At 50.4% G+C, this 129,996-nt stretch overlaps 4 protein-coding genes across 5 annotated transcripts; all 4 read right to left on the bottom strand.

Moving 5' to 3' along the window:
- Positions 1-10,351: 10,351 nt before the first annotated feature.
- LOC137385075 (glutathione S-transferase P-like) lies at positions 10,352-18,354 on the bottom strand. 2 transcript variants are annotated; one of them, XM_068059817.1, is made up of 7 exons: positions 18,211-18,354; positions 16,986-17,021; positions 16,688-16,794; positions 15,436-15,523; positions 14,827-14,930; positions 11,638-11,745; positions 10,352-10,714 (listed from the first exon to the last, which is right to left on the bottom strand). In XM_068059817.1, coding segments are annotated over exons 1-7 (633 nt in total). In that variant the 5' UTR covers positions 18,212-18,354; the 3' UTR covers positions 10,352-10,525. The 2 variants fall into 2 exon arrangements, with proteins under 2 accessions (XP_067915918.1, XP_067915919.1); XM_068059818.1 differs by lacking the exon at positions 18,211-18,354 and adding an exon at positions 18,169-18,186.
- A 42,592-nt stretch (positions 18,355-60,946) lies between these two features.
- LOC137385074 (glutathione S-transferase P-like) lies at positions 60,947-84,405 on the bottom strand. The gene is made up of 7 exons (XM_068059816.1): positions 84,260-84,405; positions 83,176-83,211; positions 82,878-82,984; positions 81,660-81,747; positions 81,051-81,154; positions 63,262-63,369; positions 60,947-61,309 (listed from the first exon to the last, which is right to left on the bottom strand). Coding segments are annotated over exons 1-7 (633 nt in total). The 5' UTR covers positions 84,261-84,405; the 3' UTR covers positions 60,947-61,120.
- A 3,879-nt stretch (positions 84,406-88,284) lies between these two features.
- LOC137385073 (glutathione S-transferase P-like) lies at positions 88,285-100,587 on the bottom strand. Its single transcript, XM_068059815.1, has 7 exons — positions 100,414-100,587; positions 99,212-99,247; positions 98,914-99,020; positions 97,548-97,635; positions 96,939-97,042; positions 92,367-92,474; positions 88,285-88,647 (listed from the first exon to the last, which is right to left on the bottom strand). Coding segments are annotated over exons 1-7 (633 nt in total). The 5' UTR covers positions 100,415-100,587; the 3' UTR covers positions 88,285-88,458.
- A 3,410-nt stretch (positions 100,588-103,997) lies between these two features.
- LOC137345263 (glutathione S-transferase P-like) lies at positions 103,998-115,770 on the bottom strand. Its single transcript, XM_068008736.1, has 7 exons — positions 115,605-115,770; positions 108,245-108,280; positions 107,989-108,095; positions 107,004-107,091; positions 106,230-106,333; positions 105,282-105,389; positions 103,998-104,360 (listed from the first exon to the last, which is right to left on the bottom strand). Coding segments are annotated over exons 1-7 (633 nt in total). The 5' UTR covers positions 115,606-115,770; the 3' UTR covers positions 103,998-104,171.
- Between the last annotated feature and the right edge of the window lie 14,226 nt (positions 115,771-129,996).

Genomic DNA, 129,996 nt, shown 5'->3' with positions numbered 1-129,996 from the left:
TATGACCCTTGGTTCTGGACTCCCCCACCATCGGGAACATCCTTCCTGCATCTACCCTGTCAAGTCCTGTTAGAATTTTATAGGTTTCTATGAGATCCCCCCTCACTCTTCTGAACTCCAGCGAATATAATCCGAACCGACTCAATCTCTTTCCTCATACGTCAGTCCCGCCATCCCAGGAATCAGTCTGGTAAACCTTCGCTGCACTCCCTCGAAAGCAAGAACATCCTTCCTCAGATAAGGAGATCAAAACTGCACACAATATTCCAGGTGTGGCCTCACCAAGGCCCTGTATAATTGCAACAAGACATCCCTGCTCCTGCACTCGAATCCTCTCGCTATGAAGGCCAACATACCATTTGCCTTTTTTATCGCCAGTTGACCCTGCATGCTTACCTTCAGCGACTGGTGTACGAGAACACCCAGGTCTTGCTGCATATTCCCCTCTCTCAGTTTATAGCCGTTCAGATAATAATCTGCCTTCCTGTTTTTGCTACCAAAGTGGATAACCTCACATTTATCCACATTGTACTGCATCTGCCATGCATTAGCCCACTCACTCAACTTGTCCAAATCACCCTGAAGCCTCTCTGCATCCTCCTCACAACTCACCCTCCCACCCAGTTTTGTGTCATCTGCAGATTTGGAGATATTACATTTAATTCCCTCATCTAAATCATTAATGTATATTGTGAATGGCTGGTGTCCTAGCACCGATCCCTGCGGAACCCCCCTCGTCACTGCCTGCCATATGGAAAAAGACCCATTTATTCCTGCTCTTTGTTTCTTGTCCGCCAACCAATTTTCTGTCCATCGCAATACACTAACCCCAATCCCATGCGCTTTAAGTTTACACGCTAATCTCCTATGTGGGACTTTGTCGAAAGCCTTCTGAAACTCTACTAATTACATCCTCGAAGAATTCTAGTAGATTTGTCAAGCATGATTTCCCTTTCGTAAATCCATGCTGACTCTGTCCAATTCTACTACTGTTCTCCAAGTGCTCTGCTATAAAATCTTTGATAATGGACTCTCGAACTTTCCCCACTACCAACGTCAGGCTGACTGGTCTATAATTCCGTTTTCTCTCTACCTCTCTTTTTAAATAGTGGGGTTACATTAGCTACCCTCCAATCTGTAGGAACTGTTCCAGAGTCTATAGAATCTTGGAAGATGACCACCAATACATCCACTATTTCTAGGGCCACTTCCTTAAGTACTCTGGGATGTAGATTATCAGGCCCTGTGGATTTATCAGCCTTCGATTCCATCAATTACCCCAACACCATTTCTCTACTAATACTGATCTCTTTCAGTTCCTCTCTCTCACTGAGCCAACATTTCTGGTCTGATATTTGTCTCCTCCTTTGTGAAGACAGAACCAAAGGATGCATTTAGTTGGTCAGCCATTTCTTTATTCCCCATCATAAGTTCCCCTGTTTCTGACTGTAAGGGACCTACATTTGTCTTCACCAATCTTTTTCTCTTCACATACTGATAGAAACTTTTACAGTCAGTTTTTACGTTCCCCGCAAGCTTGCTCTCGTACTCTATTTTCCCCTTCTTAATCAATCCCTTGGTCCTCCTTTGCTGAATTCTAAACTGCTCCCAATCCTCAGGTCTGTTGTTTATCTGGCGAATTTATATGCCTCTTCCTTGGATCTTGTGCTATCTCTAATTTCCCTTGTAAGCCATGGTTTGGCTACCTTTCCCATTTTACTTTTGCACCAGAAGGATAAACAATTGTTGCAGTTCATCCCTGTGCTTTTTAAATGTTTGCCATTGCCTATCCACCGTCATCCCTTTAAGTAACATTTCCCAATCCGTCATGGCCAACTCGTGCCTCATACCTTCGTAGTTTCCTTTACTAAGATTCAGGACCCTTGTCTCAGAATCAACTGCGTCACTCTCCATCTTGATGAAGAATTCTATCATATTACAGTCGCTCGTCCCCAAGGGGTCTCGCATCACTAGATTGTCAATTATTCCTCTATCATTACTCAATACCCAGTCTAGGATGGCCTGTTCGCTAGTTGGTTCCTCAATGTATTGGTCCAGAAAACCATCCCGTAGACACTCCAAGAATTCCTCCTCTATGGTATTATGACTAATTTGATTTGCCCAATCTATATGCAGATTAAAGTCACCCATAATTACAGATGTTCCTTTATCACATGCGTCTCTAATTTCCTGTTTAATGCCACTCCCAACATCACCACTACAGTTTGGGGGTCTGTATACAATCCCCACTGACGTTTTTTGCCCCTTAGTGTCTCTCAGCTCTACCCATACAGATTCCACATCGTCAGATCTAATATCTTTCCTAACTATTGCGTTAATTTCCTCTTTAACCAGCAATGCAGCTCCACCACCTTTTGCTTTTTGTCTGTCCTTCCTAAATACTGAATATCCCTGGATGTTCATTTCCCATCCCTGGTCACCCTGCAGCCATGTTTCCGTAATCCCGACTATATCATATCCGTTTACATCTACTTGTGCGATGAATTCATCCACTTTATTGTGAATGATCCGTGTGTTAAGGCACAAAGCCTGAAGACTTGTCTTTTTAACATTACTTGTCCCCTTCCCACTATTTCTCACTGTGGCCCTGTTTGATTCTGGCCCTTGATTTCTCTGCCTATCACTTTTCTTATTCCCTTTACTGTCTTTTGTTCTTGTCTTTGATCCCCCCTCCTCTGATTCCTTGCTAAGGTTCCCATCCCCCTGCCATTTTACTTTAAACCCTCCCCAACTACTCTAACAAATACTCCCCCCAGGACATCAGTCCCGGTCCTGCCCAGCTGTAACCCGTCCAGTTTGTACTGGTCCCACCTCCCCTAGAACCAGTCCCAATGTCTCAGGAATCTAAAACCCTCCCCCTCACACCATCTCTTCAGCCACGTATTCACCCGATATATCCTGCTATTTCTACTCTGACTAGCACATGGCACTGGTAGTAATCCTGAGATCACTACCTTTGAGGTCCTACTTTTCAACTTAATTCCTAGCTCCCTATATTCTGCTTTTAGTTCTTTCTTCCCGATGATCGTTGTCGCTGTTTGATATTGGTCCAGCAAAAATAAAATGATTTGAAGGCAAACCTTCAGGTGCCAGAATGGATGACTACATGTGTCAAATTCTCTGACGACAGAGGAAGACATAAACATCGAGAGAGAGATAGAGCTACACACTGTACAGGTACAGTACGGGTTAGATACAGTGTAGAGCTCCCTCTACATTACCCTGACAGTGTGTCCCCCCCCACTTTATACCCAGTGTCAGCATCGAGTGCTCCCAGGACAGGTACAGCACGGGTTAGATACAGTGTAGAGCTCCCTCTACATTACCCTGACAGTGTGTCCCCCCCCCCACTTTATACCCAGTGTCAGCATCGAGTGCTCCCAGGACAGGTACAGTACGGGTTAGATCCAGTGTGGAGCTCCCTCCAGACTCTGTGTGAGTGAGCATGAGTGAGAGTGACTGAGCGTGAGTGGGAGTGACTGAGCGTGAGTGAGAGAGAGTGTGTGTGAGTGACAGTGAGTGTGAGTGAGAGTGAGAGTGAGTGAGAGTGTGAGTGAGTGTATGTGAGTGTGTATGTGTGAGTGTTTGTGAGTGTGAGTGTGTGTGAGTGAGTGTGTATGAGAGTGAGTGCGAGTGTGAGTGAGTGTATGTGAGCGTGTATGTGTGAGTGTTTGTGGGTATGTGTGTGAGTCTGTGAGTGAGTGTGTATGTGTGAGTGTGTGTGTGAGTGAGTGTATGAGAGTGAGTGCGAGTGTGAGTGAGTGTATGTGAGCGTGTATGTGTGAGTGTTTGTGGGTATGTGTGTGAGTATGTAAGTGAGTGTGTGTGTGTGAGTGTGTGTGAGTGTGAGTGAGCATATGTGAGTGTGTATGTGTGAGTGTTTGTGTGAGTGAGTGTATGAGAGTGAGTGTGTATGTGTGAGTGTGTGTGTGAGTGAGTGTGTGTGAGTGAGTGTGTGTGAGTGTGAGTTAGTGTATGTGAGTGTGTTTGTGTGAGTGTTTGTGTGGGTGAGTGTTTGTGAGTGAGTGTGTTTGAGTGAGTGTGTGTATGTGAGTGAGTATATGTGAGTGCGTATGTGTGAGTGTTTGTGTGAGTGAGTGTGTTTGAGTGAGTGTGTGAGTGTGTGTGAGTGTGTATGTGTGCTTGTTTGTGAGTGTGTCAGTGAGTGAGTGTGTGAGTGAGAGTGAGTGTGTGAGTGTATGTGAGTGTGTTTGTGAGTGTGTGGGTGAGTGTGAGTGAGTGTGTGTGAGTGTGTGGGTGAGTGAGTGTGAGTGAGTGTTTGTGTGTGTGTTTGTGAGTGTGTGAGTGAGTGCGAGTGAGTGTGCGTGAGTGCATGTGAGTGTGTTTGTGAGTGTGTGTGTGAGTGAGTGTGTGTGAGTGTATGTGAGTGTGTTTGTGAGTGAGTGTGTGTGAGTGTATGTGATTGTGTATGTGTGAGTGAGTGTGTGTGAGTGAGTGAGTGTGAGTGTGTTTGTGAGTGTGTGTGAGTGAGTGTGTGAGTGTATGTGAGTGTGTGTGAGTGTATGTGAGTGTGAGTGAGAGAGTGAGTGTGAGTGAGAGTGGGTGTGTGTGTGTGAGAGTGAGTGAGAGTGAGTGAGAGTGAGTGTGAGTGAGAGTGGGTGTGTGTGTGTGAGAGTGAGTGAGAGTGAGTGAGAGTGAGTGTGTGAGTGTATGTGAGTGTGTGTGAGTGTATGTGAGTGTGTGTGAGTGTATGTGAGTGTGTGAGAGTGAGTGAGAGTGAGTGTGAGTGAGAGTGGGTGTGTGTGTGTGAGAGTGAGTGAGTGTATGTGAGTGTGTGTGAGTGTATGTGAGTGTGTGAGAGTGAGTGAGAGTGAGTGTGAGTGAGAGTGGGTGTGTGTGTGTGAGAGTGAGTGAGAGTGAGTGAGAGTGAGTGTGAGTGAGAGTGGGTGTGTGTCTGTGAGAGAGTGAGTGAGAGTGAGTGAGAGTGAGTGAGAGTGAGTGAGTGTGAGTGAGAGTGGGTGTGTGTGTGTGAGAGTGAGTGAGAGTGAGTGAGAGTGAGTGAGAGTGAGTGTGAGTGAGAGTGGGTGTGTGTGTGTGAGAGTGAGTGAGAGTGAGTGAGAGTGAGTGAGAGTGAGTGAGAGTGAGTGAGAGTGAGTGTGAGTGAGAGTGGGTGTGTGTGTGTGAGAGTGAGTGAGAGTGAGTGAGAGTGAGTGAGAGTGAGTGAGAGTGAGTGTGAGTGAGAGTGGGTGTGTGTGTGTGAGAGTGAGTGAGTGAGAGTGAGTGTGAGTGGGTGCGAGTGCATTCTCATGATTTATGTGACATCAGTCTCACCTTGACAAGTGTGTTCTTCAACATTCCACTATTGTCCTCCCACTGTGTCTGTACACAATATTTAGATATTTACAGCATATTTTGCACTCATGTGTATCAGAGAGATACAGAAACTTGTATTTATATTGCAGCTTTAATTTAATAACGTAGTAAAATGTCCCAAGGAGCGATTATCAAACACAATTCAGACCGCGAGCTACACAGGTAGATATTCGGGAGAGGTGACCAAATGCTGGGTCAAAGAGGGAGGTTTGAAGGAGAGTCTTAAAGGAGGAGAGAGAGAGGCGGAGAGGTTTAGGGAGGGAATTCCAGAGCTTAGGGCCCAGGCAGCTGAAGGCACGGCCGCCACTGGTGGAGAGATTAAAATCGGGGGATGCTCAAGAGGCCGGAATTGGAGCAGAGCAGACATCTCGGAGGGTTGTAGAGGCTGGAGGAGGTTACAGAGATGGGGAGGGTTTTAGTGGCTGAAGGAGGTTACAGAGATAGGGAGTGTTGCTGGGGCTGGAGGAGGTTACAGAGATAGGGAGGGTTGTCGGGGCTGGAGGAGGTTACAGAGATATGGAGGGCTGTACGGACTGGAGGAGGTTACAGAGAATTGGAGTGTTGTAGGAGCTGGAGGAGGTTACAGAGATAGGGAGGGTTGTCGGGGCTGGAGGAGGTTACAGAGATAGGGAGGGTTGTCGGGGCTGGAGGAGGTTACAGAGATATGGAGGGCTGTACGGACTGGAGGAGGTTACAGAGAATTGGAGTGTTGTAGGGGCTGGAGGAGGTTACAGAGATAGGGAGGGTTGTCGGGGCTGGAGGATGTTACAGAGATAGGGATGGTTGTCGGGGCTGGAGGAGGTTACAGAAATAGGTAGGGTTGCAGGGTCTGGAGGAGGTTACTGAGATAGGGTGTGTTGCAGGGGCTGGAGGAGGTTACCGAGATATGGAGGGATCTAGGGGCTGGAGGAGGTTACAGAGATAGGGAGTGTTGTAGGGGCCGTAGGAGTTTACAGAGATAGGGAGGGTTGTAGGGGCTGGAGGAGGTTACAGAGATAGGGAGGCTTGGAGCATCTGTAGGAGGTTACAGAGATAGGGAGGGGTGTAGGGGCCGGAGGAGGTTACAGAGATAGGGTGAGTTGTAGGGGCTGGAGGAGGTTACAGAGATAGGGAGTGTTGTTGGGACAGGAGGAGGTTCCAGAGATAGGGAGGGTTGTAGGGGCTGGAGGAGGTTACAGAGATAGGGTGTGTTGTAGGGACTGGAGGAGGTGACAGAGATAGGGAGGGTTGTAGAGGCTGGAGGAGGTTACAAAGATAGGGTGTGTTGTAGGGACTGGAGGAGGTTACAGAGATAGGGAGGGTTGTAGAGGCTGGAGGAGGTTACAGAGATAGGGAGTGTTGTAGGGGCTGGAGGAGGTTACAGAGATAGGGAGTGTTGTAGGGACTGGAGGAGGTTACAGAGATAGGGAGGGTTGTAGAAGCTGGAGGAGGTTACAGAGATAGGGAGGGTTGTAGGGGCTGGAGGAGGTTACAGAGATAGGGACTGTTGCAAGGACTGGAGGAGGTTACAGAGATAGGGAGGGTTGTAGAAGCTGGAGGAGGTTACAGAGATAGGGAGCGTTGTATGGAATGGAGGAGGTTGCGGAGATAGGGAGGGTTGTAGAGGCTGGAGGAGGTTACAGAGATAGGGAGTGTTGTAGGGACTGGAGGAGGTTACAGACATAGGGAGGATTGTAGGGACTGGAGGAGGTTACAGAGATAGGGAGGCTTGTAGCATCTGGAGGAGGTTACAGAGAAAAGGAGGGGTGTAGGGGCCGGAGGAGTTTACAGAGATAGGGTGAGTTGTAGGGGCTGGAGGAGGTTACAGAGATAGGGAGTGTTGTAGGGACTGGAGGTGGCTACAAAGATAGGGAGGGTTGTAGGGGCTGGAGGAGGTTACAGAGATAGGGAGTGTTGTAGGGACTGGAGGAGGTTACAGAGATAGGGTGAGTTGTAGGGACTGGAGGAGGTTACAGAGATAGGCAGGGTTTTAGGGGCTGGAGGAGGTTACAGAGATAGGGAGGGTTGTTGGGGCTGGAGGAGGTTACAGAGATAGGGAGGGTTGTTGGGGCTGGAGGAGGTTACAGAGATGGGGGGGGGGGTAGCAGGGACTGGAGGAGGTTACAGAGATAGGGAGGGTTGTTGGGGCTGGAGGAGGTTACAGAGATAGGGAGGGTTGTTGGGGCTGGAGGAGGTTACAGAGATAGGGAGGTTTGTTGGGGCTGGAGGAGGTGACAGAGATAGGGAGGGTTGTTGGGACTGGAGGAGGTTACAGAGATAGGGAGGGTTGTTGGGGCTGGAGGAGGTTACAGAGATAGGGAGGGTTGTTGGGGCTGGAGGAGGTTACAGAGATAGGGAGGGTTGTAGGGACTGGAGGAGGTTACAGAGATAGGGAGGGTTCTTGGGGCTGGAGGAGGTTACAGAGAAAGGGATGGTTGTAGGGACTGGAGGAGGTTACAGACATAGGGAGGATTGTAGGGACTGGAGGAGGTTACAGAGATAGGGAGGGTTGTTGGGGCTGGAGGAGGTTACTGAGATAGGGAGGGTTGTAGAAGCTGGAGGAGGGTACAGAGATAGGGAGGGTTGTCGGGGCTGGAGGAGGTTACAGAGATAGGGACTGTTGTAAGGACTGGAGGAGGTTACAGAGATAGGGAGGGTTGTAGGGGCTGGAGGAGGTTACAGAGATAGGGAGGGTTGTTGGGGCTGGAGGAGGTTACAGAGATAGGGAGGGTTGTTGGGGCTGGAGGAGGTTACAGAGATAGGGGGGGTAGCAGGGACTGGAGGAGGTTACAGAGATAGGGAGGCTTGTTGGGGCTGGAGGAGGTTACAGAGATAGGGAGGGTTGTTGGGGCTGGAGGAGGTTACAGAGATAGGGAGGGTTGTTGGGGCTGGAGGAGGTTACAGAGATAGGGAGGGTTGTAGGGACTGGAGGAGGTTACAGAGATAGGGAGGGTTGTTGGGGCTGGAGGAGGTTACAGAGATAGGGAGGGTTGTTGGGGCTGGAGGAGGTTACTGAGATAGGGAAGGTTGTAGGGACTGGAGGAGGTTACAGAGATAGGGAGGGTTGTTGGGGCTGGAGGAGGTTACAGAGATAGGGAGGGTTGTTGGGGCTGGAGGAGGTTACAGAGATAGGGAGGGTTGTTGGGGCTGGAGGAGGTTACAGAGATAGGGAGGGTTGTTGGGGCTGGAGGAGGTTACAGAGATAGGGAGGGTTGTAGGGACTGGAGGAGGTTACAGAGATAGGGAGGGTTGTAGATACTGGAGGAGGTTACAGAGATAGGGAGTGTTGTAGATACTGGAGGATGTTACTGAGATAGGTAGTACTATATGGGCCAGAGTGGGAGTCAGGGTGGATCAGTGAGCACAGGGGGTGAGGGGTGAATGGGACTCATTGTGAGTTCGGACACGGGGCAGCGGGTGCTGCAGAGTTTCGGATGAGCTGAAGTTTACGGAGGGTAGAATGTGGGAGAGCAGCCAGGAGAGTGTTGGAATAGTCAAGTCTGGAGGTGACAGAGGCAGGGATGAGGGTTTCAGCAGCGGATGAGCTGAGACAGGGGTGGGGACGGGCGATGTCATGGAGGTGGGAATTGGCGGTGTTGGTGACGGCCCGGAGATGTGGTTGGAATCTCATCTCGGGGTAAAATCTGATGCCTAGTTTTCTCACATTGTGGGTGAGACTCAGCCAGTGACCAGGGAGAATTCTGTTCACAGGAAAGCAGGAAAGGAGGAAAGGTCTGGGGTTTGCGAGTAATTGGGAGAGAACGTGGCTGGCAAGTCTCCAAAATTCCCTCAGTTCAGGAACTGTTTCTTTCGACTGGAAACTGGTGTGTGTCACTCCGCGATTTAGGAAAGGTGAGAGAGGGAAACCCAGGGAATTGTGGACTAGTTAGCCAAACATCAGTTGTCAGTCAATTACTGGAGTCTATAATTAATGGAATGCTGGCCTTTATCTCTCGAGGACTGGAACACAAGGGGGAAGAGGTCATGCTGCAGCTGTGCAGAGTCCTGGTGAGACCACACCTTGGAGTTACTGTGTTCAGTTCTGGGCCCCACACCTCAGGAAGGAGAGACCGGCCCTGGAGGGAGTGCGGTGTAGATTTACCAGAATGATACCAGGACTCCAAGGGTTAAGTAACGAGGAGAGATTACACAAACTGGGGATGTATTCACTGGAATTTAGAAGATTAAGGGGTGAATTGATCACAGTTTTCATGATATTAAGGGGAACTGATCAGGGGTGGATGGAGAGAAACTCTTTCCGCTGGTCGGGGAGTCTCGGACGAGGGGGCGAAGTCGAAAAACGAGAGCCAGATCTTTCAGGAGTGAAATTGAGAAACACTTCTACACACACAGGGTGGGAGAGGTTTGGAAATCTCTCCCGCAAACGGCAATCGATGCTGGATCAATTGTTCATTTTAAATCTGGGATTGATAGATTTCTGTTATCCGGAGGGATCGAGGGATATGGGACAAAGGCGGGAATATGGAGTTAGGTCACAGATCAGCCAGGATCTCATTGAATGACAGAAGAGGCTCGTGGGGTCTGAATGGGCCTCCTCCTGTTCCTGTGCAACAGGCCGGAGAAGGGGCTGAATGGGCCTCCTCCTGTTCCAGTGTAACTGGCTGGAGAAGGGGCTGAATGGGCCTCCTCCTGTTCCGGTGCAACAGGCCGGAGAAGGGGCTGAATGGGCCTCCTCTTGTTCCTGTGTAACAGGCTGGAGCAGGAGCTGAATGGACCTCCTCCTGTTCCTGTGTAACAGGCTGGACAAGGGGCTGAATGGGCCTCCTCCTGTTCCCGTGTAACAGGCTGGACAAGGGGCTGAATGGGCCTCCTCCTTGTTCCTGACCACTTATTGAGGATGGCCCCTTGAGGAAGGTTATGCAACAGTGGGGATTCCAAACCCAGTGAGGTGCGAGTGAGAGAACCTGGGCTCGTATGAGAGAGAGGGAGGGAGACAGGGAGAGTATGTGTGTGAGACAGAGAAAGAGACAAAAAAGCACTTCAGATAACAGAAAGGTTTACAGAAGGGGCTGCTTTATTTCAAACCCGAGTAACCGTGACAACCATCGCGATGCCATGCTTGCGCAGTGCGGTACGGAGGGAGTGAAAGGTCCTGAGGCCTATCTGGGCCTAGCTCTACGTGCCCTGTCTCTGCCATGGCCTCTCCACTCCCGCCCACTCATCCCCGTGTTCACTGCTTGCCGTTGCCATTGATGGGGACCTTCTTGTGGGCATCAGATTCCAGGTAGGCCTTGAGTTTAGGCCTAGAGATGATGCGATCCACGTAGGCCTTGAGCAGGGGAGTGCCCTTCAGGTAACCCGGAGACAGCACCTCAAGGTTAGAAAGCATATCGACCAGATTATAATCAGCATAAGAGATCTACAGAGAGAGAGAGGAAAGTGAGTGAGAGTCGGTATAGAGCACTCACAGTGCACAGTGTTAGATACACTGCAGAGCTCCCTCTACATTACCCTGACAGTGTGTCCCCCACACTATATACCCAGTGTCAGCATCGAGTGCTCCCAGGACAGGTACAGTTCGGGTTAGATACAGTGTAGAGCTCCCTCTACATTACCCTGACAGTGTGTCCTCCACTTTATACCCAGTGTCAGCATCGAGTGCTCCCAGGACAGGTACAGTACGGGTTAGATACAGTGTAGAGCTCCCTCTACATTACCCTGACAGTGTGTCCTCCACTTTATACCCAGTGTCAGCATCGAGTGCTCCCAGGACAGGTACAGTACGGGTTAGATACAGTGTAGAGCTCCCTCTACATTACCCTGACAGTGTTTCCCCCCCACTTTATACCCAGTGTCAGCATCGAGTGCTCCCAGGACAGGTACAGTACGGGGTTAGATACAGTGTAGAGCTCCCTCTACATTACCCTGACAGTGTGTCCTCCACTTTATACCCAGTGTCAGCATCGAGTGCTCCCAGGACAGGTACAGTACGGGTTAGATACAGTGTAGAGCTCCCTCTACATTACCCTGACAGTGTTTCCCCCCCACTTTATACCCAGTGTCAGCATCGAGTGCTCCCAGGACAGGTACAGTACGGGTTAGATACAGTGTAGAGCTCCCTCTACATTACCCTGACAGTGTTTCCCCCCCACTTTATACCCAGTGTCAGCATCGAGTGCTCCCAGGACAGGTACAGTACGGGGTTAGATACAGTGTAGAGCTCCCTCGACATTACTCTGACAGTGTGTCCCCCCCCCCCCACTTTATACCCAGTGTCAGCATCGATTTCTCCCCAGACAGATACAGTACGGGGTTAGATAGAGTTAAGATTGTGCGTCCGACCTTATTTCCCACGAGGAAGTCCTTCCCGCCATTATTTTTTGCCAGGAGATCTTCGAAGGGTTTCAGTTCTGCTGGGATGCTTTTGATGAAAGCTTCCTTCCCAGTATCCTGTGCGAAATTGAAAAGATGAAGGTCAGAGGGTCAGTCCTGAGGGAGTGCTGCACAGTCGGAGGGTCAGTACTGAGGGAGTGCTGCACTGTCAGAGAGTCAGTACTGAGAGAGTGCTGCACTGTCGGAGAGTCAGTACTGAGGGAGTGCTGCACTGTGTCAGGGTTAGTACTGAGGGAGCACTGCACTGTCGGAGGGTCAGTACTGAGGGAGTGCTGCACTGTCGGAGGGTCAGTACTGAGGGAGTGCTGCACTGTCGGAGGGTCAGTACTGAGGGTGTGCTGCACTGTCGGAGGGTCAGTACTGAGGGAGTGCTGCACTGTCAGAGGGTCAGTACTGAGGGAGTGCTGCACTGTCAGAGGGTCAGTACTGAGGGAGTGCTGCACTGTCGAAGGGTCAGTACTGAGGGAGTGCTGCACTGTCGGAGGGTCAGTACTGAGGGAGTGCTGCACTGTCGGAGGGTCAGTACTGAGGGAGTGCTGCACTGTCAGAGTGTCAGTACTGAGGGAGTGCTGCACTGTCGGAGGTTCAGTATGAGGGAGTGCTGCACTGTCGGAGGGTCAGTACTGAGGGAGTGCTGCACTGTCAGAGGGTCAGTACTGAGGGAGTGCTGCACTGTCAGAGGGTCAGTATTGAGGGAGCGCTGCACTGTTGGAGGGCCAGTACTGAGGGTGTGCAGCACTGTCGGAGGGTCAGTACTGAGGGAGTGCTGCACTGTCAGATGGTCAGTACTGAGGGAGTGCAGCACTGTCGGAGGGTCAGTACTGAGGGAGTGCTGCACTGTCAGATGGTCAATACTGAGGGAGTGCAGCACTGTCGGAGGGTCAGTACTGAGGGAGCGCTGCACTGTCAGAGGGTCAGTATTGAGGGAGCGCTGCACTGTCGGAGGGTCAGTACTGAGGGAGTGCAGCACTGTCGGAGGGTCAGTACTGAGGGAGTGCTGCACTGTCGGAGGGTCAGTACTGAGGGAGTGCTGCACTGTCGGAGGGTCAGTACTAAGGGAGTGCTGCACTGTCAGATGGTCAGTACTGAGGGAGTGCTGCACTGTCGGAGGGTCAGTACTGGGGGAGTGCTGCACTGTTGGTGGGTCAGTACTGAGAGAGTGCTGCACTGTCGGAGGGTCAGTACTGAGGGAGTGCTGCACTGTCGGAGGGTCAGTACTGAGGGAGTGCTGCACTGTCGGAGGGTCAGTACTGGGGGAGTGCTGCACTGTCGGAGGGTCAGTACTGAGGGAGTGTTGCACTGTCGGAGGGTCAGTGCTGAGGGAGTGCTGCACTGTCGGAGGGTCAGTACTGAGGGAGCGCTGCACTGTCGGAGGGTCAGTACTGAGGGAGTGCTGCACTGTCGGAGGGTCAGTACTGAGGGAGTGCTGCACTGTCGGAGGGTCAGTACTGAGGGAGTGCTGCACTGTCGGAGGGTCAGTACTGAGGGAGTGATGCACTGTCGGAGGGTCAGTACTGAGGGAGTGCTGCACTGTCGGAGGGTCAGTACTGAGGGAGTGCTGCACTGTCCGGGGATCAGTACTGAGGGAGTGCTGCACTGTCGGAGGGTCAGTACTGAGAGAGTGCTGCACTGTCGGAGGGTCAGTACTGAGGGAGTGCTGCACTGTCAGAGTGTCAGTACTGAGGGAGTGCTGCACTGTCGGAGGGTCAGTACTGAAGGAGTGCTGCAAGGTCGGAGGGTCATTACTGAGGGAGTGCTTCACTGTCGGAGGGTCAGTACTGAGGGAGTGCTGCACTGTCAGAGAGTCAGTACTGAGGGAGTGCTGCACTGTGGGAGGGTCAGTACTGAAGGAGTGCTGCACTGTCGGAGGGTCAGTACTGAGGGAGTGCTTCACTGTCGGAGGGTCAGTACTGAGGGAGTGCTGCACTGTCAGAGAGTCAGTACTGAGGGAGTGCTGCACTGTGGGAGGGTCAGTACTGAAGGAGTGCTGCACTGTCGGAGGGTCAGTACTGAGGGAGTGCTGCACTGTCAGAGAGTCAGTACTGAGGGAGTGCTGCACTGTCGGAGTGTCAGTACTGAGGGAGTGCTGCACTGTCGGAGGGTCAGTACTGAGGGAGTGCTGCACTGTCGGAGGGTCAGTACTGAGGGAGTGCTGCACTGTCGGAGGGTCAGTACTGAGGGAGTGCTGCACTGTCAGAGAGTCAGTACTGAGGGAGTGCTGCACTGTCAGAGAGTCAGTACTGAGGGAGTGCTGCATGTCGGAGGGTCAGTACTGAGGGAGTGCTGCACTGTCGGAGGGACAGTACTGAGGGAGTGCTGCATGTCGGAGGGTCAGTACTGAGGGAGTGCTGCACTGTCGGAGGGACAGTACTGAGTGAGTGCTGCATGTCGGAGGGTCAGTACTGAGGGAGTGCTGCACTGTCGGAGGGTCAGTACTGAGGGAGTGCTGCATGTCGGAGGGTCAGTACTGAGGGAGTGCTGCACTGTCGGAGGGTCAGTACTGAGGGAGTGCCGCACTGTCGGAGGGTCAGTACTGAGGGAGTGCTGCACTGTCGGAGGGTCAGTACTGAGGGAGTGCCGCACTGTCAGAGGGTCAGTACTGAGGGTGTGCTGCACTGTCGGAGGGTCAGTACTGAGGGAGTGCTGCACTGTCAGAGAGTCAGTACTGAGGGAGTGCTGCAGTTCCAGATTCCACTCCCCCTTGTGTTGTGTTAAGAGGTCCTTCCTGACATCACCCCTGAACAGCCTGGCTCTCCTTTTTACGTTCTGCCCCCCTGTTCCGCACTCCCCCACCGTCCCCCGCACTTCCGGAATTAGTCTCTCTCTATCGAACCTATCAATTTCTTTAATCATCTTCAACGCCTCGATTAGATCATCCCTTTGTTCTCTAAAGGCGAGGGAATACAAGCTTCGTCTGTCACCCGGCCTCATCATTTAACCCTTTAAGTCCTTGAATCTGTACTTCCAACCCCAAGCTCAGACAGTATATCCTTCTTGATATGTGGTGTCCTGAACAGAACATCGTTACTTGGAATGTTATATAAACTATAATGTAACGTCAACTCCATTTATATTCCAGCCACCACCCAGCTTGAGAGAAAGATTCCCTTGGAACTTTTGTTGCTAAGTACAACTCACGTATTCTCTGTAGATGAACATTATGTATTTTATACGTAGATCCTCAACTCCATCGTTCACCATGTCGATCAGCGAGGCCTCTTTAACGTCCTTCCCGTACAAGTCTTGAACAAACAAAAATGCCAAAATGGGTGCCTCACTGATGGGAGAATTGAATTGAACAACAGAGACCAGCAGTCGGCCTCAAGCCGCAGCCCGACATGTAGACTGCAGGGTTCAGCCAGTCCCGTAGGCCCCAGACTCCAGCCAGTCATGAATAGTAGGCCACAGGCTTCACCCAAGCTGAAACAGTAGGCCACAGGCTTCAGGCCGTTGAACAGGCCGTAGATGTCAACCAGTTGGGATCAGTAGGCCTTGGCCTTCAGCCAGCTGGATGGGTGTCAGGCTTCTGCCAGTCTGGAACAGTAGGCCGCAGGCTGTCGCCAGTCGGATTGGCCACAGACTTCAGCCAGTATGGTAGGTCTCAGGCTTCAACCCGTTGGGTAGGCCTCAGGGTTCAGCCCGTAGGGTAGGCCTCAGGCTATATATTAGTATGTATATTGATCCAGGGTTATATTCTAGGCCTGTAGATTAGGTTCATGAAGTGCGCAGATTTTTCCACATACTTACTGTGTTTGCGGCCCAGGTAACGGAGGATGGCGTTGGATTGGTACAGCACGAAGTCGCCATCTTGGAATTTGGGCAGTTGGCCGAAAAGCTGAAAGGAAGGTGTTGGTGGTGTTGGTTAAATGTGTTTTTGGCTAAAGAATTGGGACGTTTTACACCCACCATTTGCAACCACCAGTTTCGGGCCCTATTCTTTGTCGGATTTGTTGTTGGGAGATCATTGACTGTCCTGAGAGGGATGATGGCCTTACAACAACAACAACAACAAGTGTTTAAATAGCACCTTTAAATAAAACGTCCCAAAGCACTTCACAGGAGCATTATGAAAAACATCTGACACCAAGCCGCATAAGGAGATATTCGGGAGAGGTGACCAAAAGCTGGGTCAAAGAGGGAGGTTTTAAGGAGCATCTTAAAGGAGGAGAGAGAGAGAGGCGGAGAGGTTTAGGGAGGGAATTCCAGAGCTTAGGGCCCAGGCAGCTGAAGGCACGGCCGGGAATGGTGGAGCAATTAAAATCGGGGGATGCTCAAGAGGCCGGAATTGGAGGAGCGCAGAGATCTCGGAGGGTTGTAGGGGCTGGAGGAGGTTACAGAGATAGGGAGGGTTGTAGGGGCTGGAGGAGGTTACAGAGATAGGGAGGGTTGTAGGGACTGGAGGAGGTTACAGAGATAGGGAGGGTTGTAGGGGCTGGAGGAGGTTACAGAGATAGGGAGGGTTGTAGGGACTGGAGGAGGTTACAGAGATAGGGAGGGTTGTAGGGGATGGAGGAGGTTACAGAGATAGGGAGGGGTGTAGGTCATGGAGGAGGTTACAGAGATAGGTAGTACTATATGGGCCAGAGTGGGAGTCAGTGTGGGTCAGTGAGCACAGGGGGTGAGGGATGAACGGGACTCGCTGTGAGTTCGGACACGGGGCAGGGGGGGCAGCAGAGTTTCGGATGATCTGAAGTTTACGGAGGGTAGAATGTGGGAGAGCAGCCAGGAGAGTGTTGGAATACTCAAGTCTGGAGGTGACCGAGGCAGGGATGAGGGTTTCAGCAGCGGATGAGCTGTGACAGGGGTGGGGTCTGGGGATGGAGCTCAGTACCAGACCGGGATTGAGATTGGCCAACTTAGCACTAGGCCGGGGATTGGAGCCTGGGCCTTTCCTGCTGTGTGTGTGCAGCGTGAAGGTGGGGGTGGCGGGGTGCGGATTTGCCGGTGCACAATTAGATCCTGAAACGCAATAACTCCGCTGCTCCGCGTCCCCACTCACACATGATTTCTTTAAGGCTCCGTCTGTCCATTGCTCCATTGTTATCTCCTCCTCTTTCCAGGTCTGGCTTTGATCGGCCAACAGCATTCTCATCGCCGAGCAACGGCCTGATGGGCAGGCGGGAGGGAGTGGGGCAAGGGTGAAACACAAACACATGGTCCATCAGTCAATCAGAGCTCAGAGAATCCGCCCCTCCCCTCAAACCCAACCCACGCAACCCACCCCACTCCCTCATCGCTGCCCCCACTCTATGCCAAACCCCATCCACTCAAATCCGTGAGGCTAAGTGGGACCTTACCTCGGACCCGGAAGTAGGTGATGGTGTAATTCGACACTGGAAGAGAAAAAGGGGAAACCAAGGATTAAAATCGGTTCAACACCTTTCCTCTCCATCTCTCCTGAGGAAAAAAGAGGAAGAGAATGGGGGAAGAGAGAGAAGGGGGGTGCGGGGAAGATTGAGGGAGGCAGAGAGAGTGAGGGGGCAGAGAGAGGGTTGAGAGGGGGAAGATTGAGAGAGGCAGAGTGTGACGGGAAGGGGAAGAGAGCAGAAGGGAAGGGAGCAGCAGAGGGGGAGAGAGGGAGGGAGTGAGGGGGAGAGGGAGAAGTTGAGAGGGTGGGAGAGAGTGAGAGAGGGGAAAGGAGAAATAGGGGGAAGGGAGGGAAAGAGGGAGGATGGGGAGAGGGTGAAGAGAGAGAGGGAAGGAGGGGTAGAGAGGGGAAAGGAGAGACAGAGAGAGAGGGAAAGAGGGGTGGAGAGGGAGGAAGGAGTAGAGAGAAGGTAAAGGAGAGAGAGAGGGAGGATAGAGAGGGAAGGAGGGGTAGAGAGGGAGGAAGGAGTAGAGAGGGGGGAAAGGAGAGATAGAGAGGTGAAACGGAGAGGGAGGGAGGATACAGACATGGGGGAACAGAGAGGGAAGGAGTGGTAGAAAGGGAGGATGTAGAGAGAGAAAGGAGAGACAGAGAGGGGTAGAAAGAGAGAGGTGGAGGGAGAGGGGGAGGGGGGGAGGATAGAAAGAGGGGGAGGGAAGAGGCGTGGGGGGGAAGAGGGAGGGGGGAAGAGAGAGAGGGAAGGAGGGGGGAAGAGAGAGGGGGAAGAGAGAGAGGGAAGGAGGGGGGAAGAGAGAGGGGGAAGGAGGGGGGAAGAGAGAGGGGGAAGAAGAGGGGGGGAAGAGAGAGGGGGAAGAAGAGGGGGGGAAGAGAGAGGGGGAAGAGAGAGGGAGAAGGAGGGGTGGAAGAGAGAGGGGGAAGGAGAGGGGTGGAAGAGAGAGGAGGAAGAGAGAGGGGGAAGTAGGGGAAAAGAGGGGGAAGGAGGGGGAAGGAATAGAGAGAGGGTAGGAAAGATAGCGAGGGGCAGACAGAGAGAGAGGGTGAGGGAATGGGGTAAGAGAACACTGAATGAAACTTTTTTAAACTTCGATCAACAAGGCCGAGAAAGTCTTGCAAAAGAATTTGCAAAGTTTGAAATCCTGTTCGTCACTCACTCAAACACAAAACAAACCAGATCGTATTCAGCTCAAACTTACTGATTGACAAAAACTCAAAAGTGAAGCAAAGACAGAAAAGACCAGCGACAGAATTCCGGAAGGTTCTTTGCAGGCAAAAGCTTTCTTCCAACTGTGCAAATGTGGCCAAGCGTGTCAGAGGAGAGAGAGACAGAGATTGCACGCTTTGCCCCCGGCAAAGCGGTTTGACAACCTGGCAGTCAGGCCAGAATTGGCACAAGTGCAGAATTCCTCACTTTGAGGAGCGGAGGAGGGGCAGTTGCTAAGGAACAAGCCATGAATTAGCACAATCCATGTGCACAATTGGAATCTCTGCCTGCGCAGAGGGCCTGAGACCGTGTGCGCACCGCGGCGCACCCTGATGATGTAGCGTTTTCATCAATCACTTTGTTTATATAACCCATTCTTTAGAAATATCCCCCAACTGCTGTGAGTCTGTAGTGTTAACTTTCAAACTGTACTCCTTCCCACTACACCAGGGCAATATTCAGCCATCTCCCAGGAAAACTAATGGAAGAGAAAGTCCCTATTAATAACCTCCAAATTAATAACCTCCTATTAATATCCTCCTATTAATATCCTCCTATAAATATCCTCCTATTAATATCCTCCAATTAATATCCTCCTATAAATATCCTCCTATAAATATCCTCCTATTAATAACCTCCAAATTAATAACCTCCAATTAATATCCTCCAATTAATATCCTCCTATAAATATCCTCCTATTAATAACCTCCTATTAATATCCTCCCATTAATATCCTCCTATTAATATCCTGCAATCAATATCCTCCTATAAATATCCTCCTATTAATAACCTCCTATAAATATCCTCCTATTAATAACCTCCTATTAATAACCTCCTATTAATAACCTCCTATTAATAACCTCCTATTAATATCCTCCTATAAATATCCTCCTATTAATATCCTCCTATAAATATCCTCCTATTAATATCCTCCAATCAATATCCTCCTATAAATATCCTCCTATTAATAACCTCCTATAAATATCCTCCTATTAATATCCTCCTATTAATATCCTCCTATAAATATCCTCCTATTAATAACCTCCTATTAATAACCTCCTATTAATATCCTCCTATAAATATCCTCCTATTAATATCCTCCAATTAATATCCTCCTATTAATATCCTCCTATTAATAACCTCCTATTAATATCCTCCTATAAATATCCTCCTATTAATAACCTCCTATAAATATCCTCCTATTAATATCCTCCTATTAATATCCTCCTATAAATATCCTCCTATTAATAACCTCCTATTAATAACCTCCTATTAATATCCTCCTATAAATATCCTCCTATTAATATCCTCCAATTAATATCCTCCTATAAATATCCTCCTATTAATAACCTCCTATTAATATCCTCCTATTAATATCCTCCTATAAATATCCTCCTATTAATAACCTCCTATTAATATCCTCCAATTAATATCCTCCTATAAATATCCTCCTATAAATATCCTCCTATTAATAACCTCCAAATTAATAACCTCCTATTAATATCCTCCTATAAATATCCTCCTATTAATAACCTCCAATTAATATCCTCCAATTAATATCCTCCTATAAATATCCTCCTATTAATAACCTCCTATTAATATCCTCCCATTAATATCCTCCTATTAATATCCTGCAATCAATATCCTCCTATAAATATCCTCCTATTAATAACCTCCTATAAATATCCTCCTATTAATAACCTCCTATTAATAACCTCCTATTAATAACCTCCTATTAATAACCTCCTATTAATATCCTCCTATAAATATCCTCCTATTAATATCCTCCAATTAATATCCTCCTATTAATATCCTCCTATTAATATCCTCCTATAAATATCCTCCTATTAATATCCTCCAATCAATATCCTCCTATAAATATCCTCCTATTAATAACCTCCTATAAATATCCTCCTATTAATATCCTCCTATTAATATCCTCCTATAAATATCCTCCTATTAATAACCTCCTATTAATAACCTCCTATTAATATCCTCCTATAAATATCCTCCTATTAATATCCTCCAATTAATATCCTCCTATTAATATCCTCCTATTAATAACCTCCTATTAATATCCTCCTATAAATATCCTCCTATTAATAACCTCCTATAAATATCCTCCTATTAATATCCTCCTATTAATATCCTCCTATAAATATCCTCCTATTAATAACCTCCTATTAATATCCTCCTATAAATATCCTCCTATTAATATCCTCCAATTAATATCCTCCTATAAATATCCTCCTATTAATATCCTCCAATTAATATCCTCCTATAAATATCCTCCTATTAATAACCTCCTATAAATATCCTCCTATTAATATCCTCCTATTAATATCCTCCTATAAATATCCTCCTATTAATAACCTCCTATTAATAACCTCCTATTAATATCCTCCTATTAATAACCTCCTATAAATATCCTCCTATTAATATCCTCCTATTAATATCCTCCAATTAATATCCTCCTATAAATATCCTCCTATTAATAACCTCCTATTAATAACCTCCTATTAATATCCTCCTATTAATATCCTCCTATTAATATCCTCCTATAAATATCCTCCTATTAATAACCTCCTATTAATAACCTCCTATTAATATCCTCCTATAAATATCCTCCTATTAATATCCTCCAATTAATATCCTCCTATAAATATCCTCCTATTAATATCCTCCAATTAATATCCTCCTATAAATATCCTCCTATAAATATCCTCCTATTAATAACCTCCTATAAATATCCTCCTATTAATATCCTCCAATTAATATCCTCCTATAAATATCCTCCTATTAATATCCTCCAATTAATATCCTCCTATAAATATCCTCCTATTAATAACCTCCTATAAATATCCTCCTATTAATATCCTCCTATTAATAACCTCCTATTAATAACCTCCTATTAATAACCTCCTATTAATATCCTCCTATTAATATCCTCCTATAAATATCCTCCTATTAATAACCTCCTATTAATAACCTCCTATTAATATCCTCCTATAAATATCCTCCTATTAATATCCTCCAATTAATATCCTCCTATAAATATCCTCCTATTAATATCCTCCAATTAATATCCTCCTATTAATATCCTCCTATTAATAACCTCCTATTAATATCCTCCAATTAATATCCTCCTATAAATATCCTCCAATTAATAACCTCCTATTAATATCCTCCTATTAATAACCTCCTATTAATATCCTCCTATTAATAACCTCCTATTAATAACCTCCTATTAATATCCTCCTATAAATATCCTCCTATTAATATCCTCCAATTAATATCCTCCTATAAATATCCTCCAATTAATAACCTCCTATAAATATCCTCCTATTAATATCCTCCAATTAATATCCTCCTATAAATATCCTCCAATTAATAACCTCCTATTAATATCCTCCTATTAATATCCTCCTATTAATAACCTCCTATTAATAACCTCCTATTAATATCCTCCTATAAATATCCTCCTATTAATATCCTCCAATTAATAACCTCCTATTAATATCCTCCTATTAATAACCTCCTATTCTTTCTTTTGGGCCTCCTTATCTCGAGAGACAATGGATACGCGCCTGGAGGTGGTCAGTGGTTTGTGAAGCAGCGCCTGGAGTGGCTATAAAGGCCAATTCTGGAGTAACAGGCTCTTCCACAGGTGCTGCAGAGAAATTTGTTTGTTGGGGCTGTTGGACAGTTGGCTCTCCCCTTGCGCCTCTGTCTTTTTTCCTGCCAACTACTAAGTCTCTTCGACTCGCCACAATTTAGCCCTGTCTTTATGGCTGCCCGCCAGCTCTGGCGAATGCTGGCAACTGACTCCCACGACTTGTGATCAATGTCACACGATTTCATGTCGCGTTTGCAGACGTCTTTATAACGGAGACATGGACGGCCGGTGGGTCTGATACCAGTGGCGAGCTCGCTGTACAATGTGTCTTTGGGGATCCTGCCATCTTCCATGCGGCTCACATGGCCAAGCCATCTCAAGCGCCGCTGACTCAGTAGTGTGTATAAGCTGGGGATGTTGGCCGCTTCAAGGACTTCTGTGTTGGAGATATAGTCCTGCCACCTGATGCCAAGTATTCTCCGAAGGCAGCGAAGATGGAATGAATTGAGACGTCGCTCTTGGCTGGCATACGTTGTCCAGGCCTCGCTGCCGTAGAGCAAGGTACTGAGGACACAGGCCTGATACACTCGGACTTTTGTGTTCCCTGTCAGTGCGCCATTTTCCCACACTCTCTTGGCCAGTCTGAACATAGCAGTGGAAGCCTTACCCATACGCTTGTTGATTTCTGCATCTAGAGACAGGTTACTGGTGATAGTTGAGCCTAGGTAGGTGAACTCTTGAACCACTTCCAGAGCGTGGTCGCCAATATTGATGGATGGAGCATTTCTGACATCCTGCCCCATGATGTTCGTTTTCTTGAGGCTGATGGTTAGGCCAAATTCATTGCAGGCAGACGCAAACCTGTCGATGAGACTCTGCAGGCATTCTTCAGTGTGAGATGTTAAAGCAGCATCGTCAGCAAAGAGGAGTTCTCTGATGAGGACTTTCCGTACTTTGGACTTCGCTCTTAGACGGGCAAGGTTGAACAACCTGCCCCCTGATCTTGTGTGGAGGAAAATTCCTTCTTCAGAGGATTTGAACGCATGTGAAAGCAGCAGGGAGAAGAAAATCCCAAAAAGTGTGGGTGCGAGAACACAGCCCTGTTTCACACCACTCAGGATAGGAAAGGGCTCTGATGAGGAGCCACCATGTTGAATTGTGCCTTTCATATTGTCATGGAATGAGGTGATGATACTTAGTAGCTTTGGTGGACATCCGATCTTTTCTAGTAGTCTGAAGAGACCACGTCTGCTGACGAGGTCAAAGGCTTTGGTGAGATCAATGAAAGCAATGTAGAGGGGCATCTGCTGTTCGCGGCATTTCTCCTGTATCTGACGAAGGGAGAACAGCATGTCAATAGTCGATCTCTCTGCACGAAAGCCACACTGTGCCTCAGGGTAGACGCGCTCGGCCAGCTTCTGGAGCCTGTTCAGAGCGACTCGAGCAAAGACTTTCCCCACTATGCTGAGCAGGGAGATTCCACGGTAGTTGTTGCAGTCACCGCGGTCACCTTTGTTTTTATAGAGGGTGATGATGTTGGCATCGCGCATGTCCTGGGGTACTGCTCCCTCGTCCCAGCACAGGCATAGCAGTTCATGTAGTGCTGAGAGTATAGCAGGCTTGGCACTCTTGATTATTTCAGGGGTAATGCTGTCCTTCCCAGGGGCTTTTCTGCTGGCTAGGGAATCAATGGCATCACTGAGTTCCGATTTGGTTGGCTGTATGTCCAGCTCATCCATGACTGGTAGAGGCTGGGCTGCATTGAGGGCAGTCTCAGTGACAGCATTCTCCCTGGAGTACAGTTCTAGGTAGTGCTCAACCCAGCGGTCCATCTGTTTGCGTTGGTCAGTGATTATGTCCCCCGATTTAGATTTGAGGGGGGTGATCTTCTTGATGGTTGGCCCAAGAGCTCTCTTCATGCCATCATACATTCCTCTGATGTTTCCGGTGTCTGAGGCCAGCTGAATATGACTGCATAGGTGTTGCCAGTAGTCGTTTGCGCAACGCCTAGCTGTTCTTTGTGCAGTACTTCTGGCTGCTTTAAGTGCTGCGGATGTTAAATCGCTGGGGGCTTTCTTGTAGTTCAAAAGTGCAATGCGCTTAGCGGCTATGACAGGTTCCAGCTCTTCATTATGAGATTGAAACCAGTCTGCATTTCTCTTCGCACTTTTGCCGTAGGTGGTCAAAGCTGACTCATAGATGGCGTCTCTGATGTGGGCCCACTTGGTCTCAGCATCCCCTGTGGGAGTGTTTTGAAGGGCTGTTACAAGTGAATTTAGAAATTTTTGTAACAGCTGTGGGTGAGAAATTCTGCTCGTGTTGATGCGCGGGTGGCCCTTCTGCTTGGAATGATGCAACTTCTTTGGTCTGAGTCTAACCTTGCTGCACACCAGGGAGTGGTCGGTGTCGCAGTCCGCACTGTGGAAGCTGCGTGTGATTTGAACACTGTTTAAGGCAGCTCGCCTTGTGACAATGAGGTCTAGCTGGTGCCAACGACGTGATCTTGGGTGCCTCCATGAAACCTGGTGACAGGGTTTAGTGTGAAAGAACGAGTTGGTGATGCAGAGGTTATGATAGGTACACAACTCAAGCAGTCTCTGCCCGTTCTCATTCATCCTTCCAACGCCATAGCGCCCAAGGCAGGAGGGCCATGAGTCATGGTCGGCCCCAACCCTGGCATTAAAGTCCCCCAGCAGGAATAGGTGTTCGGTGTTGGGGATGCTGCTAATGATGTTATGGAGTTGTTCATAGAACTGGTCTTTAGCTTCAGGTGCGGAACAGAGTGTTGGAGCATAGATGCTGAGTAGGTGTACTGGACCAGAGGTGGTGAGCAGTCGGATGGACAGTATGCGTTCCGAGCCATTTGAGGGAGGCTCTATCGTGCTGAGCAAGGAGTTTCTGATGGCGAAGCCCACTCCATGCTGTCTTGGTTCTTCAGGATCCCTGCCCTGCCAGAAGAAGGTGTAGTCTTGCTCTGCTAGAGAGCCACTCGCGGGGAGGCGAGTCTCCTGAAGTGCTGCAATGTCCACATTGAGTCTACTGAGCTCGTTGTTAATGATGGCGGTCTTCCGAGAATCGTTGATTTGTGTAAGGTCTTCCGACAGGCCAGGACACATAGTTCTGACGTTCCAGCTTGCAAAGCGAAGGGCTGGTACCTTCTTTCCTTTTTTCATGTTGTTTGGTGCGGTGTATCAGTCCACCTTTCGGGCAATGACCCTGAGCTCCAAGCACCCATTGAAGCAGGCAGACTGTGGCGGGACAGAACCTTATTGACCGGGGGCTGCCCGGTTTGAGGCGGGCGGTAGCTGTCCAGTGAGGTGCAATGACCTCTCCCACCGACAAAGGCAACCCGTGGCGCCCAGTTTCTACGCCAATTTATCTGGACTTATAACCCGTAACTGCTGCCTTCCGTGTTGTTTCAGTCGCTGTGAGGCAACTATGGAGTGACCTCTCCATGGCGCATGCCTGGGCAAATTTATGGAGGTTGAGAGTTGCCCAGTCATCAAAACCCCCCTCTCGGCCTTTCTGGTGGGGTCCAAAGGAGTGCAGGACACGACGTTTGGCACCAGTATGGCTGCAGGAACTGCCGGAAACATGCCAAAGGTGACACATGACCGCCTACGGGGTTCCGCTCCGGATTTTCTGTTAGGGTTTACTCCCTTAGCCTTGGTCTCTCCCGAGACGCCCACAAGGCAGTGGGGTTGTTGGGGCCCCTACACAGGTGTAGGATGGTGCCGGTGGGAGGAGGGGATGCAAGGGGGAGGGGTAGAGGGAGGAGGGGGGGGTGCAGGGGAAGGGGGTGCGGGGTGAAGATGGTGCGAGGGGGGGGCGGGCTGGGACGGGGTTGTGAGGGGGTGAGCTGAGAGGGTGGAGCAGGGAAGGGGAGGGGGGTGGAAGGGGGGTAAAGGGGGGGGGAGGGGGGGTGGAATCTGGTGCAGGTAATAAGCCATTTCCTCAGTGCCCACCATCGACGTCCGGAAAGCTCATCCACGTCCTTCGGGAGGTGAAGCATCATTTGGCAGACTTCGAGGTGATTACATTTGCTAAGGGTTTTTTTTTTCTGCAGTGGTTTAAATAAAGGCATGCAGCATTGCCGACAGTGCGCTGCAGATGCTCTCCGAGCCATCTCCCGCGGGCGCTTTGAAGTTGCGGCCGGGGGGGCCGTTCGTGGATGTTTTGGGTGTTCGGGTCACCTTTTCACAGGACTTCTCTCGGGTCCCGCAGCTCCTTCTTCACCTCAATGGACTTACCGCATGCCGTGGCTGCAGACACTCTGGACTGTGAAGACAGCAGGATCGGAGATTAAAGTATCGGCAGCTGTTCTCGTCAGTTTCATCCGGATCAATTTCATTGAGAAAACAAAGAGCAGGTGTGGCTGGGGGAGGGCAGTGGGCCCAGGTAACATACACTAAAACTAACTGTTAACTTTTAGATAGGGCTAAAATGAACTGATTTAAAGAGCCAGGGGGATTTAAACAGTTTAAGAGGGCAGATTGGGGGAGAAAACGTTAGGAATGGGAGCAGATGGCCATGGATAGAGTTGAACAGCAAGGGAGCTTCCTAGGGAACTTCCAGCCCAGGAGCCATCTCCTATTAATAACCTCCTAATAATATCCTCCTATAAATATCCTCCTATTAATATCCTCCAATTAACATCCTCCTATAAATATCCTCCTATTAATAACCTCCTATTAATATCCTCCGATAAATATCCTCCTATTAATATCCTCCAATTAACATCCTCCTATAAATATCCTCCTATTAATATCCTCCAATTAACATCCTCCTATAAATATCCTCCTATTAATAACCTCCTAATAATATCCTCCTATAAATATCCTCCTATTAATATCCTCCAATTAACATCCTCCTATAAATATCCTCCTATTAATAACCTCCTAATAATATCCTCCTATAAATATCCTCCTATTAATATCCTCCAATTAACATCCTCCTATAAATATCCTCCTATTAATAACCTCCTATTAATATCCTCCGATAAATATCCTCCTATTAATATCCTCCAATTAACATCCTCCTATAAATATCCTCCTATTAATAACCTCCTATTAATATCCTCCGATAAATATCCTCCTATTAATATCCTCCTATTAATAACCTCCTATTAATATCCTCCAATTAATATCCTCCGATAAATATCCTCCTATTAATATCCTCCAATTAATATCCTCCTATAAATATCCTCCTATTAATATCCTCCAATTAACATCCTCCTATAAATATCCTCCTATTAATAACCTCCTATTAATATCCTCCGATAAATATCCTCCTATTAATATCCTCCAATTAATAACCTCCTATTAATATCCTCCTATTAATAACCTCCTATTAATAACCTCCTATTAATATCCTCCTATAAATATCCTCCTATTAATATCCTCCAATTAATATCCTCCAATTAATAACCTCCTATTAATATCCTCCTATTAATAACCTCCTATTAATATCCTCCGATAAATATCCTCCTATTAATATCCTCCAATTAATAACCTCCTATTAATATCCTCCTATTAATAACCTCCTATTAATAACCTCCTATTAATATCCTCCTATAAATATCCTCCTATAAATATCCTCCTATAAATATCCTCCTATTAATATCCTCCAATTAATAACCTCCTATTAATATCCTCCTATTAATATCCTCCTATTAATATCCTCCAATTAATAACCTCCTATTAATATCCTCCTATAAATATCCTCCTATTAATATCCTCCTATTAATATCCTCCAATTAATAACCTCCTATTAATATCCTCCTATAAATATCCTCCTATTAATATCCTCCAATTAATATCCTCCAATTAATAACCTCCTATTAATATCCTCCTATTAATAACCTCCTATTAATATCCTCCGATAAATATCCTCCTATTAATATCCTCCAATTAATAACCTCCTATTAATATCCTCCTATTAATAACCTCCTATTAATAACCTCCTATTAATATCCTCCTATAAATATCCTCCTATAAATATCCTCCTATAAATATCCTCCTATTAATATCCTCCAATTAATAACCTCCTATTAATATCCTCCTATAAATATCCTCCTATTAATATCCTCCAATTAATATCCTCCAATTAATAACCTCCTATTAATATCCTCCTATTAATAACCTCCTATTAATATCCTCCGATAAATATCCTCCTATTAATATCCTCCAATTAATAACCTCCTATTAATATCCTCCTATTAATAACCTCCTATTAATAACCTCCTATTAATATCCTCCTATAAATATCCTCCTATAAATATCCTCCTATAAATATCCTCCTATTAATATCCTCCAATTAATAACCTCCTATTAATATCCTCCTATTAATAACCTCCTATTAATAACCTCCTATTAATATCCTCCTATAAATATCCTCCTATAAATATCCTCCTATAAATATCCTCCAATTAATATCCTCCAATTAATAACCTCCTATTAATATCCTCCTATTAATAACCTCCTATTAATAACCTCCTATTAATATCCTCCTATAAATATCCTCCTATTAATATCCTCCAATTAATATCCTCCAATTAATAACCTCCTATTAATATCCTCCTATTAATAACCTCCTATTAATAACCTCCTATTAATATCCTCCTATAAATATCCTCCTATTAATATCCTCCAATTAATATCCTCCTATAAATATCCTCCTATTAATATCCTCCAATTAACATCCTCCTATAAATATCCTCCTATTAATAACCTCCTATTAATATCCTCCGATAAATATCCTCCTATTAATATCCTCCAATTAATAACCTCCTATTAATATCCTCCTATTAATAACCTCCTATTAATAACCTCCTATTAATATCCTCCTATAAATATCCTCCTATTAATATCCTCCAATTAATATCCTCCAATTAATAACCTCCTATTAATATCCTCCTATTAATAACCTCCTATTAATAACCTCCTATTAATATCCTCCTATAAATATCCTCCTATTAATATCCTCCAATTAATAACCTCCTATTAATATCCTCCTATTAATAACCTCCTATTAATAACCTCCTATTAATATCCTCCTATAAATATCCTCCTATTAATAACCTCCTATTAATATCCTCCAATTAATATCCTCCTATAAATATCCTCCTATTAATATCATCCTATAAATATCCTCCTATTAATAACCTCCTATTAATATCCTCCTATAAATATCCTCCAATTAATATCCTCCTATTAATATCCTCCTATTAATATCCTCCTATAAATATCCTCCTATAAATATCCTCCTATTAATATCCTCCAATTAATATCCTCCTATTAATATCCTCCTATAAATATCCTCCTATTAATATCCTCCAATTAATATCCTCCTATTAATATCCTCCAATTAATATCCTCCTATAAATATCCTCCTATTAATAACCTCCTATTAATATCCTCCAATTAATATCCTCCTATTAATATCCTCCTATTAATATCCTCCTATTAATATCCTCCAATTACTATCCTCCTATTAATATCCTCCTATAAATATCCTCCTATTAATATCCTCCTATTAATATCCTCCTATAAATATCCTCCTATAAATATCCTCCTATTAATATCCTCCTATAAATATCCTCCTATTAATAACCTCCTATTAATATCCTCCAATTAATATCCTCCTATAAATATCCTCCTATAAATATCCTCCTATTAATAACCTCCTATTAATAACCTCCTATAAATATCCTCCTATAAATATCCACCTATAAATATCCTCCTATTAATAACCTCCTATTAATAACCTCCTATAAATATCCTCCTATAAATATCCTCCTATTAATAACCTCCTATAAATATCCTCCTATAAATATCCTCCTATTAATATCCTCCTATTAATATCCTCGTATAAATATCCTCCTATTAATATCCTAATATAAATATCCTCCTATTAATATCCTCCTATAAATATCCTCCTATTAATATCCTCCTATTAATATCCTCCTATTAATAACCTCCTATTAATATCCTCCTATAAATATCCTCCTATAAATATCCTCCTATTAATATCCTCCAATGAATATCCTCCTATAAATATCCTCCTATTAATAACCTCCTATTAATATCCTCCTATAAATATACTCCTATTAATAACCTCCTATTAATATCCTCCTATAAATATCCTCCTATTAATATCCTCCAATTAATATCCTCCTATAAATATCCTCCTATTAATAACCTCCTATTAATATCCTCCTATAAATATCCTCCTATAAATATCCTCCTATAAATATCCTCCTATAAATATCCTCCTATTAATAACCTCCTATTAATATCCTCCTATAAATATCCTCCTATTAATAACCTCCTATTAATATCCTCCTATAAATATCCTCCTATTAATATCCTCCAATTAATATCCTCCTATTAATATCCTCCTATAAATATCCTCTTATTAATATCCTCCTATTAATATCCTCCTATAAATATCCTCCTATAAATATCCTCCTATAAATATCCTCCTATTAATAACCTCCTATTAATATCCTCCTATAAATATCCTCCTATTAATAACCTCCTATTAATATCCTCCTATAAATATCCTCCTATTAATATCCTCCAATTAATATCCTCCTATTAATATCCTCCTATAAATATCCTCCTATTAATATCCTCCAATTAATATCCTCCAATTAATATCCTCCTATAAATATCCTCCTATTAATAACCTCCTATTAATATCCTCCTATAAATATCCTCCTATAAATATCCTCCTATTAATAACCTCCTATTAATATCCTCCTATAAATATCCTCCTATTAATATCCTCCAATTAATATCCTCCTATTAATATCCTCCTATAAATATCCTCTTATTAATATCCTCCTATTAATAACCTCCTATTAATATCCTCCTATAAATATCCTCCTATTAATATCCTCCAATAAATATCCTCCCATTAATATCCTCCTATAAATATCCTCCTATTAATATCCTCCTATTAATATCCTCCTATTAATATCCTACTATTAATATCCTCCTATTAATATACTCCTATAAATATCCTCCTATAAATATCCTCCTATTAATATCCTCCTATTAATATCCTACTATTAATATCCTCCTATTAATATCCTCCTATAAATATCCTCCTATTAATATCCTCCAATTAATATCCTACTATTAATATCCTCCTATTAATATCCTCCTATAAATATCCTCCTAATTTTATCCTCCTATAAATATCCTCCTATTAATATCCTCCTATTAATATCCTCCAATTAATATCCTACTATTAATATCCTCCTATTAATATCCTCCTATAAATATCCTCCTATTTATATCCTCCTATTAATATCCTCCTATAAATATCCTCCTATTAATATCCTCCTATTAATATCCTCCTATTAATATCCTCCTATTAATAACCTCCAATTAATATCCTCCAATTAACTTCCTCCTATAAATATCCTCCTATTAATATCCTCCTATTAATATCCTCCTATAAATATCCTCCTATTAATATCCTCCTATTAATATCCTCCTATTAATATCCTCCTATTAATATCCTCCTATTAATATCCTCCTATTAATATCCTCCTATTAATATCCTCCAATTAATATCCTACTATTAATATCCTCCTATTAATATCCTCCTATAAATATCCTCCTATTTATATCCTCCTATTAATATCCTCCTATAAATATCCTCCTATTAATATCCTCCTATTAATATCCTCCTATTAATATCCTCCTATTAATAACCTCCAATTAATATCCTCCAATTAACTTCCTCCTATAATATCCTCCTATTAATATCCTCCTATTAATATCCTCCTATAAATATCCTCCTATTAATATCCTCCTATTAATATCCTCCTATTAATATCCTCCTATTAATATCCTCCAATTAATATCCTCCTATTAATATCCTCCTATTAATATCCTCCTATTAATATCCTCCTATAAATATCCTCCTATTAATATCCTCCTATTAATATCCTCCTATTAATATCCTCCAATTAATATCCTCCTATTAATATCCTCCTATTAATATCCTCCTATTAATATCCTCCAATTAATATCCTCCTATAAATATCCTCCTATTAATATCCTCCTATTAATAACCTCCAATTAATATCCTCCTATAAATATCCTCCTATAAATATCCTCCTATTAATAACCTCCAATTAATATCCTCCAATTAACTTCCTCCTATAAATATCCTCCAATTAATATCCTCCTATAAATATCCTCCTATAAATATCCTCCTATTAATAACCTCCAATTAATATCCTCCAATTAACTTCCTCCTATAAATATCCTCCTATTAATATCCTCCTATTAATATCCTCCTATTAATATCCTCCTATTAATAACCTCCAATTAATATCCTCCAATTAACTTCCTCCTATAAATATCCTCCTATTAATATCCTCCTATTAATATCCTCCTATAAATATCCTCCTATAAATATCCTCCAATTAATATCCTCCTATAAATATCCTCCTATAAATATCCTCCTATTAATAACCTCCAATTAATATCCTCCATTAACTTCCTCCTATAAATATCCTCCTATTAATATCCTCCTATAAATATCCTCCTATTAATAACCTCCAATTAATATCCTCCAATTAACTTCCTCCTATAAATATCCTCCTATTAATATCCTCCAATTAATATCCTCCTATAAATATCCTCCTATAAATATCCTCCTATTAATAACCTCCAATTAATATCCTCCAATTAACTTCCTCCTATAAATATCCTCCTATTAATATCCTCCAATTAATATCCTCCAATTAACTTCCTCCTATAAATATCCTCCTATTAATATCCTCCTATAAATATCCTCCTATAAATATCCTCCTATTAATAACCTCCAATTAATATCCTCCAATTAACTTCCTCCTATAAATATCCTCCTATTAATATCCTCCTATTAATATCCTCCTATAAATATCCTCCTATTAATATCCTCCAATTAATATCCTCCAATTAACTTCCTCCTATAAATATCCTCCTATTAATATCCTCCTATTAATATCCTCCTATAAATATCCTCCTATTAATATCCTCCTATTAATATCCTCCAATTAATATCCTCCTATAAATATCCTCCTATTAATATCCTCCAATTAATATCCTCCTATTAATATCCTCCAATTAATATCCTCCTATTAATAACCTCCTATTAATATCCTCCTATAAATATCCTCCTATAAATATCCTCCTATTAATAACCTCCTATTAATATCCTCCTATAAATATCCTCCTATTAATATCCTCCTATTAATATCCTCCAATTAATATCCTACTATTAATATCCTGCTATTAATATCCTCCTATAAATATCCTCCTATTTATATCCTCCTATTAATATCCTCCTATAAATATCCTCCTATAAATATCCTCCTATTAATATCCTCCAATTAATATCCTCCTATAAATATCCTCCTATTAATATCCTCCAATTAATATCCTCCTATTAATATCCTCCAATTAATATCCTCCTATTAATAACCTCCTATTAATATCCTCCTATAAATATCCTCCTATAAATATCCTCCTATTAATAACCTCCTATTAATATCCTCCTATAAATATCCTCCTATTAATATCCTCCTATTAATATCCTCCAATTAATATCCTACTATTAATATCCTGCTATTAATATCCTCCTATAAATATCCTCCTATTTATATCCTCCTATTAATATCCTCCTATAAATATCCTCCTATAAATATCCTCCTATTAATATCCTCCTATTAATATCCTCCAATTAATATCCTACTATTAATATCCTCCAATTAACTTCCTCCTATAAATATCCTCCTATTAATAACCTCCTATTAATAACCTCCTATTAATATCCTCCTATTAATATCCTCCAATTAATATCCTCCTATTAATATCCTCCAATTAATATCCTCCTATTAATAACCTCCTATTAATATCCTCCTATAAATATCCTCCTATAAATATCCTCCTATTAATAACCTCCTATTAATATCCTCCTATAAATATCCTCCTATTAATATCCTCCTATTAATATCCTCCAATTAATATCCTACTATTAATATCCTCCTATAAATATCCTCCTATAAATAACGTCCTATTAATAACCTCCTATTAATAACCTCCTATTAATATCCTCCTTTAAATATCCTCCTATAAATATCCTCCTATTAATAACCTCCTATTAATAACCTCCAATTAATATCCTCCTATAAATATCCTCCTATAAATATCCTCCTATTAATATCCTCCTTTAAATATCCTCCTATAAATATCCTCCTATTAATAACCTCCTATTAATAACCTCCAATTAATATCCTCCTATAAATATCCTCCTATTAATAACCTCCTATTAATAACCTCCAATTAATATCCTCCTATAAATATCCTCCTATTAATAACCTCCAATTAATATCCTCCTGTAAATATCCTCCTATTAATAACCTCCTATTAATATCCTCCTTTAAATATCCTCCTATAAATATCCTCCTATTAATAACCTCCTATTAATAACCTCCAATTAATATCCTCCTATAAATATCCTCCTATAAATATCCTCCTATTAATATCCTCCTATTAATAACCTCCAAGTAATATCCTCCTATTAATATCCTCCTATAAATATCCTCCTATTAATAACCTCCAATTAATATCCTCTAATAAATATCCTCCTATTAATGCTCGATGCTGACACTGGGTATGAAGTGGGGGGGACACACTGTCAGGGTAATGTAGAGGGAGCTCTACACTGTATCTAACCCGTACTGTACCTGTCCTGGGAGCACTCGATGCTGACACTGGGTATAAAGTGGGGGGGACACACTGTCAGGGTAATGTAGAGGGAGCTCTACACTGTATCTAACCCGTACTGTACCTGTCCTGGGAGCACTCGATGCTGACACTGGGTATAAAGTGGGGGACACACTGTCAGGGTAATGTAGAGGGAGCTCTACACTGTATCTAACCCGTACTGTACCTGTCCTGGGAGCACTCGATGCTGACACTGGGTATAAAGTGCGGGGGACACACTGTCAGAGTAATGTAGAGGGAGCTCTACACTGTATCTAACCTGTACTGTACCTGTCCTGGGAGCACTCGATGCTGACACTGGGTATAAAGTGGGGGGGACACACTGTCAGGGTAATGTAGAGGGAGCTCTACACTGTATCTAACCCGTACTGTACCAGTCCTGGGAGCACTCGATGCTGACACTGGGTATAAAGTGGGGGACACACTGTCAGGGTAATGTAGAGGGAGCTCAACACTGTATCGAACCCGTGCTGTACCTGTCCTGGGAGCACTCGATGCTGACACTGGGTATAAAGTGGGGGGGGACACACTGTCAGGGTAATGTAGAGGGAGCTCTACACTGTATCTAACCCGTACTGTACCTGTCCTGGGAGCACTCGATACTGACACTGGGTATAAAGTGGGGGGGACACACTGTCAGGGTAATGTAGAGGGAGCTCTACACTGTATCTAACCCGTACTGTACCTGTCCTGGGAGCACTCGATGCTGACACTGGGTATAAAGTGGGGGGGACACACTGTCAGGGTAATGTAGAGGGAGCTCTACACTGTATCTAACCCATACTGTACCTGTCCTGGGAGCACTCGATGCTGACACTGGGTATAAAGTGGGGGACACACTGTCAGGGTAATGTAGAGGGAGCTCTACACTGTATCTAACCCGTACTGTACCTGTCCTGGGAGCACTCGATACTGACACTGGGTATAAAGTGGGGGGGACACACTGTCAGGGTAATGTAGAGGGAGCTCTACACTGTATCTAACCCGTACTGTACCTGTCCTGGGAGCACTCGATACTGACACTGGGTATAAAGTGGGGGGGGACACACTGTCAGGGTAATGTAGAGGGAGCTCTACACTGTATCTAACCCGTACTGTACCTGTCCTGGGAGCACTCGATGCTGACACTGGGTATAAAGTGGGGGACACACTGTCAGGGTAATGTAGAGGGAGCTCTACACTGTATCTAACCCGTACTGTACCTGTCCTGGGAGCACTCGATGCTGACACTGGGTATAAAGTGGGGGACACACTGTCAGGGTAATGTAGAGGGAGCTCTACACTGTATCTAACCCGTACTGTACCTGTCCTGGGAGCACTCGATGCTGACACTGGGTATAAAGTGGGGGGGACACACTGTCAGGGTAATGTAGAGGGAGCTCAACACTGTATCTAACCCGTACTGAACCTGTCCTGGGAGCACTCGATGCTGACACTGGGTATAAAGTGGGGGGGACACACTGTCAGGGTAATGTAGAGGGAGCTCTACACTGTATCTAACCCGTACTGTACCTGTCCTGGGAGCACTCGATACTGACACTGGGTATAAAGTGGGGGGGACACACTGTCAGGGTAATGTAGAGGGAGCTCTACACTGTATCTAACCCGTACTGTACCTGTCCTGGGAGCACTCGATGCTGACACTGGGTATAAAGTGGGGGGGACACACTGTCAGGGTAATGTAGAGGGAGCTCTACACTGTATCTAACCCGTACTGTACCTGTCCTGGGAGCACTCGATGCTGACACTGGGTATAAAGTGGGGGGCGGGACACACTGTCAGGGTAATGTAGAGGGAGCTCTACACTGTATCTAACCCGTACTGTACCTGTCCTGGGAGCACTCGATACTGACACTGGGTATAAAGTGGGGGGGGACACACTGTCAGGGTAATGTAGAGGGAGCTCTACACTGTATCTAACCCGTACTGTACCTGTCCTGGGAGCACTCGATACTGACACTGGGTATAAAGTGGGGGGGACACACTGTCAGGGTAATGTAGAGGGAGCTCTACACTGTATCTAACCCGTACTGTACCTGTCCTGGGAGCACTCGATGCTGACACTGGGTATAAAGTCGGGATACTCCATCACCTCCAGCTTGTGAATTTTCTCTTACAGATCACCCAGTTGAAAATTGCCAGCAATCCATTTGCCAAGGGATTCCGGGACGGAGATCCAGATGATTGGTAGGTGTGCATTTCATTTTGCTCCGCTCTCCCTCGTCCCTCTCAAACGCTCTGCCCATCAATGTGGAGAAATGTGAGGTGATCCACTTTGGTAGGAAAAACAGAAATACAGAGTATTTCTTAAATGTTGAGAGGTTGGGAAGTGTTGATGTCCAAAAGGACCTGGGTGTCCTTGTTCATAAGTCACTGAAAGCTAACATGCAGGTGCAGCGGGCAGTTAAGAAGGCAAATAGTATGTTGGCCTTTATTACAAGAGGATTTGAGTACAGGAGTAAAGATGTCTTGCTGCAATTATATAGAGCCTTGGTGAGACCGCACCTGGAGTACTGCGTATAGTTTTGGTCTCCTTATCTAAGGAAGGATATACTTGCCGTGGAGGGAGTGCAGTGCAACGTAGGTTCACTAGACTAATCCCTGGGATGACGGGATTGTCTTATGAGGAGAGATTGAGGAAACTGGGCCTGTATTCTCTGGAGTTTCGAAGAATGAGAGGTGATCTCATTCAAGCGTACTGTGACAGTAACCAAACCTGCCAAATGAAAACGTATTAATTTCCTCATTTGCAACACTATTATTTGAACATTTACTGGACATTGAAATAACCTGTTTAAAAAACCCCACTGGAATGAGTGGCTGAAAACATGGCTGCACATTTGCATTCCGAGAGACAGTTGCCCAGATGGACAATGGGAGTGCTCCCGGATTCAATTAGCCAGGTGGGTTTTTTCATTAGCGATGATCAAAAGACATTGAGGGTCATTGAATGTGTAAGAGCCAGCATTCCAACCCCCCCACCCCCCCACCCCCACCCCCGAGAGTATCTGGTAAGCTCTGAAGAATCCACAAACCTCGCGGGCGAGGCTGCTTCAAACAAGGAGCTCGTCACATGACTCACCCTGCTGGTCAACCTGGGAGTTAATTGAATTGTGCTCACAGAACAGTTTTGAGGCGGACTGCAATTGAACTTCAGGAAGAAAGCACTGCTCTCTCCCTCTCTCTCACGCAAAGTTCCAGGGACCCACAGAAGTAACTTAAGCCTCAAGACTGAAGACTCCCGCAACCCTCCGGTACCAGCGCAACAAGTTTGCAAGTCTGCACTGGGCCCCAACGAGAACTGCAAGACTTAGCTTCAATCAAAGACTTGACATCCAACCCAAAGGCAGTAACTGAATTCCATCCACTACCTCAAACCCTCCCCCTTTAATTCTTTCTCCTCCTCTGTCTCTATTTGTTTGTGTGTTTATCGCATATGCATGCTAGTGTGGTCGCGTTGCATATTTTTAGTAGTTTTAACTGAGCTAGAGTGTTAAGGTTAATAAACTTTCACCTTTCTTGTTTAAATCTGAGAAATCCAGTCTCGTTGATTCCTTTACAATTACAATTAGAGAGCAGTGAGCAAGGACTCACTGAGGGGAAGCTAAGAACACCCTGTTTCTAAATGTTAAACCCCGTTACGGCCAAACCAGGAAAGGGCCGAGAGGGGAGCCCTAGACCCCTCCCTCACCTGCTCGTAACAGAAATTTGGGGGCTGGCGTCCTGGATTGGACCCACAGACAAATGAGAAATTGGAAGTGTGATGTCAAATTGATCCCAATCAGAAAGAGAAAATATTTCAGTGTAGGTTTTCTTGTGCTTGTGTGTGCTGGAACACGAACTGGGGGGGGGTGGGGTGGGTTGAGGGGGGGCCGACAGTGAAAGCGTGGAAAGTGCAAGGAGTGTAGTGCTGTGTACGGAAATTTTAAAATTTTCCCGATTGAATCCAAAATTCAATGAGGGAGACGTGGAAACATTTTTTGCATCTTTTGAGAAACTTGCAAGGCAATTAAAGTGGCCGGCTGAGACCTGGACTCTTCTGGTGCAGCGTAAGCTCACAGGTAAAGCCCATGAGGTTTATTCCCTGTTGCCAGGTGAGAGTTCATCAAATTATGAACTGACCTACTTGGAGTCTGGGAGAAGTAAGTATCTGGCTTTTGACCAGTGGTTGAAGGCTCTTAAAATGCAGCTCAGCTATGAAAACCTCGGAGAGGTGATTTTGCTGGAGGAATTTAGAAACTCTCTCCCCCTCTCCATAAAGACTCATGTCGAGGAACGAAAAGTACATAGAGCGAGGCAAGCCGCAGTTCTGGCAGATGAGTTTGCTCTAATATACAAGTTGGTCCCCCAGGGGAAAACCTTTCCTTTTCACCGCCAGAAATCCGAAAGGGAAGGTGATAGGTGACCAAGCAGTCCTGGGAGAGAAAGAAAAGCAGGAGACGCGGGGTGGGGGGTGGGAGGGAGGGCCCTCCTCCAGCCAAAAAAGGATAGTGCTGTAATAAGAGTGAGAGCCGGAGGCCTGTGTGCTTCCATTCTAATAAGGTAGGTCATCTGAGAGCTGACAGCTGGAAACTACGGGGAAAGGCTGTGAAGTTAATCAGGGCACACCCGTTCAGTGCAGGAGAAAGGACCCCGATGGAAAGCACAGCTGAACAAGCTGTGGGTTTAACTGCAGCAGTCGTGAGACCCAGAAAACATACTGCTGTGGCTGCAGGAAAATTTAATCGGATTCCTGAAGGCTATCAGGATTTTGTCTGAAGGGAGAGTAACCCCATACCCCTCGAGTGGGGCAAGCAAGCCCATAGTAATTCTCAGGGACACAGGGGCCACTAGATGCCTTTTACTGGGAAAAGGTCTGACCTTTCCCACAGAGAGTGCAGTGAACACCAGAATGGTGGTGAATGGTATTGGAGGGCAGTGTATGTCTGTACCCGTACACCGGGTGCACCTGGAGTGTCACCTAGTTTCGGGACCGGTGACCATAGGGATTGTCCCTAGTTTGCCAGTGGACGGGGTTGGCCTGCTCCTCGGTAATGATCTAATGGGGACGAAGGTGGTAGCTTCTTCAGTAGTGAAAGAGAGACCCCAGGAGGTCAGTGAGACAGGGCAGTGGCAGGAGACGGTCCCCCTGCAGTTCCCCTGAATGTGTAGAGGATCAGGTCATGATCAAACCAGCTCCCCCAGAGGTGACTGTAAGGGACCACTGCCAAGAACAAAAGTGGACAGGCAGGCACAGGGCTGGCAAAATGTTAGAGAGGAAAGGTGAAACAGGGATAAAGAGGACAAGTTAAAGGAAATCCGGGAGGATTCCCAAATGAAAATCCCTACTGTCCGGTCAGCAACCCCGAAATGTTGGACAAATTAGACCCCGCATCCTCCTGTGTAAATGCAGACCCCAGAAGCACCCCACCAGAGTTGCTAACAGCAGTTACAGAAACCTGCACGGACAAAGAAAGTCCTCAAGAGGGCAGTGAAACAGTGAGGGTAATGCCTCACCTAGTCGAAGTGCCGCAGGGGCGTGCCGTAGAATTTGGACAAATACCTGCAAGCAGGAGTGCCACAGAGGAGAAAGGGAAGATTAGCAAAGAATCGGCCCCCGCAGACAGGAGAAAAGGGAACCAACCATCCCCTAAGGTGAAAAGCACTTGCATGATTCATCAAAGCACTGAAAGAGAGATCAGAATGGATCCACCCACAGCCGACGCCCATGATCAGAACTCCAAACCAGGGCTAATTATATCTAAACCTCTCCCCACCCACCGCCACCCCGGCAGACCTCAACAGGAACAAAGACACCCTAGACAGTCATGGAAATGTGCAAACCTCAAACCTCCCCAAAAATCACATGTTTACTGGGATGCCCATTTCTTAACGTATTGCAGGCTGATAGTGTGTCTGGTAAGCTCTGAGGAATCTACAAACCTCTCAGGTGAGGCTGTTTCAAGCAAGGAGCTCAGCACATGGCGCACCTGTTGGTCAACCTGGGAGTTAATTGAATTGTGCTTGCAGAAAAGTTTTGAGGCAGACTGCAATTGAACTGCGAGAAGAAAGCACCCCTCTCTCTCTTTCTCTCCCTCTTTCCCCCTCTCTCTGTCTCTCTCTGTCTCTCTCTCTCACACACGCAGAGTTCCAGGGACCCACGGAAGTAACTCAAGCCTCAAGCCAGAAGGCTCCTGCAACCTTCTGATACCAGCGAAACAAGTTTGAAAGTGTGCACTGGGCCCCAACGAGAACTGCAAGGCTTAACTTCAATCAAAGACTTCACATCCAACTCAAAGCCAGTAACTGAATTCCATCTACTACTTCAAACCTTCCGCCTTGTATTTCTTTCTCCTCCTCTGTATCTATTTGTGTGTGTGTTTATCACGTATACATGTGAGCCTGAACGCCTCACGTATTTTGAGCAGTTTTAACTGAGTTAGAGTGTTAAGATTAATAAACTTAGACCTTTCCTGTTTAAATCTGAGAAATCCAATCTGGTTGGTTCCTCTGCAATTCTAATTAGAGAGCAGTGAGCAAGGACTCACTGAGGGGCAGCTAAAAACACTGTTTTAAAAGTTAAATCCTGTCATGACCAAACTAGGAAATGGCTGAGAGGGGAGCCCTAGACCCTTCCTCACCTGGTCATAACACGTACTAAATTCTTACAGGGTTCAACGGGGTAGATAGAGGAAGAATGTTTCCCCTGGCTGGGAAGTCTAGAACCAGGGGTCACAGTCTCAGGATAAGGGGTTGGCCATTTGGGACTGAGATGAGGAGAAATGTCTTCACTCCGAGGGTTGTGAATCTTTGGAATTCTCTACCCCAGAGAGCTGTGGATGCTCAGTTGTTGAATATATTCAAGACGGAGATCGAGGGATTTTTGGACGCCGAGGGAATTGAGGGATACGGGGAGAGGGCGGGAAAGTGGAGATGAGGTAGAAGATCAGCCATGATCGTATTGAATGGGGGAGCAGGGTTGAGGGGCCGAATATCCTCCTCCTGCACCTGGTCTCTACATTCTCACGTTCCTGTGTCCAGTGATACGATAGGGGTCCACTGGTGACCGTCACTCGATGCTCCCTCAATGTGCTGGCACATTCCGTGATAGGACTGGCAGTGAGGGGGACTGGATCACCGAGCGGGAGACCAGTTAATTCTACACTCGGCCTGAGGATGGTGCCTGGACCATGACTGCTCACAGGGGTTATACAGGGTGGACGTTGTGTATGAAGAGATTCCGCAGTTGCTAACTTATTCCTGTTAAACCGGTTTAAATTCCAGGCCACAAAACCCGAGGCCGGGACCTCTGCCAATTCTGGGATCGATAACAAGTGCACGAAACTCATTATCAACAACATATCCAAGACACAGAGGAGATAAGAAAGGTACGCTTTGCAATGCTGGTTTCATTACGACTACACTGACTGGTGTCTCTCAGTCCCTCCCTCTCTCAGTGAGATATCTGTACACTGACTGGTGTCTCTCAGTCCCTCCCTCTCTCTCAGGGTGATATCTGTACACTGACTGGTGTCTCTCAGTCCCTCCCTCTCTCAGGGAGATATCTGTACACTGACTGGTGTCTCTCAGTCCCCTCTCACAGGGTGATATCTGTACACTGACTGGTGTCTCTCAGTCCCCTCTCTCAGGGTGATATCTGTACACTGACTGGTGTCTCTCAGTCCCTCTCTCTCAGGGTGATATCTGTACACTGACTGGTGTCTCTCAGTCCCCTCTCTCAGGGTGATATCTGTACACTGACTGGTGTCTCTCAGTCCCTCCCTCTCTCTCAGGGTGATATCTGTACACTGACTGGTGTCTCTCAGTCCTCTCTCTCTCAGGGTGATATCTGTACACTGACTGGTGTCTCTCAGTCCCCTCTCTCAGGGTGATATCTGTACACTGACTGGTGTCTCTCAGTCCCTCCCTCTCTCAGGGTGATATCTGTACACTGACTGGTGTCTCTCAGTCCCTCCCTCTCTCAGGGAGATATCTGTACACTGACTGGTGTCTCTCAGTCCCCTCTCTCAGGGTGATATCTGTACACTGACTGGTGTCTCTCAGTCCCTCCCTCTCTCAGGGTGATATCTGTACACTGACTGGTGTCTCTCAGTCCCTCCCTCTCTCAGGGTGATAACTGTACACTGACTGGTGTCTCTCAGTCCCCTCTCTCTCAGGGTGATATCTGTACACTGACTGGTGTCTCTCAGTCCCCTCTCTCTCAGGGTGATAACTGTACACTGACTGGTGTCTCTCAGTCCCCTCTCTCTCAGTGAGATATCTGTACACTGACTGGTGTCTCTCAGTCCCCTCTCTCTCAGGGTGATATCTGTACACTGACTGGTGTCTCTCAGTCCCCTCTCTCTCAGGGTGATATCTGTACACTGACTGGTGTCTCTCAGTCCCCTCTCTCAGGGAGATATCTGTACACTGACTGGTGTCTCTCAGTCCCCTCTCTCTCAGTGAGATATCTGTACACTGACTGGTGTCTCTCAGTCCCCTCTCTCTCAGGGTGATATCTGTACACTGACTGGTGTCTCTCAGACCCCTCTCTCTCAGGGTGATATCTGTACATTCACTGGTGTCTCTCAGTCCCTCCCTCTCTCAGGGAGATATCTGTACACTGACTGGTGTCTCTCTGTCCCCTCTCTCTCAGGGTGATATCTGTACACTGACTGGTGTCTCTCAGTCCCTCTCTCTCAGGGTGATATCTGTACACTGACAGGTGTCTCTCAGTCCCCTCTCTCTCAGGGTGATATCTGTACACTGACTGGTGTCTCTCAGTCCCCTCTCTCTCAGGGTGATATCTGTACACTGACTGGTGTCTCTTTGTCCCCTCTCTCTCAGTGAGATATCTGTACACTGATTGGTGTCTCTCAGTCCCCTCTCTCTCAGGGAGATATCTGTACACTGACTGGTGTCTCTCTGTCCCCTCTCTCTCAGGGTGATATCTGTACACTGACTGGTGTCTCTCAGTCCCCTCTCTCTCAGGGAGATATCTGTACACTGACTGGTGTCTCTCAGTCCCCTCTCTCTCAGGGAGATATCTGTACTCTGACTGGTGTCTCTCAGTCCCCTCTCTCAGGGTGATATCTGTACACTGACTGGTGTCTCTCTGTCCCCTCTCTCTCAGGGTGATATCTGTACACTGACTGGTGTCTCTCAGTCCCCTCTCTCTCAGGGTGATATCTGTACACTGACTGGTGTCTCTCAGTCCCTCTCTCTCAGGGTAATATCTGTACACTGACTGGTGTCTCTCAGTCCCTCTCTCTCAGTGAGATATCTGTACACTGACTGGTGTCTCTCAGTCCCCTCTCTCTCAGGGTGATATCTGTACACTGACTGGTGTCTCTCAGTCCCCTCTCTCTCAGGGAGATATCTGTACATTCCCTCAGCACTGACCCTCCAACACTGCAGCACTCCCTCAGTACTGACCCTCCAACACTGCAGCACTCCCTCAGTACTGACCCTCCCACAGTGCAACACTCCCTCAGTACTGTCCCTCCGACAGTGCAGCCCTCCCTCAGTCTGACTCTCCGACAGTGCGGCACTCCCTCAGTACTGACCCTCCGACAGTGCAGCATTCCCTCAGTACTGACCCTCAGACAGTGCAGCAGCCCCTCAGTACTGACCCTCCGACAGTGCAACACTCCCTCAGTACTGTCCCTCCGACAGTGCAGCCCTCCCTCAGTCTGACCCTCTGACAGTGCAGCACTCTCTCAGTACTGACCCTCCGACAGTGCAGCACTCCCTCAGTCTGACCTTCAATGCAGCACTCCCTCTGTACTGACCCTCAGACAGTGCAGCAGTCCCTCAGTACTGACCCTCCGACAGTGCAGCACTCCCTCAGTACTGACCCTCAGACAGTGCAGCAGCCCTTCAGTACTGACCCTCCGACAGTGCAACACTCCCTCAGTACTGACCCTCTGACAGTGCAGCCCTCCCTCAGTCTGACCCTCTGACAGTGCAGCCCTCCCTCAGTACTGACCCTCAGACAGTGCAGCACTCCCTCAGTACTGACCCTCTGACAGTGCAGCCCTCCCTCAGTCTGACCCTCTGACAGTGCAGCCCTCCCTCAGTACTGACCCTCAGACAGTGCAGCAGCCCCTCAGTACTGACCCTCCGACAGTGCAACACTCCCTCAGTACTGACCCTCTGACAGTGCAGCCCTCCCTCAGTCTGACCCTCTGACAGTGCAGCCCTCCCTCAGTACTGACCCTCAGACAGTGCAGCACTCCCTCAGTACTGACCCTCAGACAGTGCAGCAGTCCCTCAGTACTGACCCTCCGACAGTGCAGCACTCCCTCAGTACTGAACCTCCGACAGTGCAGCACTCCCTCAGTCTGACGCTCAAAGCAGCAGTCCCTCAGTACTGACCCTCCGACAGTGCAGCACTCCCTCAGTACTGAACCTCCGACAGTGCAGCACTCCCTCAGTCTGACGCTCAAAGCAGCAGTCCCTCAGTACTGACCCTCCGACAGTTCAGTACTCCCTCATTACTGACCCTTCGACAATGCAGCGCTCCCTCAGTACTGTCTCTCCGACAATGTAGCACTCCTTCAGTACTGACGCTCCGACAATGCATCACTCCCTATGTTTTGACCCCTGGCAAATATTGATTGATGTCGTGTGTTGAGCCACTGATGCTGACAGTCCATCTAAATCCTGTTCTCGCTTCCTCCGCAGGGCTGCACTCGGTCCGTCGGCTCAGCCTGGATCCGACTGCCCGACGTCTTTTCCCCGCCCATCATCGGCAGCGTTACCTCGGAATTCCTGTTGGAGCTCCCGGCCCTCCTTCCGCCAGGCTGGACAATCCCTGTGACCCCCCGTCCCTCGCACCCTATGCCCTCTCCGCCTACTGTGCGAGCTCCGAATCACGGGCCCAGGCTGATCAGTCTCCTCCTGGGCTGCCGTTGGCCAACCCATATGGTGCAGGTTGCTACGGCTACATGACTCGGTGAGACCGCCATGTCCCCCACCTCTTCTTCCCTCTCAGTCTTTGCCCTCCACCTCGTCCCTCACTTCCATCCTCCCTACCACTATTTTCTCATCAATCCCACTTGCAGATCAGGCTTCTGAAATTGAGTCTCGGCCACCACCGCAGGCGGCCTGTTTCCGCCATCTTGTATTCAATTCATAGAAACATAGAAACAAAGAAAATAGGAGCAGGAGAAGGCCATTCGGCCCTTCGGGCCTGCTCCGCCATTCATTATGATCATGACTGATCATCCAGCTCAGTAACCTGTTCCCGCTTTCTCCCCATACCCTTTGATCCCTTTCACCCCAAGAGCTATATCTAACTCCTTCTTGAAAACATACAATGTTTTGGCCTCAACTGCTTTCTGTGGTAGTGAATTCCACAGGCTCACCACTCTCTGGGTGAAGAAATTTCTCCTCATCTCAGTCCTGAAAGGTTTACCCCGTATCCTTAGACTATGACCCTTGGTTCTGGACTCCCCCACCATCGGGAACATCCTTCCTGCATCTACCCTGTCAAGTCCTGTTAGAATTTTATAGGTTTCTATGAGATCCCCCCTCACTCTTCTGAACTCCAGCGAATATAATCCGAACCGACTCAATCTCTTTCCTCATACGTCAGTCCCGCCATCCCAGGAATCAGTCTGGTAAACCTTCGCTGCACTCCCTCGAAAGCAAGAACATCCTTCCTCAGATAAGGAGATCAAAACTGCACACAATATTCCAGGTGTGGCCTCACCAAGGCCCTGTATAATTGCAACAAGACATCCCTGCTCCTGTACTCGAATCCTCTCGCTATGAAGGCCAACATACCATTTGCCCTTTTTTATCGCCAGTTGCACCTGCATGCTTACCTTCAGCGACTGGTGTACGAGAACACCCAGGTCTTGCTGCATATTCCCCTCTCTCAGTTTATAGCCGTTCAGATAATAATCTGCCTTCCTGTTTTTGCTACCAAAGTGGATAACCTCACATTTATCCACATTATACTGCATCTGCCATGCATTAGCCCACTCACTCAACTTGTCCAAATCACCCTGAAGCCTCTCTGCATCCTCCTCACAACTCACCCTCCCACCCAGTTTTGTGTCATCTGCAAATTTGGAGATATTACATTTAGTTCCCTCATCTAAATCATTAATGTATATTGTGAATGGCTGGTGTCCTAGCACCGATCCCTTCGGAACCCCCCTAGTCACTGCCTGCCATATGGAAAAAGACCCATTTATTCCTACTCTTTGTTTCTTGTCCGCCAACCAATTTTCTGTCCATCGCAATACACTAACCCCAATCCCATGCGCTTTAAGTTTACACGCTAATCTCTTATGTGGGACTTTGTCGAAAGCCTTCTGAAACTCTACTAATTACATCCTCGAAGAATTCTAGTAGATTTGTCAAGCATGATTTCCCTTTCGTAAATCCATGCTGACTCTGTCCAATTCTACTACTGTTCTCCAAGTGCTCTGCTATAAAATCTTTGATAATGGACTCTCGAACTTTCCCCACTACCGATGTCAGGTTGACTGGTCTATAATTCCGTTTTCTCTCTACCTCTCTTTTTAAATAGTGGGGTTACATTAGCTACCCTCCAATCTGTAGGAACTGTTCCAGAGTCTATAGAATCTTGTAAGATGACCACCAATACATCCACTATTTCTAGGGCCACTTCCTTAAGTACTCTGGGATGTAGATTATCAGGCCCTGGGGATTTATCAGCCTTCGATCCCATCAATTTCCCCAACACCATTTCTCTACTAATACTGATTTCTTTCAGTTCCTCTCTCTCACTGAGCCAACATTTCTGGTCTGATATTTGTCTCCTCCTTTGTGAAGACAGAACCAAAGGATGCATTTAGTTGGTCAGCCATTTCTTTATTCCCCATCATAAGTTCCCCTGTTTCTGACTGTAAGGGACCTACATTTGTCTTCAATCTTTTTCTCTTCACATACTGATAGAAACTTTTACAGTCAGTTTTTATGTTCCCCGCAAGCTTGCTCTCGTACTCTATTTTCCCCTTCTTAATCAATCCCTTGGTCCTCCTTTGCTGAATTCTAAACTGCTCCCAATCCTCAGGTCTGTTGTTTATCTGGCGAATTTATATGCCTCTTCCTTGGATCTTGTGCTATCTCTAATTTCCCTTGTAAGCCATGGTTTGGCTACCTTTCCCATTTTACTTTTGCACCAGAAGGATAAACAATTGTTGCAGTTCATCCCTGTGCTTTTTAAATGTTTGCCATTGCCTATCCACCATCATCCCTTTAAGTAACATTTCCCAATCCGTCATAGCCAACTCGTGCCTCATACCTTCGTAGTTTCCTTTACTAAGATTCAGGACCCTTGTCTCAGAATCAACTACGTCACTCTCCATCTTGATGAAGAATTCTATCATATTACAGTCGCTCGTCCCCAAGGGGTCTCGCACCACTAGATTGTCAATTATTCCTCTATCATTACTCAATACCCAGTCTAGGATGGCCTGTTCGCTAGTTGGTTCCTCAATGTGTTGGTCCAGAAAACCATCCCGTAGACACTCCAAGAATTCCTCCTCTATGGTATTATGACTAATTTGATTTGCCCAATCTATATGCAGATTAAAGTCACCCATAATTACAGATGTTCCTTTATCACATGCGTCTCTAATTTCCTGTTTAATGCCACTCCCAACATCACCACTACAGTTTGGGGGTCTGTATACAATCCCCACTGACGTTTTTTGCCCCTTAGTGTCTCTCAGCTCTACCCATACAGATTCCACATCGTCAGATCTAATATCTTTCCTCACTATTGCGTTAATTTCCTCTTTAACCAGCAATGCAACTCCACCACCTTTTGCTTTTTGTCTGTCCTTCCTAAATACTGAATATCCCTGGATGTTCATTTCCCATCCCTGGTCACCCTGCAGCCATGTTTCCGTAATCCCGACTATATCATATCCGTTTACATCTACTTGTGCGATGAATTCATCCACTTCATTGTGAATGCTCCGTGTGTTAAGGCACAAAGCCTGAAGACTTGTCTTTTTAACATTACTTGTCCCCTTCCCACTATTTCTCACTGTGGCCCTGTTTGATTCTGGCCCTTGATTTCTCTGCCTATCACTTTTCTTATTCCCTTTACTGTCTTTTGTTCTTGTCTTTGATCCCCCCTCCTCTGATTCCTTGCAAAAGTTCCCATCCCCCTGCCATTTTAGTTTAAACCCTCCCCAACTACTCTAATAAATACTCCCCCCAGGACATCAGTCCCGGTCCTGCCCAGGTGTAACCCGTCCAGTTTGCACTGGTCCCACCTCCCCTAGAACCAGTCCCAATGTCCCAGGAATTTAAAACCCTCCCCCTCACACCATCTCTTCAGCCACGTATTCACCCGATATATCCTGCTATTTCTACTCTGACTAGCACATGGCACTGGTAGTAATCCTGAGATCACTACCTTTGAGGTCCTACTTTTCAACTTAATTCCTAGCTCCCTATATTCTGCTTTTAGTTCTTTCTTCCCGATGATCGTTGTCGCTGTTCGATATTGGTCCAGCAAAAATAAAATGATTTGAAGGCAAACCTTCAGGTGCCAGAATGGGTGACTACATGTGTCAAATTCTCTGACGACAGAGGAAGACATAAACATCGAGAGAGAGATAGAGCTACACACTGTACAGGTACAGTACGGGTTAGATACAGTGTAGAGCTCCCTCTACATTACCCTGACAGTGTGTCCCCCCCACTTTATACCCAGTGTCAGTATCGAGTGCTCCCAGGACAGGTACAGTACGGGTTAGATACAGTGTAGAGCTCCCTCTACATTACCCTGACAGTGTGTCCCCCCCACTTTATACCCAGTGTCAGCATCGAGTGCTCCCAGGACAGGTACAGTACGGGTTAGATACAGTGTCAAGCTCCCTCTACATTACCCTGACAGTGTGTCCTCCCCACTTTATACCCAGTGTCAGTATCGAGTGCTCCCAGGACAGGTACAGTACGGGTTAGATACAGTGTAGAGCTCCCTCTACATTACCCTGACAGTGTGTCCCACCCCACTTTATACCCAGTGTCAGTATCGAGTGCTCCCAGGACAGGTACAGTACGGGTTAGATACAGTGTAGAGCTCCCTCTACATTACCCTGACAGTGTGTCCCACCCCACTTTATACCCAGTGTCAGCATCGAGTGCTCCCAGGACAGGTACAGTATGGGTTAGATACAGTGTAGAGCTCCCTCTACATTACCCTGACAGTGTGTCCCCCCCACTTTATACCCAGTGTCAGCATCGAGTGCTCCCAGGACAGGTACAGTACGGGTTAGATACAGTGTAGAGCTCCCTCTACATTACCCTGACAGTGTGTCCCCCCCCCCACTTTATACCCAGTGTCAGCATCGAGTGCTCCCAGGACAGGTACAGTACGGGTTAGATACAGTGTAGAGCTCCCTCTACATTACCCTGACAGTGTGTCCCACCCCACTTTATACCCAGTGTCAGTATCGAGTGCTCCCAGGACAGGTACAGTACGGGTTAGATACAGTGTAGAGCTCCCTCTACATTACCCTGACAGTGTGTCCCACCCCACTTTATACCCAGTGTCAGCATCGAGTGCTCCCAGGACAGGTACAGTATGGGTTAGATACAGTGTAGAGCTCCCTCTACATTACCCTGACAGTGTGTCCCCCCCACTTTATACCCAGTGTCAGCATCGAGTGCTCCCAGGACAGGTACAGTACGGGTTAGATACAGTGTAGAGCTCCCTCTACATTACCCTGACAGTGTGTCCCCCCCCCCACTTTATACCCAGTGTCAGCATCGAGTGCTCCCAGGACAGGTACAGTACGGGTTAGATACAGTGTAGAGCTCCCTCCAGACTCTGTGTGAGTGAGCGTGAGTGAGAGTGACTGAGCGTGAGTGGGAGTGACTGAGCGTGAGTGAGAGAGAGTGTGTGTGAGTGACAGTAAGTGTGAGTGAGAGTGAGAGTGAGTGAGAGTGTGAGTGAGTGTATGTGAGTGTGTATGTGTGAGTGTTTGTGAGTGTGAGTGTGTGTGAGTGAGTGCGTATGAGAGTGAGTGCGAGTGTGAGTGAGTGTATGTGAGCGTGTATGTGTGAGTGTTTGTGGGTATGTGTGTGAGTCTGTGAGTGAGTGTGTATGTGTGAGTGTGTGTGTGAGTGAGTGTATGAGAGTGAGTGCGAGTGTGAGTGAGTGTATGTGAGCGTGTATGTGTGAGTGTTTGTGGGTATGTGTGTGAGTATGTAAGTGAGTGTGTGTGTGTGAGTGTGTGTGAGTGTGTGTGAGTATGAGTGAGTATATGTGAGTGTGTATGTGTGTGTTTGTGTGAGTGTTTGTGTGGGTGAGTGTTTGTGAGTGAGTGTGTTTGAGTGAGTGTGTGTATGTGAGTGAGTATATGTGAGTGCGTATGTGTGAGTGTTTGTGTGAGTGAGTGTGTGAGTGAGTGTGTTTGAGTGAGTGTGTGAGTGTGTGTGAGTGTGTATGTGTGCTTGTTTGTGAGTGTGTCAGTGAGTGAGTGTGTGAGTGAGAGTGAGTGTGTGAGTGTATGTGAGTGTGTTTGTGAGTGTGTGGGTGAGTGTGAGTGAGTGTGTGTGAGTGTGTGGGTGAGTGAGTGTGAGTGAGTGTTTGTGTGTGTTTGTGAGTGTGTGGGTGAGTGAGTGTGTTTGTGAGTGTGTTTGTGTGTGTGTGTTTGTGAGTGTGTGAGTGAGAGTGTGTGTGTGCATGTGAGTGTGTTTGTGAGTGTGTAGGTGAGTGAGTGTGTTTGTGTGAGTGGGTGAGTGAGTGTGTGTGAGTGTATGTGTGTGTGTTTGTGAGTGTGTGGGTGAGTGTGTGAGCGAGAGTGTGTGTGTGCATGTGAGTGTGTTTGTGAGTGTGTAGGTGAGTGAGTGTGTTTGTGTGTGTGGGTGAGTGAGTGTGTGTGAGTGTATGTGTGTGTGTTTGTGAGTATGTGGGTGAGTGTGTGAGTGAGTGTGCTTGAGAGAGTGTGTGTGAGTGCATGTGAGTGTGTTTGTGAGTGTGTGGGTGAGTGAGTGTGAGTGAGTGTGTTTGAGAGAGTGTGAGTGAGTGCATGTGAGTGTGTGGGTGAGTGAGTGTGAGTGAGTGTGTGTGAGTGCATGTGAGTGTGTTTGTGAGTGAGTGTGAGTGAGTGTGAGTGAGTGTGTGTGAGTGTATGTGAGTGTGTTTGTGAGTGTGTGTGTGTGTGAGTGAGTGTGAGTGAGTGTGTGTGAGTGCATGTGAGTGTGTTTGTGAGTGTGTGAGTGAGTGCGAGTGAGTGTGTGTGAGTGCATGTGAGTCTGTTTGTGAGTGTGTGGGTGAGTGAGTGTGTTTGAGAGAGTGTGTGTGAGTGTGTATGTGAGTGTGTGGGTGAGTCTGAGTGAGTGCATGTGAGTGTGTTTGTGAGTGTGTGAGTGAGTGCGAGTGAGTGTGTGTGAATGCATGTGAGTGTGTTTGTGAGTGTGTGGGTGAGTGAGTGTGAGTGAGTGTATGTGAGTGTGTTTGTGAGTGTGTGTGTGAGTGAGTGTGTGTGAGTGCATGTGAGTGTGTGGGTGAGTGAGTGTGAGTGAGTGTGTGTGAGTGTATGTGAGTGTATGTGAGTGTGTTTGTGAGTGAGTGTATGTGTGAGTGTGTATGAGTGTGTGAGTGAGAGTGAGTGAGTGTGAGTGTGTTTGTGAGTGTGTGGGTGAGTGTGTGGGTGTGTGTGTGAGTGAGTGAGTGTATGTGAGTGTGTGTGAGTGTATGTGAGTGTGTTTGTGAGTGAGTGTGTGAGTGTATGTGATTGTGTATGTGTGAGTGTGTATGAGTGTGTGAGTGAGTGTGAGTGAGAGTGAGTGAGTGTGAGTGTGTTTGTGAGTGTGTGGGTGAGTGTGTGGGTGTGTGTGTGAGTGAGTGAGTGTATGTGAGTGTGTGTGAGTGCATGTGAGTGTGTTTGTGAGTGAGAGTGTGTGAGTGAGAGTGAGTGAGAGTGAGTGTGAGTGAGAGTGGGTGTGTGTGTGTGAGAGTGAGTGAGAGTGAGTGAGAGTGAGTGATTATATGTGAGTGTGTGTGAGTGTATGTGAGTGTGTTTGTGAGTGTGTGTGTGAGTGAGTGTGTGTGAGTGCATTTGAGTGTGTTTGTGAGTGTGTGAGTGAGTGCGAGTGAGTGTGCGTGAGTACATGTGAGTGTGTTTGTGAGTGTGTGGGTGAGTGAGTGTGAGTGAGTGTGTGTGAGTGTATGTGAGTGTGTTTGTGAGTGAGTGTGTGTGAGTGTATGTGATTGTGTATGTGTGAGTGAGTGTGAGTGTGAGTGAGTGAGTGTGAGTGTGTTTGTGAGTGTGTGTGAGTGAGTGTGTGAGTGTATGTGAGTGTGTGTGAGTGTATGTGAGTGTGAGTGAGTGAGAGTGAGTGTGAGTGAGAGTGGGTGTGTGTGTGTGAGAGTGAGTGAGAGTGAGTGAGAGTGAGTGTGAGTGGGTGCGAGTGCGTTCTCATGATTTATGTGACATCAGTCTCACCTTGACAAGTGTGTTCTTCAACATTCCACTATTGTCCTCCCACTGTGTCTGTACACAATATTTATATATTTACAGCATATTTTGCACTCATGTGTATCAGAGAGATACAGAAACTTGTATTTATATTGCAGCTTTAATTTAATAACGTAGTAAAATGTCCCAAGGAGCGATTATCAAACACAATTCAGACCGCGAGCTACACAGGTAGATATTCGGGAGAGGTGACCAAACGCTGGGTCAAAGAGGGAGGTTTGAAGGAGAGTCTTAAATGAGGAGAGAGAGAGGCGGAGAGGTTTAGGGAGGGAATTCCAGAGCTTAGGGCCCAGGCACCTGAAGGCACGGCCGCCACTGGTGGAGAGATTAAAATCGGGGGATGCTCAAGAGGCCGGAATTGGAGGAGAGCAGAGATCTCGGAGGGTTGTAGAGGCTGGAGGAGGTGACAGAGATGGGGAGGATTTTAGTGGCTGAAGGAGGTTACAGAGATAGGGAGTGTTGTTGGGGCTGGAGGAGGTTACAGAGATAGGGAGGGTTGTCGGGGCTGGAGGAGGTTACAGAGATATGGAGGGCTGTACGGACTGGAGGAGGTTACAGAGAATTGGAGTGTTGTAGGAGCTGGAGGAGGTTACAGAGATAGGGAGGGTTGTCGGGGCTGGAGGATGTTACAGAGATAGGGATGGTTGTCGGGGCTGGAGGAGGTTACAGAAATAGGTAGGGTTGCAGGGTCTGGAGGAGGTTACTGAGATAGGGTGTGTTGCAGGGGCTGGAGGAGGTTACCGAGATATGGAGGGATCTAGGGGCAGGAGGAGGTTACAGAGATAGGGAGTGTTGTAGGGGCCGTAGGAGTTTACAGAGATAGGGAGGGTTGTAGGGGCTGGAGGAGGTTACAGAGATAGGGAGTGTTGTAGGGGCCGTAGGAGTTTACAGAGATAGGGAGGGTTTTCGGGGCTGCAGGATGGTACAGAGATAGGGAGTGTTGTAGGGGCCGGAGGAGGTTACAGAGATAGGGAGGGTTGTAGGGGCTGGAGGAGGTTACAGAGATAGGGAGTGTTGTAGGGGCCGTAGGAGTTTACAGAGATAGGGAGGGTTTTCGGGGCTGCAGGATGGTACAGCGATAGGGAGTGTTGTAGGGGCCGGAGGAGGTTACAGAGATAGGGAGGGTTGTAGGGGCTGGAGGAGGTTACAGAGATAGGGAGTGTTGTAGGGGCCGGAGGAGTTTACAGAGATAGGGAGGGTTTTCGGGGCTGTAGGATGGTACAGAGATAGGGAGTGTTGTAGGGGCTGGAGGAGGTTACAGAGATAGGGAGTGTTGTAGGGGCCGGAGGAGTTTACAGAGATAGGGAGGGTTTTCGGGCTGTAGGATGTTACAGAGATAGGGAGTGTTGTCGGGGCCGGAGGAGGTTACAGAGATAGGGAGGGTTGTAGGGGCTGGAGGAGGTTACAGAGATAGGGAGGCTTGGAGCATCTGTAGGAGGTTACAGAGATAGGGAGGGGTGTAGGGGCTGGAGGAGGTTACAGAGATAGGGAGGGTTGTCGGGGCTGGAGGAGGTTACAGAGATATGGAGGGCTGTACGGACTGGAGGAGGTTACAGAGAATTGGAGTGTTGTAGGAGCTGGAGGAGGTTACAGAGATAGGGTGTGTTGTAGGGGCTGGAGGAGGTTACAGAGATAGGGAGTGTTGTTGGGACAGGAGGAAGTTCCAGAGATAGGGAGGGTTGTAGGGGCTGGAGGAGGTTACAGAGATAGGGTGTGTTGTAGGGACTGGAGGAGGTGACAGAGATAGGGAGGGTTGTAGAGGCTGGAGGAGGTTACAGAGATAGGGTGTGTTGTAGGGACTGGAGGAGGTTACAGAGATAGGGAGGGTTGTAGAGGCTGGAGGATGTTACAGAGATAGGGAGTGTTGTAGGGGCCGTAGGAGTTTACAGAGATAGGGAGGGTTTTCGGGGCTGTAGGATGGTACAGAGATAGGGAGTGTTGTAGGGGCAGGAGGAGCTAACAGAGATAGGGAGGGTTGTAGGGGCTGGAGGAGGTTACAGAGATAGGGAGTGTTGTAGGGGCCGGAGGAGTTTACAGAGATAGGGAGGGTTTTCGGGGCTGTCGGATGTTACAGAGATAGGGAGTGTTGCCGGGGCCGGAGGAGGTTACAGAGATAGGGAGGGTTGTAGGGGCTGGAGGAGGTTACAGAGATAGGGAGGCTTGGAGCATCTGTAGGAGGTTACAGAGATAGGGAGGGGTGTAGGGGCCGGAGGAGGTTACAGAGATAGGGTGAGTTGTAGGGGCTGGAGGAGGTTACAGAGATAGGGAGTGTTGTTGGGACAGGAGGAGGTTCCAGAGATAGGGAGGGTTGTAGGGGCTGGAGGAGGTTACAGAGATAGGGTGTGTTGTAGGGACTGGAGGAGGTGACAGAGATAGGGAGGGTTGTAGAGGCTGGAGGAGGTTACAAAGATAGGGTGTGTTGTCGGGACTGGAGCAGGTTACAGAGATAGGGAGGGTTGTAGAGGCTGGAGGAGGTTACAGAGATAGGGAGTGTTGTAGGGGCTGGGGGAGGTTACAGAGATAGGGAGTGTTGTAGGGACTGGAGGAGGTTACAGAGATAGGGAGGGTTGTAGAAGCTGGAGGAGGTTACAGAGATAGGGAGGGTTGTAGGGGCTGGAGGTGGTTACAGAGATAGGGACTGTTGTAAGGACTGGAGGAGGTTACAGAGATAGGGAGCGTTGTATGGACTGGAGGAGGTTGCGGAGATAGGGAGGGTTGTAGAGGCTGGAGGAGGTTACAGAGATAGGGAGAGTTGTAGGGACTGGAGGAGGTTACAGAAATAGGGAGGATTGTAGGGACTGGAGGAGGTTACAGAGATAGGGAGGCTTGTAGCATCTGGAGGAGGTTACAGAGAAAAGGAGGGCTGTAGGGGCCGGAGGAGTTTACAGAGATAGGGTGAGTTGTAGGGGCTGGAGGAGGTTACAGAGATAGGGAGTGTTGTAGGGACTGGAGGTGGCTACAAAGATAGGGAGGGTTGTAGGGGCTGGAGGAGGTTACAGAGATAGGGAGTGTTGAAGGGACTGGAGGAGGTTACAGAGATAGGGTGAGTTGTAGGGACTGGAGGAGGTTACAGAGATAGGGAGGGTTGTAGGGGCTGGAGGAAGTTACAGAGATAGGGAAGGTTGTTGGGGCTGGAGGAGGTTACAGAGATAGGGAGGGTTGTTGGGGCTGGAGGAGGTTACAGAGATAGGGGGGGGGGGGTAGCAGGGACTGGAGGAGGTTACAGAGATAGGGAGGCTTGTTGGGGCTGGAGGAGGTTACAGAGATAGGGAGGGTTGTTGGGGCTGGAGGAGGTTACAGAGATAGGGAGGGTTGTTGGGGCTGGAGGAGGTGACAGAGATAGGGAGGGTTGTTGGGACTGGAGGAGGTTACAGAGATAGGGAGGGTTGTTGGGGCTGGAGGAGGTTACAGAGATAGGGAGGGTTGTTGGGGCTGGAGGAGGTTACAGAGATAGGGAGGGTTGTAGGGACTGGAGGAGGTTACAGAGATAGGGAGGGTTCTTGGGGCTGGAGGGGGTTACAGAGAAAGGGAGGGTTGTAGGGACTGGAGGAGGTTACAGACATAGGGAGGATTGTAGGGACTGGAGGAGGTTACAGAGATAGGGAGGGTTGTTGGGGCTGGAGGAGGTTACAGAGATAGGGAGGGTTGTAGAATCTGGAGGAAGGTACAGAGATAGGGAGGGTTGTAGGGGCTGGAGGAGGTTACAGAGATAGGGACTGTTGTAAGGACTGGAGGAGGTTACAGAGATAGGGAGGGTTGTAGAGGCTGGAGGAGGTTACAGAGATAGGGAGGGTTGTTGGGGCTGGAGGAGGTTACAGAGATAGGGAGGGTTGTTGGGGCTGGAGGAGGTTACAGAGATAGGGAGGGTTGTTGGGGCTGGAGGAGGTTACAGAGAAAGGGAGGGTTGTAGGGACTGGAGGAGGTTACAGACATAGGGAGGATTGTAGGGACTGGAGGAGGTTACAGAGATAGGGAGGGTTGTTGGGGCTGGAGGAGGTTACAGAGATAGGGAGGGTTGTGGAAGCTGGAGGAGGGTACAGAGATAGGGAGGGTTGTAGGGGCTGGAGGAGGTTACAGAGATAGGGACTGTAGTAAGGACTGGAGGAGGTTACAGAGATAGGGAGGGTTGTAGAAGCTGGAGGAGGTTACAGAGATAGGGAGCGTTGTATGGACTGGAGGAGGTTGCGGAGATAGGGAGGGTTGTAGAGGCTGGAGGAGGGTACAGAGATAGGGAGTGTTGTAGGGACTGGAGGAGGTTACAGACATAGGGAGGATTGTAGCATCTGGAGGAGGTTACAGAGATAAGGAGGGGTGTAGGGGCCGGAGGAGTTTACAGAGATAGGGTGAGTTGTAGGGGCTGGAGGAGGTTACAGAGATAGGGAGTGTTGTAGGGACTGGAGGTGGCTACAGAGATAGGGAGGATTGTAGGGGCTGGAGGAGGTTACAGTGATAGGGAATGTTGTTGGGACTGGAGGAGGTTACAGAGATAGGGTGAGTTGTAGGGACTGGAGGAGGTTACAGAGATAGGGAGGCTTGTTGGGGCTGGAGGAGGTTACAGAGATAGGGAGGGTTGTTGGGGCTGGAGGAGGTTACAGAGATAGGGAGGGTTGTTGGGGCTGGAGGAGGTTACAGAGATAGGGAGGGTTGTAGGGACTGGAGGAGGTTACAGAGATAGGGAGGGTTGTTGGGGCTGGAGGAGGTTACAGAGATAGGGAGGGTTGTTGGGGCTGGAGGAGGTTACAGAGATAGGGAGGGTTGTAGGGACTGGAGGAGGTTACAGAGATAGGGAGGGTTGTTGGGGCTGGAGGAGGTTACAGAGATAGGGAGGGTTGTAGGGACTGGAGGAGGTTACAGAGATAGGGAGGGTTGTTGGGGCTGGAGGAGGTTACAGAGATAGGGACGGTTGTTGGGGCTGGAGGAGGTTACAGAGATAGGGAGGGTTGTAGGGACTGGAGGAGGTTACAGAGATAGGGAGGGTTGTTGGGGCTGGAGGAGGTTACAGAGATAGGGAGGGTTGTAGGGACTGGAGGAGGTTACAGAGATAGGGAGGGTTGTTGGGGCTGGAGGAGGTTACAGAGATAGGGAGGGTTGTTGGGGCTGGAGGAGGTTACAGAGATAGGGAGGGTTGTAGGGACTGGAGGAGGTTACAGAGATAGGGAGGGTTGTTGGGGCTGGAGGAGGTTACAGAGATAGGGAGGGTTGTAGGGACTGGAGGAGGTTACAGAGATAGGGAGGGTTGTTGGGGCTGGAGGAGGTTACAGAGATAGGGAGGGTTGTTGGGGCTGGAGGAGGTTACAGAGATAGGGAGGGTTGTAGGGACTGGAGGAGGTTACAGAGATGGGGAGGGTTGTTGGGGCTGGAGGAGGTTACAGAGATAGGGAGGGTTGTAGGGACTGGAGGAGGTTACAGAGATAGGGAGGGTTGTTGGGGCTGGAGGAGGTTACAGAGATAGGGAGGGTTGTTGGGGCTGGAGGAGGTTACAGAGATAGGGAGGGTTGTAGGGACTGGAGGAGGTTACAGAGATAGGGAGTGTTGTAGATACTGGAGGATGTTACTGAGATAGGGAGTGTTGTAGATACTGGAGGATGTTACTGAGATAGGTAGTACTATTTGGGCCAGAGTGGGAGTCAGGGTGGATCAGTGAGCACAGGGGGTGAGGGGTGAATGGGACTCAGTGTGAGTTCGGACACGGGGCAGGAGGAGGCCCATTCAGCCCCTTCTCCGGCCTGTTGCACTGGAACAGGAGGAGGCCCATTCAGCCCCTTCTCCAGCCTGTTACACTGGAACAGGAGGAGGCCCATTCAGCCCCTTCTCCAGCCTGTTACACGGGAACAGGAGGAGGCCCATTCAGCCCCTTCTCCGGCCTGTTACACTGGAACAGGAGGAGGCCCATTCAGCCCCTTCTCCAGCCTGTTGCACTGGAACAGGAGGAGGCCCATTCAGCCCCTTCTCCGGCCTGTTACACTGGAACAGGAGGAGGCCCATTCAGCCCCTTCTCCAGCCTGTTACACTGGAACAGGAGGAGGCCCATTCAGCCCCTTCTCCAGCCTGTTACACTGGAACAGGAGGAGGCCCATTCAGCCCCTTCTCCAGCCTGTTACACAGGAACAGGAGGAGGCCCATTCAGCCCCTTCTCCAGCCTGTTACACAGGAACAGGAGGAGGCCCATTCAGCCCCTTCTCCAGCCTGTTACAATGGAACAGGAGGAGACCCATTCAGCCCCTTCTCCAGCCTGTTACACTGGAACAGGAGGAGGTCCATTCAGCCCCTTCTCCAGCCTGTTACACTGGAACAGGAGGAGGCCCATTCAGCCCCTTCTCCAGCCTGTTAGGCTCATTAGAGAGAAATTCTCTCTCACTGGTGTATCAATTCAAAAATCCTTAAAAAGTGTTTTTTCACTTTGGACCGAAAAAAGTTTAGAACAGGGCACTTTATAAATGGTGAAAAGCTAGAAACAGTGGAGGTTCAAAGAGACTTGGGGAGCCAGGTACACAGATCATGAAAATGTCGTGAACTGAAACAGGAAATAATCACCGAGGCTGATGGAATGCTGGCCTTTATCTCTCGAGGACCAGAACACAAGGGAGTAGAGGTCATGCTGCAGCTGTGCAGAGTCCTGGTTAGACCACACCTTGGAGTTACTGTGTTCAGTTCTGGGCCCCACACCACAGGAAGGAGATACTGGCCCTGGAAAGAGTGCAGTGTAGATTTACCAGAATGATACCAGGACTCCAAGGGTTAAATAACGAGGAGAGATTACACAAACTGGGGATGTATTCACTGGAATTTAGAAGATTAAGGGGTGAATTGATCACAGTTTTCAAGATGTGAAGGGGAACTGATCGGGGGTGGATAGAGAGAAACTCTTTCCACTGGTCGGGGAGTCTCGGACGAGGGGGGGGCGAAGTCGAGAAACGAGAGCCAGACCTTTCAGGAGTGAAATTGAGAAACACTTCTACACACACAGGGTGGGAGAGGTTTGGAACTCTCTCCCGCAAACGGCAATCGATGCTGGATCAATTGTTCATTTTAAATCTGGGATTGATAGATTTCTGTTATCCGGAGGGATTGAGGGATATGGGACAAAGGCGGGAATATGGAGTTAGGTCATAGATCAGCCAGGATCTCATTGAATGACAGAAGAGGCTCGTGGGGTCTGAATGGGCCTCCTCCTGTTCCTGTGCAACAGGCCGGAGAAGGGGCTGAATGGGCCTCCTCCTGTTCCAGTGTAACTGGCTGGAGAAGGGGCTGAATGGGCCTCCTCTTGTTCCTGTGTAACAGGCTGGAGCAGGAGCTGAATGGGCCTCCTCCTGTTCCTGTGTAACAGGCCGGAGAAGGGGCTGAATGGGCCTCCTCCTGTTCCCGTGTAACAGGCTGGACAAGGGGCTGAATGGGCCTCCTCCTGTTCATGTGTAACAGGCTGGAGAAGGGGCTGAATGGGCCTCCTCCTGTTCCTGTGTAACAGGCCGGAGAAGGGGCTGAATGGGCCTCCTCCTGTTCCAGTGTAACAGGCTGGAGAAGGGGCTGAATGGGCCTCCTCCTGTTCCTGTGTAACAGGCTGGACAAGGGGCTGAATGGGCCTCCTCCTGTTCCTGTGCAACAGGCTGGAGAAGGGGCTGAATGGGCCTCCTCCCGTTCCCGTGTAACAGGCTGGAGAAGGGGCTCAATGGCCTCCCCCTTGTTCCTGACCACTTATTGAGGATGGCCCCTTGAGGAAGGGTATGCAACAGTGGGGATTCCAAACCCAGTGAGGTGCGAGTGAGAGAACCTGGGCTCGTATGAGAGAGAGGGAGGGAGACAGGGAGAGTATGTGTGTGAGACAGAGAAAGAGACAAAAAAGCACTTCAGATAACAGAAAGGTTTACAGAAGGGGCTGCTTTATTTCAAACCCGAGTAACCGTGACAACCATCGCGAAGCCATGCTTGCGCAGTGTGGTACGGAGGGAGTGAAAGGTCCTGAGGCCTATCTGGGCCTAGCTCTACGTGCCCTGTCTCTGCCATGGCCTCTCCACTCCCGCCCACTCATCCCCGTGTTCACTGCTTGCCGTTGCCATTGATGGGGACCTTCTTGTGGGCATCAGATTCCAGGTAGGCCTTGAGTTTAGGCCTAGAGATGATGCGATCCACGTAGGCCTTGAGCAGGGGAGTGCCCTTCAGGCAACCCGGAGACAGCACCTCAAGGTTAGAAAGCATATCGACCAGATTATAATCAGCATAAGAGATCTACAGAGAGAGAGAGGAAAGTGAGTGAGAGTCGGTATAGAGCACTCACAGTGCACAGTGTTAGATACACTGCAGAGCTCCCTTTACATTACCCTGACATTGTGTCCCCCTCACTTTATACCCAGTGTCAGCATCGAGTGCTCCCAGGACAGGTACAGTATGGGGTTAGATACAGTGTGGAGCTCCCTCTACATTACCCTGACAGTGTGTCCCCCCCACTTTATACCCAGTGTCAGTATCGAGTGCTCCCAGGACAGGTACAGTATGGGGTTAGATACAGTGTGGAGCTCCCTCTGCATTACCCTGACAGTGTGTCCCCCACTTTATACCCAGTGTCAGCATCGAGTGCTCCCAGGACAGGTACAGTACGGGTTAGATACAGTGTAGAGCTCCCTCGACATTACCCTGCAGTGTGTCCCCCCCACTTTATAACCAGTTTCAGCATCGAGTGCTCCCAGGACAGGTCCAGCACGGGTTAGATACAGTGTAGAGCTCCCTCTACATTACCCTGACAGTGTGTCCCCCCCACTTTATACCCAGTGTCAGTATCGAGTGCTCCCAGGACAGGTACAGTACGGGTTAGATACAGTGTAGAGCTCCCTCCACATTACCCTGACAGTGTGTCCCCCACTTTATACCCAGTGTCAGCATCGAGTGCTCCCAGGACAGGTACAGTACGGGTTAGATACAGTGTAGAGCTCCCTCGACATTACCCTGCAGTGTGTCCCCCCCACTTTATAACCAGTTTCAGCATCGAGTGCTCCCAGGACAGGTCCAGCACGGGTTAGATACAGTGTAGAGCTCCCTCTACATTACCCTGACAGTGTGTCCCCCCCACTTTATACCCAGTGTCAGTATCGAGTGCTCCCAGGACAGGTACAGTACGGGTTAGATACAGTGTAGAGCTCCCTCTACATTACCCTGACAGTGTGTCCTCGCACTTTATACCCAGTGTCAGTATCGAGTGCTCCCAGGACAGGTACAGTACGGGTTAGATACAGTGTAGAGCTCCCTCGACATTACCCTGCAGTGTGTCCCCCCCACTTTATAACCAGTTTCAGCATCGAGTGCTCCCAGGACAGGTCCAGCACGGGTTAGATACAGTGTAGAGCTCCCTCTACATTACCCTGACAGTGTTTCCCCCCCACTTTATACCCAGTGTCAGCATCGAGTGCTCCCAGGACAGGTCCAGCACGGGTTAGATACAGTGTAGAGCTCCCTCTACATTACCCTGACAGTGTGTCCCCCCCACTTTATACCCAGTGTCAGTATCGAGTGCTCCCAGGACAGGTACAGTACGGGTTAGATACAGTGTAGAGCTCCCTCTACATTACCCTGACAGTGTGTCCTCGCACTTTATACCCAGTGTCAGTATCGAGTGCTCCCAGGACAGGTACAGTACGGGTTAGATACAGTGTAGAGCTCCCTCTACATTACCCTGACAGTGTCCCCTCCACTTTATACCCAGTGTCAGCATCGAGTGCTCCCAGGACAGGTACAGTACGGGTTAGATACAGTGTAGAGCTCCCTCTACATTACCCTGACAGTGTGTCCTCGCACTTTATACCCAGTGTCAGTATCGAGTGCTCCCAGGACAGGTACAGTACGGGTTAGATACAGTGTAGAGCTCCCTCGACATTACTCTGACAGTGTGTCCCCTCCACTTTATACCCAGTATCAGCATCGAGTGCTCCCAGGACAGGTACAGTACGGGTTAGATACAGTGTAGAGCTCCTTCTACATTACCCTGACAGTGTGTCCTCCACTTTAGACCCAGTGTCAGCATCGAGTGCTCCCAGGACAGGTACAGTACGGGTTAGATACAGTGTAGAGCTCCCGCGACATTACTCTGACAGTGTGTCCCCCCCCCACTTTATACCCAGTGTCAGCATTGATTGCTCCCCAGACAGATACAGTACGGGGTTAGATAGAGTTAAGATTGTGCATCCGACCTTATTTCCCACGAGGAAGTCCTTCCCGCCATTATTTTTTGCCAGGAGATCTTCGAAGGGTTTCAGTTCTGCTGGGATGCTTTTGATGAAAGCTTCCCTCCCAGTATCCTGTGAGAAATTGAAAAGATGAAGGTCAGAGGGTCAGTCCTGAGGGAGTGCTGCACAGTCGGAGGGTCAGTACTGAGGGAGTGCTGCACTGTCAGAGAGTCAGTACTGAGAGAGTGCTGCACTGTCGGAGAGTCAGTACTGAGGGAGTGCTGCACTGTGTCAGGGTTAGTACTGAGGGAGCACTGCACTGTCGGATGGTCAGTACTGAGGGAGTGCTGCACTGTCGGAGGGTCAGTACTGAGGGAGTGCTGCACTGTCGGATGGTCAGTACTGAGGGAGTGCTGCACTGTCGGAGGGTCAGTACTGAGGGAGTGCTGCACTGTCGGAGGGTCAGTACTGAGGGTGTGCTGCACTGTCGGAGGGTCAGTACTGAGGGAGTGCTGCACTGTCAGAGGGTCAGTACTGAGGGAGTGCTGCACTGTCAGAGGGTCAGTACTGAGGGAGCGCTGCACTGTCGAAGGGTCAGTACTGAGGGAGTGCTGCACTGTCGGAGGGTCAGTACTGAGGCAGTGCTGCACTGTCGGAGGGTCAGTACTGAGGGAGTGCTGCACTGTCGAAGGGTCAGTACTGGGGGAGTGCTGCACTGTCGGTGGGTCAGTACTGAGGGAGTGCTGCACTGTCGGAGGGTCAGTACTGAGGGAGTGCTGCACTGTCGGAGGGTCAGTACTGGGGGAGTGCTGCACTGTCGGAGGGTCAGTACTGGGGGAGTGCTGCACTGTCGGTGGGTCAGTACTGAGGGAGTGCTGCACTGTCGGAGGGTCAGTACTGAGGGAGTGCTGCACTGTCGGAGGGTCAGTACTGGGGGAGTGCTGCACTGTCGGAGGGTCAGTACTGAGGGAGTGCTGCACTGTCAGATGGTCAGTACTGAGGGAGTGCAGCACTGTCGGAGGGTCAGTACTGAGGGAGTGCTGCACTGTCAGATGGCCAATACTGAGGGAGTGCAGCACTGTCGGAGGGTCAGTACTGAGGGAGCGCTGCACTGTCGGAGGGTCAGTACTGAGGGAGTGCAGAACTGTCGGAGGGTCAGTACTGAGGGAGTGCTGCACTGTCGGAGGGTCAGTACTGAGGGAGTGCTGCACTGTCGGAGGGTCAGTACTGAGGGTGTGCTGCACTGTCGGAGGGTCAGTACTGAGGGAGTGCTGCACTGTCAGAGGGTCAGTACTGAGGGAGTGCTGCACTGTCAGAGGGTCAGTACTGAGGGAGTGCTGCACTGTCGGAGGGTCAGTACAGAGGGAGTGCTGCACTGTCAGAGAGTCAGTACTGAGGGAGTGCTGCACTGTCAGAGGGTCAGTACTGAGGGAGTGCTGCACTGTCAGAGGGTCAGTACTGAGGGAGCGCTGCACTGTCGAAGGGTCAGTACTGAGGGAGTGCTGCACTGTCGGAGGGTCAGTCCTGAGGCAGTGCTGCACTGTCGGAGGGTCAGTACTGAGGGAGTGCTGCACTGTCGGAGGGTCAGTACTGAGGGAGTGCTGCACTGTCGGAGGTTCAGTATGAGGGAGCGCTGCACTGTCGGAGGGTCAGTACTGAGGGAGTGCTGCACTGTCAGAGGGTCAGTACTGAGGGAGTGCTGCACTGTCAGAGGGTCAGTATTGAGGGAGCGCTGCACTGTCGGAGGGCCAGTACTGAGGGTGTGCAGCACTGTCGGAGGGTCAGTACTGAGGGAGTGCTGCACTGTCAGATGGTCAGTACTGAGGGAGTGTAGCACTGTCGGAGGGTCAGTACTGAGGGAGTGCTGCACTGTCAGATGGTCAATACTGAGGGAGTGCAGCACTGTCGGAGGGTCAGTACTGAGGGAGCGCTGCACTGTCGGAGGGTCAGTACTGAGGGAGTGCAGAACTGTCGGAGGGTCAGTACTGAGGGAGTGCTGCACTGTCAGAGGGTCAGTATTGAGGGAGCGCTGCACTGTCGGAGGGTCAGTACTGAGGGAGTGCAGCACTGTTGGAGGGTCAGTACTGAGGGAGTGCTGCACTGTCGGAGGGTCAGTACTGAGGGTGTGCTGCACTGTCGGAGGGTCAGTACTGAGGGAGTGCTGCACTGTCAGAGGGTCAGTACTGAGGGAGTGCTGCACTGTCAGAGGGTCAGTACTGAGGGAGTGCTGCACTGTCGGAGGGTCAGTACAGAGGGAGTGCTGCACTGTCAGAGAGTCAGTGCTGAGGGAGTGCTGCACTGTCAGAGGGTCAGTACTGAGGGAGTGCTGCACTGTCAGAGGGTCAGTACTGAGGGAGCGCTGCACTGTCGAAGGGTCAGTACTGAGGGAGTGCTGCACTGTCGGAGGGTCAGTACTGAGGCAGTGCTGCACTGTCGGAGGGTCAGTACTGAGGGAGTGCTGCACTGTCGGAGGGTCAGTACTGAGGGAGTGCTGCACTGTCAGAGTGTCAGTACTGAGGGAGTGCTGCACTGTCGGAGGTTCAGTATGAGGGAGTGCTGCACTGTCGGAGGGTCAGTACTGAGGGAGTGCTGCACTGTCAGAGGGTCAGTATTGAGGGAGCGCTGCACTGTCGGAGGGCCAGTACTGAGGGTGTGCAGCACTGTCGGAGGGTCAGTACTGAGGGAGTGCTGCACTGTCAGATGGTCAGTACTGAGGGAGTGCAGCACTGTCGGAGGGTCAGTACTGGGGGAGTGCTGCACTGTCGGTGGGTCAGTACTGAGGGAGTGCTGCACTGTCGGAGGGTCAGTACTGAGGGAGTGCTGCACTGTCGGAGGGTCAGTACTGAGGGAGTGCTGCACTGTCGGAGGGTCAGTACTGAGGGAGTGCTGCACTGTCAGAGGGTCAGTACTGAGGGAGTGCTGCACTGTCAGAGGGTCAGTACTGAGGGAGTGCTGCACTGTCGGAGGGTCAGTACAGAGGGAGTGCTGCACTGTCAGAGAGTCAGTACTGAGGGAGTGCTGCACTGTCAGAGGGTCAGTACTGAGGGAGTGCTGCACTGTCAGAGGGTCAGTACTGAGGGAGCGCTGCACTGTCGAAGGGTCAGTACTGAGGGAGTGCTGCACTGTCGGAGGGTCAGTCCTGAGGCAGTGCTGCACTGTCGGAGGGTCAGTACTGAGGGAGTGCTGCACTCTCGGAGGGTCAGTACTGAGGGAGTGCTGCACTGTCGGAGGTTCAGTATGAGGGAGCGCTGCACTGTCGGAGGGTCAGTACTGAGGGAGTGCTGCACTGTCAGAGGGTCAGTACTGAGGGAGTGCTGCACTGTCAGAGGGTCAGTATTGAGGGAGCGCTGCACTGTCGGAGGGCCAGTACTGAGGGTGTGCAGCACTGTCGGAGGGTCAGTACTGAGGGAGTGCTGCACTGTCAGATGGTCAGTACTGAGGGAGTGCAGCACTGTCGGAGGGTCAGTACTGAGGGAGTGCTGCACTGTCAGATGGTCAATACTGAGGGAGTGCAGCACTGTCGGAGGGTCAGTACTGAGGGAGCGCTGCACTGTCGGAGGGTCAGTACTGAGGGAGTGCAGAACTGTCGGAGGGTCAGTACTGAGGGAGTGCTGCACTGTCAGAGGGTCAGTATTGAGGGAGCGCTGCACTGTCGGAGGGTCAGTACTGAGGGAGTGGAGCACTGTTGGAGGGTCAGTACTGAGGGAGTGCTGCACTGTCAGATGGTCAGTACTGGGGGAGTGCTGCACTGTCGGAGGGTCAGTACTGAGGGAGTGCTGCACTGTCGGAGGGTCAGTACTAAGGGAGTGCTGCACTGTCAGATGGTCAGTACTGAGGGAGTGCTGCACTGTCGGAGGGTCAGTACTGGGGGAGTGCTGCACTGTCGGTGGGTCAGTACTGAGGGAGTGCTGCACTGTCGGAGGGTCAGTACTGAGGGAGTGCTGCACTGTCGGAGGGTCAGTACTGAGGGAGTGCTGCACTGTCGGAGGGTCAGTACTGAGGGAGTGCTGCACTGTCAGATGGTCAGTACTGAGGGAGTGCAGCACTGTCGGAGGGTCAGTACTGAGGGAGTGCTGCACTGTCAGATGGCCAATACTGAGGGAGTGCAGCACTGTCGGAGGGTCAGTACTGAGGGAGCGCTGCACTGTCGGAGGGTCAGTACTGAGGGAGTGCAGAACTGTCGGAGGGTCAGTACTGAGGGAGTGCTGCACTGTCGGAGGGTCAGTACTGAGGGAGTGCTGCACTGTCGGAGGGTCAGTACTGAGGGTGTGCTGCACTGTCGGAGGGTCAGTACTGAGGGAGTGCTGCACTGTCAGAGGGTCAGTACTGAGGGAGTGCTGCACTGTCAGAGGGTCAGTACTGAGGGAGTGCTGCACTGTCGGAGGGTCAGTACAGAGGGAGTGCTGCACTGTCAGAGAGTCAGTACTGAGGGAGTGCTGCACTGTCAGAGGGTCAGTACTGAGGGAGTGCTGCACTGTCAGAGGGTCAGTACTGAGGGAGCGCTGCACTGTCGAAGGGTCAGTACTGAGGGAGTGCTGCACTGTCGGAGGGTCAGTACTGAGGGAGTGCTGCACTGTCGGAGGGTCAGTACTGAGGGAGTGCTGCACTGTCGGAGGGTCAGTACTGAGGGAGTGCTGCACTGTCGGAGGTTCAGTATGAGGGAGCGCTGCACTGTCGGAGGGTCAGTACTGAGGGAGTGCTGCACTGTCAGAGGGTCAGTACTGAGGGAGTGCTGCACTGTCAAAGGGTCAGTATTGAGGGAGCGCTGCACTGTCGGAGGGCCAGTACTGAGGGTGTGCAGCACTGTCGGAGGGTCAGTACTGAGGGAGTGCTGCACTGTCAGATGGTCAGTACTGAGGGAGTGCAGCACTGTCGGAGGGTCAGTACTGAGGGAGTGCTGCACTGTCAGATGGTCAATACTGAGGGAGTGCAGCACTGTCGGAGGGTCAGTACTGAGGGAGCGCTGCACTGTCGGAGGGTCAGTACTGAGGGAGTGCAGAACTGTCGGAGGGTCAGTACTGAGGGAGTGCTGCACTGTCAGAGGGTCAGTATTGAGGGAGCGCTGCACTGTCGGAGGGTCAGTACTGAGGGAGTGCAGCACTGTTGGAGGGTCAGTACTGAGGGAGTGCTGCACTGTCAGATGGTCAGTACTGGGGGAGTGCTGCACTGTCGGAGGGTCAGTACTGAGGGAGTGCTGCACTGTCGGAGGGTCAGTACTGAGGGAGTGCTGCACTGTCGGAGGGTCAGCACTGAGGGAGTGCTGCACTGTCGGAGGGTCAGTACTAAGGGAGTGCTGCAATGTCAGATGGTCAGTACTGAGGGAGTGCTGCACTGTCGGAGGGTCAGTACTGGGGGAGTGCTGCACTGTCGGTGGGTCAGTACTGAGGGAGTGCTGCACTGTCGGAGGGTCAGTACTGAGGGAGTGCTGCACTGTCGGAGGGTCAGTACTGGGGGAGTGCTGCACTGTCGGAGGGTCAGTACTGAGGGAGTGTTGCACTGTCGGAGGGTCAGTACTGAGTGAGTGCTGCACTGTCGGAGGGTCAGTACTGAGGGAGCGCTGCACTGTCGGAGGGTCAGTACTGAGGGAGTGCTGCACTGTCGGAGGGTCAGTACTGAGGGAGTGCTGCACTGTCGGAGGGTCAGTACTGAGGGAGTGCTGCACTGTCGGAGGGTCAGTACTGAGAGAATGCTGCACTGTCGGAGGGTCAGTACTGAGGGAGTGCTGCACTGTCGGAGGGTCAGTACTGAGGGAGTGCTGCACTGTCCGGGGATCAGTACTGAGGGAGTGCTGCACTGTCGGAGGGTCAGTACTGAGGGAGTGCTGCACTGTCGGAGGGTCAGTACTGAGGGAGTGCTGCACTGTCAGAGTGTCAGTACTGAGGGAGTGCTGCACTGTCGGAGGGTCAGTACTGAAGGAGTGCTGCAAGGTCGGAGGGTCAGTACTGAGGGAGTGCTTCACTGTCGGAGGGTCAGTACTGACGGAGTGCTGCACTGTCAGAGAGTCAGTACTGAGGGAGTGCTGCACTGTGGGAGGGTCAGTACTGAAGGAGTGCTGCACTGTCGGAGGGTCAGTACTGAGGGAGTGCTGCACTGTCGGAGGGTCAGTACTGAGGGAGTGCTGCACTGTCAGAGAGTCAGTACTGAGGGAGTGCTGCACTGTTGGAGTGTCAGTACTGAGGGAGTGCTGCACTGTCAGAGTGTCAGTACTGAGGGAGTGCTGCATGTCGGAGGGTCAGTACTGAGGGAGTGCTGCATGTCGGAGGGTCAGTACTGAGGGAGTGCTCCACTGTCGGAGGGTCAGTACTGAGGGAGTGCTGCACTGTCAGAGAGTCAGTACTGAGAGAGTGCTGCACTGTCGGAGAGTCAGTACTGAGGGAGTGCTGCACTGTGTCAGGGTTAGTACTGAGGGAGCACTGCACTGTCGGATGGTCAGTACTGAGGGAGTGCTGCACTGTCGGAGGGTCAGTACTGAGGGAGTGCTGCACTGTCGGAGGGTCAGTACTGAGGGTGTGCTGCACTGTCGGAGGGTCAGTACTGAGGGAGTGCTGCACTGTCAGAGGGTCAGTACTGAGGGAGTGCTGCACTGTCAGAGGGTCAGTACTGAGGGAGTGCTGCACTGTCGGAGGGTCAGTACAGAGGGAGTGCTGCACTGTCAGAGAGTCAGTACTGAGGGAGTGCGGCACTGTCAGAGGGTCAGTACTGAGGGAGTGCTGCACTGTCAGAGGGTCAGTACTGAGGGAGCGCTGCACTGTCGAAGGGTCAGTACTGAGGGAGTGCTGCACTGTCGGAGGGTCAGTACTGAGGCAGTGCTGCACTGTCGGAGGGTCAGTACTGAGGGCGTGCTGCACTGTCGGAGGGTCAGTACTGAGGGAGTGCTGCACTGTCAGAGTGTCAGTACTGAGGGAGTGCTGCACTGTCGGAGGTTCAGTATGAGGGAGTGCTGCACTGTCGGAGGGTCAGTACTGAGGGAGTGCTGCACTGTCAGAGGGTCAGTACTGAGGGAGTGCTGCACTGTCAGAGGGTCAGTATTGAGGGAGCGCTGCACTGTCGGAGGGCCAGTACTGAGGGTGTGCAGCACTGTCGGAGGGTCAGTACTGAGGGAGTGCTGCACTGTCAGATGGTCAGTACTGAGGGAGTGCAGCACTGTCGGAGGGTCAGTACTGGGGGAGTGCTGCACTGTCGGTGGGTCAGTACTGAGGGAGTGCTGCACTGTCGGAGGGTCAGTACTGAGGGAGTGCTGCACTGTCGGAGGGTCAGTACTGGGGGAGTGCTGCACTGTCGGAGGGTCAGTACTGAGGGAGTGCTGCACTGTCAGATGGTCAGTACTGAGGGAGTGCAGCACTGTCGGAGGGTCAGTACTGAGGGAGTGCTGCACTGTCAGATGGCCAATACTGAGGGAGTGCAGCACTGTCGGAGGGTCAGTACTGAGGGAGCGCTGCACTGTCGGAGGGTCAGTACTGAGGGAGTGCAGAACTGTCGGAGGGTCAGTACTGAAGGAGTGCTGCACTGTCGGAGGGTCAGTACTGAGGGAGTGCTGCACTGTCGGAGGGTCAGTACTGAGGGTGTGCTGCACTGTCGGAGGGTCAGTACTGAGGGAGTGCTGCACTGTCAGAGGGTCAGTACTGAGGGAGTGCTGCACTGTCAGAGGGTCAGTACTGAGGGAGTGCTGCACTGTCGGAGGGTCAGTACAGAGGGAGTGCTGCACTGTCAGAGAGTCAGTACTGAGGGAGTGCTGCACTGTCAGAGGGTCAGTACTGAGGGAGTGCTGCACTGTCAGAGGGTCAGTACTGAGGGAGCGCTGCACTGTCGGAGGGTCAGTACTGAGGCAGTGCTGCACTGTCGGAGGGTCAGTACTGAGGGAGTGCTGCACTGTCGGAGGGTCAGTACTGAGGGAGTGCTGCACTGTCGGAGGTTCAGTATGAGGGAGCGCTGCACTGTCGGAGGGTCAGTACTGAGGGAGTGCTGCACTGTCAGAGGGTCAGTACTGAGGGAGTGCTGCACTGTCAGAGGGTCAGTATTGAGGGAGCGCTGCACTGTCGGAGGGCCAGTACTGAGGGTGTGCAGCACTGTCGGAGGGTCAGTACTGAGGGAGTGCTGCACTGTCAGATGGTCAGTACTGAGGGAGTGCAGCACTGTCGGAGGGTCAGTACTGAGGGAGTGCTGCACTGTCAGATGGTCAATACTGAGGGAGTGCAGCACTGTCGGAGGGTCAGTACTGAGGGAGCGCTGCACTGTCGGAGGGTCAGTACTGAGGGAGTGCAGAACTGTCGGAGGGTCAGTACTGAGGGAGTGCTGCACTGTCAGAGGGTCAGTATTGAGGGAGCGCTGCACTGTCGGAGGGTCAGTACTGAGGGAGTGCAGCACTGTTGGAGGGTCAGTACTGAGGGAGTGCTGCACTGTCAGATGGTCAGTACTGGGGGATTGCTGCACTGTCGGATGGTCAGTACTGAGGGAGTGCTGCACTGTCGGAGGGTCAGTACTGAGGGAGTGCTGCACTGTCGGAGGGTCAGTACTAAGGGAGTGCTGCACTGTCAGATGGTCAGTACTGAGGGAGTGCTGCACTGTCGGAGGGTCAGTACTGGGGGAGTGCTGCACTGTCGGTGGGTCAGTACTGAGGGAGTGCTGCACTGTCGGAGGGTCAGTACTGAGGGAGTGCTGCACTGTCGGAGGGTCAGTACTGAGGGAGTGCTGCACTGTCGGAGGGTCAGTACTGAGGGAGTGCTGCACTGTCGGAGGTTCAGTATGAGGGAGCGCTGCACTGTCGGAGGGTCAGTACTGAGGGAGTGCTGCACTGTCAGAGGGTCAGTACTGAGGGAGTGCTGCACTGTCAGAGGGTCAGTATTGAGGGAGCGCTGCACTGTCGGAGGGCCAGTACTGAGGGTGTGCAGCACTGTCGGAGGGTCAGTACTGAGGGAGTGCTGCACTGTCAGATGGTCAGTACTGAGGGAGTGCAGCACTGTCGGAGGGTCAGTACTGAGGGAGTGCTGCACTGTCAGATGGTCAATACTGAGGGAGTGCAGCACTGTCGGAGGGTCAGTACTGAGGGAGCGCTGCACTGTCGGAGGGTCAGTACTGAGGGAGTGCAGAACTGTCGGAGGGTCAGTACTGAGGGAGTGCTGCACTGTCAGAGGGTCAGTATTGAGGGAGCGCTGCACTGTCGGAGGGTCAGTACTGAGGGAGTGCAGCACTGTTGGAGGGTCAGTACTGAGGGAGTGCTGCACTGTCAGATGGTCAGTACTGGGGGATTGCTGCACTGTCGGAGGGTCAGTACTGAGGGAGTGCTGCACTGTCGGAGGGTCAGTACTGAGGGAGTGCTGCACTGTCGGAGGGTCAGTACTAAGGGAGTGCTGCACTGTCAGATGGTCAGTACTGAGGGAGTGCTGCACTGTCGGAGGGTCAGTACTGGGGGAGTGCTGCACTGTCGGTGGGTCAGTACTGAGGGAGTGCTGCACTGTCGGAGGGTCAGTACTGAGGGAGTGCTGCACTGTCGGTAGGTCAGTACTGAGGGAGCGCTGCACTGTCGGAGGGTCAGTACTGAGGGAGTGCTGCACTGTCAGATGGTCAGTACTGAGGGAGTGCAGCACTGTCGGAGGTTCAGTACTGAGGGAGTGCTGCACTGTCAGATGGCCAATACTGAGGGAGTGCAGCACTGTCGGAGGGTCAGTACTGAGGGAGCGCTGCACTGTCGGAGGGTCAGTACTGAGGGAGTGCAGAACTGTCGGAGGGTCAGTACTGAGGGAGTGCTGCACTGTCGGAGGGTCAGTACTGAGGGAGTGCTGCACTGTCGGAGGGTCAGTACTGAGGGTGTGCTGCACTGTCGGAGGGTCAGTACTGAGGGAGTGCTGCACTGTCAGAGGGTCAGTACTGAGGGAGTGCTGCACTGTCAGAGGGTCAGTACTGAGGGAGTGCTGCACTGTCGGAGGGTCAGTACAGAGGGAGTGCTGCACTGTCAGAGAGTCAGTACTGAGGGAGTGCTGCACTGTCAGAGGGTCAGTACTGAGGGAGTGCTGCACTGTCAGAGGGTCAGTACTGAGGGAGCGCTGCACTGTCGAAGGGTCAGTACTGAGGGAGTGCTGCACTGTCGGAGGGTCAGTCCTGAGGCAGTGCTGCACTGTCGGAGGGTCAGTACTGAGGGAGTGCTGCACTGTCGGAGGGTCAGTACTGAGGGAGTGCTGCACTGTCGGAGGTTCAGTATGAGGGAGCGCTGCACTGTCGGAGGGTCAGTACTGAGGGAGTGCTGCACTGTCAGAGGGTCAGTACTGAGGGAGTGCTGCACTGTCAGAGGGTCAGTATTGAGGGAGCGCTGCACTGTCGGAGGGCCAGTACTGAGGGTGTGCAGCACTGTCGGAGGGTCAGTACTGAGGGAGTGCTGCTCTGTCAGATGGTCAGTACTGAGGGAGTGCAGCACTGTCGGAGGGTCAGTACTGAGGGAGTGCTGCACTGTCAGATGGTCAATACTGAGGGAGTGCAGCACTGTCGGAGGGTCAGTACTGAGGGAGCGCTGCACTGTCGGAGGGTCAGTACTGAGGGAGTGCAGAACTGTCGGAGGGTCAGTACTGAGGGAGTGCTGCACTGTCAGAGGGTCAGTATTGAGGGAGCGCTGCACTGTCGGAGGGTCAGTACTGAGGGAGTGCAGCACTGTTGGAGGGTCAGTACTGAGGGAGTGCTGCACTGTCAGATGGTCAGTACTGGGGGAGTGCTGCACTGTCGGAGGGTCAGTACTGAGGGAGTGCTGCACTGTCGGAGGGTCAGCACTGAGGGAGTGCTGCACTGTCGGAGGGTCAGTACTAAGGGAGTGCTGCACTGTCGGAGGGTCAGTACTGGGGGAGTGCTGCACTGTCGGTGGGTCAGTACTGAGGGAGTGCTGCACTGTCGGAGGGTCAGTACTGAGGGAGTGCTGCACTGTCGGAGGGTCAGTACTGGGGGAGTGCTGCACTGTCGGAGGGTCAGTACTGAGGGAGTGTTGCACTGTCGGAGGGTCAGTACTGAGGGAGTGCTGCACTGTCGGAGGGTCAGTACTGAGGGAGCGCTGCACTGTCGGAGGGTCAGTACTGAGGGAGTGCTGCACTGTCGGAGGGTCAGTACTGAGGGAGTGCTGCACTGTCGGAGGGTCAGTACTGAGGGAGTGCTGCACTGTCGGAGGGTCAGTACTGAGAGAGTGCTGCACTGTCGGAGGGTCAGTACTGAGGGAGTGCTGCACTGTCGGAGGGTCAGTACTGAGGGAGTGCTGCACTGTCCGGGGATCAGTACTGAGGGAGTGCTGCACTGTCGGAGGGTCAGTACTGAGGGAGTGCTGCACTGTCGGAGGGTCAGTACTGAGGGAGTGCTGCACTGTTGGAGTGTCAGTACTGAGGGAGTGCTGCACTGTCAGAGTGTCAGTACTGAGGGAGTGCTGCATGTCGGAGGGTCAGTACTGAGGGAGTGCTGCATGTCGGAGGGTCAGTACTGAGGGAGTGCTCCACTGTCGGAGGGTCAGTACTGAGGGAGTGCTGCACTGTCAGAGAGTCAGTACTGAGAGAGTGCTGCACTGTCGGAGAGTCAGTACTGAGGGAGTGCTGCACTGTGTCAGGGTTAGTACTGAGGGAGCACTGCACTGTCGGATGGTCAGTACTGAGGGAGTGCTGCACTGTCGGAGGGTCAGTACTGAGGGAGTGCTGCACTGTCGGAGGGTCAGTACTGAGGGTGTGCTGCACTGTCGGAGGGTCAGTACTGAGGGAGTGCTGCACTGTCAGAGGGTCAGTACTGAGGGAGTGCTGCACTGTCAGAGGGTCAGTACTGAGGGAGTGCTGCACTGTCGGAGGGTCAGTACAGAGGGAGTGCTGCACTGTCAGAGAGTCAGTACTGAGGGAGTGCTGCACTGTCAGAGGGTCAGTACTGAGGGAGTGCTGCACTGTCAGAGGGTCAGTACTGAGGGAGCGCTGCACTGTCGAAGGGTCAGTACTGAGGGAGTGCTGCACTGTCGGAGGGTCAGTACTGAGGCAGTGCTGCACTGTCGGAGGGTCAGTACTGAGGGCGTGCTGCACTGTCGGAGGGTCAGTACTGAGGGAGTGCTGCACTGTCAGAGTGTCAGTACTGAGGGAGTGCTGCACTGTCGGAGGTTCAGTATGAGGGAGTGCTGCACTGTCGGAGGGTCAGTACTGAGGGAGTGCTGCACTGTCAGAGGGTCAGTACTGAGGGAGTGCTGCACTGTCAGAGGGTCAGTATTGAGGGAGCGCTGCACTGTCGGAGGGCCAGTACTGAGGGTGTGCAGCACTGTCGGAGGGTCTGTACTGAGGGAGTGCTGCACTGTCAGATGGTCAGTACTGAGGGAGTGCAGCACTGTCGGAGGGTCAGTACTGGGGGAGTGCTGCACTGTCGGTGGGTCAGTACTGAGGGAGTGCTGCACTGTCGGAGGGTCAGTACTGAGGGAGTGCTGCACTGTCGGAGGGTCAGTACTGGGGGAGTGCTGCACTGTCGGAGGGTCAGTACTGAGGGAGTGCTGCACTGTCAGATGGTCAGTACTGAGGGAGTGCAGCACTGTCGGAGGGTCAGTACTGAGGGAGTGCTGCACTGTCAGATGGCCAATACTGAGGGAGTGCAGCACTGTCGGAGGGTCAGTACTGAGGGAGCGCTGCACTGTCGGAGGGTCAGTACTGAGGGAGTGCAGAACTGTCGGAGGGTCAGTACTGAGGGAGTGCTGCACTGTCGGAGGGTCAGTACTGAGGGAGTGCTGCACTGTCGGAGGGTCAGTACTGAGGGTGTGCTGCACTGTCGGAGGGTCAGTACTGAGGGAGTGCTGCACTGTCAGAGGGTCAGTACTGAGGGAGTGCTGCACTGTCAGAGGGTCAGTACTGAGGGAGTGCTGCACTGTCGGAGGGTCAGTACAGAGGGAGTGCTGCACTGTCAGAGAGTCAGTACTGAGGGAGTGCTGCACTGTCAGAGGGTCAGTACTGAGGGAGTGCTGCACTGTCAGAGGGTCAGTACTGAGGGAGCGCTGCACTGTCGAAGGGTCAGTACTGAGGGAGTGCTGCACTGTCGGAGGGTCAGTACTGAGGCAGTGCTGCACTGTCGGAGGGTCAGTACTGAGGGAGTGCTGCACTGTCGGAGGGTCAGTACTGAGGGAGTGCTGCACTGTCGGAGGTTCAGTATGAGGGAGCGCTGCACTGTCGGAGGGTCAGTACTGAGGGAGTGCTGCACTGTCAGAGGGTCAGTACTGAGGGAGTGCTGCACTGTCAGAGGGTCAGTATTGAGGGAGCGCTGCACTGTCGGAGGGCCAGTACTGAGGGTGTGCAGCACTGTCGGAGGGTCAGTACTGAGGGAGTGCTGCACTGTCAGATGGTCAGTACTGAGGGAGTGCAGCACTGTCGGAGGGTCAGTACTGAGGGAGTGCTGCACTGTCAGATGGTCAATACTGAGGGAGTGCAGCACTGTCGGAGGGTCAGTACTGAGGGAGCGCTGCACTGTCGGAGGGTCAGTACTGAGGGAGTGCAGAACTGTCGGAGGGTCAGTACTGAGGGAGTGCTGCACTGTCAGAGGGTCAGTATTGAGGGAGCGCTGCACTGTCGGAGGGTCAGTACTGAGGGAGTGCAGCACTGTTGGAGGGTCAGTACTGAGGGAGTGCTGCACTGTCAGATGGTCAGTACTGGGGGATTGCTGCACTGTCGGAGGGTCAGTACTGAGGGAGTGCTGCACTGTCGGAGGGTCAGTACTGAGGGAGTGCTGCACTGTCGGAGGGTCAGTACTAAGGGAGTGCTGCACTGTCAGATGGTCAGTACTGAGGGAGTGCTGCACTGTCGGAGGGTCAGTACTGGGGGAGTGCTGCACTGTCGGTGGGTCAGTACTGAGGGAGTGCTGCACTGTCGGAGGGTCAGTACTGAGGGAGTGCTGCACTGTCGGAGGGTCAGTACTGAGGGAGTGCTGCACTGTCGGAGGGTCAGTACTGAGGGAGTGCTGCACTGTCGGAGGTTCAGTATGAGGGAGCGCTGCACTGTCGGAGGGTCAGTACTGAGGGAGTGCTGCACTGTCAGAGGGTCAGTACTGAGGGAGTGCTGCACTGTCAGAGGGTCAGTATTGAGGGAGCGCTGCACTGTCGGAGGGCCAGTACTGAGGGTGTGCAGCACTGTCGGAGGGTCAGTACTGAGGGAGTGCTGCACTGTCAGATGGTCAGTACTGAGGGAGTGCAGCACTGTCGGAGGGTCAGTACTGAGGGAGTGCTGCACTGTCAGATGGTCAATACTGAGGGAGTGCAGCACTGTCGGAGGGTCAGTACTGAGGGAGCGCTGCACTGTCGGAGGGTCAGTACTGAGGGAGTGCAGAACTGTCGGAGGGTCAGTACTGAGGGAGTGCTGCACTGTCAGAGGGTCAGTATTGAGGGAGCGCTGCACTGTCGGAGGGTCAGTACTGAGGGAGTGCAGCACTGTTGGAGGGTCAGTACTGAGGGAGTGCTGCACTGTCAGATGGTCAGTACTGGGGGATTGCTGCACTGTCGGAGGGTCAGTACTGAGGGAGTGCTGCACTGTCGGAGGGTCAGTACTGAGGGAGTGCTGCACTGTCGGAGGGTCAGTACTAAGGGAGTGCTGCACTGTCAGATGGTCAGTACTGAGGGAGTGCTGCACTGTCGGAGGGTCAGTACTGGGGGAGTGCTGCACTGTCGGTGGGTCAGTACTGAGGGAGTGCTGCACTGTCGGAGGGTCAGTACTGAGGGAGTGCTGCACTGTCGGTAGGTCAGTACTGAGGGAGCGCTGCACTGTCGGAGGGTCAGTACTGAGGGAGTGCTGCACTGTCAGATGGTCAGTACTGAGGGAGTGCAGCACTGTCGGAGGGTCAGTACTGAGGGAGTGCTGCACTGTCAGATGGCCAATACTGAGGGAGTGCAGCACTGTCGGAGGGTCAGTACTGAGGGAGCGCTGCACTGTCGGAGGGTCAGTACTGAGGGAGTGCAGAACTGTCGGAGGGTCAGTACTGAGGGAGTGCTGCACTGTCGGAGGGTCAGTACTGAGGGAGTGCTGCACTGTCGGAGGGTCAGTACTGAGGGTGTGCTGCACTGTCGGAGGGTCAGTACTGAGGGAGTGCTGCACTGTCAGAGGGTCAGTACTGAGGGAGTGCTGCACTGTCAGAGGGTCAGTACTGAGGGAGTGCTGCACTGTCGGAGGGTCAGTACAGAGGGAGTGCTGCACTGTCAGAGAGTCAGTACTGAGGGAGTGCTGCACTGTCAGAGGGTCAGTACTGAGGGAGTGCTGCACTGACAGAGGGTCAGTACTGAGGGAGCGCTGCACTGTCGAAGGGTCAGTACTGAGGGAGTGCTGCACTGTCGGAGGGTCAGTCCTGAGGCAGTGCTGCACTGTCGGAGGGTCAGTACTGAGGGAGTGCTGCACTGTCGGAGGGTCAGTACTGAGGGAGTGCTGCACTGTCGGAGGTTCAGTATGAGGGAGCGCTGCACTGTCGGAGGGTCAGTACTGAGGGAGTGCTGCACTGTCAGAGGGTCAGTACTGAGGGAGTGCTGCACTGTCAGAGGGTCAGTATTGAGGGAGCGCTGCACTGTCGGAGGGCCAGTACTGAGGGTGTGCAGCACTGTCGGAGGGTCAGTACTGAGGGAGTGCTGCTCTGTCAGATGGTCAGTACTGAGGGAGTGCAGCACTGTCGGAGGGTCAGTACTGAGGGAGTGCTGCACTGTCAGATGGTCAATACTGAGGGAGTGCAGCACTGTCGGAGGGTCAGTACTGAGGGAGCGCTGCACTGTCGGAGGGTCAGTACTGAGGGAGTGCAGAACTGTCGGAGGGTCAGTACTGAGGGAGTGCTGCACTGTCAGAGGGTCAGTATTGAGGGAGCGCTGCACTGTCGGAGGGTCAGTACTGAGGGAGTGCAGCACTGTTGGAGGGTCAGTACTGAGGGAGTGCTGCACTGTCAGATGGTCAGTACTGGGGGAGTGCTGCACTGTCGGAGGGTCAGTACTGAGGGAGTGCTGCACTGTCGGAGGGTCAGCACTGAGGGAGTGCTGCACTGTCGGAGGGTCAGTACTAAGGGAGTGCTGCACTGTCGGAGGGTCAGTACTGGGGGAGTGCTGCACTGTCGGTGGGTCAGTACTGAGGGAGTGCTGCACTGTCGGAGGGTCAGTACTGAGGGAGTGCTGCACTGTCGGAGGGTCAGTACTGGGGGAGTGCTGCACTGTCGGAGGGTCAGTACTGAGGGAGTGTTGCACTGTCGGAGGGTCAGTACTGAGGGAGTGCTGCACTGTCGGAGGGTCAGTACTGAGGGAGCGCTGCACTGTCGGAGGGTCAGTACTGAGGGAGTGCTGCACTGTCGGAGGGTCAGTACTGAGGGAGTGCTGCACTGTCGGAGGGTCAGTACTGAGGGAGTGCTGCACTGTCGGAGGGTCAGTACTGAGAGAGTGCTGCACTGTCGGAGGGTCAGTACTGAGGGAGTGCTGCACTGTCGGAGGGTCAGTACTGAGGGAGTGCTGCACTGTCCGGGGATCAGTACTGAGGGAGTGCTGCACTGTCGGAGGGTCAGTACTGAGGGAGTGCTGCACTGTCGGAGGGTCAGTACTGAGGGAGTGCTGCACTGTCAGAGTGTCAGTACTGAGGGAGTGCTGCACTGTCGGAGGGTCAGTACTGAAGGAGTGCTGCAAGGTCGGAGGGTCAGTACTGAGGGAGTGCTTCACTGTCGGAGGGTCAGTACTGAGGGAGTGCTGCACTGTCAGAGAGTCAGTACTGAGGGAGTGCTGCACTGTGGGAGGGTCAGTACTGAAGGAGTGCTGCACTGTCGGAGGGTCAGTACTGAGGGAGTGCTGCACTGTCGGAGGGTCAGTACTGAGGGAGTGCTGCACTGTCAGAGAGTCAGTACTGAGGGAGTGCTGCACTGTTGGAGTGTCAGTACTGAGGGAGTGCTGCACTGTCAGAGAGTCAGTACTGAGGGAGTGCTGCATGTCGGAGGGTCAGTACTGAGGGAGTGCTGCATGTCGGAGGGTCAGTACTGAGGGAGTGCTGCATGTCGGAGGGTCAGTACTGAGGGAGTGCTGCATGTCAGAGAGTCAGTACTGAGGGAGTGCTGCATGTCGGAGGGTCAGTACTGAGGGAGTGCTGCACTGTCGGAGGGACAGTACTGAGGGAGTGCTGCATGTCGGAGGGTCAGTACTGAGGGAGTGCTGCACTGTCGGAGGGTCAGTACTGAGGGAGTGCTGCATGTCGGAGGGTCGGTACTGAGGGAGTGCTGCACTGTCGGAGGGTCAGTACTGAGGGAGTGCCGCACTGTCAGAGGGTCAGTACTGAGGGAGTGCTGCACTGTCGGAGGGTCAGTACTGAGGGAGTGCTGCACTGTCGGAGGGTCAGTACTGAGGGAGTGCTGCACTGTCGGAGGGTCAGTACTGAGGGAGTGCTGCAGTTCCAGATTCCACTCCCCCTTGTGTTGTGTTAAGAGGTCCTTCCTGACATCACCCCTGAACAGCCTGGCTCTCCTTTTTACGTTCTGCCCCCCTGTTCCGCACTCCCCCACCGTCCCCCGCACTTCCGGAATTAGTCTCTCTCTATCGAACCTATCAATTCCTTTAATCATCTTCAACGCCTCGATTAGATCATCCCTTTGTCTTCTAAAGGCGAGGGAATACAAGCTTCGTCTGTCACCCGGCCTCATCATTTAACCCTTTAAGTCCTTGAATCTGTACTTCCAACCCCAAGCTCAGACAGTATATCCTTCTTGATATGTGGTGTCCTGAACAGAACATCGTTACTTGGAATGTTATATAAACTATAATGTAACGTCAACTCCTTTATATTCCAGCCACCACCCAGCTTGAGAGAAAGATTCCCTTGGAACTTTTGTTGCTAAGTACAACTCACGTATTCTCTGTAGATGAACATTATGTATTTTAGACGTAGATCCTCAACTCCATCGTTCACCATGTCGATCAGCGAGGCCTCTTTAACGTCCTTCCCGTACAAGTCTTGAACAAACAAAAATGCCAAAATGGGTGCCTCACTGATGGGAGAATTGAATTGAACAACAGAGACCAGCAGTCGGCCTCAAGCCGCAGCCCGACATGTAGACTGCAGGGTTCAGCCAGTCCCGTAGGCCCCAGACTCCAGCCAGTCATGAATAGTAGGCCACAGGCTTCACCCAAGCTGAAACAGTAGGCCACAGGCTTCAGGCCGTTGAACAGGCCGTAGATGTCAACCAGTTGGGATCAGTCGGCCTTGGCCTTCAGCCAGCTGGATGGGTGTCAGGCTTCTGCCAGTCTGGAACAGTAGGCCGCAGGCTGTCGCCAGTCGGATTGGCCACAGACTTCAGCCAGTATGGTAGGTCTCAGGCTTCAACCCGTTGGGTAGGCCTCAGGGTTCAGCCCGTAGGGTAGGCCTCAGGCTATATATTAGTCTGTATATTGATCCAGGGTTATATTCTAGGCCTGTAGATTAGGTTCATGAAGTGCGCAGATTTTTCCACATACTTACTGTGTTTGCGGCCCAGGTAACGGAGGATGGCGTTGGATTGGTACAGCACGAAGTCGCCATCTTGGAATTTGGGCAGTTGGCCGAAAAGCTGAAAGGAAGGTGTTGGTGGTGTTGGTTAAATGTGTTTTTGGCTAAAGAATTGGGACGTTTTACACCCACCATTTGCAACCACCAGTTTCGGGCCCTATTCTTTGTCGGATTTGTTGTTGGGAGATCATTGACTGTCCTGAGAGGGATGATGGCCTTACAACAACAACAACAACAACAAGTGTTTAAATAGCACCTTTAAATAAAACGTCCCAAAGCACTTCACAGGAGCATTATGAAAAACATCTGACACCAAGCCGCATAAGGAGATATTCGGGAGAGGTGACCAAAAGCTGGGTCAAAGAGGGAGGTTTTAAGGAGCATCTTAAAGGAGGAGAGAGAGAGAGGCGGAGAGGTTTAGGGAGGGAATTCCAGAGCTTAGGGCCCAGGCAGCTGAAGGCACGGCCGGGGATGGTGGAGCAATTAAAATCGGGGGATGCTCAAGAGGCCGGAATTGGAGGAGCGCAGAGATCTCGGAGGGTTGTAGGGGCTGGAGGAGGTTACAGAGATAGGGAGGGTTGTAGGGACTGGAGGAGGTTACAGAGATAGGGAGGGTTGTAGGGGCTGGAGGAGGTTACAGAGATAGGGAGGGTTGTAGGGACTGGAGGAGGTTACAGAGATAGGGAGGGTTGTAGGGGATGGAGGAGGTTACAGAGATAGGGAGGGGTGTAGGTCATGGAGGAGGTTACAGAGATAGGTAGTACTATATGGGCCAGAGTGGGAGTCAGTGTGGGTCAGTGAGCACAGGGGGTGAGGGATGAACGGGACTCGCTGTGAGTTCGGACACGGGGCAGGGGGGGCAGCAGAGTTTCGGATGATCTGAAGTTTACGGAGGGTAGAATGTGGGAGAGCAGCCAGGAGAGTGTTGGAATACTCAAGTCTGGAGGTGACCGAGGCAGGGATGAGGGTTTCAGCAGCGGATGAGCTGTGACAGGGGTGGGGTCTGGGGATGGAGCTCAGTACCAGACCGGGATTGAGATTGGCCAACTTAGCACTAGGCCGGGGATTGGAGCCTGGGCCTTTCCTGCTGTGTGTGTGCAGCGTGAAGGTGGGGGTGGCGGGGTGCGGATTTGCCGGTGCACAATTAGATCCTGAAACGCAATAACTCCGCTGCTCCGCGTCCCCACTCACACATGATTTCTTTAAGGCTCCGTCTGTCCATTGCTCCATTGTTATCTCCTCCTCTTTCCAGGTCTGGCTTTGATCGGCCAACAGCATTCTCATCGCCGAGCAACGGCCTGATGGGCAGGCGGGAGGGAGTGGGGCAAGGGTGAAACACAAACACATGGTCCATCAGTCAATCAGAGCTCAGAGAACCCGCCCCTCCCCTCAAACCCAACCCACGCAACCCACCCCACTCCCTCATCGCTGCCCCCACTCTACGCCAAACCCCATCCACTCAAATCCGTGAGGCTAAATGGGACCTTACCTCGGACCCGGAAGTAGGTGATGGTGTAATTCGACACTGGAAGATAAAAAGGGGAAACCAAGGGTTAAAATCGGTTCAACACCTTTCCTCTCCATCTCTCCTGAGGAAAAAAGAGGAAGAGAATGGGGGAAGAGAGAGAAGGGGGGTGCGGGGAAGATTGAGGGAGGCAGAGAGAGTGAGGGGGCAGAGAGAGGGTTGAGAGGGGGAAGATTGAGAGAGGCAGAGTGTGACGGGAAGGGGAAGAGAGCAGAAGGGAAGGGAGCAGCAGAGGGGGAGAGAGGGAGGGAGTGAGGGGGAGAGGGAGAAGTTGAGAGGGTGGGAGAGAGTGAGAGAGGGGAAAGGAGAAATAGGGGGAAGGGAGGGAAAGAGGGAGGATGGGGAGAGGGTGAAGAGAGAGAGGGAAGGAGGGGTAGAGAGGGGAAAGGAGAGACAGAGAGAGAGGGAAAGAGGGGTGGAGAGGGAGGAAGGAGTAGAGAGAAGGTAAAGGAGAGATAGAGAGAGGCAGGATAGAGAGGGAAGGAGGGGTAGAGAGGGAGGAAGGAGTAGAGAGGGGGGAAAGGAGAGATAGAGAGGTGAAACGGAGAGGGAGGGAGGATACAGACATGGGGGAACAGAGAGGGAAGGAGTGGTAGAAAGGGAGGATGTAGAGAGAGAAAGGAGAGACAGAGAGGGGTAGAAAGAGAGAGGTGGAGGGAGAGGGGGAGGGGGGGAGGATAGAAAGAGGGGGAGGGAAGAGGCGGGGGGGGTAGAGGGAGGGGGGAAGAGAGACAGGGAAGAAGGAGAGAAGAGGGAGGGGGAAGAGAGAGAGGGAAGAAGGGGAGAAGAGGGAGGGGAAGAGAGAGAGGGAAGGAGGGGAAAAGAGGGGGAAGGAGGGGGAAGGAATAGAGAGAGGGTAGGAAAGATAGCGAGGGGCAGACAGAGAGAGAGGGTGAGGGAATGGGGTAAGAGAACACTGAATGAAACTTTTTTAAACTTCGATCAACAAGGCCGAGAAAGTCTTGCAAAAGAATTTGCAAAGTTTGAAATCCTGTTCGTCACTCACTCAAACACAAAACAAACCAGATCGTATTCAGCTCAAACTTACTGATTGACAAAAACTCAAAAGTGAAGCAAAGACAGAAAAGACCGGCGACAGAATTCCGGAAGGTTCTTTGCAGGCAAACGCTTTCTTCCAACTGTGCAAATGTGGCCAAGCGTGTCAGAGGAGAGAGAGACAGAGATTGCACCCTTTGCCCCCGGCAAAGCGGTTTGACAACCTGGCAGTCAGGCCAGAATTGGCACAAGTGCAGAATTCCTCACTTTGAGGAGCGGAGGAGGGGCAGTTGCTAAGGAACAAGCCATGAATTAGCACAATCCATGTGCACAATTGGAATCTCTGCCTGCGCAGAGGGCCTGAGACCGTGTGCGCACCGCGGCGCACCCTGATGATGTAGCGTTTTCATCAATCACTTTGTTTATATAACCCATTCTTTAGAAATATCCCCCAACTGCTGTGAGTCTGTAGTGTTAACTTTCAAACTGTACTCCTTCCCACTACACCAGGGCAATATTCAGCCATCTCCCAGGAAAACTAATGGAAGAGAAAGTCCCTATTAATAACCTCCAAATTAATAACCTCCTATTAATGCTCTGCTATTAATATAATCGTATCAATATCGACCGACCAATCATCTGGATCTCCATTCCTGAATCACTTGGTAAATGGATTGCTGGCAATTTTCAACTGGGTGATCTGTAAGAGAAAATTCAGAAGCATGAGGTGATGGAGTTTTCCTCTACATTACCCTGACACTGTCCCCCCCCACTTTATACCCAGTGTCAGCATCGAGTGCTCCCAGGACAGGTACAGCACGGGTTAGATACAGTGTAGAGCTCCCTCTACATTACCCTGACACTGTCCCCCCCCACTTTATACCCAGTGTCAGCATCGAGTGCTCCCAGGACAGGTACAGCACGGGTTAGATACAGTGTAGAGCTCCCTCTACATTACCCTGACAGTGTGTCCCCCCCACTTTATACCCAGTGTCAGCATCGAGTGCTCCCAGGACAGGTACAGTACGGGTTAGAAACAGTGTAGAGCTCCCTCTACATTACCCTGACAGTTTGTCCCCCCCCACTTTATACCCAGTGTCAGCATCGAGTGCTCCCAGGACAGGTACAGCACGGGTTAGATACAGTGTAGAGCTCCCTCTACATTCCCCTGACAGTGTGTCCCCCCCACTTTATACCCAGTGCCAGCATCGAGTGCTCCCAGGACGGGTACAGTACTGGTTAGATACAGTGTAGAGCTCCCTCTACATTACCCTGACAGTTTGTCCCCCCCCACTTTATACCCAGTGTCAGCATCGAGTGCTCCCAGGACAGGTACAGCACGGGTTAGATACAGTGTAGAGCTCCCTCTACATTACTCTGACAGTGTGTCCCCCCCACTCTATACCCAGTGTCAGCATCGAGTGCTCCCAGGACAGGTACAGCACGGGTTAGATACAGTGTAGAGCTCCCTCTACATTACCCTGACAGTGTGTCCCCCGCACTTTTTACCCAGTGTCAGGATCGAGTGCTCCCAGGACAGGTACAGCACGGGTTAGATACAGTGTAGAGCTCCCTCTACATTACCCTGACAGTGTGTCCCCCCCACTTTATACCCAGTGTCAGCGTCGAGTGCTCCCAGGACAGTTACAGTACGAGTTAGATACAGTGTAGAGCTCCCTCTACATTACCCTGACAGTGTGTGTGTGTGTGTGTGTATCTAGCTTCTGCTCTGTGTCTCAATCAAAGAAAGTTTGAACTCACCTTGTGGAGTGTCTTTTAGAAATCTTCCTGCTCTCCCCATTGTTTCTCTAGATTTTGCTGTGTTTTTTTGTGCTCTATTCTGCACTCCTGACAGACAGTGATGCAAAATTACTGGTGTTGAGGTTCTGCAATGCATTGGCTATCACCATTATAAAGTCGACACCAGCTTGTGATGCATTCCACCTCATAATATATACACAGACTGACGCAAAAGGGGAATTAATTCATTAAATGCTAGCCATGGCTTATCACCCATCATATCTTTAAATGTGTTTTTTCCCAAACTACCATAAACACCTCAGCCCTCATACCTGTGCTGTTTGCCTCAGATTGAAGACCCTAGTTTCTGACTTAACTGAATCATCTCAAACTCAACATGATATGCTGCCATATTATGATCACTCTTCCCTGGAGACTACTCGCCTCCAAGGTTATTAGTTAACCCTTTTTCATTGCACAATGCTAGACCTAAAATAGACTGTAATCTAGTTTGTTCCCAGAGATACTGATCTGAAAAATTATCTTGTATACTTTCAATGTGCTCGCCCTCCACAGTATTACTGCAAATGTGGTTTACCCAGCTTGTCTGAAGATTAAAGTACCCAGGATTACTGTATTACCCTTCTTACATGCACTGCTAATTTCCTGATTTATACACTGCCCTACACTACAACTAGTGTTAGGGGGCCTATAATCAACTATCTTTGGTATTTCAAAGGCAAAATGAATTCTACATTTGATTTTCTGAACATCGAGGGCCGAAGGGCCTGTACTGCGCTGTAATATTCTAATTCTAATTCTATCCTATTGAGCCCCCTGTCCGTATTATCACGAACAAGAAAATGACTTGCATTTATATAGCGCCTTTCATGTAGTAAAATGTCCCGAGGTACTTCACAGGAGTGGTTATCCAAAGAATATTTGATCCCGAGCCACATCAGGAGATATTCGGGACAGGTGACTAAAAGCTCGATCAAAGAGGCAGGTTTTAAGCAGCATCTGAAAGGAGGAAAGAGAGAGACGGAGAGGTTTAGGGAGGGAATTCCAGAGCTTAGGGCCCAGGCAGCTGAAGGCACGGCCGCCAATGGTGGAGAGATTAAAATCGGGGGATGCTCAAGAGGCTGGAATTGGAGGAGCACAGAGATCTCGGAGGGTTGCAGGGACTGGAGGAGGTTACAGAGATAGGGAGGGTTGTAGAGGCTGGAGGAGGTTACAGAGATAGGGAGGATTGTAGGGGCTGGAGGAGGTTACAGAGTTAGGGAGGATTGTAGGGGCTGGAGGAGGTTACAGAGATAGGGAGGGTTGTAGATGCTGGAGGAGGTTACTGAGTTAGGGAGGATTGTAGGGGCTGGAGGAGGTTACAGAGATAGGGAGGTTTGTTGAGGCTGGAGGAGGTTACAGAGATAGGGAGGATTGTAGGGGCTGGAGGTGTTTACACAGATAGGGAGGGTTGTCGGGTCTGGAGGAGGTTACAGAGATAGGGAGGGTTGTAGAGGCTGGAGAAGGTTACAGAGATAGGGAAGGTTGTCGGGGCTGGAGGAGGTTACAGAGTTAGGGAGGATTGTAGGGGCTGCAGGAGGTTACAGAGATAGGGAGGGTTTTAGATGCTGGAGGAGGTTACAGAGTTAGGGACGATTGTAGGGGCTGGAGGAGGTTACAGAGATAGGGAGGGTTGTAGAGGCTGGAGGAGGTTACAGAGATAGGGAGCGTTGTCAGGGCTGGAGGAGGTTACAGAGATAGGGAGGTTTGTTGAGGCTGGAGGAGGTTACAAAGGTGGGGAGTGTTGTAGAGGCTGGAGGAGGTGATAAAGATAAGGAGGGTTGTAAGGGCTAGATGAGGTTACACAGATAGGGAGGGTTGTAGAAGCTGGAGGAGGTTACAGTGATTGGGAAGGTTGTAGGGGCTGGAGGAGGTTACAGAGCTGGTGAGGGTTTTGGGGCTGGAGGAGGTTACAGACATAGGGAGGGTTGTAGAAGCTGGTGGGGTTTACAGTGATAGGGAGTGTTGGAGAGGCTGGAGGAGGTTACAGAGATAGGGAGTGTTGCAGAGGCTGGAGGAGGTTACAAAGATAGGGAGTGTTGTGGAGGCTGGGACCGTGCCTTGTGTGTATTATAGAGAACAGACCCACACATACACCTTGTACTGAACAACTTTGTGAGCGAGGAATGGATCCTTGAGTGAGGGTATGGGATACTGTGGAGTCCATACGGGAGTGAGGTGGGAGTGAGGTGTGTTTGAGGGAAACACGGCCTGTGAGAGAGATAGGGAGAGAGAAGGAGAGAAGACAAAACAATAAAACGCTTGACAACAGAAAGGTTTACAGAAGGGGCTGCTTTATTTCAAACTCGAGTAACCGTGACAACCATCGCGATGCCATGCTTGCGCAGTGCGGTGCGGAGAGAGTGAAAGGTCCTGAGGCCTATCTGGGCCTAGCTCTACGTGCCCTGTCTCTGCCATGGCCTCTCCACTCCCGCCCACTCATCCCCGTGTTCACTGCTTGCCGTTGCCATTGATGGGGACCTTCTTGTGGGCATCAGATTCCAGGTAGGCCTTGAGTTTAGGCCTAGAGATGATGCGATCCACGTAGGCCTTGAGCAGGGGAGTGCCCTTCAGGCAACCCGGAGACAGCACCTCAAGGTTAGAAAGCATATCGACCAGGTTATAATCAGCATAAGAGATCTACAGAGAGAGAGAGGAACGTGAGTGAGAGTCGGTATAGAGCACTCACAGTGCACAGTGTTAGATACACTGCAGAGCTCCCTTTACATTACCCTGACATTGTGTCCCCCACACTATATACCCAGTGTCAGCATCGAGTGCTCCCAGGACAGGTACAGTACGGGTTAGATACAGTGTAGAGCTCCCTCTACATTACCCTGACAGTGTGTCCCCCACTTTATACACAGTGTCAGCATCGAGTGCTCCCAGGACAGGTACAGTACGGGTTAGATACAGTGTAGAGCTCCCTCTACATTACCCTGACAGTGTGTCCCCCCCACTTTATACCCAGTGTCAGCATCGAGTGCTCCCAGGACAGGTACAGTACGGGTTAGATACAGTGTAGAGCTCCCTCTACATTACCCTGACAGTGTGTCCTCCACTTTATACCCAGTGTCAGCATCGAGTGCTCCCAGGACAGGTACAGTACGGGTTAGATACAGTGTAGAGCTCCCTCTACATTACCCTGACAGTGTGTCCCCCACTTTATACCCAGTGTCAGCATCGAGTGCTCCCAGGACAGGTACAGTACGGGTTAGATACAGTGTAGAGCTCCCTCTACATTACCCTGACAGTGTGTCCCCCACTTTATACCCAGTGTCAGCATCGAGTGCTCCCAGGACAGGTACAGCACGGGTTAGATACAGTGTAGAGCTCCCTCTACATTACCCTGACAGTGTGTCCCCCTCCCCACTTTATACCCAGTGTCAGCATCGAGTGCTCCCAGGACAGGTACAGTACGGGTTAGATACAGTGTAGAGCTCCCTCTACATTACCCTGACAGTGTGTCCCCCACTTTATACCCAGTGTCAGCATCGAGTGCTCCCAGGACAGGTACAGTACGGGTTAGATACAGTGTAGAGCTCCCTCTACATTACCCTGACAGTGTGTCCCCCCCACTTTATACCCAGTGTCAGCATCGAGTGCTCCCAGGACAGGTACAGTACGGGTTAGATACAGTGTAGAGCTCCCTCTACATTACCCTGACAGTGTGTCCCCCTCCCCACTTTATACCCAGTGTCAGCATCGAGTGCTCCCAGGACAGGTACAGTACGGGTTAGATACAGTGTAGAGCTCCCTCTACATTACCCTGACAGTGTGTCCCCCACTTTATACCCAGTGTCAGCATCGAGTGCTCCCAGGACAGGTACAGTACGGGTTAGATACAGTGTAGAGCTCCCTCTACATTACCCTGACAGTGTGTCCCCCCCACTTTATACCCAGTGTCAGCATCGAGTGCTCCCAGGACAGGTACAGTACGGGTTAGATACAGTGTAGAGCTCACTCTACATTACCCTGACAGTGTGTCCCCTCCACTTTATACCCAGTGTCAGTATCGAGTGCTCCCAGGACAGGTACAGTACGGGTTAGATACAGTGCGGAGCTCCCTCTACATTACCCTGACAGTGTGTCCTCCCCCACTTTATACCCAGTGTCAGCATCGAGTGCTCCCAGGACAGGTACAGTACGGGTTAGATACAGTGTAGAGCTCCCTCTACATTACCCTGACAGTGTGTCCCCCCCACTTTATACCCAGTGTCAGTATCGAGTGCTCCCAGGACAGGTACAGTACGGGTTAGATACAGTGCGGAGCTCCCTCTACATTACCCTGACAGTGTGTCCTCCCCCACTTTATACCCAGTGTCAGCATCGAGTGCTCCCAGGACAGGTACAGTACGGGTTAGATACAGTGTAGAGCTCCCTCTACATTACCCTGACAGTGTGTCCCCCCCACTTTATACCCAGTGTCAGCATCGAGTGCTCCCAGGACAGGTACAGTACGGGTTAGATACAGTGTAGAGCTCCCTCTACATTACCCTGACAGTGTGTCCCCCCCACTTTATACCCAGTGTCAGTATCGAGTGCTCCCAGGACAGGTACAGTACGGGTTAGATACAGTGTAGAGCTCCCTCTACATTACCCTGACAGTGTGTCCCCCCCACTTTATACCCAGTGTCAGCATCGAGTGCTCCCAGGACAGGTACAGTACGGGTTAGATACAGTGTAGAGCTCCCTCTACATTACCCTGACAGTGTGTCCCCCCCACTTTATACCCAGTGTCAGCATCGAGTGCTCCCAGGACAGGTACAGTACGGGTTAGATACAGTGTAGAGCTCCCTCTACATTACCCTGACAGTGTGTCCTCCACTTTATACCCAGTGTCAGCATCGAGTGCTCCCAGGACAGGTACAGTACGGGTTAGATACAGTGTAGAGCTCCCTCTACATTACCCTGACAGTGTGTCCCCCACTTTATACCCAGTGTCAGCATCGAGTGCTCCCAGGACAGGTACAGTACGGGTTAGATACAGTGTAGAGCTCCCTCTACATTACCCTGACAGTGTGTCCCCCCCACTTTATACCCAGTGTCAGCATCGAGTGCTCCCAGGACAGGTACAGTACGGGTTAGATACAGTGTAGAGCTCCCTCTACATTACCCTGACAGTGTGTCCCCCACTTTATACCCAGTGTCAGCATCGAGTGCTCCCAGGACAGGTACAGTACGGGTTAGATACAGTGTAGAGCTCCCTCTACATTACCCTGACAGTGTGTCCCCCCCACTTTATACCCAGTGTCAGCATCGAGTGCTCCCAGGACAGGTACAGTACGGGTTAGATACAGTGTAGAGCTCCCTCTACATTACCCTGACAGTGTGTCCCCCCCACTTTATACCCAGTGTCAGCATCGAGTGCTCCCAGGACAGGTACAGTACGGGTTAGATACAGTGTAGAGCTCCCTCTACATTACCCTGACAGTGTGTCCCCCCCACTTTATACCCAGTGTCAGCATCGAGTGCTCCCAGGACAGGTACAGTACGGGTTAGATACAGTGTAGAGCTCCCTCTACATTACCCTGACAGTGTGTCCCCCCCACTTTATACCCAGTGTCAGCATCGAGTGCTCCCAGGACAGGTACAGTACGGGTTAGATACAGTGTAGAGCTCCCTCTACATTACCCTGACAGTGTGTCCCCCCCACTTTATACCCAGTGTCAGCATCGAGTGCTCCCAGGACAGGTACAGTACGGGTTAGATACAGTGTAGAGCTCCCTCTACATTACCCTGACAGTGTGTCCCCCCCACTTTATACCCAGTGTCAGCATCGAGTGCTCCCAGGACAGGTACAGTACGGGTTAGATACAGTGTAGAGCTCCCTCTACATTACCCTGACAGTGTGTCCCCCCCACTTTATACCCAGTGTCAGCATCGAGTGCTCCCAGGACAGGTACAGTACGGGTTAGATACAGTGTAGAGCTCCCTCTACATTACCCTGACAGTGTGTCCTCCACTTTATACCCAGTGTCAGCATCGAGTGCTCCCAGGACAGGTACAGTACGGGTTAGATACAGTGTAGAGCTCCCTCTACATTACCCTGACAGTGTGTCCCCCACTTTATACCCAGTGTCAGCATCGAGTGCTCCCAGGACAGGTACAGTACGGGTTAGATACAGTGTAGAGCTCCCTCTACATTACCCTGACAGTGTCCCCCCCCCACTTTATACCCAGTGTCAGCATCGAGTGCTCCCAGGACAGGTACAGTACGGGGTTAGATACAGTGTAGAGCTCCCTCGACATTACTCTGACAGTGTGTCCCCCCCCCACTTTATAACCAGTGTCAGCATTGATTGCTCCTCAGACAGATACAGTACGGGGTTAGATAGAGTTAAGATTGTGCGTCCGACCTTATTTCCCACGAGGAAGTCCTTCCCGCCATTATTTTTTGCCAGGAGATCTTCGAAGGGTTTCAGTTCTGCTGGGATGCTTTTGATGAAAGCTTCCTTCCCAGTATCCTGTGAGAAATTGAAAAGATGAAGGTCAGAGGGTCAGTCCTGAGGGAGTGCTGCACAGTCGGAGGGTCAGTACTGAGGGAGTGCTGCACTGTCAGAGAGTCAGTACTGAGAGAGTGCTGCACTGTCGGAGAGTCAGTACTGAGGGAGTGCTGCACTGTGTCAGGGTTAGTACTGAGGGAGCACTGCACTGTCGGATGGTCAGTACTGAGGGAGTGCTGCACTGTCGGAGGGTCAGTACTGAGGGAGTGCTGCACTGTCGGAGGGTCAGTACTGAGGGTGTGCTGCACTGTCGGAGGGTCAGTACTGAGGGAGTGCTGCACTGTCAGAGGGTCAGTACTGAGGGAGTGCTGCACTGTCGGAGGGTCAGTACAGAGGGAGTGCTGCACTGTCAGAGAGTCAGTACTGAGGGAGTGCTGCACTGTCAGAGGGTCAGTACTGAGGGAGTGCTGCACTGTCAGAGGGTCAGTACTGAGGGAGCGCTGCACTGTCGAAGGGTCAGTACTGAGGGAGTGCTGCACTGTCGGAGGGTCAGTACTGAGGCAGTGCTGCACTGTCGGAGGGTCAGTACTGAGGGAGTGCTGCACTGTCGGAGGGTCAGTACTGAGGGAGTGCTGCACTGTCAGAGTGTCAGTACTGAGGGAGTGCTGCACTGTCGGAGGTTCAGTATGAGGGAGTGCTGCACTGTCGGAGGGTCAGTACTGAGGGAGTGCTGCACTGTCAGAGGGTCAGTGCTGAGGGAGTGCTGCACTGTCAGAGGGTCAGTATTGAGGGAGCGCTGCACTGTCGGAGGGCCAGTACTGAGGGTGTGCAGCACTGTCGGAGGGTCAGTACTGAGGGAGTGCTGCACTGTCAGATGGTCAGTACTGAGGGAGTGCAGCACTGTCGGAGGGTCAGTACTGGGGGAGTGCTGCACTGTCGGTGGGTCAGTACTGAGGGAGTGCTGCACTGTCGGAGGGTCAGTACTGAGGGAGTGCTGCACTGTCGGAGGGTCAGTACTGGGGGAGTGCTGCACTGTCGGAGGGTCAGTACTGAGGGAGTGCAGCACTGTCGGAGGGTCAGTACTGAGGGAGTGCTGCACTGTCAGATGGCCAATACTGAGGGAGTGCAGCACTGTCGGAGGGTCAGTACTGAGGGAGCGCTGCACTGTCGGAGGGTCAGTACTGAGGGAGTGCACAACTGTCGGAGGGTCAGTACTGAGGGAGTGCTGCACTGTCGGAGGGTCAGTACTGAGGGAGTGCTGCACTGTCGGAGGGTCAGTACTGAGGGTGTGCTGCACTGTCGGAGGGTCAGTGCTGAGGGAGTGCTGCACTGTCAGAGGGTCAGTACTGAGGGAGTGCTGCACTGTCAGAGGGTCAGTACTGAGGGAGTGCTGCACTGTCGGAGGGTCAGTACAGAGGGAGTGCTGCACTGTCAGAGAGTCAGTACTGAGGGAGTGCTGCACGGTCAGAGGGTCAGTACTGAGGGAGTGCTGCACTGTCAGAGGGTCAGTACTGAGGGAGCGCTGCACTGTCGAAGGGTCAGTACTGAGGGAGTGCTGCACTGTCGGAGGGTCAGTACTGAGGCAGTGCTGCACTGTCGGAGGGTCAGTACTGAGGGAGTGCTGCACTGTCGGAGGGTCAGTACTGAGGGAGTGCTGCACTGTCAGAGTGTCAGTACTGAGGGAGTGCTGCACTGTCGGAGGTTCAGTATGAGGGAGTGCTGCACTGTCGGAGGGTCAGTACTGAGGGAGTGCTGCACTGTCAGAGGGTCAGTACTGAGGGAGTGCTGCACTGTCAGAGGGTCAGTATTGAGGGAGCGCTGCACTGTCGGAGGGCCAGTACTGAGGGTGTGCAGCACTGTCGGAGGGTCAGTACTGAGGGAGTGCTGCACTGTCAGATGGTCAGTACTGAGGGAGTGCAGCACTGTCGGAGGGTCAGTACTGAGGGAGTGCTGCACTGTCAGATGGTCAATACTGAGGGAGTGCAGCACTGTCGGAGGGTCAGTACTGAGGGAGCGCTGCACTGTCGGAGGGTCAGTACTGAGGGAGTGCAGAACTGTCGGAGGGTCAGTACTGAGGGAGTGCTGCATGTCAGAGGGTCAGTATTGAGGGAGCGCTGCACTGTCGGAGGGTCAGTACTGAGGGAGTGCAGCACTGTTGGAGGGTCAGTACTGAGGGAGTGCTGCACTGTCAGATGGTCAGTACTGGGGGAGTGCTGCACTGTCGGAGGGTCAGTACTGAGGGAGTGCTGCACTGTCGGAGGGTCAGTACTGAGGGAGTGCTGCACTGTCGGAGGGTCAGCACTGAGGGAGTGCTGCACTGTCGGAGGGTCAGTACTAAGGGAGTGCTGCACTGTCAGATGGTCAGTACTGAGGGAGTGCTGCACTGTCGGAGGGTCAGTACTGGGGGAGTGCTGCACTGTCGGTGGGTCAGTACTGAGGGAGTGCTGCACTGTCGGAGGGTCAGTACTGAGGGAGTGCTGCACTGTCGGAGGGTCAGTACTGGGGGAGTGCTGCACTGTCGGAGGGTCAGTACTGAGGGAGTGTTGCACTGTCGGAGGGTCAGTACTGAGGGAGTGCTGCACTGTCGGAGGGTCAGTACTGAGGGAGCGCTGCACTGTCGGAGGGTCAGTACTGAGGGAGTGCTGCACTGTCGGAGGGTCAGTACTGAGGGAGTGCTGCACTGTCGGAGGGTCAGTACTGAGGGAGTGCTGCACTGTCGGAGGGTCAGTACTGAGGGAGTGCTGCACTGTCGGAGGGTCAGTACTGAGGGAGTGCTGCAGTGTCCGGGGATCAGTACTGAGGGAGTGCTGCACTGTCGGAGGGTCAGTACTGAGGGAGTGCTGCACTGTCGGAGGGTCAGTACTGAGGGAGTGCTGCACTGTCAGAGTGTCAGTACTGAGGGAGTGCTGTACTGTCGGAGGGTCAGTACTGAAGGAGTGCTGCAAGGTCGGAGGGTCAGTACTGAGGGAGTGCTTCACTGTCGGAGGGTCAGTACTGAGGGAGTGCTGCACAGTCAGAGAGTCAGTACTGAGGGAGTGCTGCACTGTCGGAGGGTCAGTACTGAGGGAGTGCTGCACTGTGGGAGAGTCAGTACTGAGGGAGTGCTGCATGTCGGAGGGTCAGCACTGAGGGAGTGCTGCACTGTCAGAGGGTCAGTACTGAGGGAGTGCTGCACTGTCGGAGGGTCAGTACTGAGGGAGTGCTGCACTGTGGGAGGGTCAGTACTGAGGGAGTGCTGCATGTCGGAGGGTCAGTACTGAGGGAGTGCTGCACTGTCAGAGAGTCAGCACTGAGGGAGTGCTGCACTGTCGGAGGGTCAGTACTGAGGGAGTGCTGCACTGTCAGAGAGTCAGTACTGAGGGAGTGCTGCATGTCGGAGGGTCAGTACTGAGGGAGTGCTGCACTGTGGGAGGGTCAGTACTGAGGGAGTGCTGCATGTCGGAGGGTCAGTACTGAGGGAGTGCTGCACTGTCAGAGAGTCAGTACTGAGGGAGTGCTGCACTGTCGGAGGGTCAGTACTGAGGGAGTGCTGCACTGTCAGAGAGTCAGTACTGAGGGAGTGCTGCATGTCGGAGGGTCAGTACTGAGGGAGTGCTTCACTGTCGGAGGGTCAGTACTGAGGGAGTGCTGCACTGTCAGAGAGTCAGTACTGAGGGAGTGCTGCACTGTGGGAGGGTCAGTACTGAAGGAGTGCTGCACTGTCGGAGGGTCAGTACTGAGGGAGTGCTTCACTGTCGGAGGGTCAGTACTGAGGGAGTGCTGCACTGTCGGAGGGTCAGTACTGAGGGAGTGCTGCACTGTCGGAGGGTCAGTACTGAGGGAGTGCTGCACTGTCGGAGGGTCAGTACTGAGGGAGTGCTGCACTGTCAGAGAGTCAGTACTGAGGGAGTGCTGCATGTCGGAGGGTCAGTACTGAGGGAGTGCTGCACTGTCAGAGAGTCAGTACTGAGGGAGTGCTGCATGTCGGAGGGTCAGTACTGAGGGAGTGCTGCACTGTCGGAGGGTCAGTACTGAGGGAGTGCTGCAGTTCCAGATTCCACTCCCCCTTGTGTTGTGTTAAGAGGTCCTTCCTGACATCACCCCTGAACAGCCTGGCTCTCCTTTTTACGTTCTGCCCCCCCGGTTCCGCACTCCCCCACCGTCCCCCGCACTTCCGGAAATAGTCTCTCTCTCTATCGAACCTATCAATTCCTTTAATCATCTTCAACGCCTCGATTAGATCATCCCTTTGTCTTCTAAAGGCGAGGGAATACAAGCTTCGTCTGTCACCCGGCCTCATCATTTAACCCTTTCAGTCCTTGAATCTGTACTTCCAACCCCAAGCTCAGACAGTATATCCTTCTTGATATGTGGTGTCCTGAACAGAACATCGTTACTTGGAATGTTATATAAACTATAATGTAACGTCAACTCCTTTATATTCCAGCCACCACCCAGCTTGAGAGAAAGATTCCCTTGGAACTTTTGTTGCTAAGTACAACTCACGTATTCTCTGTAGATGAACATTATGTATTTTATACGTAGATCCTCAACTCCATCGTTCACCATGTCGATCAGCGAGGCCTCTTTAACGTCCTTCCCGTACAAGTCTTGAACAAACAAAAATGCCAAAATGGGTGCCTCACTGATGGGAGAATTGAATTGAACAACAGAGACCAGCAGTCGGCCTCAAGCCGCAGCCCGACATGTATACTGCAGGGTTCAGCCAGTCCCGTAGGCCCCAGACTCCAGCCAGTCATGAATAGTAGGCCACAGGCTTCACCCAAGCTGAAACAGTAGGCCACAGGCTTCAGGCCGTTGAACAGGCCGTAGATGTCAACCAGTTGGGATCAGTCGGCCTTGGCCTTCAGCCAGCTGGATGGGTGTCAGGCTTCTGCCAGTCTGGAACAGTAGGCCGCAGGCTGTCGCCAGTCGGATTGGCCACAGACTTCAGCCAGTATGGTAGGTCTCAGCCTTCAACCCGTTGGGTAGGCCTCAGGGTTCAGCCCGTAGGGTAGGCCTCAGGCTATATATTAGTATGTATATTGATCCAGGGTTATATTCTAGGCCTGTAGATTAGGTTCATGAAGTGCGCAGATTTTTCCACATACTTACTGTGTTTGCGGCCCAGGTAACGGAGGATGGCGTTGGATTGGTACAGCACGAAGTCGCCATCTTGGAATTTGGGCAGTTGGCCGAAAAGCTGAAAGGAAGGTGTTGGTGGTGTTGGTTAAATGTGTTTTTGGCTAAAGAATTGGGACGTTTTACACCCACCATTTGCAACCACCAGTTTCGGGCCCTATTCTTTGTCGGATTTGTTGTTGGGAGATCATTGACTGTCCTGAGAGGGATGATGGCCTTACAACAACAACAACAACAACAAGTGTTTAAATAGCACCTTTAAATAAAACGTCCCAAAGCACTTCACAGGAGCATTATGAAAAACATCTGACACCAAGCCGCATAAGGAGATATTCGGGAGAGGTGACCAAAAGCTGGGTCAAAGAGGGATGTTTTAAGGAGCATCTTAAAGGAGGAGAGAGAGAGAGGCGGAGAGGTTTAGGGAGGGAATTCCAGAGCTTAGGGCCCAGGCAGCTGAAGGCACGGCCGGGAATGGTGGAGCAATTAAAATCGGGGGATGCTCAAGAGGCCGGAATTGGAGGAGCGCAGAGATCTCGGAGGGTTGTAGGGGCTGGAGGAGGTTACAGAGATAGGGAGGGTTGTAGGGACTGGAGGAGGTTACAGAGATAGGGAGGGTTGTAGGGGCTGGAGGAGGTTACAGAGATAGGGAGGGTTGTAGGGACTGGAGGAGGTTACAGAGATAGGGAGGGTTGTAGGGGCTGGAGGAGGTTACAGAGATAGGGAGGGTTGTAGGGACTGGAGGAGGTTACGGAGATAGGGAGGGTTGTAGGGGATGGAGGAGGTTACAGAGATAGGGAGATGTGTAGGGCATGGAGGAGGTTACAGAGATAGGGAGTGTTGTCGGGACTGGAGGAGGTTACAGAGATAGGGAGTGTTGTAGGGCATGGAGGAGGTTACAGAGATAGGTAGTACTATATGGGCCAGAGTGGGAGTCAGTGTGGGTCAGTGAGCACAGGGGGTGAGGGGTGAACGGGACTCGCTGTGAGTTCGGACACGGGGCAGGGGGGGCAGCAGAGTTTCGGATGATCTGAAGTTTACGGAGGGTAGAATGTGGGAGAGCAGCCAGGAGAGTGTTGGAATACTCAAGTCTGGAGGTGACCGAGGCAGGGATGAGGGTTTCAGCAGCGGATGAGCTGTGACAGGGGTGGGGTCTGGGGATGGAGCTCAGTACCAGACCGGGATTGAGATTGGCCAACTTAGCACTAGGCCGGGGATTGGAGCCTGGGCCTTTCCTGCTGTGTGTGTGCAGCGTGAAGGTGGGGGTGGCGGGGTGCGGATTTGCCGGTGCACAATTAGATCCTGAAACGCAATAACTCCGCTGCTCCGCGTCCCCACTCACACATGATTTCTTTAAGGCTCCGTCTGTCCATTGCTCCATTGTTATCTCCTCCTCTTTCCAGGTCTGGCTTTGATCGGCCAACAGCATTCTCATCGCCGAGCAACGGCCTGATGGGCAGGCGGGAGGGAGTGGGGCAAGGGTGAAACACAAACACATGGTCCATCAGTCAATCAGAGCTCAGAGAATCCGCCCCTCCCCTCAAACCCAACCCACGCAACCCACCCCACTCCTTCATCGCTGCCCCCACTCTATGCCAAACCCCATCCACTCAAATCCGTGAGGCTAAATGGGACCTTACCTCGGACCCGGAAGTAGGTGATGGTGTAATTCGACACTGGAAGAGAAAAAGGGGAAACCAAGGGTTAAAATCGGTTCAACACCTTTCCTCTCCATCTCTCCTGAGGAAAAAAGAGGAAGAGAATGGGGGAAGAGAGAGAAGGGGGGTGCGGGGAAGATTGAGGGAGGCAGAGAGAGTGAGGGGGCAGAGAGAGGGTTGAGAGGGGGAAGATTGAGAGAGGCAGAGTGTGACGGGAAGGGGAAGAGAGCAGAAGGGAAGGGAGCAGCAGAGGGGGAGAGAGGGAGGGAGTGAGGGGGAGAGGGAGAAGTTGAGAGGGTGGGAGAGAGTGAGAGAGGGGAAAGGAGAAATAGGGGGAAGGGAGGGAAAGAGGGAGGATGGGGAGAGGGTGAAGAGAGAGAGGGCAGGAGGGGTAGAGAGGGGAAAGGAGAGACAGAGAGAGAGGGAAAGAGGGGTGGAGAGGGAGGAAGGAGTAGAGAGAAGGTAAAGGAGAGATAGAGAGAGGCAGGATAGAGAGGGAAGGAGGGGTAGAGAGGGAGGAAGGAGTAGAGAGGGGGGAAAGGAGAGATAGAGAGGTGAAACGGAGAGGGAGGGAGGATACAGACATGGGGGAACAGAGAGGGAAGGAGTGGTAGAAAGGGAGGATGTAGAGAGAGAAAGGAGAGACAGAGAGGGGTAGAAAGAGAGAGGTGGAGGGAGAGGGGGAGGGGGGGAGGATAGAAAGAGGGGGAGGGAAGAGGCGGGGGGGTAGAGGGAGGGGGGAAGAGAGACAGGGAAGAAGGGGAGAAGAGGGAGGGGGGAAGAGGGAGAGGGAAGGAGGGGGGGAAGAGAGAGGGGGAAGGAGGGGGGAAGAGAGAGGGGGAAGAAGAGGGGGGGAAGAGAGAGGGGGAAGAGAGAGGGAGAAGGAGGGGTGGAAGAGAGAGGGGGAAGGAGAGGGGTGGAAGAGAGAGGAGGAAGAGAGAGGGGGAAGTAGGGGAAAAGAGGGGGAAGGAGGGGGAAGGAATAGAGAGAGGTTAGGAAAGATAGCGAGGGGCAGACAGAGAGAGAGGGTGAGGGAATGGGGTAAGAGAACACTGAATGAAACTTTTTTAAACTTCGATCAACAAGGCCGAGAAAGTCTTGCAAAAGAATTTGCAAAGTTTGAAATCCTGTTCGTCACTCACTCAAACACAAAACAAACCAGATCGTATTCAGCTCAAACTTACTGATTGACAAAAACTCAAAAGTGAAGCAAAGACAGAAAAGACCTGCGACAGAATTCCGGAAGGTTCTTTGCAGGCAAACGCTTTCTTCCAACTGTGCAAATGTGGCCAAGCGTGTTAGAGGAGAGAGAGACAGAGATTGCACCCTTTGCCCCCGGCAAAGCGGTTTGACAACCTGGCAGTCAGGCCAGAATTGGCACAAGTGCAGAATTCCTCACTTTGAGGAGCGGAGGAGGGGCAGTTGCTAAGGAACAAGCCATGAATTAGCACAATCCATGTGCACAATTGGAATCTCTGCCTGCGCAGAGGGCCTGAGACCGTGTGCGCACCGCGGCGCACCCTGATGATGTAGCGTTTTCATCAATCACTTTGTTTATATAACCCATTCTTTAGAAATATCCCCCAACTGCTGTGAGTCTGTAGTGTTAACTTTCAAACTGTACTCCTTCCCACTACACCAGGGCAATATTCAGCCATCTCCCAGGAAAACTAATGGAAGAGAAAGTCCCTATTAATAACCTCCAAATTAATAACCTCCTATTAATGCTCTGCTATTAATATAATCGTATCAATATCGACCGACCAATCATCTGGATCTCCATTCCTGAATCACTTGGTAAATGGATTGCTGGCAATTTTCAACTGGGTGATCTGTAAGAGAAAATTCAGAAGCATGAGGTGATGGAGTTTTCCTCTACATTACCCTGACACTGTCCCCCCCCACTTTATACCCAGTGTCAGCATCGAGTGCTCCCAGGACAGGTACAGCACGGGTTAGATACAGTGTAGAGCTCCCTCTACATTACCCTGACAGTGTGTCCCCCCCCCCACTTTATACCCAGTGTCAGCATCGAGTGCTCCCAGGACAGGTACAGCACGGGTTAGATACAGTGTAGAGCTCCCTCTACATTACTCTGACAGTGTGTCCCCCCCACTTTATACCCAGTGTCATCATCGAGTGCTCCCAGGACAGGTACAGCACGGGTTAGATACAGTGTAGAGCTCCCTCTACATTACCCTGACAGTGTGTCCCCCGCACTTTATACCCAGTGTCAGCATCGAGTGCTCCCAGGACAGGTACAGCACGGGTTAGATACAGTGTAGAGCTCCCTCTACATTACCCTGACAGTGTGTCCCCCCCACTTTATACCCAGTGTCAGCGTCGAGTGCTCCCAGGACAGTTACAGTACGAGTTAGATACAGTGTAGAGCTCCCTCTACATTACCCTGACAGTGTGTGTGTGTGTGTGTGTGTGTGTGTGTATCGAGCTTCTGCTCTGTGTCTCAATCAAAGAAAGTTTGAACTCACCTTGTGGAGTGTCTTTTAGAAATCTTCCTGCTCTCCCCATTGTTTTTCTAGATTTTGCTGTGTTTTTTTGTGCTCTATTCTGCACTCCTGACGGACAGTGATGCAAAATTACTGGTGTTGAGGTTCTGCAATGCATTGGCTATCACCATTATAAAGTCGACACCAGCTTGTGATGCATTCCACCTCATAATATATACACAGACTGACGCAAAAGAGGAATTAATTCATTAAATGCTAGCCATGGCTTATCACCCATCATATCTTTAAATGTGTTTTTTCCCAAACTACCATAAACACCTCAGCCCTCATACCTGTGCTGTTTGCCTCAGATTGAAGACCCTAGTTTCTGACTTAACTGAATCATCTCAAACTCAACATGATATGCTGCCATATTATGATCACTCTTCCCTGGAGACTACTCGCCTCCAAGGTTATTAGTTAACCCTTTTTCATTGCACAATGCTAGACCTAAAATAGACTGTAATCTAGTTTGTTCCCAGAGATACTGATCTGAAAAATTATCTTGTATACTTTCAATGTGCTCGCCCTCCACAGTATTACTGCAAATGTGGTTTACCCAGGTTGTCTGAAGATTAAAGTACCCAGGATTACTGTATTACCCTTCTTACATGCACTGCTAATTTCCTGATTTATACACTGCCCTACACTACAACTAGTGTTAGGGGGCCTATAATCAACTATCTTTGGTATTTCAAAGGCAAAATGAATTCTACATTTGATTTTCTGAACATCGAGGGCCGAAGGGCCTGTACTGCGCTGTAATATTCTAATTCTAATTCTATCCTATTGAGCCCCCTGTCCGTATTATCACGAACAAGAAAATGACTTGCATTTATATAGCGCCTTTAATGTAGTAAAATGTCCCGAGGTACTTCACAGGAGTGGTTATCCAAAGAATATTTGATCCCGAGCCACATCAGGAGATATTCGGGACAGGTGACTAAAAGCTCGATCAAAGAGGCAGGTTTTAAGCAGCATCTGAAAGGAGGAAAGAGAGAGACGGAGAGGTTTAGGGAGGGAATTCCAGAGCTTAGGGCCCAGGCAGCTGAAGGCACGGCCGCCAATGGTGGAGAGATTAAAATCGGGGGATGCTCAAGAGGCTGGAATTGGAGGAGCACAGAGATCTCGGAGGGTTGCAGGGACTGGAGGAGGTTACAGAGATAGGGAGGGTTGTAGAGGCTGGAGGAGGTTACAGAGATAGGGAGGATTGTAGGGGCTGGAGGAGGTTACAGAGTTAGGGAGGATTGTAGGGGCTGGAGGAGGTTACAGAGATAGGGAGGGTTGTAGATGCTGGAGGAGGTTACTGAGTTAGGGAGGATTGTAGGGGCTGGAGGAGGTTACAGAGATAGGGAGGATTGTAGGGGCTGGAGGTGTTTACACAGATAGGGAGGGTTGTCGGGTCTGGAGGAGGTTACAGAGATAGGGAGGGTTGTAGAGGCTGGAGAAGGTTACAGAGATAGGGAAGGTTGTCGGGGCTGGAGGAGGTTACAGAGTTAGGGAGGATTGTAGGGGCTGCAGGAGGTTACAGAGATAGGGAGGGTTTTAGATGCTGGAGGAGGTTACAGAGTTAGGGACGATTGTAGGGGCTGGAGGAGGTTACAGAGATAGGGAGGGTTGTAGAGGCTGGAGGAGGTTACAGAGATAGGGAGCGTTGTCAGGGCTGGAGGAGGTTACAGAGATAGGGAGGTTTGTTGAGGCTGGAGGAGGTTACAAAGGTGGGGAGTGTTGTAGAGGCTGGAGGAGGTTATAAAGATAGGGAGGGTTGTAAGGGCTAGATGAGGTTACACAGATAGGGAGGGTTGTAGAAGCTGGAGGAGGTTACAGTGATTGGGAAGGTTGTAGGGGCTGGAGGAGGTTACAGAGCTGGTGAGGGTTTTGGGGCTGGAGGAGGTTACAGACATAGGGAGGGTTGTAGAAGCTGGTGGGGTTTACAGTGATAGGGAGTGTTGGAGAGGCTGGAGGAGGTTACAGAGATAGGGAGTGTTGCAGAGGCTGGAGGAGGTTACAAAGATAGGGAGTGTTGTGGAGGCTGGGACCGTGCCTTGTGTGTATTATAGAGAACAGACCCACACATACACCTTGTACTGAACAACTTTGTGAGCGAGGAATGGATCCTTGAGTGAGGGTATGGGATACTGTGGAGTCCATACGGGAGTGAGGTGGGAGTGAGGTGTGTTTGAGGGAAACACGGCCTGTGAGAGAGATAGGGAGAGAGAAGGAGAGAAGACAAAACAATAAAACGCTTGACAACAGAAAGGTTTACAGAAGGGGCTGCTTTATTTCAAACTCGAGTAACCGTGACAACCATCGCGATGCCATGCTTGCGCAGTGCGGTGCGGAGAGAGTGAAAGGTCCTGAGGCCTATCTGGGCCTAGCTCTATGTGCCCTGTCTCTGCCATGGCCTCTCCACTCCCGCCCACTCATCCCCTTGTTCACTGCTTGCCGTTGCCATTGATGGGGACCTTCTTGTGGGCATCAGATTCCAGGTAGGCCTTGAGTTTAGGCCTAGAGATGATGCGATCCACGTAGGCCTTGAGCAGGGGAGTGCCCTTCAGGCAACCCGGAGACAGCACCTCAAGGTTAGAAAGCATATCGACCAGATTATAATCAGCATAAGAGATCTGCAGAGAGAGAGAGGAAAGTGAGTGAGAGTCGGTATAGAGCACTCACAGTGCACAGTGTTAGATACAGTGTAGAGCTCCCTTTACATTACCCTGACAGTGTGTCCCCCCCACTTTATACCCAGTGTCAGTATCGAGTGCTCCCAGGGCAGGTACAGTACGGGTTAGATACAGTGTAGAGCTCCCTCTACATTACCCTGACAGTGTGTCCCCCCCACTTTATACCCAGTGTCAGTATCGAGTGCTCCCAGGGCAGGTACAGTACGGGTTAGATACAGTGTAGAGCTCCCTTTACATTACCCTGACAGTGTGTCCCCCACTTTATACCCAGTGTCAGCATCGATTGCTCCCCAGACAGATACAGTACGGGTTAGATACAGTGTAGAGCTCCCTCTACATTACCCTGACAGTGTGTCCCCCCCACCTTATACCCAGTGTCAGCATCGAGTGCTCCCAGGACAGGTACAGTACGGGTTAGATACAGTGTAGAGCTCCCTTTACATTACCCTGACATTGTGTCCCCCCCACTTTGTACCCAGTGTCAGTATCGAGTGCTCCCAGGGCAGGTACAGTACGGGTTAGATACAGTGTAGAGCTCCCTTTACATTACCCTGACAGTGTGTCCCCTCACTTTATACCCAGTGTCAGCATCGAGTGCTCCCAGGACAGGTACAGCACGGGTTAGATACAGTGTAGAGCTCCCTCTACATTACCCTGACAGTGTGTCCCCCCCACTTTATACCCAGTGTCAGTATCGAGTGCTCCCAGGACAGGTACAGTACGGGTTAGATACAGTGTCGAGCTCCCTGAACATTACCCTGACAGTGTGTCCCACCCCCACTTTATACCCAGTGTCAGCATCGATTTCTCCCCAGACAGATACAGTACGGGGTTAGATAGAGTTAAGATTGTGTATCCGACCTTATTTCCCACGAGGAAGTCCTTCCCTCCATTGTTTTTTGCCAGGAGATCTTCGAAGGGTTTCAGTTCTGCTGGGATACTTTTGATGAAAGCTTCCTTCCCAGTTTCCTGTGGGAAATTGAAAAGATGAAGGTCAGAGGGTCAGTCCTGAGGGAGTGCTGCACAGTCGGAGGGTCAGTACTGAGGGAGTGCTGCACTGTTGGAGGGTGAGTACTGAGGGAGTGCTGCACTGTCGGAGGGTCAGTACTGAGGGAGGGCTGCACTGTCGGGCGGTCAGTACTGAGGGAGTGCTGCACTGTTGGAGGGTGAGTACTGAGGGAGTGCTGCACTGTCGGAGGGTCAGTACTGAGGGAGGGCTGCACTGTCGGGCGGTCAGTACTGAGGGAGTGCTGCACTGTTGGAGGGTGAGTACTGAGGGAGTGCTGCACTGTCGGAGGGTCAGTACTGAGGGAGTGCTGCACTGTCGGAGGGTGAGTACTGAGGGAGTGCTGCACTGTCGGATGGTCAGTACTGAGGGAGTGCTGCACTGTCGGAGGGTCAGTACTGAGGGAGTGCTGCACTGTCGGAGTGTCAGTACTGAGGGAGTGCTGCACTGTCGGAGGGTGAGTACTGAGGGAGTGCTGCACTGTCGGAATGTCAGTACTGAGGGAGTGCTGCACTGTCGGAGGGTCAGTACTGAGGGAGTGCTGCACTGTCGGAGGGTGAGTACTGAGGGAGTGCTGCACTGTTGGAGCGTCCGTACTGAACAATTTAACATTGTGGTAAATCTCTGCTGCACTCCCTGCACGGCCTGTTGATGTCCTGCGCTGCGATGCGTGAACTGAACAGTTTGTGCAGATCAGGGTTCTGCAGCATCTAATGTCTAAATTATCTTCCACTCCTTTCTTTTTCTGTGCCCTTCCTCACCTCAGGATAAAATTTCCTATAAAACCTTCGTTGGTGACTCACATATTCTTTGAAGATGAGTATGCTGTACTTAATGCGTAGATCCTCAGCTCCGTCATTCACCATGTCGATCAATGTGGCCTCTTTAATATCCTTTCCGTACAAATCTTGAGCAAACAAAAATATCAGACTGTTCATCATACGTGAGATTTGGTTATGGAACACTCAGCTGCAGTAGGCCACGTTCTTCCGCCGGCCTGGATCTGGAGGCCACAGGCTTTAACCAGTCTGTTGGCTTCCGGCTTTAGCCAGTTAGTCACAGTCGGCCTCAGGTTTCAGCCATTCAGAAACAGTAGCCTCAGGCTTCAGCCAGCTGGGTAGGCCTCAGGTTTCTGCCAGTTAGGATGTGTAGGCCTCAGGCTTCAGCCCATTAGAAACAGTCCACCAGTAGCTATGGCCAGTTGGTTAGACCTCAGGCTTCAGCCATTTGGGAACAGTAGGCCTCAGCCTTCAGCCAGCTGGGTAGGCCTCTCAGGCTTCAGCCAGTTGGCAACAATATACATCAGGCTTCAGCTCATTGGGAACAGCAGACCAGTAGCTTTGGCCCGGTGGGCAGGCCTCAGGCTTCATCCAGCTGGGAACAGTAGGCATTAGGCTTCAGCCAGGTAGGTAGGCCTCAGGCTTCAGCCACTTGGCAACAGTAGACCTCAGGCGTCAGCCAGCCAGGAACAACAGGCCTCAAGTTTCAGCCAGCTGGGTAGGCCTCAGGCTTCAGCCAGTCGGGTATTAGTGTATGTATTGATGCAGGGTTGCTGTCAGATTCAGCCATGTACTTACTGTGTTGGCGGCCAAGGTACCGGAGGATGGTGTTGGACTGGACCAGCACAAAGTCACCATCTTGGAACTTGGGCAGTTGGCCAAATGCCTGAAAGGAAGAGGATGGGGGAAATGCATTATTGGCCGAAAAAGTGGGATATTTTATGCCCAACGCTCGTTTGCAACCAACCTTTAACCCTTGGGCCCTCTTTGTTGTCAGATTTGTTGTTGGGTTGTCGGGGTACTGGGACCTCATTGACCATCATCATTTGTCCCATTGGCAGACAATACAACCAACTGGATCCCTTCAGAGGCCGGTTCAGAGTCAATCGCCTGGCGTTGGTCTGGAGTCACGTGTAGGCCCGACTTTGGTAGGGGAGGAGAATGGGGGACAGGCTTGGTTGAATGTATCTCTGTAAGTTTGTTTTGATCCCTGCCCTCCTCCCCCGCCCCCCAAACCAAAGCTCACACAATTAGTCACCAACTCTCACAAGGTCTCGCCTTGGTACAGCCGATCGGAAAGTGAGGAGGACACTACATAATGAGGAGGAAGGAGCCTGGGCCTCTCCTGCTCTGAGCATGGGTCTCAGTAACACACACCGCGTGTGAGATTGGCTAACTGAGGACTAGGCCGAAGATGGAGCCTGGGCCTTTCCTGCTCTGAGCGTGGGGTCTCAGTAACACACACTGGGTGTGAGATTGGCTAACTGAGGACTAGGCCGAAGATGGAGCCTGGGCCTCTCCTGCTCTGAGCGTGGGGTCTCAGTAATACACACCGAGTGTGAGATTGGCTAACTGAGGACTAGGCCGAAGATGGAGCCTGGGCCTTTCTTGCTCTGAGCGTGGGGTCTCAGTAACACACACTGGGTGTGATGTTGGCTTTCTGAGGACTAGGCCGAAGATGGAGCCTGGGCCTCTACGGCACTGAGTGTGGGGCTCAGCGCCACGCGCTGGTTTCAGTGGCTCCTCGATCAACTCCTTAAACCCGATGACTCCCAATACTCACACATGACTTTCTCATATCTCCGTTGGTCCATTGCTCTTTGCTTATCACCTCCTCCTTCCAGGTCTGACCCTGATCGGCCAATAGCATTCTCATCGGCGAGCAACGGCCTGCGGTTGTCGGGGGAGGGGGGGAGGGAGCGGGAGGAAAGGGAAGACACAAACACAAGGCCGGTCAGCCAGTCAGAGCTCACATAAACACCGTCCTGCCCGTGCAACCCTCCTCAATCCAAACTCGTGAGACGAAACTGGGACCTTACCTCGAACAGGGAAGTAGGTGATGGAGTAATCTGGCACTGGAAGAGAAAAGGGGAAATCGAAGGGGTTAAATCAGACTATTTCAGGTTCAACTACTCCACTCCCCACTGCTCTGGAAAGAATTCCCATTTAGCCAGCGTCTTTCTGCACCTCAGCATATCGCAAAGAGGTAATACCACTGAATGGCAAAACAGGTTGGAGAGGCTGAATGGGCCTCCTTCTGTTCCTGTGTAACAGGCCGGAGAAGGGGCTGAATGGGCCTCCTCCTGTTCCAGTTTAACAGGCTGGAGAAGGGGCTGAATGGGCCTCCTTCTGTTCCTGTGTAACAGGCTGGAGAAGGGGCTGAATGGGCCTCCTCCTGTTCCAGTGTAACAGGCTGGAGAAGGGACTGAATGGGCCTCCTCCTGTTCCCGTGTAACAGGCTGGAGAAGGGGCTGAATGGGCCTCCTCCTGTTCCTGTGTAACAGGCTGGTGAAGGGGCTGAATGGGCCTCCTCCTGTTCCATTGTAACAGGCTGGAGAAGGGGCTGAATGGGCCTCCTCCTGTTCCAGTGTAACAGGCCGGAGAAGGGGCTGAATGGGCCTCTTCCTGTTCCTGTGTAACAGGCTGGAGAAGGGGCTGAATGGGCCTCCTCCTGTTCCCTTGTAACAGGCTGGAGAAGGGGCTGAATGGGCCTCCTCCTGTTCCCTTGTAACAGACCGGAGAAGGGGCTGAATGGGCCTCCTCCTGTTCCCGTGTAACAGGCTAGAGAAGGGGCTGAATGGGCCTCCTCCTGTTCCTGTGTAACAGGCCGGAGAAGGGGCTGAATGGGCCTCCACCTGTTCCAGTTTAACATGCCGGAGAAGGGGCTGAATGGGCCTCCTCCTGTTCCAGTGTAACAGGCTGGAGAAGGGGCTGAATGGGCCTCCTCCTGTTCCAGTTTAACAGGCTGGAGAAGGGGCTGAATGGGCCTCCTCCTGTTCCAGTTTAACAGGCTGGAGAAGGGGCTGAATGGGCCTCCTCCTGTTCCTGTGTAACAGGCTGGAGAAGGGGCTGAATGGGCCTCCTCCTGTTCCTGTGTAACAGGCTGGAGAAGGGGCTGAATGGGCCTCCTCCTGTTCCCGTGTAACAGGCTGGGGAAGGGGCTGGAATGGGCCTCCTCCTGTTCCAGTGTAACAGGCTAGAGAAGGGGCTGAATGGGCCTCCTCCTGTTCCTGTGTAACAGGCCGGAGAAGGGGCTGAATGGGCCTCCTCCTGTTCCAGTGTAACAGGCTGGAGAAGGGGCTGAATGGGCCTCCTCCTGTTCCTGTGTAACAGGCCGGAGAAGGGGCTGAATGGGCCTCCTCCTGTTCCCGTGTAACAGGCTGGAGAAGGGGCTGAATGGGCCTCCTCCTGTTCCCGTGTAACAGGCTGGAGAAGGGGCTGAATGGGCCTCCTCCTGTTCCCGTGTAACAGGCTGGAGAAGGGGCTGGATGGTCCTCCTCCTGTTCCTGTGTAACAGGCTGGAGAAGGGGCTGAATGGGCCTCCTCCTGTTCCTGTGTAACAGGCTAGAGAAGGGGCTGAATGGGCCTCCTCCTGTTCCTGTGTAACAGGCTGGAGAAGGGGCTGAATGGGCCTCCTCCTGTTCCTGTGTAACAGGCCGGAGAAGGGGCTGAATGGGCCTCCTCCTGTTCCTGTGTAACAGGCTGGAGAAGGGGCTGAATGGGCCTCCTCCTGTTCCTGTGTAACAGGCCAGAGAAGGGGCTGAATGGGCCTCCTCCTGTTCCTGTGTAACAGGCTAGAGAAGGGGCTGAATGGGCCTCCTCCTGTTCCCGTGTAACAGGCCGGAGAAGGGGCTGAATGGGCCTCCTCCAGCACCTAAAGCAGATTTATGTTTCTGTTGAAGTGTACTCACTGTTGCATAGTGGGAAACACAGCTGCCAATTTGTGCACAGGAAGATCTCATGAACTGTAATGTGATAAATGACCAGATCATCTGTTTTTTAATGATGTTGGTTGCTGGATAAATGTTGGGCCACTGGACACCGGGGTGAATTCCCCTCCCCCACTGCTCATTCAACAGTGACCATGGGACCCTCAGACAGGGCAGCACTCCCTCAGTATTGACCCTCCGACAGTGCAGCACTCCCTCAGTACTGACCCTCCGACAGTGCAGCACTCCCTCAGTACTGACCCTCCGACAGTGCAGCACTCCCTCAGTACTGACCCTCCGACAGTGCAGCACTCCCTCAGTACTGACCCTCCGACAGTGCTGCACTCCCTCAGTATTGACCCTCCGACAGTGCAGCACTCCCTCAGTACTGACCCTCCGACAGTGCAGCACTCCCTCAGTACTGACCCTCCGACAGTGCAGCACTCCCTCAGTACTGACCCTCCGACAGTGCAGCACTCCCTCAGTACTGACCCTCCGACAGTGCTGCACTCCCTCAGTACTGACCCTCCGACAGTGCAGCACTCCCACAGTACTGACCCTCCGACAGTGCAGCACTCCCTCAGTACTGACCCTCCGACAGTGCAGCACTCCCTCAGTACTGACCCTCCGACAGTGCAGCACTCCCTCAGTACTGACCCTCCGACAGTGCAGCACTCCCTCAGTACTGACCCTCCGACAGTGCAGCACTCCCTCAGTACTGACCCTCCGACAGTGCTGCACTCCCTCAGTACTGACCCTCCGACAGTGCAGCATTCCTTCAGTACTGACCCTCCGACAGTGCAGCACTCCCTCAGTACTGACACTCCGACAGTGCAGCACTCCCTCAGTACTGACCCTCCGACAGTGCAGCACTCCCTCAGTACTGACCCTCCCACAGTGCAGCAATCCCTCAGTACTGACCCTCCGACAGTGCAGCACTCCCTCAGTACTGACCCTCCGACAGTGCAGCACTCCCTCAGTACTGACCCTCCGACAGTGCAGCATTCCCTCAGTACTGACACTCCGACAGTGCAGCACTCCCTCAGTACTGACCCTCCGACAGTGCAGCACTCCCTCAGTACTGACCCTCCGACAGTGCTGCACTCCCTCAGTACTGACCCTCCGACAGTGCAGCACTCCCTCAGTACTGACCCTCCGACAGTGCAGCACTCCCTCAGTATTGACCCTCCGACAGTGCAGCACTCCCTCAGTACTGACCCTCCGACAGTGCAGCACTCCCTCTGTACTGACCCTCCGACAGTGCAGCACTCCCTCAGTACTGACCCTCCGACAGTGCTGCACTCCCTCAGTACTGACCCTCCGACAGTGCAGCATTCCCTCAGTACTGACCCTCCGACAGTGCAGCACTCCCTCAGTACTGACCCTCCGACAGTGCAGCACTCCCTCAGTACTGACCCTCCGACAGTGTAGCACTCCCTCAGTACTGACCCTCCCACAGTGCAGCAAACCCTCAGTACTGACCCTCCGACAGTGCAGCACTCCCTCAGTACTGACCCTCCGACAGTGCAGCACTCCCTCAGTACTGACCCTCCGACAGTGCAGCATTCCCTCAGTACTGACCCTCCGACAGTGCAGCACCACCTCAGTACTGACCCTCCGACAGTGCTGCACTCCCTCAGTACTGACCCTCCGACAGTGCTGCACTCCCTCAGTACTGACCCTCCGACAGTGCAGCACTCCCTCAGTACTGACCCTCCGACAGTGCAGCACTCCCTCAGTACTGACCCTCCGACAGTGCAGCACTCCCTCAGTACTGACCCTCCGACAGTGCAGCATTCCCTCAGTACTGACCCTCCGACAGTGCTGCACTCCCTCAGTACTGACCCTCCGACAGTGCTGCACTCCCTCAGTACTGGCCCTCTGACAGTGCTGCACTCCCTCAGTACTGACCCTCCGACAGTGCAGCACTCCCTCAGTACTGACCCTCCGACAGTGCAGCACTCCCTCTGTACTGACCCTCCGACAGTGCAGCATTCCCTCAGTACTGACCCTCCGACAGTGCTGCACTCCCTCAGTACTGACCCTCCGACAGTGCTGCACTCCCTCAGTACTGGCCCTCCGACAGTGCAGCACTTGCTCAGTACTGACCCTCCGACAGTGCTGCACTCCCTCAGTACTGACCCTCCGACAGTGCTGCATTCCCTCAGTACTGACCCTCCGACAGTGCTGCACTCCCTCAGTACTGACCCTCCGACAGTGCTGCACTCCCTCAGTACTGACCCTCCGACAGTGCAGTACTCCCTCAGTACTGACCCTCCGACAGTGCTGCACTCCCTCAGTACTGACCCTCCGACAGTGCAGCACTCCCTCAGTACTGACCCTCCGACAGTGCAGCACTCCCTCAGTACTGACCCTCCGACAGTGCAGCACTCCCTCAGTATTCCTGTCTTTATGATGGGATGTTGACATGCTCGGTGGCATCATTGAGCTCGCTTTGAAGAGCTCCATTGGATGTTGAAGTTGCTGGAGCAATGCAGTTCCCTCTTGTTTTTACCCTTTGACCTTTCTACCCGAGAGGAGTTTGAGCCAACTCTGTCCGAACAGCACAGTAATTTAATCCTTTAAAGGGGCCTCGTATCCTTCCGGTTCGACCCGTGCTGCTGACCCAACATCCTGTCCACAGTTAGTGAGAGCTTGGTGCCCGCCCCATATATACCCCAGGAACATGGGTGAGGGGGCTTTGGTGCCATTTGGACGGGTCGGTGGATTGTCGGGTTTGTGAGATGCAATTGCTGCCGGAACTATTAATGAGACTGCTGAGGGGATAGGGCGGGCTGCGGGGGTCATAGCCACACCCACTTCCAGTTTCTGTAAAGGCTGATTGAGCAGAGTGAGGTGGTCGGGTGGGGCGGGGGGGGCGATGGCGGGGGGAGACAGAGAGAGAATGGGCAATGACTGAGCTGAGGCCGAACCAGTGTTTTATAAAGATTCACCAGAACTTCCTTATTTTTGTACTCTCTGCCTCTATTTATAAAGCCCAGGATCCTGTCTGCTTTATTAACCACTCTCTCAACCTGTCCTGCCACCTTCAATGATTTATACACATATACCCCCAGGTCCCTCTGCTCCTGCACCCCCTTTAGAACTGTACAATTTATTTTATATTGCCTCTCCTCATTCTTCCTACCACAATGAATCACTTCACACTTTTCTGTGTTAAATATTATCTGCCACATATCCGCCCATTCCACCAACCTTTCTATGTCTGTTTGAAGTCTATCACTATCCTCCTCACGGTTCACAATACTTCCACGTTTTCCGTCGTCCGCACATTTTGAAATTGTGCCCTGTACACCCAAGTCTAGGTCATTCATATCGATCGAGAAAAGCAGGGGTCCCCCACCCTGACCCCTGGGGAACCCGACTATATACCTTCCTCCAGTCTGAAAAACAACCGTTCACAACTACTCTCTGTTTCCCGTCACTCAGTCAGTTCCGTCTCCATACTGCTACTGTCCCGTTTATTCCACGGGCTCTAACTTTGCTGACAAGTCTATTATGTGGCACTTTATCAAACGCCTTTTGGAAGTCCAGGTACATCACGTCAACCGAGTTACCCTCATCAACCTTCTCCGTTACCTCATCACAGAACTCAAGCAAGTTAGTTAAACACAATTTCCCTTAACACATCCATGCTGGATTTCCTTAATTAATCCACATCTGTCCAAGCGATTGTTATCTTATCCCGAATTATCGTATCTAAAAGCTTTCCCACCAGCGAGGTTAAACCGACTGGTCTGTAGTTGCTGAGAGTAGGGAAGAGGGAGAGAGATAGAGAGAGAGGGGTGGGGAGAGGGAGAGAGAGAGAGAGGGGGAAGAGGGAGAGAGAGAGAGGGAGGGAGAGAGAGGGAGGAGACGAGGGAGAGAGAGGGGGAGAGAGGGCGAGAGGGGGAAGAGGGAGAGAGAGAGGGGGGAAGAGGGAGAGAGAGAGAGGGGAAGAAAGAGAGAGAGGAGAGGTGGAGAGGCAGGAAGAGAGCGGGTGAGAGAGAGGGAGAGAGAAGGGGAGGGGGGAGACAGAGGGGTGAGAAAAGGAGAGGCAGAGGGGAGAGAGAGGGTCAAGGAAGGGAGAGACGGAGAGACGTGGAGAGAGGAGGTTGATGGGGAGGGGGAGAGGGAAAGCAGGTGTGAGAGAGAGAGAAGGGGAAAGAGAGAGGGAGGAAGGGAAAACGATAGAGAGAGGGGGAGAAAAGAGGGAAAGGGAGAGAGAGACAAAGAGAGAGAGAAAGGGAGAAGGAGGGAGAGGGAGAGCCAGGGAGGTGAGGGGAGGCAGAATGCAGGGTGACATTTTCTTTCCATGAACAAAAACTCTTAACAATTCTGTTGCTCACTCACACTCACACACACACTCTTCCCCCTCTCACTCACACTCGCTCACACACTCTTCCCCTCTCTCACTCACACTCGCACACACACTCTTCCCCTTCTCACTCACACTCGTGCACACACTCTTCCCCCTCTCACTCACACTCGCACACACACTCTTCCCCCTCTCACTCACACTCGCTCACACACTCTTCCCCTTCTCACTCACACTCGCGCACACACTCTTCCCCTCTCTCACTCACACTCGCACACACACTCTTCCCCTTCTCACTCACACTCGCGCGCACACTCTTCCCCTCTCACTCACACTCGCGCACACACTCTTCCCCCTCTCACTCACACTCGCGCACACACTCTTCCCTTCTCAATCACACTCGTGCACACACTCTTCCCCCTCTCACTCACACTCGCGCACACACTCTTCTCTTCTCAATCACACTCGTGCACACACTCTTCCCCCTCTCACTCACACTCGCGCGCACACTCTTCCCCCTCTCACTCACACTCGTGCACACACTCTTCCCTTCTCAATCACACTCGTGCACACACTCTTCCCCCTCTCACTCACACTCGCGCACACACTCTTCCCCCTCTCACTCACACTCGTACACACACTCTTCCCCTTCTCACTCACACTCGCGCACACACTCTTCCCCTCTTCCCCTCTCTCACTCACACTCACTCACACACTCTTCCCCTCTTCCCCTCTCTCTCACACACTCACGCACACACTCTTCGCCTCTTCCCCTCTCTCAATCACACTCGTGCGCACACTCTTCCCCTCTCTCACTCACACTCGCACACACACTCTTCACCTGTTCCCCTCTCTCACTCACACTCGCACACACACTCTTCCCCTTCTCACTCACACTCGCGCACACACTCTTCCCCTCTCTCACTCACACTCGCGCGCACACTCTTCCCCTCTCTCACTCACACTCGCACACACACTCTTCCCCTTCTCACTCACACTCGCACACACACTCTTCCCTCTTCCCCTTCTCACTCACACTCGCACACACACTCTTCCCCCTCTCACTCACACTCACGCACACACTCTTCCCCTCTCTCACTCACACTCGCACGCACACACGAAATGGGTGAGATTCCACCAGCTCAAACTTACTGTTGTCCAAAAGTGGAGGCAAGAGTGGCCGAGAGAGGGGGAGAGAATTCCAGAAGGTTCTTTGCAGGCAAACGATTTCTTCCAGCTGCGAAGAGGTGTGCGTGTGTGTGAGAGAGAGAGAGAGGAAGAGAGAGAGAATTCTCCCTTTGCCCTCTGAAGGGGCGTGGCATGTGAATGGTAATGCCAAATGCTTAGCACCAGCTCAAAGGCCCTCTGTTTGTGGAGTGCAGGAGGGCCCAGGAGAGGGCGGTTGCTGAGGACCTTTTCATGACTTAGCAAAATCCATGTTTATTTTTTAAATATTTGTATTTCCTATAACCCGGTCTTGATCGGAACTGCACCTGCTTTCATTCTGTGATGTCCCCTTTTCAATCTGTGCTCCTTCCCAGCGCCCCCTGAGTATTTCAGACCTCCACTGCATAAAAACAGCATTTATCGCCCATCCCTAATTGCCCTTGAGAAGGTGGTGGTGAGCTGCCTTCTTGAACCGCTGCAGTCCATTTGGGGTAGGTACACCCACAGTGCTGTTAGGAAGGGAGTTTTAACCCAGCGACAGTGAAGGAACGGCGATATAGTTCCAAGTCAGGATGGTGTGTGACTTGGAGGGGAACTTGCAGGTGGTGGTGTTCCCATGCGTCTGCTGCCCTTGTCCTTCTAGTTGGTAGAGGTCGCGGGTTTGGAAGGTGCTGTCTAAGGAGCCTTGGTGCGTTGCTGCAGTGCATCTTGTAGATGGTACACACTGCTTCCACTGTGCGTCGGTGGTGGAGGGAGTGAATGTTTGTGGATGGGGTGCCAATCAAGCGGGCTGCTTTGTCCTGGATGGTGTCGAGCTTCTTGAGTGTTGTTGGAGCTGCACCCATCCAGGCAAGTGGAGAGGATTCCATCACACTCCTGATTTGTGCCTTGTAGATGGTGGACAGGCTTTGGGGAGTCAGGAGGTGAGTTACTCACCATAGAATTCCCAGCCTCTGCCCTGCTCTTGGAGCCACGGTATTTATATGGCTACTCCAGTTCAGTTTCTGGTCAATGGTAACCCCCAGGATGTTGATAGTGGGGGATTCAGTGATGGTAATGCCATTGAATGTCAAGGGGAGATGGTTAGATGCCCTCTTGTTGGAGATGGTCATTGCCTGGCACTTGTGTGGCGCGAATGTTACTTGCCACTTATCAGCCCAAGCCTGGATATTGTCCAGGTCTTGCTGCATCTCTACACGGACTGCTTCAGTATCTGAGGAGTCACGAATGGAACTTTATGTCCTCTCCCTCCACTTAGTCCCCATTTCTTCTTCAGGCAAAGGGTGGTGAAGTATGGAACTCATTCCCACAAAAAGCAGTGGATGTTAACTCGATGAATAATTTTAAATTGATAGATTTTGGCGAGCCAACACTATCAAGGGATATGGATCCAAGCTGGGTGAATGGAGTGAGAAGATAGACTGAGCATGACCTTCTAGTAATGGCTTCCCAATGATGCCCTCCTGTTAATAGGCTCCTCTTAATGACCTTCATTTAATGGCCGCCTGATAAGAACTATAAAATGAACCAGGGAGTGATACATAACAGGAGGTGGCCCGTCTGTCCGTCTTTGAATGAGTTATCCAATCATCGCCACACGTCATACCTCACTATCTCAAAACCTCCTTCAATTCCGTAACGAACTTCGCTATTTCACAAACTCATGCCGACCTCAACAGTTTTGTCAATTCTGCTCTCTTGTCCCAGATGTGATAATGGATCGGCTTTCAGTCACCTCAGCTACTGCTCTGCCAGCCTCCATTCTGGAACGTTACCATGGTAATATTAAAATATTCCCTCCGTGAGCCAATTTCTATTGGGCGACAGGTTCCGATTGTGACGATTACCTGCCCCAATTTCCATCCCAGAATGCGGTGCCCCCGCTGGACGGTCTCGCACGCCCCTCAACCTCCCACTCAGCCCCTGGGCTCCTCCACTGCATTCTCCAGGCTTTCGAACACAGTTCTGGACGGGCTGTCCCGACATTGAAAAGTGCTTGGCCAGGCGGGCTCCATTCTTATTGTTGACGACCTTGGAACGTGTTGGCCTGCTTGGGACGGTAGGACACGGCGGTGAGAAATGGCTCCACATTCTCCCAAAGCTCTATCTCCAAAGGCAATTGGAGCGGCCTCTTCGAATGGGAGGGCTTCTCTCAGTCTGTTCTGTCACAGTCCCGGACTGATTCATCTCAGTTTGGTGCTCAGTCCACAATCCCTCCTTACTTGCAGTGGTGGACGGTTTGAAATCAGTATGTCATTTACAGGAACAACATTCTCCAAAGACCACCTCCGCTTAATGACATGGTAATAATTCTCTCATTTATTATTGTCCTCATAGTAATGAACTCCAATTAATGTCCTCCTATTAATGTCCTCCTTTAATATCCTCCTATTAATATCCTACATTAATATCATCCTATTTATATCCTCCTATTAATGTCCTCCTATTAATGTCCTCCTTTAATATCCTCCTATTAATATCCTATATTTATATCATCCTATTTATATCCTCCTATTAATGTCCTCCTATTAATGTCCTCCTTTAATATCCTCCTATTAATATCCTATATTTATATCATCCTATTTATATCCTCCTATTAATGTCCTCCTATTAATGTCCTCCTTTAATATCCTTCTATTAATATCCTATATTTATATCATCCTATTTATATCCTCCTATTAATGTCCTCCTTTAATATCCTCCTATTAATATCCTACATTAATATCATCCTATTTATATCCTCCTATTAATGTCCTCCTATTAATATCCTCCTATTAACATCCTATATTTATATCCTCCTATTAATGTCCTCCTTTAATATCCTCCTATTAATATCCTACATTAATATCATCCTATTTATATCCTCCTATTTATATCCTCCTATTAATATCCTCCTATTAACATCCTATATTTATATCCTCCTATTTATATCCTCCTATTAATATCCTCCTATTAATATCCTATATTTATATCATCCTATTTATATCCTCCTATTAATGTCCTCCTATTAATGTCCTCCTTTAATATCCTCCTATTAATATCCTACATTAATATCCTCCTATTTATATCCTCCTATTAATGTCCTCCTTTAATATCCTCCTATTAATATCCTACATTAATATCATCCTATTTATATCCTCCTATTAATGTCCTCCTTTAATATCCTCCTATTAATATCCTACATTAATATCATCCTATTTATATCCTCCTATTAATGTCCTCCTATTAATATCCTCCTATTAACATCCTATATTTATATCCTCCTATTAATGTCCTCCTATTAATGTCCTCCTTTAATATCCTCCTATTAATATCCTATATTTATATCATCCTATTTATATCCTCCTATTAATGTCCTCCTATTAATGTCCTCCTTTAATATCCTCCTATTAATATCCTATATTTATATCCTCCTATTTATATCCTCCTATTAATGTCCTCCTTTAATATCCTCCTATTAATATCCTACATTAATATCATCCTATTTATATCCTATATTTATATCATCCTATTAATGTCCTCCTTTAATATCCTCCTATTAATATCCTATATTTATATCATCCTATTTATATCCTCCTATTAATGTCCTCCTATTAATGTCCTCCTTTAATATCCTCCTATTAACATCCTATATTTATATCATCCTATTTATATCCTCCTATTAATGTCCTCCTATTAATGTCCTCCTTTAATATCCTCCTATTAATATCCTATATTTATATCATCCTATTTATATCCTCCTATTAATGTCCTCCTATTAATGTCCTCCTTTAATATCCTCCTATTAATATCCTATATTTATATCATCCTATTTATATCCTCCTATTAATGTCCTCCTATTAATATCCTCCTATTAACATCCTATATTTATATCCTCCTATTTATATCCTCCTATTAATGTCCTCCTTTAATATCCTCCTATTAATATCCTATATTTATATCATCCTATTTATATCATCCTATTAATGTCCTCCTTTAATATCCTCCTATTAATATCCTCCTATTTATATCCTCCCTTGATATCCTCCTATTAATATCCTCCTATTTATATCCTCCCTTGATATCCTCCTATTAATATCCTCCTATTTATATCCTCCCTTGATATCCTCCTATTAATATCCTCCTATGTATATCCTCCTATTTATATCCTCCCTTGATATCCTCCTATTAATATCCTCCTATTTATATCCTCCTATTTATATCCTCCCTTGATATCCTCCTATTAATATCCTCCTATTAATATCCTCCTATTTATATCCTCCTATTTATATCCTCCCTTGATATCCTCCTATTAATATCCTCCTATTAATATCGTCCTATTTATATCCTCCCTTGATATCCTCCTATTAATATCTTTCTATTAATATCCTCCTATTTATATCCTCCCTTGATATCCTCCTATTAATATCCTCCTATTAATATCCTCCTATTTATATCCTCCCTTGATATCCTCCTGTTAATATCCTCCTATTAATATCCTCCTATTAATATCCTCCTATTTATATCCTTCCTTGATATCCTCCTATTAATATCCTCCTATTAATATCCTCCTATTAATATCCTCCTATTTATATCCTCCTATTTATATCCTCCTTTTAATGTCCTTCTATTAATGTCCTCCTATTAATGTCCGGCTTGTGACGATGAGGTCTAGCTGGTGCCAACGATCTGATCTTGGGTGTCTCCATGAAACCTGGTGACAGGGTTTAGAGTGAAAGAACAAGTTGGTGATGCAGAGGTTATGATAGGTACACAACTCAAGCAGTCTCTGCCCGTTCTCATTCATCCTTCCAACGCCATAGCGCCCAAGGCAGGAGGGCCATGAGTCATGGTCGGCCCCAACCCTGGCATTAAAGTCCCCCAGCAGGAATAGGTGTTCGGTGTTGGGAATGTTACTAATGATATTATGGTGTTTCTCGTAGAACTGATCTTTAGCTTCAGGTGGGGAACAGAGTGTTGGAGCATAGATGCTGAGTAGGTGTACTGGACCAGAGGTGGTGAGCAGTCGGATGGACAGTATGTGTTCCGAGCCATTTGAGGGAGGCTCTATCATGCTGAGCAAGGGGTTTCTGATGGCGAAGCCCACTCCATGCTGTCTTGGTTCTTCAGGATCCCTACCCTGCCAGAAGAAGGTGTAGTCTTGCTCTGTTAGAGATCCACTCGCAGGGAGGCGTGTCTCCTGAAGTGCTGCAATGTCTACATTGAGTATACTGAGCTCGTTGTTAATGATGGCGGTCTTCAGAGAATCGTTGATTTGTGTAAGGTCTTCCGACAGGCCAGGACACATAGTTCTGACGTTCCAGCTTGCAAAGCGAAGGGCTGGTACCTTCTTTCCTTTTTTCGTGCTGTTTGGTGCGGTGATGCAGTCCACTTTTCGGGCAATGACCCTGAGCTCCAAGCACCCATTGAAGCAGGTGGACTGTGGCGGGACAGAACCTTATTGACTGGGGGCTGCCTGGTTTGAGGTGGGCGGTAGCTGTCCAGTGAGGTGCGATGTCCTCTCCCACTGACAAAGGCAACCCGTGGCGCCCAATCTCTACGCCAATTGAGCTGGACTTATAACCCGTAACTGCTGCCTTCCGTGTTGTTTCGGTCGCTGTGAGGCGACTATGGAGTGACCTCTCCATGGCGCATGCCTGGGCGAATGTATGGAGGTTGAGAGTTGCCCAAGTGTCAAAACCCCCCTCTCGGCCTTCCTGTGTGGGGTCCAAAGCAGTGCAGAGCATGACGTTTGGCACCGGTTATGGCTGCAGAAACTGCCGGAAACATGCCAAAGGTGACAATGACTGCCTTCGGGGTTCCGCTCCGGATTCTCTGTGAGGGTTTACTCCCTTAGCCTTGGTCTCTCCCGAGATACCCACAAGGCAGTGGGGTTGTTAGGGCCACGACACAGGGGTAGGAGGATGCCGGTGGGAGGAGGGGGTGCAAGGGGGAGGGGTGGAGGGAAGGGGGTGCGGGGGGAAGATGGTGCGAGGGGGGAGCTGGGAAGGGATTGCGAGGGGGGAGTGGGGTGTGTGGGGGGGGGGGGGTGAGCTGGGAGAGTGGAGCTGGGAAGGGGAAGTGGAGGGAAGGGGAAGGGGGGGGAAGGGGGTGCAGGTAATAAACCATTTCATCAGATCCCACCATCGACACCTGGAAAGCTCCTCCGCGTCCTCCGGGAGGTGAGCGACAGCCTCGGGCGCCGGTACCAGCAGGAATTCGCCGACATTGCGCTGCAGATGCTCTACGAGCCTCACATCTCCCGCGGGCGCTTTGAAGCTGTGGTCGAGGAGCCGTTCGTGGCTTTTTGCGTGTTTGGGGCACCTTTTTCTCAAGGCTTCCCCTCTGTGATAGTCTTATTACCCTAGGGTCCCGCTGCTCCTTCCTCTCTTCAAATCACACGCAGCTTCCACAGTGAGGACTGCGACACCGACCACTCCCTGGTGTGCAGCAAGGTTAGACTCAAACCAAAGAAGTTGCATCATTCCAAGCAGAAGGGCCACCCGCGCATCAACACCAGCAGAATTTCTCATCCACAGCTGTTACAAAAATTTCTAAATTCACTTGTAAAAGCCCTTCAAGACACTCCCACAGGGGATGCTGAGACCAAGTGGGCCCACATCAGAGACGCCATCTATGACTCAGCTATGACCACCTAAGGCAAACGTGTGAAGCAGAATGCAGACTGGTTTCAATCTCATATTGAAGAGCTGGAACCTGTCATAGCCGCTAAGCGCATTGCCCTGCTGAACTACAAGAAAGCCCCCAGCGAGTTAACATCCGTAGCACTTAAAGCAGCCAAAACGCTGCACAAAGAACAGCCAGGTGCTGCGCAAATGACTACTGGCAACACCTATGCAGTCATATTCAGCTGGCCTCCGACACCGGAAACATCAGAGGAATGTATGATGGCATTAACATAGAACATAGAACAGTACATCACAGTACAGGCCCTTCGGCCCACGATGTTGTGCCGAACCTTTAACCTACTCTAAGATCAAACTAACTACCTACCCTTCATTCTACCATCATCCATGTACCTATCCAAGAGTCGCTTAAATGCCCCCAATGTATCTGCTTCCACTACCACCGCTGGCAGCACATTCCACGCACCCACCACTCTCTGTGTAAAGAACCTACCTCTGACATCTCCCCTAAACCTTCCTCCAATCACCTTAAAATCATGCCCTCTGGTGATAGCCCTTTCCACCCTGGGAAAAAGTCTCTGACTATCCACTCTATCTATGCCTCTCATCATCTTGAACACCTCTATCAGGTCACCTCTCATCCTTCTTCGCTCCAATGAGAAAAGCCCTAGCTCCCTCAATCTTTCTTCGTAGGACATGCCCTCCAGTCCAGGCAGCATCCTGGTAAATCTCCTCTGCACCCTCTCTAAAGCTTCCACATCCTTCCTATAATGAGGCGACCAGAACTGAACACAATATTCCAAGTGTGGTCTAACCAGGGCTTTATAGAGCTGCAGCATAACCTCGCGGCTCTTAAACACAATCCCCCTGTTAATGAAAGCCAACACACCATACACCTTCTTAACAACCCTATCAACTTGGGTGGCAACTTTGAGGGATCTATGGACATGGACCCCAAGATCCCTCTGTTCCTCCACACTACCAAGAATCCTGTCTTTAAGCCTGTATTCCGCATTCAAATTCGACCTTCCAAAATGAATCACTTCACACTTTTCCAGGTTGAACTCCATCTGCCACTTCTCAGCCCAGCTCTGCATCCTGTCAATGTCCCGTTGCAACCTAGAACAGCCTTCCACACTATCCACAACTCCAGCAACCTTCGTGTCATCGGCAAACTTGCTAACCCAGCCTTCCACTTCCTCATCCAAGTCATTTATAAAAATCACAAAGAGCAGAGGTCCCAGAATAGATCCTTGTGGAACACCACTGGTCACCGAGCTCCAGGCTGAATACTTTCCATCTTCTACCACCCTCTGACTTCAATGGGCCAGCCAATTTTGTATCCAGACAGCCAACTTTCCCTGAATCCCATGCCACCTTACTTTCTGAATGAGCCTACCATGGGGAACCTTATCAAACGCCTTGCTAAAATCCATATACACCACATCCACTGCTCTTCCTTCATCAATGTGTTTTGTCACATCTTCAAAGAATTCAATAAGGCTTGTGAGGCATGACCTGCCCCTCACAAAGCCATGCTGACTGTCTCTAATCAAACCATGCTTTTCCAAATAATCATAAATCCTGTCTCTCAGAATCCTCTCCAATAATTTGCCCACCACCGACGTAAGACTGAGTGGTCTATAATTCCCAGGGTTATCCCTATTTCCTTTCTTGAACAAGGGAACAACATTTGCCACCCTCCAATCATCTGGTACTACTCTAGTGGACAGTGAGGACGCAAAGATCATCGACAAAGGCGCGGCAATCTCTTCCCTCGCTTCCCGTAATATCCTTGGGTATATCCCGTCTGGCCCCGGGGACTTATCTGTCCTCATATCATTCAAAATTTCCAGCACATCCTCCCTCTTAACCTCAACCTGTTCGAGCATATCAGCCTGTTCCACGCTGTCCTCACAAACGACCAGGTCCCTCTCACTAGTGAATACTGAAGCAAAGTATTCATTTAGGACCTCCCCTACCTCCTCCGACTCCAGGCACAAGTTCCCTCCACTATCCCTGATCGGCCCTACCCTCACTCTGGCCATCCTCTTGTTCCTCACATCAGTGTAGAACGCCTTGGGATTTTCCTTAATCCTACCCGCCAAGACTTTTTCATGTCCCCTTCTAGCTCTCCTAAGTCCATTCTTCAGTCCCTTCCTGGCTACCTTGTAACCCTCTAGAGCCCTGTCTGATCCTTGCTTCCTCAACCTTAACTAAGCTTCCTTCTTCCTCTTGACTAGCTGTTCCACATCTCTTGTCATCCAAGGTTCCCTCACCCTACCATCCCTTCCCTGCCTCATCGGGACAAACCTATCCAGCAGTCGCAGCAAGTGCTCCCGAAACAACCTCCACATTTCTGTCGTGCATTTCCCTGAGAACATCTGTTCCCAATTTATGCTCCCCAGTTCCTGCCTAATAGCATTGTAATTCCCCCTCCCCCAATTAAATATTTTCCCATCCTGTCTGCTCCTGTCCCTCTCCATGACTATAGTAAAGGTCAGGGAGTTGTGATCACTATCACCGAAATGCTCTCCCACCGAGAGATCTGCCACCTGGCCTGGTTCGTTGCCAAGCACCAAATCCAATATAGCCTCCCCTCTAGTCGGCCTATCTACATATTGAATCAGGAAACCTTCCTGGACACACCTGACAAAAACTGCTCCATCCAAACTATTTGCACTAAGGAAGTTCCCATCAATATTAGGGAAGTTGAAGTCACCCATGACAACAACCCTGTTACATCTGCACCTTTTCAAAATCTGCCTCCCAATCTGTTCCTCCGTGTCTCTGTTGCTATTGGGGGGTCTATAGAAAACTCCCAACAAAGTAACTGCTCCTTTCCTGTTTCTGACTTCCACCCATAATGACTCAGTAGACAAACCCTTCTCGACGACCTCCCTTTCTGCAGCTGTGATACTATCCCTGATTAGCAATGCCACTCCCCCACCTCTTTTACCTCCCTCCCTATTCCTTTTGAAACATCTAAACCCCGGAACATCCAACATCCATTCCTTTTGGGCCAACCATCAAGAAGATCGCCCCCCCTCAAATCTAAATCAGGGGACATAATCACCGACCAACACAAACAAATGGACCGCTGAGTTGAGCACTACCTAGAACTGTACTCCAGGGAGAATGCTGTCACTGAGACTGCCCTCAATGCAGCCCAGTCTCTACCAGTCATGGATGAACTGGACATACAGCCAACCAAATCGGAACTCAGTGATGCCATTGATTCTCTAGCCAGCGGAAAAGCCCCTGGGAAGGACAGCATTACCCCTGAAATAATCAAGAGTGCCAAGCCTGCTATACTCTCAGCACTACATGAACTGCTTTGCCTGTGCTGGGACGAGGGAGCAGTACCTCAGGACATGCGCGATGCCAATATCATCACCTTCTATAAGAACAAAGGTGACCGCGGTGACTGCAACAACTACCGTGGAATCTCCCTGCTCAGCATAGTGGGGAAAGTCTTCGCTCGAGTCGCTCTAAACAGGCTCCAGAAGCTGGCCGAGCGCGTCTACCCTGAGGCACAGTGTGGCTTTCGAGCAGAGAGATCCACCATTGACATGCTGTTCTCCCTTCGCCAGCTATAGGAGAAATGCCGTGAACAACAGATGCCCCTCTCCATTGCTTTCATTGATCTCACCAAAGCCTTTGACCTCGTCAGCTGACGTGGTTTCTTCAGACTACTAGAAAAGATTGGATGTCCACCAAAGCTACTAAGTATCATCACCTCATTCCATGACAATATGAAAGGCACAATTCAACATAGCAGCGCCTCATCAGACCCCTTTCCTATCCTGAGTGGTGTGAAACAGGGCTGTGTTCTCGCACCCACACTGTTTGGGATTTTCTTCTCCCTGCAGCTCTCACGTGCGTTCAAGTCTTCTGAAGAAGGAATTTTCCTCCACACAAGATCAGGGGGCAGGTTGTTCAACCTTGCCCGTCTAAGAGCGAAGTCCAAAGTACGGAAAGTCCTCATCAGGGAACTCCTCTTTGCTGACGATGCTGCTTTAACATCTCACTCTGAAGAGTGTCTGCAGAGACTCATCGACAGGTTTGCGGCTGCCTGCAACGAATTTAGCCTAACCATCAGCCTCAAGAAAACGAACATCATGGGACAGGACGTCAGAAATGCTCCATCCATCAATATTGGCGACCACGCTCTGGAAGTGGTTCAAGAGTTCACCTACCTAGGCTCAACTATCACCAGTAACCTGTCTCTAGATGCAGAAATCAACAAGCGCATGGGAAAGGCTTCCACTGCTATGTCCAGACTGGCCAAGAGAGAGTGGGAAAATGGCACACTGACACGGAACACAAAAGTCCGAGTGTATCAGGCCTGTGTCCTCAGTACCTTGCTCTAAGGCAGTGAGGCCTGGACAACGTATGTCAGCCAAGAGCAACGTCTCAATTCATTCCATCTTCGCTGCCTCCGGAGAATACTTGGCATCAGGTGGCAGGACCGCATCTCCAACACAGAAGTCCTCGAGGCGGCCAACATCCCCAGCTTATACACCCTACTGAGTCAGCGACGCTTGAGATGGCTTGGCCATGTGAGCCGCATGGAAGATGGCAGGATCCCCAAAGACACATTGTACAGCGAGCTCGCCACTGGTATCAGACCCACCGGCCGTCCATGTCTCCGCTTTAAAGACGTCTGCAAACGCGACATGAAGTCCTGCGACATTGATCACAAGTTGTGGGAGTCAGTTGCCAGCGATCGCCAGAGCTGGCGGGCAGCCATAAAGGCGGGGCTAAAGTGTGGCGAGTCGAAGAGACTGAGCAGTTGGCAGGAAAAAAGACAGAAGGACAAGGGAAGAGCCAACTGTGTAACAGCCCCGACAACCAATTTTATCTGCAGCACCTGTGGAAGAGTCTGTCACTCTGGAATTGGCCTTTATAGCCACTCCAGGCGCTGCTTCACAAACCACTGACCACCTCTCGGTGCTTACCCATTGTCTCTCGAGACAAGGAGGCCAAAGAGGAAGAAGAAGATTAATATCCTCCTATTAATATCCTCCATTAATATCCTCCATTAATATCATCCTATTAATGTCCTCCTATTAATGACCTATTTTCCATTCGCTCCAATCAAGTCCTCATATATAAATCGATGAAGAAAAGTTGTCCATAAATCAGATGTGATTGAAAACCTCCTTTGTGAGGCTGAGACCTGGAACAGGCCCAAAAACCCACCCCTACCCTCCCTTATCAGCAGAGGCAAACCAAAGCTCAGTCCATTATCCAACTGGCGATGTCACGTGACCACTTTATCTTTTGGCACGAAGCAGGATTTGATGAATGATTCACTGACTGACCAGTTATGTATGAACTTTAGTGGGATCGGAGATGGAGTATTGGGACTTTTTAAATTTGTTCCGTTCTTTCCTTGGTTGTGAGTGTCGCTGTCAAGGGCTGCGTTTGTTGCCCAAGTATCTGCTGCCCTTGTCCTTTGAGGTGATAGAGGTGGCAGTGCTGGATTGGTGTCTGTAAGTTCACAAGAGGAGTTTGGAGCGGGTGTGGAGGGAAACTGAAATGGGTAGAGCAGCAGAGGGATCAGCGATAAAACACAAACACAACATTGATGGTAGCAACACATTGCATCAGACCAGAAAAAAACCAAATAAAGTACCGGGGACATTTCTGGAAAGATAGAAGTTAATAGCAGAGAAATTATATTAAACTGTTCTAGGACCATCACTTCTGGGTTCCAGATCACACTGGGAGTTACTGTACACAGTTCTGGTCTCCATATCACACTGGGAGTTACTGTACACAGTTCTGGTCTCCATATCACACTGGGAGTTACTGTACACAGTTCTGGTCTCCATATCACACTGGGAGTTACTGTACACAGTTCTGGTCTCCATATCACACTGGGAGTTACTGTACACAGTTCTGGTCTCCATATCACACTGGGAGTTACTGTGCACAGTTCTGGTCTCCATATCACACTGGGAGTTACTGTACACAGTTCTGGTCTCCATATCACACTGGGAGTTACTGTGCACAGTTCTGGTCTCCATATCACACTGGGAGTTACTGTACACAGTTCTGGTCTCCATATCACACTGGGAGTTACTGTACACAGTTCTGGTCTCCATATCACACTGGGAGTTACCGTACACAGTTCTGGTCTCCATATCACACTGGGAGTTACTGCACACAGTTCTGGTCTCCATATCACACTGGGAGTCACTGTGCACAGTTCTGGTCTCCATATCGCTCTGTGAGTTACTGTACACAGTTCTGGTCTCCATATCACACTGGGAGATTCTGTGCACAGTTCTGGTCTCCATATTGCTCTGAGAGTTACTGTACACAGTTCTGGTCTCCATATCACACTGGGAGTTTCTGTGCACAGTTCCGGTCTCCATATCACACTGGGAGTTACTGTGCACAGTTCTGGTCTCCATATCACACTGGGAGTTACTGTGCACAGTTCTGGTCTCCATATCACACTGGGAATTACTGTGCACAGTTCTGGTCTCCATATCACACTGGGAGTTACTGTGTACAGTTCTGGTCTCCATATCACTCTGGGAGTTACTGTACACAGTTCTGGTCTCCATATCACACTGGGAGTTACCGTGCACAGTTCTGGTCTCCATATCACTCTGGGAGTTACTGTACACAGTTCTGGTCTCCATATCACTCTGGGAGTTACTGTACACAGTTCTGGTCTCCGTATCACATTGGGAGTTACTGTGCACAGTTCCGATCTCCATATCACTCTGGGAGTTACTGTGCACAGTTCCGGTCTCCATATCACACTGGGAGGTACTGTGCACAGTTCCGGTCTCCATATCACACTGGGAGTTACTGTGCACAGTTCTGGTCTCCATATCACACTGGGAGTTACTGTGCACAGTTCTGGTCTCCATATCACACTGGGAGTTACTGTGCACAGTTCCGGTCTCCATATCACACTGGGAGTTACTGTGCACAGTCCTGGTCTCCATATCACACTGGGAGTTACTGTGCACAGTTCTGGTCTCCATATCACACTGGGAGTTACTGTGCACAGTTCCGGTCTCCATATCACATTGGGAGCTACTCTGCACAGTTCTGGTCTCCATATCACACTGGGAGTTACTGTGTACAGTTCCGGTCTCCATATCACACTGGGAGTTACTGTACACAGTTCCGGTCTCCATATCACACTGGGAGTTACTGTGCACAGTTCCGGTCTCCATATCACACTGGGAGCTACTCTGCACAGTTCTGGTCTCCATATCACACTGGGAGTTACTGTGTACAGTTCCGGTCTCCATATCACACTGGGAGTTACTGTACACAGTTCCGGTCTCCATATCGCACTGGGAGTTACTGTGCACAGTCCTGGTCTCCATATCACACTGGGAGTTACTGTGTACAGTTCTGGTCTCCATATCACACTGGGAGTTACTGTGTACAGTTCCGGTCTCCATATCACACTGGGAGTTACTGTACACAGTTCCGGTCTCCATATCACACTGGGAGTTACTGTGCACAGTTCCGGTCTCCATATCACACTGGGAGTTACTGTACACAGTTCCGGTCTCCATATCACACTGGGAGTTACTGTGCACAGTTGCGGTCTCCATATCACACTGGGAGTTACTGTTTACAGTTCCAGTCTCCATATCACACTGGGAGTTACTGTGTACAGTTCTGGTCTCCATATCACACTGGGAGTTACTGTGCACAGTTCCAGTCTCCATATCACACTGGGAGTTACTGTGCACAGTTCCAGTCTCCAT

The sequence above is a fragment of the Heterodontus francisci genome, chromosome 28 (assembly GCF_036365525.1).
Source record: "Heterodontus francisci isolate sHetFra1 chromosome 28, sHetFra1.hap1, whole genome shotgun sequence".
Lineage (NCBI taxonomy): Eukaryota > Metazoa > Chordata > Chondrichthyes > Heterodontiformes > Heterodontidae > Heterodontus > Heterodontus francisci.
The sequence above is the reverse complement of the archived record's forward strand: the minus strand, read 5'-3'. Positions and strand labels throughout refer to the sequence as shown.

Bases quoted from the DNA above. Each gene is read 5' to 3' on its own strand.
- LOC137385075 (XM_068059817.1), bottom strand. The intron at 16,795-16,985 runs GTAAGGTCCCAC...CCTGCCCATCAG, and splicing joins CACCTACTTCCGGGTCCGAG to GCCGTTGCTCGGCGATGAGA. The intron at 14,931-15,435 runs GTAAGTATGTGG...TGTTTGTTCAAG, and splicing joins TTACCTGGGCCGCAAACACA to ACTTGTACGGGAAGGACGTT.
- LOC137385073 (XM_068059815.1), bottom strand. The intron at 97,636-98,913 runs GTGAGTGGGGAC...CCTTCCTTTCAG, and splicing joins GAGCCTTAAAGAAATCATGT to CTTTTCGGCCAACTGCCCAA. The intron at 88,648-92,366 runs GTCGGACGCACA...CTCTCTCTGTAG, and splicing joins ACTTCCTCGTGGGAAATAAG to ATCTCTTATGCTGATTATAA.
- LOC137385074 (XM_068059816.1), bottom strand. The intron at 81,748-82,877 runs GTGAGTGGGGAC...CCTTCCTTTCAG, and splicing joins GAGCCTTAAAGAAATCATGT to CTTTTCGGCCAACTGCCCAA. The intron at 81,155-81,659 runs GTAAGTATGTGG...TGTTTGTTCAAG, and splicing joins TTACCTGGGCCGCAAACACA to ACTTGTACGGGAAGGACGTT.
- LOC137345263 (XM_068008736.1), bottom strand. The intron at 108,096-108,244 runs GTAAGGTCCCAG...CGACAACCGCAG, and splicing joins CACCTACTTCCCTGTTCGAG to GCCGTTGCTCGCCGATGAGA. The intron at 105,390-106,229 runs GTGAGTCACCAA...AATTTCCCACAG, and splicing joins TACTCATCTTCAAAGAATAT to GAAACTGGGAAGGAAGCTTT.